General features: G+C 49.4%; 3 protein-coding genes across 6 annotated transcripts in view; 2 read left to right on the top strand and 1 right to left on the bottom strand.

Annotated features, from left to right (window-relative positions):
- Positions 1-7,898, top strand: part of LOC120858139 (collagen alpha-1(II) chain) — a 30,042-nt gene extending 22,144 nt beyond the window's left edge. For all 3 annotated transcript variants that reach the window (XM_040233995.1, XM_040233994.1, XM_040233993.1), the window contains 18 exons: positions 29-82; positions 406-459; positions 721-828; positions 1,323-1,376; positions 1,793-1,846; positions 2,479-2,640; positions 2,878-2,985; positions 3,177-3,284; positions 3,514-3,567; positions 3,694-3,801; positions 4,034-4,087; positions 4,246-4,353; positions 4,640-4,693; positions 5,141-5,248; positions 5,606-5,894; positions 6,328-6,515; positions 6,831-7,073; positions 7,546-7,898. In XM_040233995.1, the coding sequence (XP_040089929.1) occupies positions 29-82; positions 406-459; positions 721-828; positions 1,323-1,376; positions 1,793-1,846; positions 2,479-2,640; positions 2,878-2,985; positions 3,177-3,284; positions 3,514-3,567; positions 3,694-3,801; positions 4,034-4,087; positions 4,246-4,353; positions 4,640-4,693; positions 5,141-5,248; positions 5,606-5,894; positions 6,328-6,515; positions 6,831-7,073; positions 7,546-7,692 (2,055 nt within the window). In that variant the 3' untranslated portion in view covers positions 7,693-7,898. The remainder of the gene's footprint in view (positions 1-28; positions 83-405; positions 460-720; positions 829-1,322; positions 1,377-1,792; positions 1,847-2,478; positions 2,641-2,877; positions 2,986-3,176; positions 3,285-3,513; positions 3,568-3,693; positions 3,802-4,033; positions 4,088-4,245; positions 4,354-4,639; positions 4,694-5,140; positions 5,249-5,605; positions 5,895-6,327; positions 6,516-6,830; positions 7,074-7,545) is intronic.
- Positions 7,899-13,110: 5,212 nt separating this feature from the next.
- Positions 13,111-18,614, bottom strand: LOC120858138 (transmembrane protein 106C). 2 transcript variants are annotated; one of them, XM_040233989.1, is made up of 8 exons: positions 18,462-18,614; positions 17,771-17,982; positions 16,595-16,658; positions 15,931-16,090; positions 15,701-15,841; positions 15,217-15,266; positions 14,707-14,760; positions 13,111-13,852 (listed from the first exon to the last, which is right to left on the bottom strand). In XM_040233989.1, exons 2-8 carry the CDS (start codon positions 17,952-17,954, stop codon positions 13,756-13,758), a joined length of 750 nt encoding a protein of 249 aa, XP_040089923.1. In that variant the 5' UTR covers positions 17,955-17,982; positions 18,462-18,614; the 3' UTR covers positions 13,111-13,755. The 2 variants fall into 2 exon arrangements, with proteins under 2 accessions (XP_040089923.1, XP_040089924.1); XM_040233990.1 differs by having other exon boundaries at positions 18,537-18,613.
- Positions 18,615-29,004: 10,390 nt separating this feature from the next.
- Positions 29,005-135,676, top strand: LOC120858137 (vitamin D3 receptor). The gene is made up of 10 exons (XM_040233988.1): positions 29,005-29,245; positions 100,484-100,565; positions 103,969-104,116; positions 113,323-113,453; positions 120,477-120,661; positions 120,833-120,944; positions 123,848-124,019; positions 130,762-130,913; positions 131,101-131,217; positions 132,436-135,676. The coding sequence occupies exons 3-10, from the start codon at positions 103,971-103,973 to the stop codon at positions 132,693-132,695; spliced, it is 1,275 nt and encodes a 424-aa protein (XP_040089922.1). The 5' UTR covers positions 29,005-29,245; positions 100,484-100,565; positions 103,969-103,970; the 3' UTR covers positions 132,696-135,676.
- The last annotated feature ends 5,384 nt before the right edge of the window (positions 135,677-141,060 follow it).

Below are 141,060 nucleotides of genomic sequence, written 5' to 3'. Positions count from 1 at the left end.
TTTTGTCCTCCCCTGTCCCTGATCTTAGGGAGAAGTTGGACCCCCTGGTCCTGCCGGAACTGCTGGTGCTCGAGGCGCCCCGGTGAGTATTTGCCTGGAGCCTGGCCCTGCAGGGGCGTGGCTCCCTCCCTGCAGTTCAGGTCTGGGGATGGGAGGAGAGATGAGAAAGGAAAGGGAGAAGGCACACACCCCTCTCCCGTGATGTGATCATGGTGGAGGACCTTCAGGTCCCCAGACCCTCTGGCCACAGGAGGCCTTCTGGCCTGGCTTGGTTTGTTTAGGATGGAGCTCCCTGACCCCTTTTCTCCGGGGTTACTGCGCAGTAGGCTGGGCCAGGGTGGGCTCTGGGCTCCAGGAGGAACTGAGCAGGCAGGCAGCTGAGCCTCCGCACCCCTTTCCTCACAGGGTGAACGCGGAGAGACAGGCCCCCCTGGACCCGCTGGATTCGCCGGCCCCCCTGTGAGTATCTCTGTCCACCTCCCCTGCCACACCTTCTATTCTGCTCAGCTCTGCGTCATACCCAGCCCGCGGGGGAGGCAGGGAGGGAGGGACAGGGCTTTAAGAGGAGGGGAATGGCTCCTTTCCCTCCACACCAATGTGACAGTCCCGACCTCAGAGCAGGCGCTCAGACCCAGGGTGGACACACACTCACACAGAGTCTCCGGCCTTGTGGGAGGAGTTCTTGCCCCCCACTCACTGGCGCCCTCCTCCCCGAGCCAGGGTGCTGATGGCCAGCCTGGTGCCAAAGGTGAACAAGGAGAAGCTGGCCAGAAAGGTGACGCTGGTGCCCCCGGTCCTCAGGGCCCCTCTGGAGCTCCTGGGCCTCAGGTGGGTAAACCTGAGCTCCCCTGAGAGCTGACCCCACAGGACAGGGAGGCTGGGCGCAGGGGGAGGGGCCTGGGCGGGCCAAGGGCAGCAGGGCGGCCTGGCTGCTGCAGCCAGGCAGAGGGCGGAGGCTGCAGGAAGGAGGAGTTTGTACTCAGGGATGAAGGTTCAAGGAGCTACGCTACCCTTGCTTTCGTTGTCACGGGTGTGGGTGTGTGGTGGGGGCTGGGGGAGGGAACGCAGGTTCTGCGTGTGGCTCAGGACGGAGCAGCCAGCCTCCTGGGAGACCCTGGCTGGGCTCTGAGGACACCTAATGGGCTTCTCCTCCCAAGGTCTCCTGGAACATGAGTCTTCTTGGTCGGGGTAGCAGACCCGCCTGTGATAGCTTCCCAGGCTGGGATGTTCATGCTGACAAAGCTCCATCTCTGTGGTCCTGGCTCTCAGGAGTCTGTGGTCAGGACGACTGGGCCTCACTATCCACCCCCCTTCCTCCTCAGGGTCCTACTGGTGTGACTGGTCCTAAAGGAGCCCGAGGTGCTCAAGGCCCCCCGGTGAGTGAGGCCCCCCCCACTGTCTCTGGGCCGGGTAGAGGGCACTGGGGGGTGGGGTGTTGGCAGCTTCTCTCACACCCATCCTGGCCTCACAGGGAAGGCCCAGCCCCAGAGGCTGTACCCCACCTCCTTCCTTCTCACCCACTTTTGCCCCCACCCATCCCATAGCCGGGTGGGAGAGAGGACGCCCCTAAAGTCTGAATGCCCCAGTCCAATCCTCCCCTGCAGAGGCAAGAAGCTGCCTCAGCAAGAGGCAGTGGCCACACCCCGGGGGCCCTTTCTCCCTCTCTAACTCCCCTGGCTGCTCTGCAACCCCTTGTCCCTTTCCACTCCAGCCTGTGAGACCACTCCCCCAACCTTTGATTCTGGGGCCTCCTGAGGGTCCAAGGTGCTGAGTCTCCCCTCTCCTCACATAGGGAGCTACCGGATTCCCCGGAGCAGCTGGCCGCGTCGGACCCCCAGGCTCCAATGTGAGTGCCACCCCGACTGGTTTCTACCTTACCCCTAGCAGGAGGCACAGGCAGGGGTCACAGAGTCTGGCCCAACCCCATGCACATCTTGTGCCCAGGCCCACACCTGGGAGGAGCAGTTAACTGACCGTGGGGTCCTGTTCTCCGCATGCACAGCTGGGAGCAGGGGCTGTGCCCTTTTGCTGGCCATGGGCTTCTGGCTCCACTTCACCGTAGACACGCATTTCCTGAAAACACTGTGCTTTATGAGAAAGTCTGCATCTTGCCCTTGGGGAGCTCACAGCAGAGGGAGGAGAAATGCTAAGTCAGCGGGCTCACCAACACTGTCAAGGGCAGGGGGTGGGCACAGAGGCTTAGGGCTGAGGGGATCGCGACTGGAGCAGTTCCTTGAGGATGGGTGGTGGGAGAGAGGCCACAGGGAAGGAAGCAGGAGAGTCGGAACAGGGAGAGTGTGCAGCGGCTGGGGAAGCCAGGCTGGCTGTCCAGAGCTCACGCGGAGCAAAGCTGAAAGGGGTGGACCAAGGGGGCCAAGCTGCCCCTACTGTGGAGGAAGCCCCCAGAGGGTCATGGCAGCCTGGAGGGACGGGAAAGGGTGAGAGGAATTCTCACTTCCTGTGTTTTGCTTCTCCTAGGGCAACCCTGGACCCCCTGGTCCTCCTGGTCCTTCTGGAAAAGATGGTCCTAAAGGTGCTCGAGGAGACAGTGGCCCCCCTGGCCGAGCTGGTGACCCTGGCCTCCAAGGTCCTGCTGGACCCCCTGGCGAGAAGGGAGAGCCTGGAGATGATGGTCCTTCTGTAAGTCCCACCCCAGGGCCAAGGTCCCTGGGGAAAGGGTGCAAAGGGCATGGGCTCCCAGAGCCTGGAGTTGGGAGCAGGGCTGTGGGTTTGCCAGGAGGAGGTGCTGCAGAAAGTGCCCTGCAGGGCAGGAGGAGTACTGACCTGACCCCCGCAGTGGGCAGCTGGCCGCAGCACAGATAGGCAGCGGCTGCGTGTCACTTCTCAAGTTCTCACCTCCTTCCTCTCCCCGCTCAGGGTCCCGACGGTCCTCCAGGTCCTCAGGGTCTGGCTGGTCAGAGGGGCATCGTTGGTCTGCCTGGACAGCGTGGTGAGCGAGGATTCCCCGGCCTCCCCGGCCCCTCGGTAAGTGGGGACGCCCCTTCCTCCAGGCGAGCCGGCCCAGCCTGGCTCAGGTGGAGGGTCTTCACTGGGTGTCCCTGGTGGCCCGGCCACCTGCTCCACACCCTCGGAGCTGACCCACGGTCAGCCATCTTCCCAGAAGGGCTGAGAGGGGCCTCAGAGCGCATACTCACCCTCCTTGTCGCTGCCCCCAGGGTGAGCCTGGTAAGCAGGGAGCCCCTGGAGCATCTGGAGACCGAGGTCCCCCTGGCCCTGTGGGTCCTCCTGGCCTGACTGGTCCTGCTGGCGAGCCTGGACGTGAGGTGAGCAGTGGGTCCCACTGCGGGGACAGGGGAGCCCTGGAGGAGGCGGGCGACAAGGCAGGCCAAGCCCAAGTGCCCAGATGCAATGGGAAGGTCATGACGGGAGAGAGAAGGCCAGGGAGACTAAGAGCTGGATGCACGGGAGGGCGGCAGGGGGAGGCTAGCTGGGAAAGCCTTGGCTGGACGGGGGTGGGGGCAGCTCTGATGGTGTCTGCTCCCCTTTGCACAGGGAAGCCCCGGTGCTGACGGCCCCCCTGGCAGAGATGGCGCGGCTGGAGTCAAGGTGAGTGTCTCGTGCGGGGGGGTGGGAAGGTTACTTCATCAGCCTGGCAGGGTCAGGGTCAGAGCCACACCCCTCCTTGCCTCCTCTGGAAGTCCCTCTCTGAGCCTGGGGCCTCTCTCCTGACAGGGTGACCGTGGAGAGACTGGCGCTGCAGGTGCCCCCGGAGCCCCTGGGCCCCCTGGCTCTCCTGGTCCCGCCGGCCCAGTTGGCAAGCAGGGAGACCGAGGAGAAGCTGTGAGTGTCTTGAGTCAGTAAAAGCCATGGTGCAGGAGGGTGGCCGGGTGGGCAGGGAGCGCCTCTCCACCTCCCACCCTCCCCTGCCCCAGGCCCTGGGAACAACCCTGAGTCTGGGTTGTGAAGCAGCTGCCTTGGTGCCCAGCCCATGGGCCGTTGGGCCATGGGCACACGGCAGTGGGCCATTCCTGCCTCAACTGCTCTCTGACATCGCCCCCCACTCCCCCCACAGGGCGCACAAGGTCCCATGGGACCCGCAGGACCTGCTGGAGCCCGGGGAATGCCAGTGAGTATCTGAGTGACCTGTGCTGGGTCCTGAAGGGCAGGCTCCATGGGGAGGGGTGCCCACAGGGACCTGGGGCTCCTTGGCGCAGGTGAAGCCGGCAGAGGGCTCTTGCTCTGGGCTGAGCTGACCCAACCTGTGTCTGTGTGTCTCGTTCCCAGGGCCCTCAAGGCCCCCGAGGTGACAAAGGAGAAACTGGAGAGGCTGGCGAGAGGGGACTGAAGGGACACCGTGGCTTCACCGGTCTGCAGGGTCTGCCCGGCCCCCCTGTGAGTGCTGCTGTCTGTGCTTGGCTCCCCAGGGCCTCCCGCTCTGCAGGGACCACTTGAGCTTCCCAGGCTGCTGAAGTGACTTGGGATGATCCTAAGAAATGTCCAGGCCTGGACCTTCTCCGGGTCAGAGGGTGGAGCACGTAGAAGGGCCATGGGGCTGGGGGTCGGGGAGCAGATACATGTCCCAGCCAGCTCCCAGTGTATATAAACCTATTCAAGAAGGCCTCCCAGCCTGGGGCCTGTCTGTGCTCACCTCTGACCTTGGCCTCTTCCTTCTGCACAGGGTCCTTCTGGAGACCAGGGTGCCTCCGGTCCTGCAGGTCCTTCTGGCCCCAGAGTGAGTGAGAGGGAGTGAGCCCTCCCTCGGGGTGGGGCCGGGGCTCTGGGCAGGTGTCTGAGGAGGAGGGGAGTATGGCTGCTCCCGGGGAAGCCTTGGCCTCAGGGGGCCTCATGGGGCAGCAGAAGTGGGACCAGCTTGGTGAGAATGTGGCCAGAGAAGAACCTGAGACCCTGGGATGAGTATATGAGTGGCTCTCGGCTGTCAAATAGCCCCCCTGGGAACAAGGGTTTATAGAGAGGCTTGTAGGAGGGTAGGAAAGCTGTGAGGCCACCCTGCTGGTTCTCGGCCACACACAGGCCAGCATGGGGTTCCGTGACAGAGAAGCAAGAAAATCGGGAACAGTGTGGCTAGTGCTAGGGGGGCCCCTCCCCAACCCCAGCTCCTCCCCAACCTTCCCTTTGTTGATGCTCTCTCCTCACCGCCTGCCTCTCTCCTGGCCTGCAGGGTCCTCCTGGCCCCGTCGGTCCCTCTGGCAAAGATGGTGCTAACGGAATCCCTGGCCCCATTGGACCTCCTGGGCCCCGTGGACGTTCCGGCGAGACTGGCCCTGCTGTGAGTGTGCAGAGCCCGGCCTACTGCATGGGGCCTTCCCAGCACTGGGAGGCTGGAGCTCTCTGACACTAAGGGCTTCTTTCGGGGTGTCCACCTGCAGCTAATATGACAGCACCCTTTATCCTGGGAGCCCCCAGAGGTTCAGAGGGTCCACGGGAAAGAGAAGAGGGACTAATGAAAGAATAAGGCAGATTCTGTGGTTTTCTTGGTCCTGTCCCATTGCACGTACACCCACATCCCCAACCTCCTGGGATGGTAAAAAGACATTCTATTGATGGTACATTCTAGAAGGTGGGGATGGACACAGGAAGGGCAGCATCCCTGTCATTCCTGGCTGACTTCTGTTTCCTGCTGCAGGGTCCTCCTGGAAACCCTGGCCCCCCTGGCCCTCCTGGGCCCCCCGGCCCTGGCATCGACATGTCCGCCTTTGCTGGCCTTGGCCAGAGAGAGAAGGGCCCCGACCCCCTGCAGTACATGCGGGCTGACGAGGCAGGCAGCAACCTGAGACAGCATGATGCCGAGGTGGACGCCACACTCAAGTCCCTCAACAACCAGATCGAGAGCCTCCGCAGCCCCGAGGGCTCCCGCAAGAACCCAGCTCGCACCTGCCGAGACCTGAAACTCTGCCACCCTGAGTGGAAGAGCGGTGAGGACCCCCACCACAGAGAGCAGGCAGTCAGCCCCTGGGCCCAGCCCTGCTCAGAGCACAGGAGCAGAGTCAGACCTGGAAGGGTCTAGTGTGGGTGTCCCCCTGCACCCCACATCGCACAGCAGAGAAACTGCAGCCTTGGCCCTGTCCTGCTGTGGCCACACGGCGGAAATGACATCAGGGTCAAGTTCCATCCACAGGCTGGCCCTAAGCCTGCCCTTCTGCTCGCACCCCTGTTTAGCCCTGGACGTTCCCCTGGCCTGCTCCCTCCTTCTCCCCTCCCTTTGGCTGCATGTGGCCCTCACACCCTGCTCCTCTCCCGCTAGGTGTCCCTGTAGGCCTGTTGGTCACTCCAGGCAGGCCTGGCCCTCTTGGGAGCGTGGGTCTGTGCCTATCTGAGCCCCGATGGGGTGTTGCCTCCCCGCTGCAGGAGATTACTGGATCGACCCCAACCAGGGCTGCACCCTGGATGCCATGAAGGTTTTCTGCAACATGGAGACTGGCGAGACCTGCGTCTACCCCAACCCGGCCAGCATCCCCAAGAAGAACTGGTGGAGCAGCAAGAGCAAGGACAAGAAACACATCTGGTTTGGAGAAACCATCAACGGTGGCTTCCATGTGAGTCCCCCGCTTGCTCTAGGCCATGGGCAGCGCCTCAGAACCTCCCTCTGCTTTCTTCTGGGGAGTTTTCAGCATTCCCACCAGTTCTGGGTGAGAGAGGGGGCTTAAGAGGAAGGAAGGAGGAGAGATAGGATTTTTTTTTAACCACCATTTAGAGGTGGAGGAAGAGGTCCTCAGAGGCCTGCTCCACTTCCTGGAAGCAAAAATGTCTTCCCAGTGACCCATCCCCCCGCCGCCTTCAGCTCCTCCTCCCCCCAGTCCACTGGCAGCCCCCATCCCCGGGCCTCATGCCACTGCTCTCCATCCTCACAGTTCAGCTATGGAGATGACAACCTGGCTCCCAACACCGCCAACGTCCAGATGACCTTCCTGCGCCTGCTGTCCACCGAGGGCTCTCAGAACATCACCTACCACTGCAAGAACAGCATTGCCTACCTGGACGAAGCTGCTGGCAACCTCAAGAAGGCTCTGCTCATCCAGGGCTCAAATGACGTGGAGATCCGGGCTGAGGGCAACAGCAGGTTCACATACACCGTTCTGAAGGATGGCTGCACGGTGAGTAAGGCAGGCTGGGCCACCAAAGAGAGAGAGAAAGCAAGCTTCCTGGGGCCCAGGGCTCAGGCTGGAGCAGGCTGAGGGCTGGTCCACAGCTGGCGTCATGGTCCTAAAGGGTTACACGTGTAAGGAGCTGTGTAGGGACAACACACCAGCAACAGCTGGGGGTGAGGAGCTTGTCGGTTCTGTCTCCTCCCCTCCCTCGACTCAGTGTGTCCAGTGACTTGTAGGAACAGTCATGCAATGTGTGGGGGCCTCTGCCCTTGCAGGTGGGGTGCACTGTAGGGGATGGGGAGGAGAAGGGCGGGGGGCGCGGGAGGCCCTACTGCTGAGAACTAGAGTCTGGAGTTGAGGTGGAGGTCAATCTGAAAGAGAAAGAGAGCCCCCCAGGGTGTTCTGCGCTTGGTGTTCTGTGATGCTTGGTTTTCCCGATCACAAGGCATCCACTGACTCTCCTCTTGTTCTCCCCTAGAAACACACCGGTAAGTGGGGCAAGACTGTGATTGAGTACCGGTCACAGAAGACCTCACGTCTCCCCATCATTGACATTGCACCCATGGACATAGGAGGGCCCGAGCAGGAATTCGGTGCGGACATAGGGCCTGTCTGCTTCTTGTAAAAACCCGAACCCAGAACCAACACAATCCATGGCAAACCCAAAGGACCCAAGTACTTTCCAATCCAAGTCACTCTAGGACTCTGCACTGAATGGCTGACCTGACCTGATGCCCATTCATCCTACCCTCTCACAGTTTGGACTTTGCTCCCCTCTCTAAGAGACCTGAACTGGGCAGACTGCAAAATAAAATCTCGGTGTTCTATTTATTTATTGTCTTCCTGTAAGACCTTTGGGTCAAGGCAGAGACAGGAAACTAACTGGTGTGAGTCAAACGCCCCCTGAGTGACTGCCCCCCAGCCCAGGCAAGAGGCCCCCTGCAGGTGCCGGCCGCAGGAACTGTGTGTGTCCTACACAATGGTGCTATTCTGTGTCAAACACCTCTGTATTTTTTAAAACGTCAATTGATATTAAAAACAAAAAAATTATTGGAAAGTACATACTGGCTTGTGCTTTGTGCTTTATTCTTTAGTTTCCACGAGTCCTGGATTCTGTGGGCAGGACAAAACAGCTGTCCTCAGGCCTTCTCTTGACTGAAGCCACACTGCCTGGTTCAACCACCTCACACAAACTTGCCTTTTTTTGTAACCCCTGGCGCCTAGTGGAGCCCAGGGGAGAACAAGAAACAGAGACCCAAGGTTTGGGAAGGGAGGCCCGAAGCGGAGGTGAGGGGGCTTGTTCTTGAGCATAAACCCGGGCACACCTCCAGGGCCGATTAGTGCAAGAGGAGAGATGCGCTCTGAGCTCGGGTAGGGATTGGGGGCGCGGGCTGCATCCTGCTACTGGGGAGAGATCAGAGATGCTCCATGGGAACAGGGCGGTGCACGATGTGGAGAGAGGAGTAAATCCACAGAGGCCCATGATAAGTGCACATAATCAGACAATCTTGCTGACCTACTTACCTATGTCTTTCCCTAAGACTTTAGTTCAAGGAGAAGTGTTAGGGCTGGCTAAACACTCTCCCCTTCTTCCTTTTTCCTGGCCCCTATTCCTCACTTCCTGGGCTGGCACTTCAAGCTTCCACGGATGTCTTAACTGTGGGCTTATGAATGGACAGCCTTCCACTTCCTGCTTTTCAAAGACTTGTGTATGTGGGGCAAAAAATGAGGAAGTGGACACCTTTTCCACTAGAGGGGGCTGGTGGATGACAAACTAAAAGAGTACAATACAAACATAATTAGAAGAGCTCTCTCATAATTTAAACAACACTTCTACATACCAAAAGAGCTAATGGGGGCAGTGTGGAGAGGTACATAGGTGCTTATGAAACTTCCTCAGACCACAGGTGGAGCTGATAGTTGAGTTTGGTTCCAACCTGTCAGCCACACTCAAAGCCCATCCTGCCCCTTGGCTCACTTTAGTGGCCATGGTGGAGTCAGAGCTACTTACTTTACGATGGCTCAGTAGATCCCGATCATCAGCTCACACCCTGGTAAGAGGAGTCCCACGTGCACCAGGATAGCAAGCTAATCTCTCGCAGCCCACCCATTTCCCAGGGACCCAGTTAAAACCTAGAAATAACAGCAACTGCTGCATAGGTAACTGATGAATGGCCCAGAAGGTGAAGCTCAAGGGAAGAGAAGCAGCAGGACAGAAAGCCCGGCATCTGCGGTCAGATCAAAACCACCCTGGGTGGCAGTGCTGCAATGCACTATTACTGCCCCCTTGTCCTAAACGGGGCCAGAGGCTTGCCACTGATTCCCATGACCCCTGATGCCCCCAAGAGAGGCAGGTCTCTCCTGGCACAATAACCTCTCAGATAACCTTTTGACCCCAGCAGGACTGGGTGGACAGACCTGGCTGACTAGCTGAAGGCCTCAGTCAGGTTACTGTCCCTTTCTGGAGCTTCCTCATCTCTATCAAAGTGTCCAGCCTCAAAGGGCTTTAGTTTTTGGCACTGCGTGGAACCCAGGAGTCTGACTCCAGTGAAGACTTACTCAAGATCCTGGGTATATCACAGACAAACTTCTAAAATAGTTTCCTCTTCTAAAGAAGAGAAAAAACAGAATGATACTTGAGGTGGTGAAGAGTCTTACTTTAAAAGGCAAAGAATAAGGATTATTTTTGCTCAGAGAAATATTTCAGTTCAGTTCAGTTCAGTTCAGTCACTCAGTCGTGTCCCACTCTGCGACTCCAGGAATCGCAGCACGCCAGGCCTCCCTGTCCATCACCAACTCCCGGAGTTCACTCAGACTCACATCCATCGAGTCAGTGATGCCATCCAGCCATCTCATCCTCTGTCATCCCCTTCTCCTCCTGCCCCCAATCCCTCTCAGCATCAGGGTCTTTTCCAATGAGTCAACTCTTCACATGGGGTGGCCAAAGTATTGGAGTTTCAGCTTTAGCATCAGTCCTTCCAAAGAACACCCAGGACTGATTTCCTTCAGAATGGACTGGTTAGATCTCCTTGCAGTCCAAGGGACTCTCAAGAGTCTTCTCCAACACCACAGTTCAAAAGCATCAATTCTCCAGCGCTCAGCTTTCTTCACAGTCCAACTCTCACATCCATACACGACCACAGGAAACACCATAGCCTTGACTAGACGGATCTTTGTTGGCAAAGTAATGTCTCTGCTTTTGAATATGCTCTCTAGGTTGGTCATAACTTTCCTCCCAAGGAGTAAGAGTCTTTTAATTTCATGGTTTCAGTCACCATCTGCAGTGATTTTGGAGCCCCCAAAATAAAGTCTGCCACTATTTAGGACCCCTAGATTCATGTAGAACTTTTACAAACAGACTGATTCTTTCAATAATTTGTTTTACATCTAGGGCTAGAAACCCTAGCAGGACAGTTGACCTAGAGGTCTCAGGGATCCTACTTTGGGGTAACTAGTGTTGCAGAACAGATGGTGGAGGTATACTGTAGCCTATAAGGGACCTGGTATTGTTGGCATATAATTGTGAATAGTGTTCTTGTGGTTTGGGACCGAATCAAACCTATAAGCTTTTGCATAGCAAAGGAAACCACAAACAAAACAAAAAGACAACTTATGGACTGAGAGAAAATACTTGCAAATGATGAAACTGACAAGGGCTTAAGTTCCAAAATACACAAACAGCTCATACAATTAATTAACAACAACAACAAAACAACCCAACTGGAAAAATAGGCAGAAGACCTAAATAGATATTTCTCCAAAGAAGACACACATGTGGCCAATAGACACATGAAAAGATACTCAACATCATTATTAGAGAAATATAAATCAAAACTACAAAGAGGTACCACCTCACGCTGGTCAGAATGGCCGCCATTAACAAGTCTACAAAGAATAAATGTGGAAGAGGGTGTGCAGAAAAGGGAACCCTCCTACACTGTTGGTGGGAATGTAAATTGGTACAGCCACTATGGAAGACATTATGCAAGTTCTTCAAAAAAACTGGAAATAGAGTAGCCGTGTGATCCAGCAATCCCACTCCTGGGCAAATGGCCAGACAAAACTGTAACTCCAAAAGATGCATGCACCCCTACGCTCACAGCAGCCAAGACACGGAAGCGACCTACATGCCCATCAACAGATCAACGGATGAAGGTGTATGTGTGTGTATATATATATGTGTGTGTATATCTCACGTAGAATACATGGCAATATTAGCCATACAAAAGAACAAAATCATGCCATTTGCAGCAACACAGAGGGACCCAGAAATTAAATGAAGTAAGTCAGAAAGACAAATACCATATATCACTTATATGTGGAGTCTAACGTACAACACAAATGAACATACTTACAAAACAGAAGACAACACTCACAGATGTAGAAAAGACTTGCGGGTGACAAGGGGGAGGGAAGGAGGGGGAAGGAACCACTGGATTAAGGTGCAAACAGTTACATATAGGATGGATAAACAAGAAGGCTCTATGGCATAGCACAGGGAACTAAAGTCAACATCCTGTGATAAACCATAATGGGAAAGAATATGAAAAAAAAAATATATATGTATATGTATAACTGAATCACATTGCTGCACAGCAGAAATTAACACAAATAGTAAATCAACTATATTTGAACAAAATTTTAAAAAGCAGTGCATTCCTTCCAAATCTCAATCCAGTACAAATACAAAGGTGATGACAATGACGGCTGAGCCAACCACTTCCTCTGTTTTGGCGTTGCTGAGAGCAAATTCTATATGCATGTGTTCAAGTACTAACAGAGAGCATGACGCAACTACTCAGAGTATCCCACAGTGCAGGATGGGATACTGAGGCTATAAACAGACATGACTCAGGTTTATTCCTTTATGTTTAAAAATGTAACTGCTCTCATTTGAATATTAGAGCTGCATTTAAAGACAACGTTGAGGTGCAAGAAATGCTACTGAGGCACATGGTCACAAAAAGTTACTCAGTACTGAAGTACCAATAGGAGTAGCCTTGAGAATCACATGAAAAATATGCTGGAGGCTGTTTGGAAAATGGAAAAAGAAGAAATGAAGCAATATGAACATCTTCAAGGATTTAGGGCCTGTTCTCAAAATTGGCGCACTTGTGCCTCCATACAAGTCATGTTTCATCATTTACACAGAGAACAGTCATCACCATCATGTACATACAGACCGTTAAAGGATTCGGGTTAACAGGGAAACTCAGCTTTTGAGTTACACAATCGTGGTCAGAATCAGCCAAACAGCCAGGAAATTTAGCCTCAGTCTGAAGACTCAGAGTGCAAAAATCATTAATACTGAAAATCGAGCTATGGGGATGGCGGCAAAAAAACCAGACCCCCAGCCACCACGTACTGCTGTTAGGTATTTCCTGAAGCACCAGAGGACGTGAAAGAGCTGGAGCCTATCTTAGTGGAGCTCTGAAACCGACTACTCAAGCTTCCCCCAGATGCCCTGCCATCCTGGGGCTGGAGCCTGCTCTGCAGTGGCCCAGAGGATGAAGTTCAAGAAACTTGCAACTTCACACCACGTCCTCTTAATCAGCAAGTTACTCCTCAGACGGTAAAGAATCTGCCTGCAGTGCGGGAGACCCAGTTTCGATCCCTGGGTTGGGAAGATCCTCTGGAGAAGGAAATGGCAACCACTCCAGTATCCTTGCCTGGAGAATCCCATGGACGGAGGATCCTGGTGGGCGATGGTCTATGGAGTCGCAAAGTCAGACAGAACTGAGCGACTAACACTACTACTACTATTCCTCCTCAGAGAAGCAGCTTCTCACTTCTCAGGCACCACTGCGCTACCTCTTCCAACCTCCAGGGGGCGCTAAAACAGCGCTAGGACAGCCTGTCACCACCAGAGGCGGACGGACAGGAGCGAGGCTTCCCGGGCAGGAGGCTGTTTTCCGTGACAGGAGCTCACAGCAACAGGGCTTCTCTTCCCTCCCCATCCTGTGCTGATCCACTGAGCAGGCAACTGTTCCACGGTCCCCCAGAGGTGCCCACTTGAGACATCCGGGAAATCAGAGGAGACAGATCAATCAAAAGCAGGGTTTATTTATTTATTTTTTTTACCAAACTCCCCAATCCATGTTCCAGCCATTGGATGGTGGGTAAATTACACCCCACATAGACTCTTAGTAAAAACAATTTTAACTTTCTACAGAAAAAAAAAAAGTTGTTTTTTTTTTTTTAAAGTATCTAGGCATTTGGAAACATGAAAAACTTTCACATGTTGAATGTTCTGTGCTTTCTTCGTCAATATATTCAAATGCTCCCTCCCTGCTGCCTCTTCTGTGAAGAGGCCCCTTCTGCAGCTATGCTGACAGTCCTAATTCTGTATCATTGTATCGTCTGATAACCTAGAACTGTGGCAGGATTTCAATTTATAACAACACCCCACCTCCCAAACAGCTGAAAAGATCTCAGTTAAACTCTTCAAACCTTCTTTGAGTGCCTGCTATTTGCTTGGCATCAGCTAGGCGCTAGGCAGTGATCCTGCTGGTTCTGAGAAAGGTCAGTGGTGCTACAGGGAGGACTTTTCCTCCCAAGTGGCTGGGGATTGAGAGAACCAATTTCTCCTCTGGTTCTACCACTTGGGGCAGGTACAGGGCTCAGGTCCTGGCAAGAGAAGCTGTGTCTCTTCTGACAGGTGCTGCCGTGGAAGAACGGAGAGCAGTTTCTAAACTGCTGTGGAATTTACTCCACAATCCACATAGTGATGTGTCTCCAAGGAGCTCTGGGTCACGTGGCCGATGTAGGAAATCTTCACTGAAGTTCTAGGGAAAAGGAAACTGAGAAGAATTAATTCTGTTCCTGAGACAAGTAAGAGAGATTGCCCAAATAAATTCTTGCAAGCTCAGGCGGTAACACAGAGGTCTCAGAGGCATGTCTTCATGGTTACACAACCAGGAAGTCAGAGGATCTTTTCATATCCCCAGAGACACTGTGCCCTGAGATGACCTTCTAAATAAATAGTTCTCAGCTGGGGACATTTTTACCCCACAGGGAACTTCTGGCAGTGTCTAGACATTTGGGGTTGTTACAGCTGAGCGGGGGAGGAGTAAGCCTCTAGCAGGTAAGGGCCAGGGATGCTGTCAAACACCCTACGATGCATGGAACAGCCCCTCACAACAAAGAACCGTCTGGCCCAAAATGTCATCAGTGCCAAGGCTACAAAACCCTGCTCTAAACCCTCATATTTCAAATGTCTGCAGCAGACCCTTGTCTTTTGCAAATTTAATTGTCATGGTTCTAAAAATAACTCTACAGGTCCATGACATGTCGTAATTTGTGTGGTCAGAGAGTAAGTCTGGCTGGATGCCCTGAGCTTACGCCTTGAGAAAGCTTTTCTCTTTACTAGTCCCATGAGGATTCTAAAGCAATCACACAACTGGACCCCATCTCATGGAGAAAATTCTTTATCTAAACTGCTTCCTGTGAGTCTGGTGACTGGTGACAGGGACCTGGACACTGCATCTCAAGGACAGCAAGGCTCTGCCGTGACTGTGCCCACAGTGCATCCGGCATAACCTCTTTGCCTTGTGGGTCCCACAGGCTCTCTCGAGCAAAGCTGGCCAGCTCACGTGGCCTGCCAGTCTGGGCCCTGGGCACAAGGACACGAGCAACATACCGAATGAAGACCACTATGTTGTGCGCTCCAATATAGGGCAGCGTGCAGAAGAAGCTGCCAAACGACAGACAGAGGAACGGTCAGGTGAGTCAGCAGGAAGGCTGAGTTACCCTGTCAAACTGAGGAGCAGTGAGCCCCATCTGGGTGCTTCCCCTACCCCACACCCGCCCTCCTGGCCTAAGCACTGCCCCGGCTCACTGGTTCCAGGTCCCCCCAGTGTCCTTCCATCCTCCCACATCACTATCTTCTTGGTTTTTGTTTTTGTTTTTAATGCCCATCACAAAATGCTGGAGCTTGGAAATGTTTCTAGTGCCCTAATGTTCTCTTTTCAGAAATCTGAGCACTTGAGTCATATATCAAATACCACATCCTCCAAAAACAATCTCAAGATAGCGAACCCACAGGCTAAAAGGCTGGAACTTTAGGCAGGACCAGCTCCCCTCAACTGAGCTCAACTCTGAACCCCTTTCATCCCATAAAACGCACACATATAGAGAACACTGTCCTTACTACACATAGGAATACGGTCCTCCCATCTCAGCCTTCGCGGTAAAATTCACCTGAAAACAAGACACCAGAGTCAGTCTGTGGCCAGGCGAGCTTGACACAGAACGGTTCTGTTACTAGCAACCCAAGATCCTGAGTGCATTCTTCTATCACACATGAAATATGTCCCCCAGATGGTCACTAATCCTAAGACCATGAGCCTCTAACAAAACTTCCCACCTCTTCCCTTTTGAGAGGCCAATGGGCCCCAGATCATCCTAAGGCCTCTTCTTGACTGTTGGTGAATTGTTTTCTCCTACAAATTCTTGCTTCCGTAATGTTTAATTCTTAGGTGATTTTTTTCCCCTAATATTTCATAACTACAGAGCCTGTCAGCTCTTCCTCATTAGCTAGTTCCTACCAGTAGAAATGAGGACAGGGAGAGGACAGGAGCGAGGCCACAGCGTTTCACAGCCCAGCGGGGCCAGGCTCCCAAAAGTAGGCATACCAGGTGCTGGCTCCGAGGTGGAATGAGGGAGATGTTAGTCGTCATGTACGACCCAACCACGGTGTTCATGTACTGAACCTCGCTGGACAGGCTGGTCACCGCCACGGAGTAGAAGTTGGAGTTTCTAATTTTCAGGGTGGCCTGCGTCAGTGCAAGTGAAGGAACACACTAAGTGTCCTGGGTACAAGACGTGCGGGTGCACAACCCAGGAAGGGTGGCCCTAATCTTACCGTGATGGCGAGGCTGACAAGGGACCTCTGCTCATTAAATGTGACTTTCACCACTGTGACGCCATTGTCATCCACGAGGACTGAATGTGGAAACAGGAAGAAAACCACCAAACCAGATGCCAGGAGGCAGAGCAGGACAGAGAGGAGGACATACTGCTTCCTGCAAATGACAAAGCACACAACCAAGCCAGGGAGTCAGATATCAAGGTCCAACGAGTCACGATAAAATGCAAATTTGGGAATGAGGACGGGAGGGACGAGAAAGTGCACAGGGCCAGGAATCGCAAACCAGGCAAGAAGGCGTAGAGCGGGAGAAGCCTTTCAAAGCCCTCTGAATGCTGTCTGCAATCTGGGAAAAGAAGCTGATGAGAGGCGCTGTGTGGACACAAACATCTCTTCCCCTGCCAGGACACCCTCTTCTCCAATTCCTCCCAATTCAGCTCCTTCACTTGAGCCTCGGCCCTCAGAGTGTTTCTAGCTTCACATTTCCTTCCCCAGACTGCAATGAGGGCAGAGATATCTTGATTGAGCAAAAAGTATTAAAGGAAGTGGGGTATTTTACAAGAACAGATGACATTTTCAAAAACTGAACTGGCATTCATACACAGAAAAAAAGGACTAGGGACTGCTGTAGGCATTAACAGGCAATACTCAGATGACTCACGTTCTCTGAGGACGCAACCGCTGATCGCTGTGAGGGATCAAAGCCACCAACTCATTAACTTGCTCTAGAAAAGAAACAATTGACAATTTTCGTAAAATAAATCCCCCATGTGACAGTACTTTCCTTCACATACATAGTAGCCTGCCACAACATAAACTTGTCCGGGATTATTTGTTTCTAAGATACCAGTTTCACATTTTGGGTCTCATGAACAAGAAATAAATCTGTAGAGAGTGCTACAAATTACAAAACATCTATTGGTGCTGCCAGAGCGCTGACATGGAAGCTGAGAAATCTAGGATCTCGGGACTTCCCTGATGGTTCAGTGACTTAGACTGGGTGCTCCCAACACAGGGGGCCCGGGTTCTGTCCCTGGTCAGGGAACGAGATTCCACATGCCCCAATTAAAGATGCTACATGCTGCAACTGAGACCTGGAGCAACCAAATAAATAAATATTAAGAAGAAGAAATCTCAGATCTTGTTCTGGCTTTACCGCCTGGCCTTGAGCTGAGGCATGGTTATGAACTGCTGTCTAGCCTTAGGTAAGTTATTACCTCTCTAGGCCATTGTGTCCTCATCTATAATATGAAGGCTTTGGATTGAATGATTTCTAAGGTTTTTATCAGCTTTAAACCTCTGTGACCCTTCATCTAAACTGCTAAGACTTTTTGAGAGCCAACTTAGTGATAGATAATTCTGTACCCAATCCAGGCTCCAGTCCGGGGCATGTTTTTCTCCCCCGACTTGACATTTTATTTTTTCAGACCTTAGGTTGTTAATGATTCACTATCTGCTTCCTTGAATAGAAGCTTCCAAGATGGTGTCTGTTCCTCCTCCCCCACAAAGCCATGCCAGGCCCTGAGTATCAGCAATGAAGAAATAGTAGGTCAAACTGCAGAATGTAGAGCAAACCACGTGTTCCAACCCAAGGAAACAACAAATAGAGGAGTGAAAGTGAAGAGAAGTAAGGCTTTCAAATATCAGGAAACCCAGAGAAGCTGTGGAACCTGCCCAAGTTTATCAATCCAGCTGAGCCGGCTCCTGCTCAGGGCATGGTCTATGACCGTGGCACTGCTGCAAGGAAAGAAGTTCAGTCTGGGAGAGGAGGAGTCTTGTGGGCATCCTGGCATTCTCCTTGAGGAATCATCTTTTACCGTGATCACCAAAGACCCACCTGGAATGTAGCCTGTCCCCTGACACGTGAGACAGGTAATGCTATCTCGCCCGGTGAACTCCACATAGGGGAACTGAGCAATAGCCTCCCGCTGCTCCCGTTCGGCCAGAGAATCCTCAGTGTCATCTGCTTTCCTTCGCTTGCTGAAAGGCCGGTGAGCATAGATGGAATGAGGGGACCCCATGGCCAGGATGTGCGCCTTGTGTCATGTCCTAGGATGCAAAGAGGCAAGTGAGTGCGCTGTGCACCTCTATGAGAAAAGTGTAACACAAAAATGACCAAATTCCCTTCCCGAGTGTGGTCCCGAACACCGGCACAATTTCTACCAGGCCCCTCATTTTCTACCAGGGCTCCCTAACCCACCACCGACTCTCGACACACAGCCTGGGGGAACAGGGGCCGCATTCGCCAATCTGCCCAGCTCCTCATCGCCCCGGGAATCGGGGCACCCCAGCTCCCACGAAGTCCAGGCTCACCCCTCCTGTCTGCTACTTGCAAACTCTGCGTCTTCCTGGGAAAAAACCTTTCCGGACAAACAACAAGCCCCAAATTAATAACAGGCCTCCGAGAGTCCCCACTCTCTTCCGCCCCCAGCTCCAGGAGGCGGGCTCAGTTCACGCCCCTTGTCAAAAAGAGCGCTCCGAGCCCACCAGAGTCGCCCAGGCGGGAGCAAACGCCGAAGACCCCAGACCTGCAGGACACGAACTCCCGGCAGCTCCTCTCCGGGCCGGACGTCCCTGCCACCCGCCGGATCCTGCAGGTTTACCTGCCTCTCGGGTGTTTAGAGCTGCACGCACTCGGTGCGCATGCACTCGGTGCGCAAGCCGGCTCGGGACGCCGGCGTGAGCGCGCGTGCGCCCTTCGAAGCCCAGCTGGCGGCGCCGATAGAGGGCAGCAGAGAGAGGAGAGCGGGGCGGGGTGGGGAGCAGCGCCTCTCGGAGGTTGAAGCTGGTGGACCGGTGGAGATGCTCCGCGGTCGCCCAGAAACACCCGGAAAGGTTCCAGTGAAGGTTCGAGTGAAGGTTCCAGATGAAGAGAGAGGAGGAAAGCGCTGGCAGCCAAAACCATTCTCAGCTAGTCTTTGAGCACAGGAGTTGTGAAGATGTTGAGAGTAGAAAGATGCATCACAGAAACTGCCCTCAACCTGCTTCAGGGCGTCCCCAGCCCTAGAGACAGAGAACAGACGCACACACACACGCACACACACACACACACACACACACAGACACAGACACAGACACACAGACAGACACACAGACACAGACACACACACACACACAGACACACACACACACAGACACAGACACACAGACACAGACACACACACACACACAGACACACACAGACACACACACACACACACACACACACCCATGTGCCTGATTGAGCTTCACCTGCCGCAGAAGCAGACATTGCTGCTGCTGCTGCTGCTAAGTCACTTCAGTCGTGTCCGACTCTGTGCGACCCCATGGACAGCAGCCCACCAGGCTCCTCTGTCCCTGGGATTCTCCAGGCAAGAATACTGGAGTGGGTTGCCATTTTCTTCTCCAGTTGCTGCTGCTGCTGCTAAGTCGCTTCAGTCGTGTCCGACCCTGGGCGACCCCATAGACGGCAGTCCACCAGGATCCCCCGCCCCTGGGATTCTCCAGGCAAGAACACTGGATTGGGTTGTGCATGCATGCTAACTCACTTCAGTCGTGTCCGACTCTGTGCGACCCCATAGACAGCAGCCCACCAGGCTCCTCTGTCCCTGGGATTCTCCAGGCAAGAAAACTGGAGTGGGTTGCCATTTCCTTCTCCGAAGCAGACGTTAACCATATGAAATAAAGATGATGCTGGGGAGAGGAGAGATTCTGAACTGGGGGCATGCCCTGCAATGGGGAGTGAAAATACCGACCTGTGAGCTCCGCGCCACCTCCATCCCTCTCGCCTCCTTCTCTTGTGAGGAAGGCTGATGTCCCTGCTGCTCTCTAGCCACCTGCCAACTACTGGTCACAGTCAGCCCACAGAACATTTAGAGTGAGAAATGTTAAAGAAAAAACCCGAGGGACGCACTGAAGACAGTAAGGTAGACTTTATTCAAGGGGGATAAATGATAGGTGTAGGACTGCTGCTACCAATGGGGTCTTGCCATGGACAGAGAGGTTGGGCTCAAGTCTGAACACAGCAGGGCAAGTGGGAGCTTAGAGCCAAGGAGCAGGTGAGGGTCAGTGGATGGAAAATTACTAAGAGACAGCATCATGGGTTAGGGGAATCCTGGCCAAACAGGCCCAACAGGATTCTTGCTAAAGACAGGCCATGGTGATTAGATATCACCTGAGGGTTGGAGGAGGACAAGGAATCCAATCAGATATGGAAGGTGATCCAATTTTGAGGGCCTGGGATTCCTGCTAAGGTGATTTATCAGGTGGTGTTGGTTTAGTCGCTAAGTCATGTCTGACTCTTGCAACCCCACGGACTGTAGCCTGCTAGGCTCCTCTGTCCATGGGATTCTCCAGGCAAGAATACTGGAGTGGGTTGCCATTTCCTTCTCCAGGGGATCTTCCTGACCTGGGAATTGAACCCGTGTCTTCTGCATTTCAGGCAGATTCTTTTCCGACTGAGCTATAAAGGAAGCCCTGATTTATCAGGATTCATGCTAACACTGGATTTTATAATAAGTGCACAGATGGACCTGGGAAGAGATTCAGGAACCTGACCAAAGTTTGGTCAAGCAAAGATTATTTGTCAGAAGCAACAAGGAGCCATTGCTCCTCTTTTTCCATTTCTGGCCCACGCCTGCTCCTTCATGAAATTGCTCTTCACTTCTCTCTTTCCAAGCTCTATACCAGTTTACATTCCTTGTTTACACAGTTCTGATTTCGTTAGAGGTAGCAGTATGTTCAGTGAAAAATACATTTCACCATCTTACTTGCCATGTGACACAGTTTGAGTCAATGAGATGTGTGGGACTTCCAGGAAAGCTCCTTATAAGGGATGAAGATTCAACTGGTACTTTGACTTTATTCTTCCTGTTTGGAGTTTGGACTTGATGTTGGAGATGGGGCAGCCATCTTCTGCCCATGAGGGAAGAAGTGTGTGCTAAGAAAGGCTGCATAGAGGGATTAAAAGAGCTCAGGTGGCTGATGACATTTGGACTACCTTCCTTCTGACTTTTCATTACATGAGAAAAATAACCACCCCCACCTCTACAGATTGTGGTGTCTGTGTGTGTGTCTTTCTCATAGTGGGGTGCAGTCTTAAAAGATACAGACCTGGAGCTAGTTGAGGGGAAAGCCTCGATTTTCACAAGGCAGTCTGACTGCATTACCCAAACACCATGTAGGCCACCCTTGGGCGTCTATCGTCTTCTAACATCTGCCCTCAGGTCACAGGCCTTTAGAGAGAGGGAGGCCCCTTGCCTGTCTGAGGCCCATCTTCCAAGTTCAGTTTTCCTGTCTGAAGACCCCCTTTCACAGGGAATTCACCTGGGGCATCTGGGGAACGCGCCCACCCTTCAGTCACATGGGGCCTCACTTCGTGGCTTCGCTGGAAGCCTGCCAAGGGCAAGGGGCAGTGAGCCTAATGTCCGCACTATGGACAGACACTGCAGAGGGAATCCAGGCTGTCCTAGGAGCAGGGAGGGTGAGGAAGGTGGCAGAAGAGAAGGTCAGGGGAAGATTGAGGGCTGTGGATGCTTCATAAAGGAAGGGAGACAGGCTAAGGGCTTGGGCCCATGTGAGGAAACCTATGCTCAGGTTGCTGGGGAATAGAAAGGAGGTCTGGGGGGCTAACCAGCAGAACCCCTGAGGCTTTCCGACAGTCTGTTGTCTGGGACAGACTGTACCCTTCTATTCCTCCTTGTCTCCCCAGCACCCAGCTCGAAGCCCGGTGTGTGGTCGGCCCTCAATAAATGCCTGCGGAATGACCTCACCTGGAGCCTGGCCTGCACTGCCTGGGGGAGCAGTCTCAGCATCCGCCTCGGCCATCCGGGTGGCTGTTTTAATTGGGCAGCACATTCCTGAAGAGCCACCCATCACTTCTCACCTGTGCCTGGCTTCCAAGGTTATCTGAGCATCCGGTTATGAGCAGTGAGGTTACTGCAGACGTGAGCTCACCGGGGCTCTTGGTGGTGGTGGTGGGGGCGGCGGGGAGTGGAGTGGGTCCAACCAGAGATCCCTGCCCTGCCAGTCCCTTGGTTTCTCCATGTGCATCGCATACTCCTGCCCCACAGGCTGAGGGGAGTCACGGATCGAGGGTCTGCAGTCCTGAAAGGCCTTGCGCACAAGGAAAGTGAGCACTTAAAGTTGGCAGAGTTCTTCATGGTCTTTCTTCATCCTGTGCCCTTTGTTAATTCACACAGTGGAGACAACTTACTGTTGTTGTTTAGTCACTAAGTCCTGTTTGACTCTGTGACCCCATAGACTGTAGCCCACCAGGCTTCTCTGTCCATGGGATTACCCAGGCAAGAACACTGGAGCGGGTTGCCATTTCCTTCTCCAGGGGATCTTCCTGACCCAGGGATGGAGCACGCATCTCCTGCATTGCAGGTGGGTTCTTTACCGCTGACCCACCAGGAAAGTCCAGAGAAAATTTGCTTGCTGTTAAATACAGACCGGAACCAGACATGCCATTGCCTTGTTCCGTATACTTTCCAAAGAGATTTGGGGACTCACTAGAGTGCAGATAGAGAGCGGCTGCTGCAGACACTGTGGCCACGCGGATTTAAGGGGCACACAACCCGTTTAGCTTAAGGATTCTGCGTTTATTCTAGCTCAGGGATTTCAGTGTGCAGAGCTCTGGCGCATGTGTTGTTCAGATAAAGAGGAATGATAGGCCCTGCCCTCCAAGATTCCAGGTCCAGTTCTGGTGAAACAGAGCAGGACTGTATGATCTTTGTCCTGCCCCCATATCCTCTGCCTGCCTTTGGCCTGTGGAAAACTTTAGTCAAAAACTAAGTTAAATCAGAGAAGTGAGAAATGCTGGAACAAAGGAAAACAATCAAAGGAACCTAAATTATAATAATGTAGTCTTTAAGCATAGTCAAGGACCTTTAGTTCTTTCTCAAGGGCTATAGATAATACTCTGAGCCATATCCTGTGAGCTGTCTTATAGATACCAAAACCCCAGGTGGAGAAGATAGCTCCACGATGACCAGACTGTACCCAGGACATGAGCTGCCACGATTCTAAGAACTGACCACAAAGAAACGGGAACAAACTGACCCTGGAACTGAAGATTAACTGTACCTAAAACAATCAAGATGATGCTGGTCAGACCACTGACGACCAATTTAAAGATGACTCTTAGAGACAACTGTGCTATTTCTGCACATAGCCCCCCACCCCACCCTGTCTACAAAAGCTCTCACCCCCTGCTTGTTGGGGGCAGTGGCGGGGGGGGGCAGTCGGCCTTTGGACAGATGTCTACAACCTTCCCCTTGCCCAACCCCTAGTTGCCAGCATCTGAAATAAAGCAAACTGTCCTTTCCACCAACCTGGCCTGTTTATTGGCTTTTGAGCGATAAGCAGCTGGATCCACCACACAAATTCCTTTCGGTAACGCTAGGAAGGTCTAGAGGGAGAAGGGGGAGAATATGGTCCCTTGCCTTTAAGAACCTCTTCTAGCAGTGGAGCATTTTGCCACTTACCTGGCACTTGTTTAGATGGGAAGCAGCTGTTATTTCCATTTTAGTCTGAGTCCGGGAGGCTGCCTGCCCTAGCCATAGTGGTAAGGTCAGAACTGGATCAAGAGTGTTCTGCTATACTTTACTGTGCTATATCCTATGAAGAATGGTCACAGGAAGTAGGTTTACAGGCCTGTTCTAGGAAGAGAAGTGACCCAGAGGGTGCTTGTATGCAAAAGGGATCTGAGTGGGAGGTGGGTGGTGGGTGGTCGGGTTCCCTGTGTGCTGAGCCCACAGCAGCTGGAGGCAGGGAGCTCTGCCTAGAGAGCTCTTCCCACCTTGATGGGAAGACAGTGGGGATGCAGGGGCTTGTGCATTCAAGGAACTGATAATCTACCACACACCACTGAAGGTCAGCGAGGCCAGGGTCTTCTCAGCTCCATCCCCAAGAGCACAGAGGAGGTTGACTGTGGGACCTACGCTTACCTGGCTCAGGGGCGCACCCTGGGACAGCCAATAGTGTTCTGAGTGCTGTCTGCATGGGAGGTATGAGCGTTCCTCCAGAAACCCAGGTGGACGAAAGATATCCTATTGAGGCAGGAGATAAATGGGCCCAGGGTAGGTATTTACAGCTAGTTTCCTGTATACATTTCCTGAGGAAGGAGCAGGTGGGCTCAGGGCTAGATATTTACAATCAGCCTCCTGTTTGCACTTAGAAATAAGCAACAAAAACAGGTCAAATAGCCAGGCTTTGTCTCTTGAGGACACTTGAAGATAACAGCTATGGCAGGGATGGAGAGAGGCTAAGCCCTACCTGAGTAGAAGATCAAGAGGTCACATATTTCTCATTCTTGGGGCAGCGGAGACACTGCACGTGTGGAGAGGCTCCTTGGCGGTCGAGAAGGAAGGATATCATCTCAGAACAAGTGATGCCAAGGTCCCTCTATAGGACTCTGGGCTGAACTCCATCTTGGAAAAAAGTTGTGCATGCATGTTGGGGAGCGTCCTAGGGCAGGTCAGGAAAAAGAAATCAGGTAATTGGCCAAAGATAAGCAAAGACTCCCCATATAATTGACTTAACCACCTCTTTACCGCTCTCCTTCTCAAAGAGGGGACGCCCAACCTCTCTCTCTGGGTGTGTATCTCTGTGTTGCTTCTGTCTTAACTAAACAAGCTGTTTCTATGTGTGCTCTCCCATTTGTTGTGCTGTGTCTCTAATAATACACTTTTTATCTATTTTTACAGTTTTTGCCTCCTTGAGGAATGCACTTTTCAATGGAGGCAAGGGCCAGGGGAATTTTGCTTCTAGTCTCTAGCCCCTGCTGTACTTGTGGCTAGGATTCCTGGTTTTCATCCAGGCTGCCCAGGTTCAATTCCTGGGCAGGGAACTAAGATCTCACTTCAAGCTACTACTCACTGCTGCTGCTTCTGCAAGATCACTATTAAAAATAGGGGGGTTGGGGAACCAACCTAAATCTAACTCAGAGTCCCAGACTGGTGTGGAATTTAATCTCCTTGGTCATCAAGGCTTCTTCTCTTCCCCAAGATGTTTCAAGAGCCCCACAGATTTGCTTCTTAGAGTCAGGAAGCAGGGGCAGGAAGGGCCTCTCACACTCGGCCCACCATGTCATGCTCTCTCCTCCTCATCCAGCACTCCACAGGCCTCTGATTTGGGGGCTGTTAGTGCTTTCTCGGGGTCTGGGAATCATTGCTCTGCCTGGCACAACTGATGCCCAGGGTTGAGCATGCCCAGTGCACAGAGCAGACCCAGGGCAGGGGTCTCAGAGCCTCACAGCCTTGTCAGTGGGCTTGCTTGCAGGCGGTCCTTTCAAAACCTACTGATGTCGCTTCGGGGGCTCTGAAGAGTTCTGGTACCATAGTCCTTTATGCCTTGGTGCAGAAAAGAATACAGCGAGAGCAATGTGGTAGGTAAGAAGTGATTTATTAGAATAGGATGTTTGTCAGGCTTACAAGCAGGCAGGTGAGAAGTGCTGTGTCCCAAGAACTCACTGGGCTACAGTTTTATAATCAAAGGAAAAGTGAGGGGTGGGGGGCAGGGTGGAGAAGGGCCTTCTTTGTCTTTCTTAAGTAGACGGCACGTTTCCATCATCAGTTCCTCCCCCGGGTCAGGCAGGGAAGTTTACTTGTCCCTGTATGGTCAGGCCAGGACTGTCATATAGCACTTGGGAAAAATATTTTCAGGTTTCAGTACAATGAGGGTTTTTTATTTTGAAAAGTCACCTTTCCATAAATGATTGCTTTTTGTGTGCACAGAACCTATCCTAGAGATCATTAACTTATTGAGCTCACTGGGCAGGATGTGGGTCTCTCGCCACCTTTGTTTATTTTTGGGGGGCATGTCCCATGCTTCTGTTGTATGGTTTTGTTGCTATGCAAGCCTGCTTGGTTTTGTGGTTAAGCAAACCTGCTTCTTTGAGTAATCATGAACTTATCAGGGTCTCCCATATTTTTCTGCTTACAATCCCCTAGTGGGATTCATGGACTTCCCAGGTGGCACAGTGGTTAAAAATCCTCCTGCCAGGGCAGGAGATGTAGGAGGTGACGGGTTTGATCCCTGACAGGGGACAATCCTCTGGAGAAGGCAACAGCAACCCACTCCAGTATTCACGCCTGGGAAATTGCACGGATAAAGGAGCCTGGTGAGCTACAGCCCATGGGGTGGCGAAGAGTCAGAGGCGGCTGAGCACACACGCAGCCAGGCCGTGGGGTTAACCGATCACTTATCTTGTCCCTTCATTCTGCCCCTATCACTTTCCCCACTTGATGCAGGCTCCAGCTCTCCCTGCCCTCTCCTTGTTTTTCCTTTCTCTCTTCAACAGCACCTCAGGGACACCTAGTATTATCTCTCTCAGCTCAATCACTGAGCCACTGATGAAAGACAGATTAAGGAATAGTCTTAAAGCAGTCTTTTAAGAAAGCTTCTACCCCACAAAAATCAAAGAGCCCCAAAGGGCTGATATCTAAATGGAACAGGGGACAGAAATACAGGGAAAACCAAAACGCAAACGGACATCTTAAAAGGCACACCAAACTAGATTCTCTTGCAGGGGGACTTGCAGATGAAGGAGACAAATGCCCGCCCCTGAAGCCTATTGACAACCGTCCCCAGGGCCTATGCAATGGCTGGGGGGGCCTTGATCCTTATAACTGCCAAAGTCCCTCCACTGACGATGACCTGAGATGAACACTCTCTAAGTCACATTGATGTGTGTGCTATCCACACATAATGTAAACTCCATGGCCCTCCCTCCCCTCTGGGAATTGACACCCCTAAGCAACGCCGCCCCCTAAGAAGGTGATAGGAATAAGGAAGCCCCAGAGAGAGCCTGAGGGCAGGAGGCAGAGATGGACTCCAAGAGGTCCTTAGAGAAACAAAATCCACATCCAACCCCATCCTGAAAGCCAACTGTCTGAAGAAGCTCTGGGTGTCTTCCCTCCTGTCGACTTAAAAAATAGTCACAACCTAAAAGTTATGACTTTATTATATGCTTTATTCGGTGGGGATTTTTAGGACTCCAAACCCAGGAGATAGCATCTCAAGTAACCCTGAGAGAACTGCTCCAAGGAGGCAAGGGGAGGAGACAGATCATATAGAAATTTTGCTAAGGATTGGTAGTTTGGATTTCAGAAGATTATTGTTAATTGAAGAAAATCAGATATCCCAAGTTAAGGAAATTAGTGCTTTTCTAAGTATGGGTGGATGCAAGAGTCTGGGCTCACTGAAATTCATTTCATATGCATCCCAGCTATCCTGGGCCAGTATCCTCTGTTTTTTTCACATCCTGAGCTCCCTTGGGGCTCACCGTAGGGAGTGTCTGCAGTCCTGATGGCTGCTGGATCGCAGGGATTCTCCTCCTTCCTGAGTGCCCTTAGGGCTTGCCAGTCACATTGGAGGGCTGCGATTGCTGATGACTATGACATCCTTGTTTACTGATACGGCAGGAAGTGCTCCATTTCTCACTCCTCATCCCTCTACGGTCAGTGGTTGGACTCAGTCCTCCACATCTGTTGCCTAAGCAATTGTAATAGCCTGCCTACTAGGCTTTCTGTTTCAAGATCATGATCGTTTCCTGAGTGTCTATTACGTGTCAGGCATTGGGGTAGGTGCTACACACACAGTCTCATCTGGTCCCCTCAACAGCTCTGCTGATGGGGCATCATTATCGCCTTTGATGGATGAGGAGTCTGCAGCTTGGAGAAGTGAATCCATGTCACCCAGCTGGAGTACAAGGGCTCCACGAGCCCCTGTTGCTTGCTCTGATAGCCCACATTCCATTGGTCTAGTGGTCCTTTTCTAAATAAAATGCAGGGACTTCTCTGGTGGTCCAGTGACTAAGACTCTAAACTCCCAGTGCAAGGGGCATGGGTTCAATCCCTAGCCAGGGAACTAGATTCCACATGCAGCAACTAAGAATTTGCATGCTGCAACTAAAAATCCCACATGGTGCAACTAAGATCAAAGATCCCACACTGCTGCAACTGAGACCTGGCACATCCTAATTAATTAATTACCATAAATAAAATGCAAACGTGGTGGTATCTTCTTGTCTCTTAAAACCTTCGGTGGCTCCTCACAGGCTGCAGGAAGAGACCCAAACCCCTTCCACAGCTTGCAAGGCCCTTCCACTCTCCTGCTGCCCTCTTCCCTCTAACCACACGCTCTGACCACAGCAGGCTATTTGTAGCTCCCTAAACATGCTGGGACTCTATGTGCTCGCTAGTTCTGCCCTCTTTGTGTGGGATATTCTTTTCTCCCTGCCCCACCCAATCCACACCCTTTGTCCTACTCCCGGAGAGATCCCACACAGCCACACAAGCCCAGCCCAGATGTCACTCTGAGGTCTTCTCCTGCTGCCCCTGTGCACACGCTGCTCGGCGTCAGCCCTGCTGTCTTCACACCTGTCTCTTCTCTAGCGCCTGCGCTTTCTTCATTATAACCCTCTGTCAACCAGGCTGAATGTCTTGTTAGACTGTCAGTTCCGTGTGGGCAGAAGTGGTGTCTCTGGAGCCTAGAGGAGAACCTGGCGGAGAGTAGAAGCTCCACAGCTGTGTGTAGGATGAGGGAATGACTTAAGTGAGTACAAGGTGAGCACCTCAGGACAAGCACAGTGTCACAGTCACAGGACACGGTCTGCATCCCCATCTCATGGCAGGTGCCCAGCCCCCAGTGGACGTGCAGTCAAGGGTGAGTGAATGAAGGTGAGGAGAGGAGAGAGGATGGAGGGAGGAGAGAAAAGGGAAGGTTGGATTCACAAAGCAGTTGCAGGCATGGGCACTACTTTGTTTCTTCCACCAGGGGGCGCAAGAGGCCCAGGAGCCTGGCCCTCAGTTCTTGAGGCTCAGCCTTAACACCGGCAGAGGTTTGGGGTTGTTTGCTTCCACAGAAGAAGAAGGAGAAGGCAATGGCATCCCACTCCGGTACTCTTGCCTGGCAACTCCCATGGACGGAGGAGCCTGGTAGGCTGCAGTCCATGGGGTCGCTAGGAGTCGGACACGACTGAGCTACTTCACTTTCACTTTTCACTTTCCTGCATTGGAGAAGGAAATGGCAACCCACTCCGGTGTTCTTGCCTGGAGAATCCCAGGGACGGGGGAGCCTGGTGGGCTGCCGTCTATGGGGTCGCTCAGAGTCGGACATGACTGAAGCGATTTGGCAGCAGCAGCAGCAGCAGCTTCCACAGAAGGATTCAGGAGGAGCCAGGATCCGAGGAGGGGAGCCCACCCAAAGCTGAGGTGCCACCTCAGCAGGCCTGGCAGTGACCTGGCCTGGCCCGCCTGGGGGGACCAGAAGGAGCCAGCTGCCCGTCCTGGGACCTCCGTGCACCCAGGCGAGGCCCACCTTGGGACAGGTAGGTCCTTGCAACTGGAGTCGAGCTGGCCCAGAGCTGAGAAAGGACTCAGAGCCCTCCACGTCATGGGCCTGGGGCAGGTGGTTTTCACAGATTCCTGGACAGGAGGCAATTCTTCAGAATTCACAGCTTTGTCTTCCCACTTCTCCTGTGCTAGTAAAGGCCAGCCTTGCAGGGACTTGGGGCAGAGACAATGACGAACAAAACACAGTCATTGCCCTCCGGGTGCTCCCTCCCTCCCTGTGGAAGCCCTGCACCTGATTGTGACCTTGGGCACGGCCTTTAACCCTTTCTGGGCCTCAGCTTCCTCATATATTGTTCAGTCACTAAGTCGTGTCTAACTGCAGCATGCCAGGCTTCCCTGTCCTTCACCACCTCTGGAGTTTGCTCAGACTCACGTCCACTGAGTCAGTGATGCCATCCAACCATATGCAGCATTGTTTAAATTATGCAATGAGCTAATCCATGAGAAATTTCTAGAATACTGTGCATCAGGCAATAAGCATTCAGTAAACGGCAGCTATTAATCAGATATTACGGTGATGGTGATTCAGTATCAACAAGCTCTTAGAAGCTTGCATGGAGGGCGTGCAGAAGACTGGCCGATGCCGCCAGCTTTGAATTAGCCTTGAGCATCCACCCAGCTGGTCTTTCCGTGGCAAGCCTTAGGGATGGAGAAGAGAGATGAGTACTCTGTGCTCACGAGGCCTTTAGACCTGAAACGCAACACACCAAACAGATCCAGAGAGAATACCAAGGCTCAGACCCCGTGACTGGAAGAGGCCTCAGAGACAAGTGGAGGCAAGGCAGAGAGAACGGGTGTCCAGCCCAGGGACCTGCCACCCTATCTCTTGGGGTCTTGAGGCCACATGGCTGCATGGCCACAAGATCGCTTGGTGACTTTGGTCTAAATTAAATGCCACCAAACATTTGTGTTATAGAGAATTTTTAGTAGTTTTGGGCTCTCACCCACCCTTGTGAACAGGTGTGCAAGGGGACCAGTACAAACAGGAAGGGTGAGAGGATTGGATGGGAGGTGTCAGAGGGAGGAGAGAAAGCAGCCTGGGATGCTGGAGAGAGGGAGGGTGAATCTGGACAGTGGTTGCTGTGGCCGGGCCTGGGTTCAGCTATGCATTCTTTCTCTCTGGGCACTGGGCAGGGGTGGGGGTGGCTTCTCGAGTGGTGGGGGTCATATGCTGGGAGTTGGGTCCCCTGGGTCCTGTGTTCTGTCTGCTCTTGCCTCAGCTTTCTCTGCTCTATACCTTCTGCCCCTGCCACTGAGATAGGCCCAAAGTCCCCACTCTCCTTCCAGAAGTGGTGCTTGTGCTGCTTCCTGCACGAAGCCCTCCTTGATTCTGACCCTCTGCCAGGGACCATCTCTGAATTTTCATGTTGTTTATACTGTCTCATGGGGTCCTTGCTTTGCCTTTGCATGTACAGAGGTGGCAGAGTACAGCACTGAGAGCATGGATTCTGGGCTCCCTGGGCCAAGATTCTGGCTCTAGCCTCTATAGTTCTATGGTGGGGGGGTGAAAGTTTCCTAACTTCTGTGTGCCTTGGTTTTCTCCTCTACAAGATGAGGAGAACAATAGTACTTTCTGTACAGGGCTGATAGGATTTTAAAACTTTATGTAAATATTTGGCTGTGTTGGGTCTTGGTATCTACACCTGGGTTTTCTCTAGCTGCAGTGAGCAGGCTTCTCCTTGTGGTGGCTTCTCTTGTGGAGCAGGCCTTCAGTGGTTGCAGCACTCGGGCTCAGCCGTTGTGGCTCATGGGCCCTAGGGTGTGCAGGGTTCACCAGTTGCTGCTTGCAGGCTCAGTAGCTGGGGTGCACGGGCTTTGTTGCCTTGTGGCATGTGGACCCTTCCAAGACCAGGAATCGAACCCATGTCCCCAGCGTTGGCAGGTGGATTCTCAGTCACTGGACCACCAGGGAAGCCCTGATAGGGCTTTGAGCCACATTTGTAAAAGTACTTAGGCCTGGACCTCAAACGTAGGAAACACTCTCTAAGTGTATGCTCTTGTTGTCACTGGAGGGCCTGTGCCTTACCCCCTCCTGAAGCCTGTTACTCCTTAAGGAAAGGTCTCTTTACTTAAGCTGATTTGTGTCCCTTCAGGGCCCCAGCTCAGGGCCTGGCCACCACGAGTCTTCACTGACCTTGTGTGGAATGGTGATGGGACCCGAGGGCCCTCTTGCCTGGTCTCCTGTCCCTCTGGGGCCCCCAGAGAGCCGGGTTGCCTCCGTGGCTGAAGCCCTGCCTCCCACAGCCCCGCCTGAGCTCCGGCAATTTTCCCTGGCAGCTCCCACGTTCTGGACTAACTTTAGGGTTGGTTTCCAGCTGTGGTTGGATTTTTCTGTTTGAAAAATATTTTAAGCAGCTGGTGGGGAAGGGGTGGAGAGGTGGGAAAAGAATAATAAATAAGGTCATGAAAGGAAGATTGTCTACATGGCTTGGAGTGGCCTCTGCCTCCAGCATGGTCTCTGGGCTATGCCAAGGACTGGGGAGCTTCAGGTGACTGGGGGTGGGGAAGGGACATCCTGGTGGCTTTACAGGCTGATGAGAAAGACTCTCTCTACCCTTCGCAAGCACCTCTTGTTCCTGCTTTCACTTTGCTCCCTGCACAGGTTCTGACGGTGCAAAAAAGGAACAGATGGGGAAGAGCTAGTTCTGCAGCAGGCAGGCTTGAGGTTAGACCCCGAGAAGAACGTAGTATCAGAATTCATCCCAGAAACCCACTCTTACGTCACTCAAGGCTCTGTTTTCCTCCAGAACTCAACTTCCTTCTTAGCTCTAATTACACAAGACCTCAGACAGCCCCCCACCCCGTCGCTCTGCATTCCCCTAACAACAGAAGTTCCATCTGCCTGCACCCCAGTTTCATCAGCTTCCTCTTCCCTTTCAGCTCAGCTCTACCACTGAGGCTCTCGGGCTCTTTTCACCTGGGCGGGGGGCGCTGTGAGGTGGGGAGACCTCCCAGCGGAGCCAGCAAAGGCTCAGGCAGGGGGCAGGGGTCGGAAGCCCAGGGGCTGCCCCCCCACCCCCCTGCAACGCAGTTAGAAGGTTCCTGCTGCCCCTGTGCTGAGTGGGCAGGATGGAGGAGACAGAGGCCCACAGAAAATCAGGGAGGGGAGACAAACTAAATCACAGAGTCGAACAGAAGCCGAGTCAGGAAGAGACAGGGAGCAAGTTAGATGGGGGGTAGGGAGCTGACAGTCACCGGGCAGAAGCCCTGGCCAGGCCTCACAGAAATTCCTGTGGCCTCTGATGGCAGGGTGGGCTCAGGCCTGAGGGCCATTGGGGTGCTGTGGCCCAGCATAGTGTCTCTGGCCTGGGAGGGCAGCGGGAGCCCTGCCTCCATGCCCAGTTCTCCCAAGGGAGCCCTCTACTGGAGTCAGAGCCAGCACAGGAGGGGCGCCGTTGTGCAGACTGGCCTTGGAGCCCTGGGGTGCTGTGGGGTGGCAGAGAATGCCTCACTGTCTAGGAGAGCTAGGGGCAGGGCCAGGAAAGGCTGGGAAGTGGGGGGCAGACCTTCCAGGCATGAGGAAGGACCCCAGTGAAGCAGGAAGTGGTGGGCCTGGGGACCAAGGAAGGGGCCAAGCTGCTGAGGAATGCGGACTGGCAGCTGGGTGAAGAAAGGAGGCTGTCTGGGGTTCAGGGAACTTTGCAGGGGCGAGGATAATGCCAGCCCGGAAGCTGGGTGGGCAGCTGTGCGCATAGCTCTCAGCCCTCTGTGGTGGAGAGGAGCCGTGGGGAAGAACGGGCTAGTTTTGAGTGGACCTACAGCAACCCACACCTCTTAGGCACCTCTGCCCTCCCAGGCCTCCCCTAGCAAAGAAAACAACACTGGTCTAGGTTTATAAGTGAAATCTCTACTTGTTAGGTCACCCTTGCCACACAGCTAACCCTGACCTCAGAGATTATGAATGAGAACGGGACCTTATACTTGCTCATATTGTTTTACATTTATGCTGTATATGAAACTTTTCAAAACATTTTTTCTTTTTATGAAACATCACACACATCTGTTAAATATATACGTATATGAACAGTTTAATAAATAATTTTAAACTAAACATCCTTGTTCCCATAGCCCAGAATTAGAACACTTCCAGCACCTCAGAGGTCCTTGTGTTCTTCCCTGATCACAGCCCTATTCTCTGCCCTGGAGGGAGCCAGATCCTGACACCTGATCGTCATTTCCTTGTGTGTCTTCCAAAGCATTTCGTCTCATAGATATTAACCTTATTATTCCCATTTTACAAATGAGGAAACTGAGGCTCAGACGGTTTTAATAACCTTAGTCCAAGATCACCCAACATGTAAGCGGCAGAATCAGGATCACATTTGGAGTGGCTGAGGCCCAGGTGGTTTCTTAATCAAATCGGGATCCAAAGGAAACCCTGGGACAACCCCGGTTTTAGAGATGGGTGCCCCAGTGCCCCAGAGGAGGGGGAGGCCATCTTCATAGCCAGGCCATGCGCCCCTCTCCTGGATTTGTTGACTCCCTTGACTGGGCAGGGTCCTGCTGTGTGCATGCCTGGCAGGAAATGCTGGAGGCCTGGGGGGCTTGGGAGGGGAAGGGAGGTGGAGTAAATGGAGGCTGGGGAAGCAAGAGGATGGGAACCGTGCCTAGAGAGAGCGTCAGGCTCTGCCAGACACAAGCCAGGGGAGCCTGGGTCTGTGGGGATGTGCCCGAGCCAACTGGGCACCCAGGTTTTTGCCAGATTTACCAGGTGTGCCCTCCTTGGTGGGCCAGATGTGCTTGGTGTGAGCATGCGCACAGGAGTGTGTGTGTGTGTGAGTGTGCACACACCTGGCATGTCTATGCGTGTGCCCAACTCTATCTACATACTTAGACTGCTCTAAATCACCTCCCCCACCCTCATCTTTTTTTTTTTAATTATAAAATTATACTTGCTCGGGGGCTTCCCTGGTGGCTCGGGTAGGTTAAGTATCTGCCTGCAATACAGGAGACCCGGGTTTGATCCCTGGGTTAGGAAGATCCCCTGGAGGAAGGCATGGCAACCCACTCCAGTATTCTTGCCTGGAGAATCCCAAGGACAGAGGAGGCTGTCAGGCTACAGTCCATGTGGCCAGAAAGTGTCAGACACGTCTGAGCAACTAAGCACGCACGCACATGCTTAGTATAAAAATTCAAATACGAAATTCTTTCCTTTAATTCTAATCCAAATGACCCCAGGCATAAGTTTGGACATTTACTTCTCTATGCTTCCTTCTAAGTACATTCAAAGTGAAGTCGCTCAGTTGTGTCCAACTCTGCAACCCCATGGATTATAGCCCACCAGGCTCCTCAGTCCATGGGATATTGCAGGCAAGAGTGCTGGAGTGGGTTGCCATTTCCTTCTCCAGAGGATCTTCCCGACCCAGGGATTGAACCTGGGTCTCCCGCATTGCAGGCAGATGCTTTACCATCTGAGTCACTATAGTTATTTAAATACAGATATCCAAGTGCAGTGGTTTGAAGTCTAATTATTTTTAGTAAAATGGTTTCAAAATCTACTTATTGTTTTTCCACTTACTGTACTGCCGGAAGCCAGCGTGAGGAGTCCCACCCGTGACAAGGTCATGCGGCAGAGATTTGATGGGCAAGTCGAGTCAGATCTCTGGGTGTCCCCCTGGTATTTCCCAGGCATGTACCCCCAAAACCAAAAATCTGCCGGCCTTTGTACTCTGCTTTTTCACTTTTCTGAGACTCTCTGCAAAAAGTTAACTCAGGGCTTTAGTCTTGTGCATTTGAAAGGGATGTTTCAGTTAAACCCCTCTGATAGCTCTCTAGCTTGCCTAACAAGTTCCCCTGACCTCTTACAGCTTGTGAATTGCTTACAGCCCCCAACCTCGAGAGGCACAAAGCTTAAAGCATCTTAAAGATACAGAGCCTTTTCTAGAGAGTTAAAAATCATATTGGTGACAAGATTTCACTTGTTGACTCAATGATTGCTGCCAGGCCTCCATATTCTTTATCTTTTAGGCACCTGGGAGGATGTTAATCAATGTAAATGAGATATGGAAAAAGATATATAGTAGTTTTGATGTTAACAACACTAGACTTTTGAGTTAATTACTTTTCTTTTGTTATAAATCACTGTACTCCTTTTACTTGTTATAAATTGCTGTATCTTTGCTATATAAGAATGTAACTTTATTTAGTGTTTTCTGAGAGTGGCACCAGACTTTGAGAAGAAGAACACAAATAAGTCTTCTGGTTGACAAACCCATATGAGAAAAAAGGCTGTAAAATGTTAATTGGCCCTTTTGGCTGGAAGATGATGTAAATCACCTAAGACTTGTGTATACAATTAGGTATGCAGAGAGAAAAGCCTGGTTTTGATAAGAGTCTGGGCTGCTAATGCTGCATAACTTTGTATTACCCATTGATCTCTATGTACAATCAAAAAGGTATAAAAGGCCTTTCTAGACAATAGAGGGGCCAGTCATTGGAAGGACTGGTTTCCCCCGTGTCTCCTCTTTACTCTAATTTCAGGCTGAATTCCCATCTGGGGCGTGGAGGCTCGCCATGTCTAGTTACTTGTCCCGGCTTCTAAGATCCGTAAGAGAGAGAGCCCAAGACAGGGCACTTTCCGATATTCAAACGGACGCCGGTGGCCTAACGCAGATGGTGCAAGCTCCTTGTCTGGAACTTTATTGGCTTTCCATGTAAACCAAGTTATTCAGCATCTTTTCTCCACTTAATTTTCCTACTACACTATTTCTTCCTAATCTAATCTTATATTAATAAATTTTTTCCTTGCCTACTCCGTCTCCCCTTCGAATCACCCTGGATCCACTGGGGCTGGACCCCGGCACTGTACTTTGGTACAGTACTATACTTTGGTACTGTACTTTGGCACAGGGAGGATGCTCCATGTCTGGATACATGGGTTTATTTGACATTTTTAAAAAGTTGACGAGGGCTCCGTGCCATACCATCATGTGTTTAACCGGGTGGACCTCTCCCAGTCCCAGACTGCTCGGAGGCTGAGAGAGTCAGGTATACGTGGAGGCAGGGGCCACGGAGACTGGCCTCAGCATGGGAGGCACCCCAGTCCCAGCTGCAGTCTGTGTGCTTAGTCGCTCAGCCATGTCTGACGCTCTGCAACCCCATGGACTGTAGCCTGCCAGGCCCCTCTGTCCATGGGAGTCTCTAGACAAGAATACTGGAGTAGGTTGCCACGCCCTCCTCCAGGGGATCTTCCCCACCCAGGGATTGAACCCGGGTCTCCCGCACTGTGGCCGAATCCTTTACCAGCTGAGCCACCAGGGAAGCCCAGCTGCCCTTTGACCTCCTACAAATGAATTCCGTTCAACCCCACCCACCCAAAGTCCACACCGCCTATGCTCTGTCACTTGGCCTCTGCACAAGGGTGCAGGTTTAGGGGGCCACTAGGTGCAGTGAGCTCCTGAGCTCTGAGGCTGTCTGATCTTAGAGAGCTGGGAGGACTTGGGATTGAGGACCCAGAGTTCAGGAGGCTCTGCAGAGCAGTGAGTGTGCCACCTACCCAGATGGCCCCAGCAGAGGGCGCCATGCTGGTGGTGAGCCTGGCACTGCCCTAGGCCCAGGTGGCAGCTTCCTGCTTCCCAGAGGGCACGGTGATGGGAACTGAGCCAGACAGTTCAGCAAGGCTCGGTGCCCCCGCCCTTGCACAAGTGTCATGGAAAATCCGAAGCCTTGATCTTTGTTCTTGATCGCTCCTCCCTGACTTTTACAACTGGAAACTTGCAGCCTCTTTGTTCCCATCAGCTTGGGAGGGAGGTGTGTGAAGGGGGTGGGGGCCGTGGCTGAATCAGCAGCGGGGGGTACAGAGCCTGCTGTTTCTGAGGATCAACCACGACCCCTTCTCTCTCTCACCCACAGTCACAGTTTGTTTGTAAACAGAGGGCACTCCTGTGCTGGGAGGCAGAAGGAGCGGGCATGGGCCTGGCCTTGGGTTGCTTCTTGGGTAAAACGCCTCCCCTTGCTGAGACCAGTACCCCAGGGGACCAGGGCCTGAGTCCCTTGCTACCAGTGCCCCTAATTCCTCTAAAGTCCTGGTGGCACGTGGCTCCCAGGCCTGCTCATTCCTCAGGCAGGTCCTATGTGTCTGTTTGTACCACTGGGTCCAGATCCAATTAGAAATTTATGGTAAGGAAACCACTAGGAGAGGTTACTGCTTTCCCCTGTGCCTTGCCCGCTTATGTGGGCCTCTCCCCCTTTCCAGCATGGCCAGAGTTCATGGAAACTTCTCAGGTCAGTGATTCTCACCTTCCTTTCCTTCCCTGGGAGAGAGGGGCCCAACCCCTGTGCTCTGGAGCCTAGCACCTTCCGCTCCTCAAAGCCCTGCTTTCCTGGGGATGGTGTGCTATGAGGGAAGAGGGGCAGGCCTGGGGGCCTCACTCCATCTTCCTGCACCATCTGCTTGATGAGAAGTTGTGTCTCTTGCTTCCTGTGATCTTAGAAGTGAGCCTGGGAACAGGAAGTGAAGCAGAGAGATGGAGGTGTCCTTGTCCCTAAGGTGAGCTAGGACAGGGGTGCTGAAAGAGGGAGAAGGGCCAGACCCTTATTCAGCAGGTTCTGCACCCAAAACTCACCCATCACCCAGGAAGTCATGGATGCTGTTAGATCAGCCTTCCCTCTGAGGACCCTGTCATCTGCTGTGTGTGCGAGGGTATGTTGGGGGCAGTGTGTGCATAACCTTTTGGACCTTGGGCAAGGAGATCTGAGGGAGGCTGGGGTGGTCGAGGCCTGCCTCCTGGAGTAGGGTGGGAGGCCACCCCTCCCTGACCTCAGGCAACTGGGGCTGCCCAGGCCGCGGCTGCCTGGCTGGGGCTCAGCGGGGCTCTGCCTGCTTGTCTGTCTGGGTGATGTTCTCATCTGGGGTCTGGAACAGGCAGTGCTGTGAGGCAGAGGGGACCGAGCTCACTGGCCTGGGCGCTGGTGCATGGCCATTAATTGAGGAGGCTCTGCCTGCCAGGACCCATTGCTTCTGGCCAGGCCAGAGCAAGACTGAAAAGCAGAGCCCGCCCCTGTAGGCCAGGGAGGGCTGCTGGGGGCTGAGGGACCGCAGGCCAGGCCTCCCCGGCCCCCACTTCCTATCTGCCTCACCGCCCAAGCGGCACAGATTATTTTTGCTCCTTCAGGCTCTGCCAGGGCCTTTGCCCCATCTCCAGGAGTTACTCAGTTACCAGCACTGGTTTTCTATTTCCAGAGCGAGGCAGGCCCTCCCTTCCCAGCTTCCTTCACCCTGGTCCTGGCACTTCTTTCCGTGCAGCCCAAGGAGGGGCCCGAGGGGCCCGAGAGGCAGAGGTCTGGGTTTGAGGGTAGGTGGTGACAGTCGCTAAATCGTGTCTGACTCTTGTGACTCCATTGACTGGGGCCTGCCGGGCTCCTCTGTCCATGAGATTCTCTAGGCAAGAATACTGGAGTGAGTTGCCATTTCCTTCCCAGGGGATCTTCCTGACCCAGGCCTCAAACCGGGGTCTCCTGCATTGCAGGCAGATTCTTTATCAATTGAGCTACGAGAGAAGCTCCGTTCGGGGGTAGAGGTTTCCTCAACTCTATTGGAAGAGGTAGGGGTGCCTGAGGGAGGCCTAACCCCCATCTCATTCACACTTTCATTCTCTGGCTTCCACCCAGAATGCAGAACAGGTCTTTCAAAAATCCCTCTACCAGATCCACACCGCCTCCCCTAGAGCCTAAGTTGTGGGGACATGACGCTTGCCTCTACTTCCTCCTCAGCCATCCCCTCTTCCCACGCTCTCCAGCCTGACTTCTGCCATGCCACCATTCACAATAAATTCACCAGACTCTGACCTCACAGGCTTCCTCTCTCTCGGCTGCTTTAACTCAGCCTACGCCACCCTGAAACCCTTCCCTCTCCGGGCTTCCCCACAAGGCGCTCTCCTGATTTTCTTCCTGCCCCGGTGCTGGCTTCAAAGTGCCTCTAAAGCCAGCGCCCTTGGACTTGGCCTGGGGCTCCTCTCTGTGCATTTCCATGGCTGTACATACCACCCACAAGATGGCAAGTCCTCATTTCTGACTGGCCCTTTCCTCCCCTCTGAGGCCCAATTTCCAGAGGCAGGTCCCATGTGACATTTCTACCTGAGGTCCCTGGTCATTTTGAGCCTGCTACCTACTCCCCCAGGCTTGCCTATGTCACCTCTGCTTCCTCATTGCTAAGGACTGTGCTCCTTGATTCCTCCTCACCTTCCACATCCATATTATCATCAGGTCCAGCAAACCCTGCCTCCAAAGTGTACTGCTAATCCCACCATTTCTCTCAATTGCCATCACCATCCCAGCGTCTTCAAATTACCCTCCTCTCCTCACCTGGACTCTACCCTCATGACCAGTCCCCTGCTCCCAGCTTGGGACTTCTCCATTTCAGTCCCCATGAGCATTAAGAATCATCATTCAGACCATAGTAGCCTTTCCCCGCAAACCATTCAGAGAGTGTGTGTGTGTGTGCGCGCGTGCGCGCAAGCTCAGAATGCTACTGTAGACTGTAAGGCAGGTCCTGAGTAATTCTGGACTTCCCCCATGTCCCCAGCTTCATCTTCTGCCCTCCTTACTGACCAGGCACTTGGCTATTTCAGTTCCTTAAGGTTGAAGTTCTTTTTCTGCCTCAGGGCCTTCCACTCCCCCTGCCTGGCCCTCCCCCTCCAACAGCCAGCCCCATTCTCAGCCTGTCTGTTGGCCTGGGTGTCATCTCCTCAGAGAGGCTTTCCACACTGTCCTGTTCACACTAGCCCTCTAGGTCTCAGCTAGCAAAGCCAGGTTAGTCTGTGGGGCTGGAGGAGAGGAGAGGAGGGCCCACTCCCTGGGACAATGCTGCCTGGGGCAAGCAGTGGAGCACAAACTTCCAGCAGTTTCTTTACACCCAAGCCTGGACACAGGATGGAACCAGCCACCAGCATATGTCCAAGGGTGTCCTGGCCTCACCAGCCTCTCCCAGTGACATTAAACATATTGTCCTCAGTCCCTCAGAGGATTCCAAGGTCTGGGGAATATAAGCAGTATGGGGGAAGGGGCTGGTGAAATGCTAGCCCTACCCTGATCCCCTCCTATCCCAAGGGTCTCAGATCCTTCCAACTCTGAGGCTATAGGCGGGCTCACATTGCTTTGCTTGGAAACCCCAGGTCTCAGCCCCAGTCAGGTTGGGCTCTGAGAAGGTATCCTTGCCCTCCTCCACATCCTCCTCCAGAAGGGCCAGGCTCCTCCCCCACTTAGGCTCCTGTGCCATCAGAGATCTGTGCAGCTCACCCTCCCCAGGGTCTTCTATGCCTAAGAACTAGAAGCGTCTTCCCGGCTTTGTCTCTTCCAGTGGCATTTGTGGTATATGGAGCCCAGGTCTCTGAGAACCAAGATGATCTTGCTTTAGCTAGCTCTTTCTCTGTCTTTCCAGTTCCCCATGGCTCTGTTTCCTTTGTGTCCCTCTGTGTGTGCTGTTCTTAGCTGCTCAGTCATGTCTGACTCTTTGTGACCCCCTGGACTGTAGCCCACCAGGCATCCCTGTCCATGGGGATTCTCCATACAAGAACACTGGAGTGGGTTGCCATTTCCTCCTCCAGTGCATGAAAGTGAAAAGTGAAAGTGAAGTCGCTCAGTCGTGTCCGACCCTCAGCGACCCCATGGATTGCAGCCTTCCAGGCTCCTCCATCCATGGGATTTTCAAGGCAAGAGTACTGGAGTGAGGTGCCATTGCCTTCTCCAAGAATGAGTCTAGACACATGCTTTACACATTTCCCTCGTCACATTTGATCTAATTCCTAGGGCTGCTCTCTACCTGTGCAAATACACACACAGTCACATGTACACACACTTGCATATATGTATTCTCTCAGCCATGCTTGCACATGCTTTGACACACATGCACTCGCTCCTGGATGCCATCCATCCATCTATCCTGTAACAGAAGGCATTGGTGTGTGTGTCAGGAAGGGGCCTGCTGCTGCTGATATCCACGGGAGAATTCATCCTCTGGCCCTTTGTTGAACAAACCTCACGATGTGCTGTTTGAGTCTTAGCAGGCACTCCTTGCATGAGGCGGCTTATTGTTGTTGTTCAGTCACGTAGCCGTGTCTGACTCTTTGCAGCCCACCAGGCTTCCCTGTCCTTCACTGTCTCCCCCCAGTTTCCTCAAACTCATGTCCACTGAGTCAGTGATGCCATCCAACCATCTCATCCTCTGTCACCCCCGTCTCCTCTTGCCTTCAATCGTTCCCAGCATCAGGGTCTTTTCCAATGAGTTGGCTCTTCACATCAAGTGGCCAAAGTACTGGCACTTCAACTTCAGCATCAATCCTTCCAAAGAATATTGAGGGTTGATTTCCTTTAGGATCGACTGGTTTGATTTCCTTGTAGTCCAAGGGACTCTCAAGAGTCTTCTACAACATCACAGTTCAAAAGCATCACTTCTTCAATGCTCAGCCTTCTTTATGGTCCAACTCTCACATCCATACATGACTACTAGAAAAACCATAGCTTTGACCATACGGACCTTTGTGGCATATTGGACACTGGGGAGAGATAGGCTTGTTTGTGGGTGAGGGCTGTTTCGCTTAGAGGGCAGTTGGATAAAGAAGGAGCCACAACATGGTAGGAGGCTTGAGCCCAAGTAGAAGACAATTCCCCATGGCAGGAATGTAGGGAAAGAGAATACTGGAAGACTTTTAAGGATGCAGATTCTAGTAATCAGCATTAGGAGCTATTCTGTTGTGGCAAAGAACAGCCTTTATGTTCCTTTTCCATTCACAGGGCAAGTTAGCTACATCCACTGACCTTGGTGAGCAATGTTTTGGAGAAATCAAGCAAAATGGAGTAAATCTGATACTCCAATCCATGCAAGTACAGAGTGGAAATGTCCGCAGAAGGCAAGACATGGTAGAAAAAATCCCACAGAAGCACAAACTTAGAACCAGAAGTGAGCGAAGTGGGTGGGGTCAGGGTAGGGGGACCTAAGGCCAATATCCACTCCTAGACATATTGGGAGGGACCCTGGATTTCCCACCTCCTATGGGACGAATGTTTGAGTTGATATCTCAAAGAACAAATGACCCAAGCCAAGCTCCATGTAAATCGCATGTTAAAACATGTGTGCTCACACTCACATAAGAATTTCTTTCCCCTTAATAGAGTATGAATGAAGCAGTGATTTGGCAAGTAACAGGTTAACTTTATAATGAAGACAGCCAAACCAGAATATTTAGGTTCAAAAATCTACCACTGGCCTGAAGGATCTGGTTTGGCCTTCCTGACTTAGCAAATTAACCAGAAAATTGCTAAAGCCCTGAACTGGTGCAAAACAGACATTCTTTTAGCACGGCCTGCATCCTTGTAGACATATAGATATCTCTCCACACATTATTATTAAGTGTATCTCTCCACATGTTATTACATCTAATTTATATTTGTAACCAACTCAGTGATTGTCCCAGATTATCCAAAACCAAACTTAAGTAGCAGGCCGGTTTTCTACAGCTGCCTAGCATGTGACTGAACCATAGGTAGAAAACACTGAAAAAATAGGACATACCAAACAAAGAAAAGGCCATGATTGCTTCTGTTCTTGTCGCTGGGATGACATTTACTATTAGCCTAAATTGCACATAAGTTGGCAAAGAAAACCTGCTTTTCTTTTAACAGAACCCCGAGTAATAAGCACTAAATAGGAAACAAATTTAAAGTAAAGAAATAGGGGGCTTCCCTTAGTCCAGTGGCTAAGATTCCGCAATCCCAATGCAGGGGGCCTGGAATCAATCCCTGGTCAGGGTACTGACATACTGCACACTGCAACTGAGACCTGGGGCGGCCAAATTAATATTTAAAAAAAGAAAGAAAGAAAGAAATAGGAAGATGGCAGGTTTAATGGAAGCCTTTTGAGCCAAAAGAGAGATTTTTTTTGCATTTTCATCTTAGTTTTGTTAGAGACTTGCTTTCAGAATGTGTCAGCGTCATCTGTACCACAATGAAGTAGGTATACGTGCTTTAGAGAAGTCCTTCCAGCTATAAAATACTGAAACTCCCCCAGAGTGGGGGCCTTAGTACTCAAGTGGGCCATCAGGTGTTTATGAGAATGGGCTGATATGGTGGACTTGTGTGCTAAGTCACTTTAGTCATGTCCAACCCCATGGACTGCAGCCCACAAGGCTCCTCTGTCCACAGGATTCTCCAGGCAAGAATTCTGGAATGGGTTGCCATTTCTCTACTCTATGGGCTCTTCCCCACCCAGAGATCGAACCCACGCCTCTTACCTCTCCTGCACTGGCAGGGGTGTTCTTTACTGCTAATGCCACCTAGGAAGCCCATTGGTAAACATAGTATGCCTCAAATTTTAATGTGAATATTAAAATATGAATCACTTAAGGATCTTGTTCAAATGCTGATTCTGATTCACCAAATCTGGGTTTGAAATTTCTTATTTCGAACAAGCCTCCAGAGTGGACAGATGCTGCTGGTCCATGGACCACACTTTGAGAAGAAAAGGCATTAAACCTCCAGGGTCTGGAGTGAGAAGTCCCAGCTCTGTCCCTAGTTTCTTATCTTTGCTGAGCCTCAGTTTCCTCTTTTGCAAAGTAAAAGCAGTATTAAACACACCCTCCCAGAGGATGTTGTAAGACTCATAGGAGACAACATATCTGAACGATCGCCCTACGTGGTAAAGTGTCTTACAAATGGTTATTATTGTTTCGGGGTTGCCTGGCTTTACCTTCAAAGACTTTGGAGTGGAGCTGACATGGTGGGCGGACTGATGGGGTGATAGTAGGGAGCATTCCTACATCCTCGCATCGGTTCCACAGTGTGCTCACGTGAAGCCGTTCCCCTGGAAGCTGTTATTTGCAAAGCCAGATGCTCTGTGTTTGTCCCTCCACCCCATGATTGCTAGTCCGCTTGTTCTGGCCCAGGATCCAGAGAGGCCACATGGCTTCCGGCTGTGCTGGGGCTTCCGGAGCACATTCCTCCTCCTCCACCCCCATTCTCCTGGTGAACTCTCCCTGAGCTCCTACGTGCTCAGGGCTGGCCCCAGCAGAACTCGGCACTAGGCAGTTTTAACTCCCTGCTTTTCCCTCAGGCAGCCAGTGCCCTCGTGTCCTCCTGTCTTCAGCTCACTCCACCCAACCCGCCCCTAGTAATCTTCATGTCAGGAAAGCATCTGCTTCTTGAATTCAGGGTTAGCAATGGCTGATAACCTTAGGGTGACCTCTCCTTAGGGGGGCTTCCTGGTGGCTCCATGATAAAGAACCCACCTGCCAGTGCCGGAGACACGGAGTTTGATCCATGGCTCAAGAAGATCCCTTGGAGAAGGGAATGGCAACGCACTCCAGTAGTCTTGCCTGGAAAATCCCATGGACAGAGGAGCCTGGTGGGCTACAAGTCATGGGGTCGCAAAAAATTCGGACACAACTTGGTGACTTGGAGCACACACACATACACTCCTTAGGGGACAAAGCCAAGATGGGCTTAGAACCACAAAGGAACAGTTCAGGCCTCAGTGCCTGGAAAGGGCATTTTTGGAAGGGCTTAGGAGGCTTCTCTACAACTTCTGAGATCCTAAACTTTGGTGTCCTGCATATGTCAGCCTTGCAGTGCTCCGTTTTCAGCCACAAACATTCCAGCCTGGCAGTGTTCTCGCTCCTGGCCCGCATGGTGTTTGTGAAAGCTGAGACCAATTCCTTTGATTTCAGAGACTGATATGAACACCTGGCCAGTCCAGCCTTCTTGGCCACATAGAAGCTTGGACACAGATGTCATGATGAGCTATGGGTTTCCAATCTGCTTCCCCCCTTAACAGCCTTGCTGTTACGTATGGGGCAGCCTTGTGGTCACGTATGGGTCATGCTCTCCTCCAGGTGTCCTGGGTGATGAATACCACCCCTAGCATCCTTGCCCCTTCTCACTGTTATTCGGACCAATCTCCTCCAAGTAAGGAAGATGAATATTATAAGGATAACTTTAATTTACTCTGATTATTGTTATTTTTAAGTATGGAGTTTTTAAACTGTGGTGCTTTATTTGACAGTAAGAACAAACAGTGACATTGCACAGTTGTTGGGAACTCTGTCCATGGACTGTTTGCTCCAATATTGGGGCCACGGACTGCCTACTCACTTGATTATATATAACAAACCCACTGAATATCTATTTTGTACCAGGCTGCCAGCCTTTGAAGATACAAAGATAAATAAGACATGAGCCTTGTAGCCGGCTGGAAAGGGGAGGGAGAGCTGTCTCCCCTGAAGACGTGCTCTTCTCTCAGTGTATCAGACAGTGTATCTACACTGTCTCTGGAGAAGGCAATGGCACCCCACTCCCGTTCTTGCCTGGAGAACCCCAGGGACAGAGGAGCCTGGTGGGCTGCCGTCTATGGGGTCACATACAGTCAGACACGACTGAAGCGGCTTAGCAGCAGCAGCACACTGTCTCTAGTTGCCATTAAGGCTGTTTCTGCCAACTTCTCCCCACTTTTTCTTCCTGAATGAATCTTGCTATTTTCCTTTCCTTACAGTTTGTCAGGTTCAGTTATCTTCTTAGAAACCAGCTTTAGAATTTTTCCATTATTGTTAGCCTCTAGACTATTAATTTTAGCTTTTATTTTTATGTTTCTGCTTTCTCTGTTCTCTTGATTTTTAAAATTGAATATGTATCTCACTAACATTCAGTCTTACATTATTACCTGCTGCTGCTAAGTCGCTTCAGTCGTGTCTGATTCTGTGCAACCCCATAGACGGCAGCCCACCAGGCTCCCCCGCCCCTGGGATTCTCCAGGCAAGAACTGGAGTGGGTTGCCATTTCCTTCTCCAATGCATGAAAGTGAAAAGTGAAAGTGAAGTCGCTCAGTTGTGTCCGACCCTCAGCGACCCCATGGACTGCAGCCTACCAGGCTCCTCGGTCCATGGAATTTTTCCAGGCAAGAATACTGGAGTGGGGTGCCATTGCCTTCTCCACATTATTATCAGTATATTTTAAATGATATATTTTCCAACAGATAGGTTTCACTGCACCCACAAGTTTTCATGTGTGTTGTTTTAATTATTAGTTATTATTTTCATAACCATAATTATTTTTCTTCAGCTGCAAATTATTTCAGAGAGCATTTGAAGGTTGCCAAATAAAGATTTTGTTTATCTTTTTGAAATTGAAGTTTTATTTCTTTTTTTATTGAGATATAGTTGATTTGTGATATTGTGCCCATCTCTGCTGTACAGCAAAGTGATTCAGTTATATGCCTCTATTCTTTTTCAATATTCTTTTCCATTATAGTTTATCACAGGATATTGAATATAGTTCCCTGTGCGATACATTAGGACCTTTTGGTTAGAAGTTTTGTTTTACTTCATTGTGGTCAGAGAACATGAAAACAAATAGTTGGTATTTTTGGAGATTTGGTTTATGGTCTACTTCGGTGACTATTTTGTTACGTGTTCTTGAAAAGATGTGTATTCTCCAGTTTGGGGTTCAAGGTTTTATACATGACCTTCTGATCAAGACTTAATAATAAGTTCTATTGTAACAATTTATGATTTATGTTCTTACTCAATTTTTGACTTTTTAAGCTTTGAGTTTCTGAAACAGGTAAATGGAAATCTCCCATTCTAATTGTAGTTTTATTAATTTTTCCTTGTAACTCTGTCAATGTTGCATCATGGATTTCAAGACTATGTTGCTAAAGGGATGCAGATTCAGTTATTTTGTATTTTGTTTGTTTGTTTGTTTCTTGAAAGTCAGAGGATGAGATGGTTGGATGGCATCACCAATTCAACAGACACGAACTTTAGCAAACTCCAGGAGATGGTGAGGGATAGGGAAGCCTGATGTACTGCAGTCCCTGGGGTCGGAAAGAGTCGGACATGACTTGGCGACTGAACAACAACAAAAGGTCTATTTGATAATAACTGTTAATTAATAACAATATTGCTGACATTAATATTGCTATGCCAACTTAATTTTTTGTGTTACTATTAATTATGAACAAAAGATAGACTGACTTTTAAAAATCCAATCTGAGAGATTCTCTATCCTTTAGAGACATGTATGCATGTATATCAATTAGCATTATACACATTTACTTTGTTGTATCCCTGGACTTTAAACAGGAGGTGTCCAGAGGAGCTGAGGATGACATGGTTATCCCCAGAAAAATGAACGTGAATTATTCTCGCAATTCTCCTGAGCATGGCCCGGGCGTTACCTTATCCTTATAATAAAATATACTTATTTTACCTTTACCATCCATTTAAAGTGCAGTCATCTTCATGGCCACCTGCATCTACGAGCCCTGGATCTGGCCTTTGTGCCTCTGTCTCCTACTGCTTGGCTCTCGCAGTCCACAGGAGGGCGCTCTCCTTGGATGATCCCTTTCCTTTGGCATGTATGAGGGCTGTGTGAATGGGCTGACTCAGTTCCGTGCACAGTAAGCCACAGCATCTACACGTCTGAGCCAGGCGCTCTGCTCTCCCAGGCTCTGTCCACCTGGAGCTTCCTCTGTCCTCCCCTCCACGCATCACTGTGGTTTCTCCTATCTCATAGGTCCCTTCACAAACCTCCTTCCTTGCACGCATAGGGGTGCACACATGTGCACACGTACATCTGCCCACAGATTCCTCTGCTGGTTCCAGTATAGACTGGTGAGGCAGATTTTGCTCTAATGAGCATCATTGTCAGGAATGTCTCTGCTTTTCTTTGAAGTTAGCAAAGCAGATATTTTTGTCTGGGGGGGAAGCAAAGGTAGGGACCCTGATCCAGTGACCAAATGCTGTTGGTGGAGGGGGAGACATAAGGAGCACTCATATTTACTCAGTTGTGGCTCCCACAACAGGGTTGGGCTTGGAGTGTCCAGGGTCTCTCCCCACCCAACCTGAGGTCAGACCTCAAGCTGAGCTTGAGTTGTGGGGAGGGGGGGCTGTGGAGATGTTGTCTCTGAAAGTCCCATCCCAGTGGTTTAGAGGCTGGAAACTGTGGAGGCTGTGTGAGTGTCTGTGGTCTGGGGAAAGCCCTGCAAGGTACGAGGCAAGGGGCCCTGAGGTGCACGCAGCACAGCAGGAGTCTGTGGGACACATGTGGGCACGTCAAAGGAGGCCCCAAGAGAACTGTGAGCAAAAGAGCACCTAGTCTTTCACAGCCTACGCTCCCTTCTGCCCAGAAGCGGGGCTCTCTTGGGGCTGACCAGAGGCCAGGTGACTTGTAGGGACCCAGGGAGACAGAGGTGGCAGACCCTGCGGGCGTGAGTATCGAAGGGGACTTTATAAGTATCATCAGGGTCATGGCTACCATCCAGCCTTCACTGAAGTGGCAGGATCTGAAGACCAGCTCATCAGAGATCCTACCAGCGGGTACGGGCAGGGGTTGACTTCCATCGCTTGAAAGCCTTCCTGCTGGGAGGAAACAATGGAAGGAGCCAGGTTTCCTTGGTAACAAGAGGGTTCTCAGAAACTATAACCCAGATTAGGGACCAAGCAACCCAGTTAAAAATATGTGTTCAAATACACAAATCAATTACCCAAGATGATATATCGTAACAAATCCTAAACAATGTCCTATGGCCAAATATCTGAGTTTTCAGGGCTCAAGGATGGGACAAAAGGGAGCAGCCACGTGAGTGGACACATTGTACAACATATTCTGCTGATTAAGCTGAGATCAAAGCTTCACTGTGTGCTGATCCCCAAGTTCACTGGCCCTCTCATCACCCCAGCAATGGGGACATCGTCGCACTTGGGTTGTCCCCAAACACACCCAGGTATCAACAAGCCATCTGGTACCAGGTGGTTGAGACTGACTTGGATGGACAGATCTAGATGAAGATGCCGTCCTGGGCCCCACAGCAGGGCAGCAAGAACACAGGGTTGAGGACAGTGGCCCATAGCACAGGGTATGGACTCTAATGGACTCTGTGCAGATATCACCCCTTGCTCAGCTGAGACAGGCTCAAGGCCCCTCTGTAGCGTCTTGAAAGTGCTCTCTGCCTGCCCCCGCCTCAACTTGCCGTGAGTCCTCTTTCCTGTGGAGGGGATGGGGGGCGGGGAGTCATCAGGAGCAGAGGGGACACTGAGTTCCCGGAGAGCACCCAGGTGTCAGCCCCACTCAGAGGAAAACAGCTCTGGAAGAAAGTTTCTCAGCGGCGGGTGTGTGGGTGGGTCCCTTCCTCCCCGGTGAACGGCAGTTAGAGTAATTGGCCAGATTACTGATTACCAACATGGTGGGTGGGGTGTGTAATTGGGCTGGGGTGTGTGTGTGTGTGTGTGGTGGGGACCGGAACCTAGCAAAGCAAGTTTAGGATACTGAAAGCTGGCTTGTTAACCGGGAGAGCACCCCCGCGCCTGGTGCTCTGCCCCGGGGGGCCTTGAGGCCTGGAGTCAGCAGTCAGGATGAGGATGGAGGTGCTGATGGTACCCAGAGATCCCCAGCTCTGGGCTGTTTGCTTACAGTGGGTTGCTCCTGCTTCATTTGTGAGGGTCAGTCACATCTGATCCTTAGCTCGTCTTTGGACATCAACCCAGGGAAGGCCTGGTGGTGGCTGCCAACTCAGCCCAGCTCCGGTCCCCTCATCCATCTTTCCAGCCTGCACTTAATGGGTCCAAAGTCTGGCTGAGGGCTTCATGCCAAGCTCATGGGCTCCAGGAGTCCCTGGGGAGCCATAGAGGGCCTGGACGGCAGGGGCCGTGACGCCTCCAAACGCGTCTCGCCTGTGGTCTCAAGCAGGCGGCAGATAGCGCAGGGCTGCGTGGTCTTGGGCTCAGCTTCCACCCTCGCCGCTGGCCACGCTGACCCAGGCCTCCCACCCCAACGTTGGCCTGGGGACCCAGGGAAGAGGGCCTGATTGTGCAAGTTTGGGTCCAGACCTCCGCTGTGGGGGCTTTCTCTGGGCTCAAGAGGAAACTTGGGCCAAGGGGTAGAATAAACAGGCCGTGTTACTGGGAAGAACTGTCCTTACCAGCTGCTTGAGGTTGAAGGAGAGGGCCTAGTGTCCAGACCCAGAGCTAGGGGCCCAGGCCACACAGTATCATCTGGACGGTGGGGAGACGACTCAGTCAGGCGAGAGCATCCTCTCTTGAACCTCTCAACTTCCCCGGACCTTCACGTGGTGCCGCAGCCTGCCTTATCTTTGTTTGCAATTGCTGACCTGGTCCTTAAAGTTCCTCAGGGCTGGAGAAGTTTGCCCTGAAGCTTGTCTGGGGCTGGCTCAGCCATGGGATCAGGCTAGATGTGAGAGATAATACTTAGCCTTTCTGAGCCAAATGCTGAGAGGGAGCAGGGTGTTGTCCAAACTGGACCAGGCAGCCTGGAGTGAGTGTAGTGGGATTTGGGTCACTTAAGGGCTTCATCTGAACTAATGGTACTGACTGTGGCTCTTCACCAGAATTAATTTTATTTTTTTATTTTTTTTATTTTTTTATAAATTTATTTATTTATTTTAAAGTCTTTGGATGGTCAGAAACTTTCCTAGGATCATTCTCAGCCCAAGGAAGATATTTTGGGAAAAGAATATCCTTATTTAAAGCTGAAAAAAAAAAAAAACAACCCAGTGTGATTCTTGCTGTTCTAGTAAATTTATCAATCCCCTATAATTTTCTTGACCCAAAAGATAACAAGCTGTGCTCTTAAAGAAGGACTCAACCACATCCTTCCCCTGGGCCATCTCTGTGCTGCCCCTCTCCCTCCAAAACACAAGCTTACAGCCCTGGCACAAGTGGTCAGACCAGCCCACAACTCTAAGCACGGTTTCCCACCACTCTGAATATGTAGACCCCAAATAGTTCAAGCTGCAATCTCTGGGAAGCCCCTAATGTCCCTGGGCTAGAAGCTCCCACAATGAACATATGATACCCCTGTGTTCATTCTCCCAAACCCTCTCCTCTTATGGGAGGTGACTGCACTCACAAAGCATCCCTGAACTGGGGCTTGAACTGTCCCTGAACTGTTGGGTCCCCAACACGTGGGTTGGCTCTCATGGGATGTTTTCTCCTTTCAGATCACTCCTCCTCTGGATCCCACCAGCAAGAGTAGAGCCATAATGAGGGTCCCAGGGTTAAGAGCCATCATGGTTGAGCCCATAGATGATCTTGGCCATGGCAAAGTCAACATCATGGCAAGGCCCATGAGCCACTTGCTTCCCTAACGTGTTGTTTTCTGTTCTTCTTTCCCACCTTTCCCCCACATCCACCATCCACCTTTCTCTGCCCTGTTCTGGGCTGCAGGAGGATGACACGTCTGGACCACATCTTCCTGGGTTCCCTTGCTGACTGGCATCTGATGAGTCAGCTAGGGGAGGCACTTTAGGGGATGAGGGAGGAAAGAGAGATCAGGTATTTCTCTCTGCTCCTCCTTGCTTCAAAACTCACTCTTTGGCAATAGTCGCTTGCGTCCATGACTACCACTCTCATCCAGGGGCCTGTTCTGCTTGGCTCCAGCTCTCACCAGGCCCTGGTTACTATCACATTCCTTATTCCTTAGATCACTGAGGTTGAGGTGGTAATGGCTCCTTTCTTGAGGTGGTAATGTAGAGTCATTCCTACACTCTGATTTTATTCCCTTAACCTTGCCCACACATATGCCAAAGACATTTCTTCAAAGTGTCTTCATTTGAACCCTCTGGGGAAAACTGCTTTTCCTGTGGGGCCCTGACGCATCTCACCTTGGCCATTTCCTAAACTGACAGCACTTCTCTGACAGGATCCTTGGATCATTTTCAGAGCCCTGTTGCCAACACGTCTTCCCTTACTTCTTATATGAGATGCACGGGCTCTGATCCACTCTGTTCCTTCCATGTGGAAAAGTTGATTCCACTCCCAGTCACTGTCAGTCGGTCCCGTCACAAGGGCCTGGTGGTGGATGTTGGTGGACATTGTCAAGGCTATGTCCTCTACTGGCCGTCCCCAGGCAGGACTCCTGGGAGAGCACCCTACTTGAAGAGAAAGAGTGCCGGAGTGAAGAGCAGGAACGATGCGGGAGGATGTTAAACAGGAAAGAAAAGAAAGACAGATGCATAAAAAACTGTCTGGACCTCTCAGACATTAGTCAAGTAAGAGCAGTATTTCCATGTTGGACAGGAGATGACAGAGCTTCCAGGAGGGGATGAATCTGCCTACAATGCAGGAGACCTGGGTTCAGTCCCTGGGTTGGAAGACCCCCTGGAGAAGGGAATGGTAACCCACTCCAGTATTCTTGCCTGGAGAATCCCACGGACAGAGGAGCCTGGTGGGCCACAATCCATGGGGTTGCAAAGAGTTGGACATGACTGAGTGCCTAACACTTCACTTCACTTCTAGGAGGGAGAAGGGAGGTAGAACGTGGTGCTCAAGATAAGGCCCAAACTCCTCAACATGCATGACATTCAATGCGTTTCCTGATCTGGCTCAAACTCAGCTTGGTAGACATCCAGGATAGTGCCTATGTACATGTGGCCCTCATGGTTCCCAGCTAATTATTCTCCCCTGAAGTCCCTGAGCACTCAAGTTCTCCCCTCTGAGTAGAAAATGTTTCCTGTTGAGCTTTTGATTGCTTGGTTATGAGTATCACATAGGTGATGGCTTAAAACACCTGTTTATGATCTCACTGTTTTATAGATCAAAAGTCCGGGCGGGCTCCACTGAGGTCTCTACTGAGGTTCTCACAAGGCCAAAGTCAAGGTGCTCTTCTGGGGAAGAATCAACCTTCAGGCTCATTCAGGCTTTTGGTGGAATATATTACCTTGGGGCTGCAGGACTGAGGTCCTGGTGTCCTGGCTGGCTGTCAGACAGGGGTCTCTTTCAGCTCCTTTAATCCACCCTCATCTCTTCTCCTGTCCTTCCTTCTGCAAAGCAGCAATGGCATGTTGGGCCCTCCTTGTGCTTCAGATCTCTCGCAGTACCTTTGTGACACCAGCTAGATAAGATCCTTTACTTTTAAAAGGCTCATGTGGTTCGATTAGGCCTGTATGGACAATTTCCCTTTCGCCATATTATTATAGGAGTAACATCATCCATCTGAAAGTTCTTCTCACACCTTCTATCCTTAGTTCAAATGCTACCACCACTGTAGAGCCTTCCTGGTCAGTTTACTCAGAATTAACTGCTCTCCTAGCACGTCACTGGCTCTTCATTCAACCTCTTACCTCATTGTATTCATGAGCAAATTGAGAATAGGAGCCATGTCTTACTCATCTTTGCATCTTCTGTTGCACCAATGCCTCCCACGTAGGGGTTGCTCGATAAACATTTACTGAAAGACAGGAGGAAAGGAGGGAAGGGAGGGGGGAAGTAGAAAGGAAAAGAAAGGAGGGAAGAGGTAGAGACTACAAGGACAAAATGGCAAGCATCTGAAAGGTCACCTTATCTGAAGGGCTGTGCTGTGCTGTGCTAAGTGACTTTAGTCGTGTCTGACTCTTTGCGACCCTGTGGACTATAGCCTGCCAGGCTCCTCTGTCCATGGGATTCTCCAAGCAAGAATACTGGAGTGGGTTGCCATGGCCTCCTCCAGGGGAATCTTTCCAACCTAGGGATCGAACCCCTGTCTCTTACATCTTCTGCACTGGCAGGGAGGTTCTTTACCACTCTCGCCACTTGGGAAGACCTGAGTCTGAAGGGTTATATCTCTAGAAAGATATGGAGGATAACAGGACCACTTCACTTTTTTTTAAAGTTTCCCCTCCTCCTCCCCCTATTCCTGTTTCTCCTTCTGTTTCTCTTTTTACTCCTTCTTCCTCAACTTGATTTGGAAAAGTTTCAGACTCAGCACTTGTTTGCTACACCAAGGGGGCAAGAACGAACGTTTCATACCTTTGTTTCTTAGCAAAGTGCATAGTATGTTCATCAAAAAAACCAATTCAAGAAGTTTTTCCTGGGATTTCCCTGGTGGTCCAGTGGCTAAGACTCTGTACTCCCATTGCAAGGAGGCTGGTTTTAATCCCTGGTCAGGAAACTACATCCTAAGCTAAGCTAAGCTAAGTCACTTCAGTCGTGTCCTACCCTGTGTGACCCCATAGACGGCAGCCCACCAGGCTCCCCCGCCCCTGGGATTCTCCAGGCAAGAACACTGGAGTGGGTTGCCATTTCCTTCTCCAATGCATGAAAGTGGAAAGTGAAAAGTGAAAGTGAAGTCGCTCAGTCCTTTCCGACTCTTAGCGACCCCATGGACTGCAGCCCACCAGGCTCCTCCGTCCATGAGATTTTCCATGCAAGAGCACTGGAGTGGGGTGCCATTGCCTTCTCCAAAACTACATCCTACATGCCTCAATTAAAGATCCTTCATGCCACAACTAAAACTTGGTGCAGCCAAATAAATAAATACTTTTTTTTTTAAAGAAGAAAGAAAGCAATCTATCCTAAACTGTGTAAGCCCAGTGGTTATACCCTCTCTCAAAAAGCCAGGATCAAGGAGACAGATCACAGAGGACAGAGTGGTGAAGGGGCCCCCACTCTTCCTGTGTGAGTCCTCAGCTGGCCTTTTCTGATTCTTCTCACGTTTTCTGGGTCCTCTTCTTCCTACCCTGGCCTCAGGTACCAAAATGGAGAGAGGCTGCTCAATTAACAAAATGCATTCTTTTGATACATTGACCTTAAGAGAAAACTAATAAATGTATATAAGTGTATATATATACATATACATATATACATACACACACATATATATGTATACATATAGTAAATACCCAAGCTGAACAGAAAGATTAGACAAAAAAGTCAAAATCTCCTGTACACTTCTCTTACCCACCCTAAGTTCCAGGCCCTAAGTTCAAAGAGCAATCTCTCTCCAAAGTTGTTACTGTTAACGGTTTCTTAAAACTCCTTCCAGAGAAAACATTTCATGGTACTTGCATTTTAAGCTCAGTAATGATACTCTGCTGCTAGCACACAGTTTAATTGGGACCTGATTTCCACAAAGACCATTTTCTCTTCTCTGAACTATTAAGCCAATTTAGAAGCAGTTAACAACACCACTTTTCAAGCAAATTATTGAACCTGTTTACAGTTCATCCCAAGACGAAGATGAGGTGTTATTTTAATCTCCAGGATAAGAGCTTCCTCTCCTTCCCCCCACTGTGCCCTCCCCATCTCCCAGTTCATGTGTCTGTTACCCAGATGAAAGCAGTTACGAAGTTCAGAAAGACATTTTCAAGGATATTTCAATATTTTTTTCTCCAGAAGATAGAAAGTGAACAAAACCATCTCCCTGGTACTTTCCCATCTGCCTTGACTTCAGCCCTTTATGGATGCATCAGCAGGCAATGACTGAGACAGTTAGACAAGGAATGTCCTAATGGTAGAGGGACGAGGATGCTTGCTAGTTTCAAAATAACAGCCTTGCTAGTTACATTCTAATTTACCTGTTAGGATGTAATTTGGAGCATTTATTGAAGATGTGTGTTTGTGTGTATGTGTTTAACTTTCTTTTTACTCAGGATGGTAACCTTTCTGTTTATAAGTAAAGCTTCAGCAGAAGCAAGTGATGGCCAACCCTGGGTACAACTGGGCTGAGCAAGTTCTTAATTTAAAGACATATCTATCCTAAGAGAGATCTAATGATCTAAACACTGGGATTCAACTTTGGGAAAAGGTTTGCCTCTACCACTTCTGAGATCTTCTCCATCCCCACTCCCATTTTCTAGACGTCTTTTTCCTACCTATAGCTTCATGGGTCATCTTGACTCTCTTAACCCTCTAAACCAGCCTTCAGACAACCAAAAATTCATTAAGTATAAACTCATTTATACAACCGGAAGCAGTATCTACAAAAGTATAAGCAACAAAAAAGTTTCCACTCAGTGCTCCAGGGAGCATTTAGGTTTGGAAAAGCCTGAATACTACATTTCCTTCTTTGAGAGTTCCAGTACAGATCCATGCAGGAAAGGCCCTGAGAAGTCTTACGTGGAAGAAAACTGTTTAATGCTGATTCATTCACTCACTCAGTATTTACTGAGTTTCTACACTGTCCCACATGTTTTTCTAGCCACCAGAGCCATGGCCACGTATAGGATAGATGGTTTTCCATTTTAATCGGTGGAACAGATACACAAGTTAAAAAAAGTGTTCAAGATTATTACAAAGTGTTAAACGGTATGGTCATTTGTGACATCTGAACCAAGACTTGAATGAATAATCAGAAGAAGCCAGCTATGTGAGGATCTGGGAAGAGCATCTCTGGCAGAGGGACTAGCAAATGCAAAGGTGCTGAGGCGAGGGTGAGCTTTTGCATGTTTGGGTCTGAAAGATGAAAGCAAGTGCCCTAGACCAGAGAGAAGACAAGTGGTACCCAGTGAGAGCTGAGAGGCAAGAAAGGTCCAGAACATTCACTCTCTTGCCGTCTACAGTGAGCTATTCCCCCAGCATTTCCTAACCGTACTGGCTCACAGAACATTTTTGTAATGGGTATAAAAATATCTGTTGGAACTTCCCTGGTGGTCCAGTGGCTAAGACTCCATGTTCCTAATGCAGGGGGCGGGGGGCTTGGATTTGATCCCTGGTCAGGGAACTAGGTCCCATATACCACAACTAAGGGTTTGCATGTCACAACTAAAGATCCCACATGCTGCAGCTAAGGTCCAGTGCAGCCAAATAAATAAATGCATTTAAAAAATCTGTTAGCATCCCATATAATTAGTCTGCTGTGGATCATAGTTTGTAAATTCCTGGTCTAACTATCCCTCTCAGAATGCATCTTCCTAGAGGAATCGCATTTTAATGGGGGTTTGTTCTGACAGAATAAAGCTCTAAAGTAGAGTTGCAGACTTCAACTAGCAGAGTAATTTCTTTTTTCTTTTCTTTTGATTTTTGTTTTGAACAATAAAACATGCCCTGGTTAACAGAAGTTATTTTAAAAGTTTATAAAATGTTATTTTTGTAATATATTGCTTTTTGTAAGTTTTATCTATGCTAAAACCAATACAGAATTGTAAAGTAAAAATTTTTAAAAATAAAGAAATAAATAAATTTTAAAAAATAAAAATAATAAAAAATAAATAAATAAATAAAGCCCTTCTTCATACAACAACAACAAAAAATAAATATTTTAATATCGATACTTCTTGAACTTTGGATTTTTTTTATTACAGCCTAAAAAGTTTTGAAATGAGTATGAATGACAGAGAGAAGGGAGGGACAAACCAATTAAGATTATTCTGTGTGAATAAGAAGAGGGATGGAAAGTTTTCAGCTATTATCATGGAGTTAAAAGCCTCATTGAAGAATGAATGAGTAAATGGTCATGTGCCCAGTAAAAGGAACTGAAATCAGGAAAAGACTCAAGACGAGCAGAAGAATGTGGCAGTATAAGGAATTACTGAGAAATTGTATAGAATGTTTTGGCTGCGCAAGAGCCTAGAAGGACGTGGACAGGCTTCCCATCTGCCTGGTGAGATTTTAGGTTAATTTCCTGGTGAGATTTTTAGGTTAATTTCCTGGAATCCCATTTCGATGCCAAGGCAGGGAAAGTGACAGCAGGGGGCTAAGTAAGTTCAAGAAAGGACGGTTTCAGAGTTAGGACTTCCCTGGTGGTTCAGGGGTAAAGAACCCACATGCCAAAGCAGGAGACACGGGTTCAGTGCCTGGGTCAGGAAGATCCCCTGGAGAAGGAAATGGCAACCTGCTCCAGTATTCTTGCCTGGGAAATCCCTCGGCCAAAGGAGCCTGGTAGGTTATAGTCATGGGGTCACAAAGAGTCAGACACAACTGAGCGACTAAATGCCACCACACCAAGAAAGTTAACAAGAAATAATTTCACCCAAGGAAGAACTCAGCTTCCAAAACAAATAATATTAAGACAAAAAACAAGGGAATAATGTCTGACATTCATTGAGTTCTCACTACACTTCAGACTGAGTGCTTTATTTAATTCAATGCTTGTGACACCTCGGTGAAATAGGAAGAAATATCATGTCCGGTGTTTTGCTAGTAAGTATGTTTGCCACAAGGGTTTTCACCACAAACATTTTCACTGCGTAACTAATTGACCGTAAGGCAGTTTTGCCATAAAAAAAATAAAATAAGAGAAAAATAAAAGAGAGACTTTAAGAAGGACATAATAAAATATGAGTCTGAGTCGATGGGCATGAGTCTGAGGAAGCTCTGGGAGTTGGTGATGGACAGGGAAGCCTGGCATGCTTCAGTCCATGGGGTTGCAAAGAGCTGGACACGACTGAGCAGCTGAACTGAACTGAACTGAATAAAACATGAAAAATGAAATAAGAAAATTACAAAAACTGTCGTGAAATACAAAATATTTGCATACATTTGAAATGTGTGCATAGTCGTGGTGTGCATAGCACGTGACTTCCAGGTCACTTGTTTATAGCATTTTATTTTATGCATGTTGGGGGCTTGTTGATTTGCTTCCTCATTCAGCATTGCACTTTTTCTTTTTCCATAAAATTTCTTCCTTCATCGAGAGAGATACCCATTTCCAAATCATAGAATGTGTATTTGTAACTGAGCTTTATATTGCCTTGTGAGAGCCTCTCTACTGTTGGTTGTTCTTGGCATGTTACAGTGTCTGTTGATAGACGTTCCAAAGTTCTATGGGAAATGTGGGTTCAACTCTGCAACTTCAAATCACTGAAGGATTTGCACAGTGATATGTTATCATTTTCTAGTATAATGTGCAACTTCTCTTAATTCACACATTCAGTGAGTCTTATGACTATATTTTCCACCAAATCCATATCCATCCACAGTTGTTATCATCCACTTTTTTAAGCCTGCCAGATCTCCTCACTGTACAGACCATTGTGAATGCTAAAATTTATATAATATAAAAACGAAGGTACTGTGCCAATGCCACGGATTTAAAACCAAACTGCCAACAGGTTATTTTATCTTTTAATTGGGTTACGGCCTATTAGTTATGCTGTGAAAATGTTTGTATCCAAAATGCTAATGGCAAAGATGTCTATGGCAAAGACGCTTGCAACAAAAGTACCTGGAATAAAAATAATTCCTATTATATACATGAAGAAGATGGGTATCTGAGTGGTTAAATAACTAGCTTAAGGTCAGGAAGTTGTTAAATAGCAGGAATGAGATTTAAACTTAGATCAGCCTGAGTCCAGAACCACTATACTTAATCACTGCTCTATACTGACAGAAAGTGAAGTGAAGTCGCTCAGTCGTGTCCGACTCTTAGCGACCCCGTGGACTGCAGCCTACCATGCTCCTCCGTCCATGGGATTTTCCAGGCAAGAGTACTGGAGTGGGTTGCCATTGCCGTGGAGGCAAAACATTGATCATGATCCTGTTGAATTTGAAGGTTAGGTGGGAAAAGGAATCTTTTTATCCTAGGTCTGGATGCAGATTTCTAAGCAGAATATTTTTCTTGCCTTGAAATGGGCAGAACATAAACAGCAGAACAATAAGGGGAAGTCTGGGATGCTGTGAGTGGGCAAGATTCCCCCAAAGATGGCAACAAGACATTCTCATGAAAGGTGGTGATCTTCAGCCTCGGTTAAAAGGATGGATAGGGCCGGGGAACTTGGAGTGAGATCCAGGCATTAACAGATCCAGTCCCAGTGGGAATGAAGTCCAGCAGATCTGACTGTGCCACGTCAGGAGGAAGCATGTGCTGAGGAATGACAGTGCCCTCAGTCAGGGGGCACTCTGGAAGAAGACCATGATGACGATTACCTGCAATGACTGGAAAGAAAAGGAAGACTTCTAAACACAAATTTAAAATGAGAAATTGGAGGGACTGGATAATGGAGTCAACCTCAGAGAGGAGGCACGGATTCTACCTACTAAATGCTTCCAGTTCACTCATATCATCAAAAATATGTACCCACATGCTACGTAAAAAGAAATAATAAATAAAATAAATATGTCATCATGGTTTTGTCATCAGCACATCTTTCCTTGAGGTAGTTATTACTGACTAATGGACACACATATAATACACAAAAGAACATACTTTTACACACATAGTTAAGTATTAAGGCTAATATTACAGTGAATATTCATATATCTAGATTTGGAAAGAGAAGAATATCTGTACATCAGAAGCTCCTGTATGTCTCTCCTCGTGTATTTTACTATTATCCTAAACTCTGTGTTAACCATTTCCTTCTCTTTATAGTTTTCTCACCTGTGTAAGTACCCCTAGCTATTGTTGCTGTTGTTCCGTCGCTCAGTCGTGTCCAACTCTCTGTGACCCCGTGGATTGTAGCCCGCCAGGCTCCTCTGTCCATGGGATTTCCCAAGCAAGAATAGTGGAGTGAGTTGCCATTTGCTCCTCCAGGGGGTCTTCCTGGCTCAGCGATAGAACCTCGGTCTCCCACACTGCAAGCAGATTCTTTACTGCTGTTCCACCAGGGAAGCCCACTGTACAGTAGGTCCTTATTAGTTATCTATTTTATATACAATAGTGGTGTATGTATATCAATCCCCATCTCCCAGTTTATCCCCATGCCCTTTCCCTCTTGGTAGCCATAAATTTGTTTTCTACATCTGTGACTCTATATCTATTTTGTAAATAAGTTCATTTGTACCATATTTTTTAGGTTCCACATATAACCAGTATCATATATTTGTCTTTCCCTGATTAATGATGAAATTAGACACCCTGCTTGCACCCCTTCACCATGTTTATCTGTGTTTCTTCTACAGTGAAATGCCTATTCATGTCTTCTCCTCATCATTTTATGCAAAAATTTGTATTTTTCTTATGGACTCAAGGTTGTTCTTTGCATATCCTTTATACTGACCCCTTGTTGGTTATTAATGTGGCAAATATCTTGTTCCACCCTTGGCTTGTCTCTCTGTTCTTTGGTGGGGTCTTTTCGTAAGTTGAAGTTCTCCATTCTAATACAGTCAGATTTGTTAGTCTTTTTCTTTTATTTATTAAAAAAATTTTATTAGAGTATAGTTAATTTACAATCTTGTGTTAGTTTCTGCTGTATGACAAAATGAATCAGTTATACATATACACATATACACTCTTTTTTAAGATTCTTTTCCCATATAGGTCATTGCAGAATATTGAGTAGAGAGTCTTTTTCTTTTCATTTGCTCCTTTCCTTTTTTTGGTTAAGGAATCCTTTTAAACACCCAATGAACTTTTAATTTTAGAACAGTCTTAGACTTATAGAAAAGTTGCAAGAGTCTTAGAGACAGTTCTCATATCCCTCACACCCAGTTTCCTCTATTGTTAACACCTTTATTACTACAGTGCCTTTCTCACAACTAACAAACCAATATTGATACATCATCGTTATCCAGAGTCTTTATATGAACTTCCCTGATGGTCTAGTGGTTAACAATCTGCCTGCCAGTGCAGGGGGTACGGGTTCCATTCCTGCTCTTGGAAGATTCCACATGTCACAGGGCAACTAAGCCCATGAGCTGAAACTACTGAAGCCTTCAGGCCCTGGAGCCCATGCTCTGCAACAGGAGAAGCCATAGCAATGAGAAGGCCACGCACTGCAGCTAGAGAGTAGCCCCTGCTCGCACCACAAGCGAAAGCCCACATGCGGCAGTGAAGACCCAGCACGGCCAAAATAATAAATAAAATTGAAAAAAATAAAGTCCATATCTTACTCAGATATTCTTAATTTTTCTAGTCTAGGATTCCATTTAGGATGATACGACATCACATTTAGTCATCATGTCTCCTTAGACTCCTCTAGACTATGACAGTTCCTCAAACTTTCCTTGTTTTTGAGGATCTTCACCGTTTTGAGGACTGATCAACTATTTGCAGAATGCCCTTCAATTGGGGTTTGATTTCTTTTCACACAGAAAAGAGTGGTTGGACAGAATTATGGATTTTCAGGAAGGAGACCACAGGGATAAAGTGCTGTTTTCATCATATCATATGAAAAGTATATACTATTAATATTATCTACCACTGATGACAGTAACTTTGACCCCCTCACTGAGGTAGTATTTGTTAGGTTCTCCACTGTAAAGTTACATTTGCCATCCCTTTCCATTCTGTGTTCTTTAGAAGAAAGTCATAATGTACATACCACATTTAATAAGTAGTAAGTTAGGTTTCATTTTCTTTAGGGGGCAATATCTAAAGTATTTAGAATTCTTCTGTGTGGAAGTTGTTTATATTCTTCTATTTACTTATTCCATCACTAATTGATAGTTGTTTATTCACCATGGATATTGATTTATGGAACTTGAATAGTAGAAGCCTAGTTTCCCACTATTGGAGAGAAGGTCTCATATAAGCAAGGGGACAAGGCTGGAATAAACTATGGAATTCTGGATGAGAGTTGGAGCTATTAATATGAACTCATGTTTTACTAATAGAGATAATAGAAATAATTATAGATGTATCAATATGTATACACATGTAGAGTACACATACACATATTTCCTAATTCTATGTGCAGAGAGGGTCTACAGTACCCCAGTAACTATGAACAGACCTGGTGCCAAGCTTTTAATTTCTAACGCCATTCTCTAAGAAAAAGAATCAGGTGTTTATGCCTTGTCTCTCTGCTACCTATGACTTTGTCAGTGGTACTAGCTACATTATTTATATCTTGTCTATTTTATAAGATTGTTGTTTCTTACAGTGTGTAACCAGGCCCCCAGTGAATGTAATGATGACTAGGTGACTTAAAACAATTGATCAGATATATAGTTTTGTATGTGAAAATGATTATAATAGTGTGGTTCTATGTATGGGAAGAAACAACAAGGAAAATATCTTCATGATCATAATAGTTTAGAAGATAGAGGATCCAGAGAATCTTTAATCATCTACTAATGAGCCTAATCTGAAAATTAACACCTTGAGTGGCATATTAACAAGAACTTTTGCCCAGTCTGGGAGGAGCCTCCCAGCACCATGGGACAAAAATTGGTCTTAAAACATCTCCCAAACAGTGGTTGAATTTCATACCATGGGGAGGAACTGAGAAATGGAATATTTCCTGCCGTATCAGTTAACAAAAATGTCACAGTCATCAACCATTGCAGCCCAATGTGAGCTCCTGAGCCCTAGGGGCACTTAGGAAGGAGAAGAATATCTGTCATCTGGCAGCCATCAGACGCAGCCGCTCCCTAAGGTGAGCCTCAAGGAAGCTCAGGACGTGAACGACACTGGCAGGTACTGGCCCCGCATAGCTGAGATGTGTGATGAAAGGAATGATTTCAGTGAGCCCAGATTCTTCGCATTTTCCCCTATAAGAAAAACACTAAATTCCTTGATTTGAGATATCTGGCTTCCTTCAATTAGCAATAGTCTTCTGAGGTTCAGACTACGTGCCCTTTGTTGCAAAACTTCTATATTACCTGGTTCCTCCCCTCACTTCCTTGGTGAGGTTCTCTCAGGGTTACTTGAGATGCTATCTCCTGGGCTTGAAGCCTTAAAAATTTCCACAGTATAAAACATAACTCTCAAAATAGATTAATTAAAAGAACCAGGAATTTTTAAAATTAATTAATTTATTTTAATTGGAGGCTAATTACTTTACAATATCGTGGTGGTTTTTGCCATACATCGACATGAATCAGCCATGGGTGCACATGTCTCCCCCCATCCTGAATCCCCCTCCCACCTCCCTCTCCACCCCATCCCTCTGGGTTGTCCCAGAGCATGGGCTTTGAGTGCCCTGCTTCATGCATCAAACCTGCACTGGTCATCTATTTTACATAAGGTAATATACATGTTTCAGTGCCTTTCTCTCAAATCATCCCTCCCTCGCTTTCTCCCACAGAGTTCAAAAGTCTGAAGAACCATGAATTTTTAGAGAAATAGCTGATTCTAGGACTAGGCAGGAAATATACTAGATGAGCCTGGAACATTTTATAGTGCCAGAAAGAAAGGAAGTACTCAAAACCCCCCACAATCATGGTAGTTTTCCCGAGGGGGACAGCAGCCTTCAGAGCTCCCCATGCTAAAACTGGAATGCTTTTAACAACAAATAAATGATGTGGTATTGGATTATTACCGAAAGTATAAAATAAATCCATTTTTAATGTCAAAGTCCTATTAGGAGGCGTCTATACTATCTACTAAGAGTTTTCTAGGTTTGCTTCTCCATTTAAGGTTTAAATCAACTTGTAATGGGTGTGAGTGTACTGTTTGAGGTAGCGATCCAATTTAATCTTTTTCTAAATGGATAATCATTTGTTCCAGCTTATTCAATAGTCTGTCTTTTCCTCACTAATATGCAATACTCAATCTGTTACAAATAAGCCTCCATATATGTATGTTTCATTTCTGAGTCACTGATCTATCTTTCTCTGCTCTGATATCTCATAATATTAATTATTAGAGTTTTATATTATGATAATGTTGTGTAGAGTGAGTATCCCACCTTGTTCTTTTTTTAATCAGGACTATTTTGTCTGCATTTGGCACTTGATTTTCCAAATAAATTTTAGAACTAGCTTACCCAGTTCCAAGAAAAACTCTGTTGGGGTTTTATTGGAATTGCTTTGAATTCATAATTCAATTTGTAAATAATTGACATCTTTATTGTATTGAGTCACCCTAGCCAAGAACATGGTGTCTTTATCCATTTATTTGATCTTCTCTAATATATTTCCATAGAATTTTATATTTTTCTCCTTGAAGAACTTGAACACCTTTTGTTAGATTTAGTCCTAGGAACTTTATATTTTTGCTATTATTGTAAGTTGCTTCTTTTCATTCTTTTAATTTTCCCATCAGATCAAACAGTTAATTTCTGCCTTTCTAATCTTCATAGCTTTCATTTCTATTCCTTGACTTATATCAACTGTCTAGGACTTCCATTATAATGTTGAATAGGGAATTTTACAGCTATGTTTTGTTGTTTTCCAGTTTAATTCCATTGAGGTCTGAAGGCATTCCTTGCATTATTTAAATTCTTTTTAATGTCTTAAGGTATGTTTTAAGGCCTGGCTATGGTATAGGTTGGTGAATGTTTCATGTGATCTCGAGAAGAATGTATGTTTCATTGTCGTCCAGTCTAACAATAATGGGCATTCTCATCTTGTTTTAGGTCTTAATAGAAATAGTTCAAACTGTCATTGTTAAGTATACTGTTTTATGTATGTTTTATCAGGTTTAGGAAGTTCCAAACTATACCAAGTTTGCAAGTTTTTTAAAAAAAAATCAAGAATGAATATTACATCTTATTGAACACTTCGTGGGGTGGGTATCTATTTAGATAGTTGTGCAGCTCTTTTGGGCTTTCCAGGTGGTACTAGTGGTAAAGAACCTGCCTGCCAATGAAAAAGTCATAAAGAGACATAGATTCAGTCCCTGGGTTGGGAAGATCACCTGGAGGAGGGCACAGCAGCCCATTCCAGTGTTCCTGCCTGGAGGCTCCATAGGACAGAAGAATCTGGAGGGCCACAGTTCCTAGGGTCACAAAGAATCGGATACCACTGAAGCAGCTCAGCACACACACGTGGATGTGGCTAGTTCCCCTTTTTAATAGGTTAGTATTTCACACATTGCTGGATTTTGGTTTGCTAATATTTTGTCTAAGATTTTTATGTCTGTGTTTATGGGTAAGATTAGCTTGTAATTTTCCTTATACTGTTCTTATTCTCGAGTCAAAGTTATTCTAGTCTCTTAAAATGAGTTAAGAAGCGTCTTTTCTTTGTTTGACCACACCTTGCAACATGAGGGATCTTAGTTCTTCGACCAGGGATTGAACCTGTGCCCCCTGCACTGGAAGCACAGTCTTAACCACTGGACCACCAGGGAAGTCTGAGGATTGTCCTTTTATGAATACTTGCCAGAACTTCCTATATGTATCACCTCTTGTGCCCACAACACACCCCTTGGCATTCCAGCTATGGCAGTGACAACCAGCTTCACACAGGTGTAACCTGACATCTCACATCAGCAGCCCCACCAACCTCGCACTTTTCGTCCTGGGGCTTCTCCACTATGGATGGGAGGGGAGCCTGGAAAAACCCTTAGTGCTTGAGGGTTAACAAATCTGGAAGTTCAAGAAAGTTAGTATCCACATGGGGCAACTCTTGACCAATGGAGGATGGAAACGCGTTGGCTTTCCTCTTCCATCCCTCGAGCAAACACTTCTAAAGTGCATTCCATCCAGCAAGACTGAGACTTAGCCCGTAGCAGTGACTCCCTTGTCCTGGCTGTTCCTTCTTCCATTTCATTTTTCCTGGTTCTCCATTTCCAAAATAAAACACTTCACTTTCCAAAATAAGCCATCTGTGCCCAAACCCTTGACTCTGACTTTGCTTTCTTGAGGACCCCAGGCTACAACAGCCACCTATAATTAAGTTGTGTGGTCTGGTGTTTTTCTCTGAGGAAACAATTTTAACTGACAGTTCCATTCTTTTTCTCTAAGGCTTATAAGGTATTCAGGTTTCTATTTCTTCTTTAGTCAGTTTTAGCAAACTGTAGTTTTCTAGGAATTTATCCACTTCCTTGAAATTTCAACTGTATTGGCATAAAGTTGTTTATAATATTTTCTCAACTATTTAATTTCAACAACATCTCTAGTTAAAGCCCCCTTTCAATTGCTAATATTATTTCTTTTCATCTTCTTTTCGTCTTAATTAATCTTGTGATAGGTTTGTCTATATTATGAGTCGTTTTGAAGAAGCAATGTTTAACTTTGTTGATTTTCCCTAAATCTTTTTCAACTTACCTTAAGCTCTAACAGTCTTTTCCTGTTCTTAGGCTTTTCCGGGGCCATTTTGCATTTGGTCCTCTCTAACTTCCTAAACAAAGTTCTTAACATACTAATTCTCAGCTTCGAAATTTTTCTAATGTAAACATTTGCAAATATAACATTTGGACTTGGAAGCCATGCTGGCTAAGTCCAAATCCTGGCTCTGCCGTTTGCTAGCTGTGTAGCTTCAGTTCACTTTTCTGTGCTTTGGTTTCCTCATTTACACTTGCCTCAAGGGTTGTTATGAAAATTAAATGAGTAAAATAGGCAGAGCTCATAAATCAATGCCTGCTATATAATAAATCCTAAGTAAATATTAGTATTGTATATTTTCCTTGAAGTACTATTTTAGCTGGGGCTTCCCATGTGGCTCAGAGGTAAAGAATCCACCTGCCAATGCAGGAGACACAAGAGATGGATGTTCAATCCCTGGGTCAGGAAGATCCCCTGGAGGAGGAAATGGCAACACTCCAGTGTTCTTACCTGGAAAATTCCATGGACAGAGGAGCCTGGTGGGCTACAATGCATGGGATCACAGAGTTGAGCATGACTGACTGTGCACACACGTATCCATACACAAACATACTATTTTAGCTATTTCCATAAGTTTGAATATATAGTATTGTTAATATTAAATTCTTAGTATTTTCTCTTTTACATTATAATTTATTTTTCAGAATAAACTTTTAAACTTCTAGTTTTTAAAATTCTAGTCAGTATTCCCAATTTTTCCCTCCCTTCCTGAACTTATGAGAAGAGCCATTATAATTTATTCTTCAGAAGCGTGTTTTTAAAATTCTAATCATTGTATTTCCAGTTTTTGTCCCTTCCTGGACCTGTGAGAAGACTATCCTTCATAGACTCCATGGAGTTTGTCACAGCCAAGGGACTTGCTTTAGTCAATGAAATGTGAGTAGAAGAGTTTAAGAAAGTAGTATACGATTTCCCATGCTCCTTTTTTCTGCAAGGATTGGGGAAATACATGTTGAGATGTAGGTGTCACGAGGTGAGAGCAGTCTGGAACACAGAGCCTTATGTAGTGGGCAGCTGCCCTGGGGGGCTCTCAACACCTTGAACATAAATATATGCACCATGGTGTCAAGCTACACAAGTTTTGATATTGTTGAAAAGTGAAATTGGTAGTGTTAGTCACTCAGTCGTGTCTGACTCTTTGTGACCCCATGGACTGTAGCCCACCAGGCTCCTCTGTCCATGGAATTCTCCAAGCAAGCATACTGGAGTGGGTTGCCATTCCCTTTCCCAAGGGACCTTCCCAGCCCAGGGATGGAACCCAGGTCTCTTGTATTGCAGGCAGGTTCTTTACCGTCTGAGCCCCCAGGGAAGCCCACACTATAACCTAGACTATCCTATTTGATATTATTTGTGTTTTAATTGAATTATGGTCCAAGAATACATCTGTTTGAAATTTTAAAACATCCTTTAAAGTTGTTGAGGCTAGCTTTATGACATACCATATGTCCCGTTTCCATAAACTTTCCATGTAGCGTTTGAAAAGAATATTTATTCTCTAATTGTGTGTGCATTAAAGTTGTTGAGGCTAGCTTTATGGCATACCATATGTCCAGTTTCCATAAACATTCCATGTAGTGTTTGAAAAGAATATTTATTCTCTAACTGTATGTGCAATGTTCCTTCAAGGAATATTAGAGCAAGCTTGTTAACCATCTTCTCCATCCTCACTGGTTTTTTGTTTCCATAATCTATCAATTCTTGACAAAGATATGTTAAAATATCTCATTATGATAGTATATTTATCATTTTCTCATCATCCCTTTTTCCTATATTTTTGAGGCTATGTTATTAACATACACAAATTTAGTATTATTTTATCTTCTTGATTAATTAACTCTTAACAGCTTACATCTGGAATTTTAAAAATCTGATTTAACTTTGTTTTTCACTGGAACATTTATTTAATTACAATTTGGGGGTTATTGATGTTTTGATTTATTGCTACTGTCTTATTAAATGCTTTGTCTTGATTTTCGTATTCATTTCTTTCTACTTTTTCTTGACTTCCTCTGTTCATCTGCTCATTGAAACTATCTCCTCAATATCTGTTTTTTAATTATTAGCCTAGCTATTTTTATATCCATTCTTACCTTAATAAAGTGTGCAATGAATCAATTTCTGTGTCTCCCTCTTGAACAACACAAAAATCTTGTATTGTTTTGTATTGAACAATACAAAAACACTTTAGGTGTTTCTTTAGGACTTTTCTAGGTCGACAGTAATTATCTTTCAGCACCTTAAAAAATGAGAGTTGCTCTGTCGTGTCTGACTCTTTGTGACTCCATGGGCTGTACAGTCCATGGAATTCTCTAGACCAGAATACTCAAGTGGGTAGCCTTTCCCTCCTCCAGGGGATCTTCCTAACCCAGGGATTGAACCCAGGTCTCCCATATTGCAGGTAGATTCTTTACCAGCTGAGTCACAAGGGAAGCCCAAGAATGCTGGAGTGGGTAGCCTGTCCCTTCTCTGGACCCAGGAGTTGAACCGGAGTCTCTTGCACTGCAGGCAAATTCTTTACCAATTGAGCTGTCAGGGAAGCCCCTCAGCACCTTGAAGATACTGCTATATCCCTATCTTCTGGCCTCAATTTTTTGCTGTTGAAAAGTCAGCCTTAAGTCTAGTCACCATTCCTTTGTAGGTAATCATTCTCTTGGCCAATGTTCACAATCTTTTCTTTCATTTTTGGGTTTAGTTTCCTCTCCAATACTTTGACCACCTGATGTGAAGAGCCGACTCATTAGTAAAGACCCTGATGCTGGGAAAGATTGAGGGCAGGAGGAGAAGGGGACAACAGAGGATGAGATGGTTGGATGGCATCATCAATGGACACGAGTTTGAGCAAACTCTGGGAAATAGTGAAGGACGGGGAAGCCTGGCCTGCTGCAGTCCTTGGGCTCGCAAACAGTTAGACACAACTGAGTAACTGAACAACAACACAATGTTCCTAGATGTGAGTTTCTTCTTATTTATCTTCTTGGTATTCACTGGGTTTCCAGAAGTTCTCTACAGTTCTAGAAACATCTCAGCTATTGTCTCTTTGAATATTACCTCTTTCCTATCTATCTGTATCATTCCAGAGCTTGAATTTGGTACAATTCGATTTCTCCTTTATATCTTTTAATCTCATACTGTCCTTGTCTTGTCTTTCTGGATTACATTCTAGATCATTTTTTCAGCTCTACCTTCCAGCTTACTAATTTTTTCCTCAGCCATATCTAATCAGCTACTGAATCTATCCACTGAGTTTTAAGATTCAACACCTTTACTTTTTACTTCCAGAAATTCTTTTTGATTATTTTCCAAGTTGAACTAGTTAATTACAATTAATAAATAACTTATTTCCTGTACTTTTTTGAGTTTCTCTTTTTTCTTTTTAGAACAAACAAACAAAAACCTTATATTCTGTGTCTAAAACTTTAAATATATAATGCCTTTGTGGGTCTATTTCAGCTGATTCCTCACTCAGTGTGCTTTATTTGCATATGTGTTTTGTGACTTGGACTATAAGCTGTAATTTTACCTGAGATTTCACCTGTGGTGAGTCTTTGCTTACTAGGATGTGGTTAAGTTCCTAAAGAGAGGATTACAATTGATTCAACCAGTTACCTGAGTAGTACCAACTTGAAATCACTTTAAATTTTCTGTTTGAGTATTTGTGGGGTGGGTGGAATGCAGACCCAGCTGAGCACTGGCTGTGGTTATGAAATCTGAGGAGTTATTTATTATTTTTCCTACCATCCAGAATGACACAGGTCAGATTCCCTGCTATATTGAGGTTTATTTCTCATTCTCCTTACACAGAGAGTTCTGGGGTATACCTTTGAGAAGCCAATTTTATCAGGATAACCCCTTGGCCATACCTCTTGTCCCATGCAAGAGTGAAAGCCATCCAAGTGAAAGGTCGTTTCCCAAGGTTCTAAAGACACTTTCTCAGCATGAAGACCAGTTTTGGTCCTTGCTTTCCATCCTGTGTTCCTATTTTCAACTCATCTTGAAATCTGTAGATTTCTTTCTTTTGTGCCAGCTTGGTGATATATTTAAGATTAAATGTTGCTTAATTAAAATTGTTATTTCATCTGAAAGGGTGATTCAAGGCATCTAATCCATTGTACTGTTAGAAATGAACATCTTTTTTAGACTGAGGTTGAGACAAAAGTAATGCAACCTTGACACACACAATTCTTTGTCAATTGTTCTGGTTCCAACATCAGTTGTCCTCAAATGCCCTCTCCTTAAAGGGTGGCAGAGAGAAATATGGCAATAAATCTTTAATTGCTTCAGATCAAATGTAAACGTATAGTCTAATGCAGCAAGATAACAAGTGATTAGAGGGGAGACTATTATTAATCACAAAGCAGGAATTGTATCTCCTCACATTCAGGGCTTTGTCAAGGAAATAAACCAGCTGTAGGCACCAAATCAGCCTATCAGGCTAGATTGCGTTGTTACAACTGACAGGGTATATGTTATCAGTCCAAAGTTTAAGCCTCATGAAATAGGGGAGAAGATGAGGGGGGTGAAAATGATGTAAAAATATGTATTTCTCTAGAGTTCCAGCTTCCAACATGGAGGAAATGGTTGAATTACTTCAGTCATCTCTAGGAAGTAATGGTGGAGATTTTGACATTTTGCTTTTGGAATTCATTTCTAATTCTTGTCAAGATCAAGCATAAGGTTCTTGGGAAGAGAAGAGAACAGAGAACTGGGGTACTAAGATTACTTCAAGGGCACCGAACAAAGACTCAGTTGCTGTAATTTATTTTTCTGTGTCCAGCGTCCTGCTCAGCATCTCCATCCCAACCTTGTGAGGAGACAACAGCTGGTGTTTTCATGCCTGGGCAGCTGAACTACTTGCCTAAGTGTTCTCTCTTGACCTATGCTCACCCATGTTTTAGCTTTCACTGGAAGGAAAGGCAGGGGGAATGTGGGGGAGTGTTGGCAGCTGGGATGTTATTCTCCTTTCTAGGCAGGTCTAAGTCATAGATTCATTGACCATCAGCCCTTGATGGCCCTCAGATTCTCCATCACTTGATAGATGAGGAGCCTGGTGATGAATATGGTGCAGAGGTATGTGAAGTTTGTGAAGTAAACTGGGGAGCAGAGGGAGGGCAGAAAAGAAAGACCTAGACTGGAGTAACTGACTTGTCTGGACAGAGAAGATGAGTGGGGAGGAGGAGGGTTAAAGGGTAAAGAGGTAGAAACCCCTGATGGTTTGATTCTCTTCACCACATTCTTTCTGGGCTTGGCAGCTGGCACTCAGAGGTCAGGCAACTCCTGCCTCCCAGAAACCCCAGCTGAGGGACACTTCTAGAGAATGTGGGTTGAAGGAAGGCAGTTGGTGGTGGCCAAGCTAGGAATTTAAGGGCTACCCTCCTACTCCTTGTTACCACAAGTGGCCACCACACCCTTTCCTGCTGGTAGCCACTGCCGGGAGAACCTGTCCTGTTTGCCTCTCTGGTTTAATCTGGTTGAAGACCTGTGGCATCAGACTACTAACAGCTGTGGTCCCAAACACACCACAGTGAATTCCACCTGGATCCTGCCTCAGGCTCTGCTTAAATAAGCCAATCAGATCACAGTATTTAGTTTCTAACCCTCAAGAGATTCTCACACACACAATGTGCTTCCATTTCTGCACAAAGCAGAGGGAAGAGGAGCCAAATGGTGGTGGAAAGAGCAAGACCTGGATTTCGAGGAAGTAGCCTTGGCCTCTAGTCCCTGCTTTGCAATTCACCAGTTGTAAATTTGGCTGGGTCACCTAACTTGCTGAACTCTCTGGATCTCAATCCTGCTTCTGTGTCCTCTAGAGCACAAGTCTCCAAGGGAAGTTATGGCACATGGTCCACTGGCTACAGGAGGATGATAGCAAAGCCTTCCTTTTTCATTTTCTTCTTTTTAACTTTATTTACTTATTTATTTTTGGCTGTGCTGGGTCTTCATTCCTGCAAGGGTTTTCTTGTGTTACGGCGAGGGGGGGCTACTGTCTCATCATGGCGTGGGGGCTTCTCTTGTCGTGGAACACAGGCTCCAGGACACTCAGACTTCGGTAGCTGTGGCTCTCGGGCTCTAGAGCACAGGCTCAAGAGTTGGGGTACACAGGCTTATTTGTTCTGTGGCATGTGGGATCTTTCCAGATCAAGGATCAAACTCATGTCTCCTACATTGGCAGGCAGATTCTTTACCACTGAGCCACCAGGGAAGCCTCTCATTTGCTTTTTTATTTTTTAAAAACTAAGTATTAGTGGGACTACCCTGGTAGTCCAATGGTTAAGACTCCAAGGTTCTTCTGCAGAGGGTGTGGATTCAATCCCTGATCTGGGAACTAAGATCCCACAGGCTGTGTGGCCAAAAAAAAAAAAGAAGAAAAAAAAATAACTGTTGGTATGTTTAATATACAGATTGACACTGCACCCTCAGTTGGTCCTCTTATCAGATGGTCCTATGTCAGGCATGTTGGATGAGGCATCTAAGTGCAAAGGAGTGTTAGGAAAGTCAATAAAAAGTATCAAGACCATCATTTGCAATATGAATTTACATTCATTAATGTTGATGATGAATCTCACCCCAACTGTATAGTTTGACTTGAAATATGAGCTAATGATTGAACTTTTAAAGTCATATTGGGAAGCCTCATATTCATATATTCATATTTTTTGCCAACTGTTGTTCAGTTGACCTCATGAGCTGCAGCACCCCAGGCTTCCCTGTCCTTCACTATCTCCCAAGGTTTGCTCAAACTCATGTCCACTGAGTCAGTGATTTTACCCAACCATCTCATCCTCTGCTGTCCCTTTCTCCTCTTGCCCTCAGTCTTTCCCAGCAGCAGGGTCTTTTCTAGTGAGTCAGCTCTTTGAATCAGGTGGCCGAAGTAATGGAGCTTCAGCTTCAGCATCAGTCCTTCCAATGAATACTCAGGTTTGATTTCCTTTAGGATTGACTGGTTTGATCACCTTGCTGTCCAAGGGACTCAAGAAGGTTTCACAATCAGAAATGTTTAGAGATCACTTCCTGGCTATAGGATATATAAATGATAAAAAGCAGCACAACATCAACTACCATTTAGTCCAGAGTGATCCCTGGTGGAAGTCCAGATCCCTGGAGATGAACATTAGAAACACCAGTCTTAACAATGTCAACGTCTTTAATGACATAGGGCAATGAGGCAAATACAAAGAGAGGGGTGTCCATTTTCTGTAGTGTTTGTCCCAGGCCAGAGGCCAAAGGAAAAGAGCTGTCAACAGCCACATCTTTCTGGAGTTGAGGCCCCAGGGAAGAGTTATTTAATGCATTCCTGGGTGACTTACGGAATGTCCTTCCTGTTCTTCTGGAGAAGGAAGCAGGCATGCCCAGGATGGGGCTTGTGAGGCTTCTGCTCACTGGCATGAAGAAAAGGAGATCATTGCATAATCACTTTCTGTGGAGACTTTCCTCTGGGTAGAGGGGGCTTCTTTTGAAAACAGTCAGCCTTTCCCTACTGACCTCTTCAGCAGCGATGTGATGCTAAGGGCATTCTTATCTGCTCCCAAGACATCTACTCCCATGCTGTAGAGCCTTTGCACCCACCGGCCTCACCAGGCTCTCCAAAATACACGTCCCTAGAGGAGCGAAATAAGAATTTCCCCAAGGGCTAAGGGATAGGGTCACTTCCTGCTAGAGTGATCATAGTTGCTGCAAAACTGACAGCCACAGGCCCTTGTAGATGGGAAAGGACTTGAACCTCTTGTTTATTCCACCGGTCTCCACAGTTGGGATGGGGGCTTGAAGAGTCATCATTGTCTGCTGGGGTTTGGATGGGAGCCCAGCAAATACCTGGGAGCCTAGGAGAGCTCTGGAGCTGCCTTTGCTGGGAGATGCAGGTGGGAGTCTCCACCTTCCTCTGTCTGGCCCCCAAGCTCCACTTCACTGTGCCAGCAAACGCCATGTGTGGGCCAGCAGGCTGGCAGCCTAGGGCTCAAGGGTATGGGGGCAGGTGGGAAAGACAAGAGCCAAAAGCCCCAAGGATGGAGACATGAGCTGGGCTACTGGGAATGGAGCCCTGGGGCCAGACGGATTTGGATTGAATCAACGGTGATGAGCTACTCTGTCTAGGGCAAGCCAAGTCTGTGGACATTCACTTTGTGTGGCCTTGCATGTAACACCTCCACCACTATCCTGTTCTGGGGAAGTCAGGATTCCTGACATGCCATAAAATTTCATGAGGCTGAAAGAACCCCCCCAAAGCTGGAAAATGCAGGATCTTGGTAGGATAACAGTTGAGTTAAGGCCACAAAGGCAAACATTGGGTGGATACACGCTTCCTCAATGACTTAACCCTGGCAATGTGGACTTGGATGTAGAATTCTCCAAAGCCTTAGACCCTTCGTGGGATTCTGAGAGTGCCCTGTGCAAGCCAGGCTGGGCTCTCAAAGGCCTTTCTGGTAATCTCATGTTGAGGGTTATAAATAAAGGGATCTCGCAATAAAATGGATTTTTCAAACTTTAGGTCACAACCCACTGTGGATTGTGAAATCAATTTGGTGGATCCCAAAAATAAAGACAAAGGGAAGAAAGAGGAGGGGAGGAAGGAAGGAAGAGAAAAATAATATAAACATTGCAGGGCATTTCTTGTTTTATAAAATGTGTATCTTCATGGGTATACTGAGCCATGACAAAAATCATTTCTTACTATGAGTTGCAGTTAAAAATTTGATAAAACTATCCCAGGAAGACCCTTTTGTTTGGATTGCTTTTACTGCTTACAGTTTCTTCCATTTATTCATTCCATTTTCACCATCTGGAACATAAACAAAGAGAACAACCCTAACATAGCTTAGAAAAAATAAATAAGTTCACCTTTCTGGGCTTTTTTCTTTTTTAATCTATAAAACAAGAGAACTAACTGGGATGACCCGGTAGCTTTTGTTTTTATGAATCCATAACTCTGTGTCTCTCTGATGTTACAGAGTTTGCTGAAAGTGAAAAGTGTTAGTCGCTCAGTTGTGTCCGACCCTTTGCAACCCCATGGACTGTAGACTGCCAGGCTCCTCTGTCCATGGAATTCTCCAGGCAAGAATAAATACTGCAGTAGGCAGCCATTCCCTTCTCCAGGGGATCTTCCCAAGCCAGGGATAGAACCCGGGTGTCCTGCATTGCAGGCAGATTCTTTACCATCTGAGCCACCAGGGAAGCCCCAGAGTTTTCTGAGTGTCTTTCCTTCCTCCCTACCATACCCATAACCATAAAAAAATTTTAGAAGAGAAAAGGGCCCTAAAAAAAGGGAAAAGCAAACAGCTAGATTGGAGTGCTACAGAGAGGGCTCAAAGGGCACATTTTTACCTGGAGAGCAGCCTGGAAGAAGGTAGGGCCTGGAGGGATAGATGAGAGAGAGCAGTTCCAGTATTGGGGGATGATAAAAAGAAATCGGTTAGGGATGGGGCTAATGAGTGCCACTTCCCCAGGTAGTGCAGTGGTAAAGAATCTGCTTGCCAATGAAGAAGACGCAAGAGATATGGGTTCAACCCCTGAGTTGGGAAGATCCTCTGGGGTAGGAAATGGTAACCCATTCCAGTATTCTTGCCTGGAAAATTCCATGGACAGAGAAGCCTGGTGGGCTACAGTTGATAGGGTCACAAAGAGTCTAACACAAGTGTGCATACACACAGACTAATGAGTACCTGTGCTGGGGAGTGTGATCACATGGCTAATTCTGCCAAACACAGAACCTCTGAGTTCTCCAAGGCTGGGTTATCTAGTTTGTGATCCAATAGATAAAAAGCCTATAGACATTTTTTTTTTTTGAGAGGCAGCATGGAACCATGAAAAGTACAGAGAGATTTGATTTCAAGTGGTTCTGTCACTCCTTAGCTGTAAGAGCTCGGGTGACTGCACATCAGTTATACCATAGGGAGGGTATTTTCCAGCCTGCCTGACTCAGAATGTCATGATGAAGATCAAATGAAGAGCTGTGAAAAGACACTATCAATTACTATGGAACACTTAGTACTCATCTTCAACCACTTTTTGATAAGGTTTATTTTCAAGATGCCAGGTTCACCTGGCCAAATAAGCACTACAAAGTGACTTCTGAGTGATCAACTTCTTCCAGAGGTTCATGGAACTTCCTGAGGGTGTTTCAAGGTGTTGGTTGTTAGAGGTTTCCTCTTAAACTCTCTTGCCCATGAAAATAGCTGCTAGCTTTCCCATGGTGCTCTGGGCAAGGGGATCCTTTCTTTTGCTTTCATTACAAGCAGGGAATCCATCCATCAGGCTGGCAGAATCTTCCAAGGGGCACTTCCTTTCATCTCTTTTCTCAATGGATAGCCCATTCCCAAGGTCAATCAATCTGTGTTTCTTCTATATTTTAAAACCTTTCCAGAGAGAAAGTGTCAATGATATTCTCTTAATGAATTGTTTCAGTGTTTAACAAACTTGACTATTTAAAGGTTGTTTTTTCTTTTTAGCCTTGGTCCCTTTCTCTTGATCCAGTTATTGAGAGTTTGAGAGGGCTGGGTTATCCTATAGCCTAGCATAACTGTTTCAGAAATGGATGAGGCCACTGCAGCGACAGACTTATTGAGCTTTAGAACTGCCCCTCATTGCATAGCTGTGTAATGTTGGGCAAATCACTTAACCTCTCTGTAGCTCAATGTCCCACCTGTTCAGCTTGTCCCTCTGAGCCACGGTTTCCTCCTCTATAAAAGGTGAATGGCAACATCTTCCCTGCCTGAACAGGGGTATCATCTGGTGGATGACTTCCTGGGCATCTCTATCATAGAACATTAGGTTGTAATTACTATTTATACATTCTCCCACTGGACAGTGAGCTCTAAGGAGGGAACCACATCCTTTGGGGCTCTCCTCTAGCATCTACAGCGGTGCCTAGCACATAGCCATTAGCATTTTCTACGGCGAATTTTCCGCATCCACCTACAATTCTAGGTCTCAGATGTACTTCTCACCTCCTTCCATCTCTTCACACCAAGGTCGCATGGCATGGTTGGGTGGGTGGTGTTGGGGCCCAGGGCCCAGGGAAGCTGAGACGCAGCTTGCCTGGATGACTTTCGCGACGGGCCAAGTACGTAGTCAGCCGGGGTCGCACCCGTGGGGACATCGAGTAGGGATATAGTGCAGCTCCAGACTCTACTTCAGCCCCATTGAGTTCCCTGGAGCTCGGCTGGGGTAGCGCGAAGGCGGCTGGCCCCCAAGATCCCCCTAGAGCGTTGGGAGAACCGCTCCTGCCGGCTGCAGGCGCCCCCGCCCCTCTTCCCGAGATCAGCAGACGACGAAGACGTCCTGGCCGGGTCATCCCAGGTGGGCGTGACGCACCTGGAGGAGGCGTCCGCGGAGAGTTGGGTAGAACCACGACAAAGGGAGGAAAGGGAAAGCATCCCGGATTATCGCAAGCAGACTAGTGGATCTGCACACGTATAGCCATCGAAAGCTCTCGCTCACGGAGGGCAGAGCTTGCCTGGGCCCATGGACAGCAGTCCTGGACAGTCTATACTGGGCAGTCTCCCAGGAGAGAGTGCGGTGGTTGATTCCAAGTCAGGATGATTGCAGCGCGGTTAGAGCGCTTGGCAAGTGAAGACTGGACCTGTGGGTGGGGCCGGGGCGGGGCTGGATCGGGGGCGGGGCAAGCGAGGGGCGGGGTCAGGTGCTGGGTTGTCTCCGCTTGTCAAAAGGCAGCCGCGGAGCCCCGGGCGCCGGGAGCGCGGAGCAGCTTGCCCACCCGCAGGACCAGGTGCGCACCCGGGAGTGGCGGGGCGGGCGGGGGGGGCGGGGGGGGCCCCAGGATCGAGATTAGGCGGCGCAGGGTTGGGGGCTTCGGGAATTCCGGACCTCAGTGCCCCGGAACAAACACTAGAGTCTGGGCAAACTTGGCGACTGAGAACTGGGCTTTCGTGCCCTAAGGCTGGGGCACTAAGGGGATCCTGAGGTCTGAGAAAGACCTGAAGTTTGTGCCAGGCTGGCACGGGGAGCGGCGAGCTCCTCGGGGCTCAAACAGCCGAACGCAGAAATGCTGCTCCGGCAGGGTGCTCGGCATTTGAGCAATCAGAAGCGTTTGCGTCCTTCCCCAGTCTGGGCGCCTTGGCGTGAGCGGGAGGAATAAGACAGCGAAGGATTGGCTCTCGGAGGTGCTGAGGTCTTCTGGGGGTGGGGTGTGTATAGCCTTGTTATCTTGTAGGGCCCGTGTATGATCACCTGCGATGAAGGAGTTGGATCTTTTGAGTGGAGTTTTTTCTTTTTTCCTCGACTTAAAAAAAAAACAACCCTACCGATTATTTTAGACCTGGTTGACCCTAGCGCACTGGACTTACTTTTTCAAGAAAGCGCTTTCATAGATGTCCAGATGAACCTGGGAGACAAGCATCTAACTGAGGAGGGGACTCAAGGAGTAGTTTCTACTGGAGGAATGAGGAGCCCCACATCTGTGGGTGGTGGGTGGAGAGGGTTTCAGGGGAAGTACGTAGGAGGAAACATCATATGGTCTCCAGGGAGCAGGTGGACACTGTCCCCTCCCCACCATGGACCACTGAGACGGAGACCCAGGCTGCCTGGGCTGGGAAAGCCCTGTGAGCCCAGGCCCTTCCCGCATCTTGTCCTCCTCCTCTTCCTCCTCCGTGTGGTGAGTGAGTCAGCCAGCCTCCTGTCTGGGCTCAGTTGCAGCCAGAGGGGCCAGAGCCCAGGCAAGCAGTTGGGCAGGCATTTTCTGAGCATTGCAAAAGCTCTCCTGGGCAGAGTTCAGCTCTGCGCCAGCTCCCTGCTGGAAGCCGGTGGTGGCCACTCCTGAAGGGGACACAGCACAGCAGGGATTATGGGATGGCTATGGTATGACTCCAGAATGGGTTGACAGTGAAGGGGCTGTGGCTTTGTGGTAAATCTACATCTCTTATTCTCCTCAGATCAGGAGGTGCATCCCAGCACTGCAGACTTTTCCAGTCCCTCATTCCATGTTTGCCTAGTGATCTCGTTAGCTGCCAGTGTCTTAGTGGGATGGCTATGCACAAGAAATCAGGGAAGATTCTGGGAAGAGAGAAGCCATGGTGTTGGCAAAGGTTTTAAGTTGGGCTGGGAAATAGAGGTGGTTTGCTGAGGTGGAAATGGATTATCTGGACACTGGAGCCTCAACTCTATAAACCAAGAGTGTCATGTTTGGGGGAGACCTTCCCCATCGCATCCTTGTCAAAGTGCTGGAAGAGATTGTAGGTCCTTCTGAAATGGTGTCAGACCAGGAGGTTGTTACTAAGACTTCACATTTCTCTCTGACTTTTGTTTTGGGTGCTTCAGATCCTTGGGCAGAAGTAGGAGCCCCAGAACTCTTTCCCCCCGCAACCACCTCAGTAGCCTCTCTGGACCCATTTGAGGAGAATCCACAGCCAGGCCATAGGGCTGACTCAAACTGCAGAAAGCTGGGGAATTCACAGTGTGTGCTCTGGCTGGGTCCCATGGCTTCAGTTTGGCTGTCCCTCATCAACCGTGACTTGGACCCTTTCCAGGATAATGGATAAGAAAGGAGGAAAGAGAAAAGGCATAAGAAAAGAAGAGAGCAGGAGAAGGAAGAAGGGGAAGAAGAAGGCTAGGAAGTTTTTTTAATTCCTCACAGCTCTTCAGCCAAGGCTGTCACTTTATTCGAATAAATATTGTAGAAAGTCTGATGCTGTATGAGGTGCCCTGATTACTTGTGTTTGTGATTTCTCGGTCTTCTTTCCCTATTTGACCTCAGAACTAATCTCCTTTGGAGACTGAGTCCCAGAGGAAACACCAAGAGGTCTTCTTGGACTCCCACCCTCTGTTCCCAGAGCAAATAGCCAGGGCCAATACCAGTGCCTTCCACATCTGGAGGAAAGCCTGGGGCCTCATGGGCCAGACCAAGACAGGAGAAGGACTTGCAGTTGTTCATTTCTTTACTCCACATCCTGAGAAGGCAGTGGCCGTCCTGCCTGAGAACAGAGTTTCTCTGCTAGAAACGGCCAGTGCCTATGTCCAGCATGTGGGTTCCAGTGGCCAGAGAGCCAGAGTCCTGAGCACCTGGAGGGCTGAGCTGGGGAGGCTCTCTGGTGTGTTGCTAACAGGGTGAGCTATGGGAGCTCCAGCTTTCCGTTTGCCACTGCTCATGTGGGTTTCCCTGGTGGCTTAGATGGTAAAGAAACCACCTGCAATGCAGGAGACCCAGCCTCAGTCCCTGGGTTGGGAAGGTCCCCTAGAGGAGAAAATGACTACCCACTCCAATATTGTTGTCTGGGGAATCCCATGGACAGAGGAACCTGGCAAGCTACAGTCCATGAGATTGCAAAGAGTCAGACACGACTGAGTGACTAACACTTTCACTTTTCTTTCATGTGTGTTTTGGATGCAGGAAAAGATAAGTAAGCAAATGATAAGATTTGCTTCAGAGCTTCTTGTGTGCCCAGCATGGTACTAGGTCCTTTGAGGGATGACAGGGAGCAGAACCCCCCAGACTGGGCCTCCTCCCCCTAGACGGTCTGAGCCCAGGCTGGGCAGTGGGTCCTGGGCTCTCCCTCCACTACTGTCCTGTTCTCAGGGGATCCAGCTGGGCAGAAGCCAGCCAGGCTGCCGCTTGGGAGCGGTGTGGTCTTGATATTTCTAGTTACACTTTGCTCTGATTCGCCATTGACCTTCTGTGTCAGTCCCCTCTTGGATGGGCTAGAGAGAGTGACTGTAAAATTTATTGCCCAAACTGGGAGCGAAAGAGGTGAGATGAATAGTTCTGTCAGGACAGTAGACATAAACCCAAGTTGTTCAGGACAAATTGGAACATTAAGGCATTCTAACAAACCCCACCACAGACCCAGTTGAGGTCACGGTGTGGAAGGAAAGACAGGTGAGTGTGAGTTTAATGAGGAGAAGATGGGGGTGGGGCTTAATGATGAAGGGAAGTTGGGGGTAACCTGTAATGTGGCGTTACCTCCAAGCGCATCTCTCCCTGAGGGCGGCACTGTTCCTCGCTCCCCTCTCTCAGGACCAGCCTACCATTCACCCCCTTTCCCTTCCCCATGACTTTCCTACACCCTTGACTTGTGACCGGCCTCACCTTTGGTTTTCCTGCCCCACTCCTACCTCAGACAGGGACAGGAAGGCCTGCCAACTCCCCTTCAGGTGCCCCTGGGGGAACCGGGATTTATCCTGGAGACAAGACCCAACCTCACGCTTCCTCTTCCCTTTTCCCCCAAGTCTGCAGCCTCTTCATTCTGCCTGTGCATCTTCCCAGACCTCCAGGGGCCACGCTGCCCGGCAAGAAAGCTCAGCATTAACGGGGTAGACAACTGGAAATGGAAGGGTAGTCAAACCTTACCATGTGGATACAGGGCACGGGTCACTTGTAAATTCGGTTCCCAGGATATAGTAAGTGAAGTGGAGGTAGGAGCCGAGAGAAGCTGCAGAGCAGGAGATGGAGTCGGGTCCCCTGGACGCTGGAGTTTGACTCTCAGCAGGTCTGACTATTAGGGAAATGGTCCAGGGTGGGGACAGACTGTTCTTGCTCAACCCAGACTAAAAGGCATTGGTGGCAGCCGCTGCATCCTGACATGGTGACGTGTGGAAGAGAAACCGCCTTCCCTTCTGAGTCCTGTGTCCTGGTGGTCCAGATGTTCAGGGTGGGTTCCCTGGAGAATCCCCGGAGGTTCAGCCTGAGAGTGACGGGGACGTGGGGGTGGAGCCTCCTTGATGACTGTGCAAACACTGTCTACTGTGGCAGGAAGGAAGTCATTCTCATCATTGGCAAATGAGAAGGGCAGGTGAAGACCTCTTGGGGAAGTCTTACCCTTTGAAACAATTTGTGGGGAGGGGAGAGGAGAGACCTTCTGGGGTGGCAGGGGTGGCAGGCTGGTGGGTACATGGCAGGAGCCAGAGGCAGAAATAGCAGACTCTCGAGGAGTCTGAGCATGTGTCATGCCTTTGCAAACCTGCTGGGCAGGTCCCGTGCCGAGGAATAGACCGAGCAGTGTTCCCAGAACCAGATGCCACACAAAGTCCCCATTCTACACAGGGGAGAGCCCTGGTCCTGAGCAGGGCGTTGGCAGCCACACTGGCGGGGAAGTGTAGCGTGGGCAGCAGCTTGGGAAGCCGCTCCTCTCACTGGCCTTCTGAGGACACGCGTGACTTTCCGGGGCCTGTGGGGCACCCACGAGGCCCAGAGCTCTGCTAGTGAGACGCTCAGTGTGTGCCACCTTCTGGCACTGAGGCTGTAGCTCCAGGAACAGCGACTTGCCGCATGCTTGGCTCCATGGTACCAGGTGGGGCACGGCCTCCCAGACCTGCCAAAGCCTGTGACGTGGGAACCACAACCAGGTTCCATTTTCAGATGGGAGACCAAGGCTCAGGGAGGTTGAGCCAAGGTGACACAGCTGGTGAGTGGGAGAGTCAGGACCCACACTGGGTCTGTCTTAGCCTCCGGGCAACCTGACACCTCTGTTCTCAGCAGGCAGCCACAGGCATTCAGGGCCTGCCTTGCACATCGTACACAGGCCTGCAGAAATGTTCCTGAGTGGCAGGTTTGGACTTACACACCAATCTGAAGGAGGTGACCTGGGAGTGAGTTCAGTCTGCCCAAAGGTTACTCGGGACAGTGCTCTCTCAGAAGAAGTCCCCCTCTGCTAGAGCCTCAGACCTTGGTGCTTGTCCCACTTTCTTGGGTTCCTTACTTGGGTAAAAGCAGCAGACAAGAACCTGTGTGGAGAGACTGCATGGATAAAACAAGACTTGGATGGTCTGGAAGGCAAATAAACTCAATTTCAAACAAGTCACGTTATTGATGAGCATCTAAGTGCTAAGTCTACCAAGGAAGAAGAGGCCATTGTCCCATAGGTCAACTGGGAGCTAGTCGCACTTTGTTTACCTCTTCCTCTCCTGGCTGTCCCTTAAGGAACACTCCTGGACCTACACACGTGGAAAGAGAATTGGATTCCAGCCTCACCTGACAGCCTCTGCCACATACTGTGCTGATCACTCTCCTTGTCTCCTTTCATCTTCCCAGCTTTGCTAGCTTTTCTTTGAATTAAGTTATGAGTACAGTAAGCCCCCTACATGCTAGTGAATTCTGTTCTGAGAGCACATTAACTCCAATTTGTTTGTAAGCCCAACAAAGTTTGCCTAGGTACCCAACTAACAACAATCAGCTATATTGCACTGTACTGTAATAGGTTTATAATACTTTTCACACAAATAATATATAAAAAACAAATACAAAATATAAAGAAAAACTTTTTAATCTTACAGTGCAATACCTTGAAAAGTATAGTGGCTTGCTGGCATACAGGGACTGGCATTGAGTGAACAGGCAAGAAGAGTTACCAACTAGAGAAGGGAGAGGAGGTGGGAGACGGTAGAGCTGAGGGATCATCAACAATAGGAGATGGAGGCCAAGCTACAACTCCAGTCAAGCCTGATATGACTGGATATGCGAATACACATTCTAATGTTCGAAAGTTCACAACTTGAAGGTTCGAATATAGGGGACTTACTGTATCCTCTCCAGTATGTATATGGAAAACCAAGCTTTAAAGTAAAGATTCAGTGACCTGCCCCATACTGTAAAGTTTACCCATGATTACCGTTCTATGGGCTTCTCAGGTGGCACTAGTGGTAAAGAACCCTGCTATTAATGCAGGAGATGTTAGAACCTCAGGTTCAATCCCTGGGCAGGGAACATCCCCTGGAGGAGGGCATGGCAACCCGCTCCAGTATTCTTGTTTGGAGAATCCCATGGACAGAGGAACCTGGAGGGCTACAGTCCATAGGGTTGCAAAGACTCAGACACGACTGAAATGACTTAGCATGCACGCAGGCACTGCTCTACCCGGTGCTGGGCCTGGCTGTGCAAACCACTCTAGGCACCAGAGCCTGGAGACAGTAGGAAGCACTCAACCTGTCCTTTGGTGGGATTCTCAGAGGTTCTTGGTAAATGAATGAAATCTCAGGTAGTGTTATTAGCAACCTCATAGGACAGGAGAAACACTGGATTTGAGTTAGACACACTTGGGTTTAAATTCTGGCTTTGTCACTTTGTAGCTCGTGACCTTGGGCATGTTTCTTGGTCTCTCTGAATCTCAGTTTCCTTTTCTGTAAACTGGAAGGAGAGTAACTCCCTTGCAGAGTTGTGTGAGGATTACAGATGATACAAGCCAAGCACTTGGCATGAAGTAAGCCCTGGAAGAGAGAGTGTGTGCAGACACTCAGTAGATATGTGCTGAGGTTTACCTACCATGTGTCAGGCACTATGCAAGACACTGGCGATTTAACAGTGCAAAAAGACTCTTGGAATTGTTTTAAATTTACTAGACCAGAAACTCATCATTGTGAGAGGACGTTTTAGAATCCAGGAATGGCTAAACTCAGACTGAGTAACTTGATTTCTCTTTCTGTCAATTCTTAGCTGATGAGCTTTAAAAAGTTGTTTAGTTTCTCTGGGGCTCAGAGTCTTATTTTTTTAAACTAAATGTATCATATACACAAGAGTACAAGTAGTCCTATGTACAGATTCAAAATATATGTGGTACCTACCACCCAGGTTTGAAATGGAACAATTTCAGAACCTTTTAAAACCCACTTTCCTCTTGCCTTTTACATCCCCTTCCTCACTCTACCCCATAGTGAAACTAATATGACTTTTAATTAATGAGTCCTTGCTTTCCTTCGCAAGTTATCATCTCTGTTTGTTTTACAAACAATGTATTGTTCAGCTTTATGTGTTTGAGTTTACATACATGTGTGTTATCTGTGATGCACTTTTTTCACTCAGTCTCATGTTTCTGAGATTCACCCATGTCGAAGCACACAGTCGTGTTGATCAGTTTTCACCACAGCATCGCATTCCGTGAAGAATATGCTGCGATTTGTATCTTTCCTCTTGTTGATGAGCATCTGGGCTCTTTCCAGTTTGGGGCTATTATGATCAGCTAATACTGCTGGGAATATGCTATGGTTGTCTTCTGGTGCATGTGTAGGCATTTCTCTAGGGCACACGGCATTCCATGTTTGGCGTTACTCTATAGCACCAGCTGTCTTCCACAATGGTTGTACCAGAAACACTCCTTTAAGTAGCAGATGAAAGTTCCTATTGTTCTCCATCCTTTTTAACACTTGATATAATCTTCATTTCTAAAAGGAAGAAGTTACACTAGGTGAGCTTCCAAAGTCCCTTTCAGCTATGCTGCTGCTACTGCTAAGTCGCTTCAGTCGTGTCCGACTCTGTGCAACCCCATAGACGGCAGCCCACCAGGCTCCCCCGTCCCTGGGATTCTCCAGGCAAGAACACTGGAGTGGGTTGCCATTCGGCTATAGTAATTGTATAATTCTCAACCTAAGAACTGGGTTTCTGGCTTTATGCATGTGCTTGTCTGATGTGTTGTGCACAGGTGGTCCTGTAAATGCCACAGCCTGACTCTGAGAGCCCCATTCAGGGTCCCCGTGTGCAGCTGAAGCCCTTCCTCACTGGGCTTCCACCAACAGTGGGAGATGGATCCGGCGGCTCCACATCCTCCCCAGCACTTGGGGTTTTGTTCACTTCAACCAAAGGGTGATATCGGGGCTGAGAACATACCAGATGCTCAGTTAATACTTTCTGAATTGCCTTCCTGCCAAGTGGATTGGGAGGGATGGATATTTTTCCTGAACGCTGATTTTAAGAACAAGACGTGGAAGTATTAGAATCGTGTGTGTGCTAGCTAAGCAGAGCACATGGGGCTGGGAACAGTGGTCGGATTTACGAGTGTCTCAGGCTTCTTGATCATTTAAAGACTCCAAGTGAAATGAATTGAATAGTCTCCACTGACCAACTGTTCAGAGTCTGGCCTTGTTCTTTGACTCTCTAACTTGTCCGATTAGAGAGCAGGGAGTATCTGGAAGAAGAATTGAAGAGAACAGAGGTAGTGCCGTGTGGACAGGAGCAGAATGCCCACAGAGAACCCCTTCCCCTTCCAAGGGTTGAGTATTTTGCCTGGGGGAGGATGGGTGCTGGTTTAAATGATATTAGATGTACTCAGTGTCCTGGCAGCTATATAAACAGCCAGCTGCCCACCCACCCAGCCACCCACAGAATAAAAGAATGTGGCTGGTTAGGCAGTTGCATGGGCCACCCCAGCCCACAGTCCTGTAATTACCCATCTAGTCTGTGCCTGTCAGCTCCAGGGGCAGGCGGGCGCCTGTGCCTTGGGCCTCATCTTGGTCACCAGGCCCAGGCTGGGCTCCGTGGCAGGGCCCTGCCCATCCTCAGCCACCCCCACCCCCAGCTCTCCCTGAATGTCTCTCTCTACACCAACCTTTGACCCTTTTGAGTCTAACATATTATATAATAGCTGATAATCATAATAAACCAAAAGGCTACTATAACTTTATGCGTTCCAGGCACTGGGTTAAATGTCTTGCATGCATCTTCTCGTGTGTGCGTCTCAATAATCCTATGAGGTAGGTAATATTGTTATCCCCACTATACAGATGAGGAAACTGAGTTCCAGGAAGTTAAGGGGCCAAATTTCTTGCCCCAAACCATCACAACTTCCAAGTCAGAGCTAGAACTTAAATTCAGGTCTTTCTAAGACCCGACGTGTGGTCATTCTTCCCCTGCCCACCGCCTTTCCTGCACAGGGTCCTGTCTCCCCAAGCGGAGGGAGCTCGGACTCCTCTGTCTCCTCCCCTTCCCTCCCCGTCCTGTCTGAAGAGGCCTAGAAAGAGGCAGCAGGCGGTGCCAGTGGAGGGTGAGTGGGGCAGTTCCAGGCTGGCCAGGGTGATGCTGGAAAACACCTTCGGGGCAGAGTTCTTCATTCCGAAAGACTCTGAATTTCCAGACTTCTGCCAGAGGCGGGAAGTTACTTCTGCCCAGCCTCTCTGGCAAGCGCGCCAACTTCTTGGGTGCCCTGTTAAGAAGTGGGGGAAGGGCTGCCTCAGGTAAAATTCCATTATAATGATCGCCACCTGAGATCTGAATGGCTTTGTTGAAATGGAATTGTGTTAACCTGGGTGTAGGGAAGAACTCCTAAATGAGAAACTGGAGGTGAAATGGAGTTAATTTCCCCCTCAGTGTCTCTCAGTGAGGCTCTGGGAGGGCGTAGAGCCTAGACAGGGAAGAGTCAGATGCATTCCTGCTCTCCTTTGAAAGCCACGCTCCCCAGTAGTAAGGCAGGGCTGGGAGGGGACGAGGCCATGACTGTTCAGTTGTCCATTCCCGGCACTGTGCTGTGAGCCCTCAAGAACAGAACTGAACCCCACGTCCGAGGTGTCATCACGACACCTAAGATACCTAACTCATCACAGATACGCTCAATAGTTTATCGGGTGGAAATGTGTTTGTAGGTAGACTGGGTCCCTTAAGCTAAAAAGGACAGTTGAAGGACAATTGCTTCATGTGACTAAAACATGAGATGAATCCTTCCAGTTATTGAACAGTTTGCATAATAACAAACACTACCACTTACTGAGAAGGAGCCATGTACCAGGTGCTATGCTGAGCACTTTACACACATTGTCTCATTTAATCCTCACAGACAAATGAAGTAGGCATTGTTATTTTTCTCATTGGATAGGTGAGGGAACAGAAGCTTAGAGAGCCCAGGTCATTGGCTCTGGTCACACCGCTGGCAAGGAGGGAAGGCAGGGTTTGTACCCAGGCAGGCTGCCTGGGCTTCCCTGGTGGCCCAGATGGTAAAGAATCTGCCTGCAATGCAGGAGACCGGGGTTTGACCCCTGGATCTGGAAGATACCCTGGAGAAGGGATTGGCTACCCTCTCCAGTATTCTTGTCTAGAGAACTCCACGGACAGAGGAACTTGTTGGGCTACAGTCCATAGTGTTGCAAACAGTTGGACACAACTGAGAGACTAACCAGAGAAGGCAATGGCAGCCCACTCCAGTACTCTTGCCTGGAAAATCCCATGGACGGAGGAGCCTGGTAGGCTGCAGTCCAAGGGGTTGCTAAGAGTCAGACATGACTGAGCGACTTCACTTTCACTTTTCACTTTCATGCATTGGAGAAGGAAATGGCAACCCACTCCAGTGTTCTTGCCTGGAGAATCCCAGGGGCGGGAGAGCCTGGTGGGCTGCCGTCTATGGGGTCACACAGAGTCGGACACAACTGAAGCAACTTAGCAGCAGCAGCAGCAGAGAGACTAACACACAGGCTGCCTCCCAGAACCTCTTTGCTCAACTGTCTCCCTGACCATATTGCTCAGCTGTCACTGGAGGCTGGTTCCAGGGATCAGGGCCAGGTGGGTAACGGCGAGTGCAAACCCTGGCGGGATGGAGTGGAGGGCACAAGCCTGTTCTAGAGAGCCAACCCCACTCAGGCCAGCAGGTCGCCTGGAATTGCAGAACAGTGTGGCCAAAATGTCCCTTTTTTTTTTTTAAATAGGAAGCTGGACACCCAGATTTTTTTCAAAAGTGAAATCTATTTTTTTAAACATTGACAAGTGACTTAAAAATGTATACTCACTGGTGGTGATAGGGAGGAGGGTGACAAACCGAACTCATTCATGGTTGGGTTTAGCTTCCTGCGTATCCTCTGGTAGTTTCTTTTAACAGATGACTGTTACCTGGAGGGGGACTAGGAAAGCCCTAATGTGCACAGAATTCATTACTAGCGCCATGAGTGATCCCTCTCCATGGGTTCAGTCCCATTGCATGATACTTCACAAGGCAGAGTGCTTCCTCCTGGAGAGTAATAATGAAATCTTCCCATCGGATAGGCCTTGAATGAATCCTCCCCTTTCCTCCTTATCTTTCTCCCTCTCTCCTTCCTTTCCCCCTCCTTCCTCCCTTATTCTGTCTTCCCAGTCAGATATTTTTCCTATAGATATTAGAAAGAAAGTTCAATGTAGAGAAAACAAAAGTTTCCTTTTCTTAATGGTCAAAGAAAAGATCTTGAGGCCAAAAAAAAAAGTGGCATTTGGGGGTTGGGCTTGGCAGTCAATGAATGATGCTTCTCGAGCCTGGTCTGAAGCCCTACCAGCACCGCAGGCTCTCCCGGGCTGTGAGGGTGCCATGCTGCTTGCTCTCTTGTGACCTCACGGAGAAGGGCTCATTCTCCACTTGTTACGCTTCAGAGTGCGTTCCCAGCCTTCCACTGTGCCCCTGAATGTAGGCTTCCTCCCCCTCTTAAACACCTGGGAGAAGAACTGTAAACTAATAGCCAATGTTAGTATGGAATATAATGGTTTTTGTAACATATGTTTGAGTCTCAGCTGATACAGCACTCCTGTAAGACAGGTGAACGGAACCTATAGAACCCCCTTTTTGAGGCTTTGTAAAGTAGCAGTGTTTGATATTTTTTCCTTCCATTCCATAAGAGAGCAGTAGCCACGAAGGCCTGCAACTCGGAGTGCAGGAGCCCCTGGCTCCCCTAGGCCTTCCCTTACTTGCCACTCTCACTTCTCACCTGATATCCACAGGTGAGGGTGTGCAGTAGGTGGGACAGCCAGTAAGTCCAGAGCCCCTGACTAAGGTCTCCACCTCCCTGAAACTCCCGCCCCATGGCATGGGCATGGGGAAGGCCCTAAACCAATGGATGGCCGGAGGCCGGCCTCTTTTCCCCGCCTCCCCCCACTGCCTGTTACCTTGAGCCATTGTTCCCCAAGCTGGGCAGAAAATAGCTCACTCAAGAGAATTATTTTTGTCTCTGTTAAACTTCAATCCTGGGCTCCTGATGAGCCTGGCTGCAGAATTGTTTTTCAGGCCAGGGGGAGTTCTGGGAAAAGTGAGGGGTCAGGGAATAAAGGGGAAGCAGTGGTTGGAGGGGTGCACCTCTCCCCCAGAGGACCATGATGACCACAAGCACTGGCCCTCTTCCCGAGGATGCTGCCCATTGGGCGGCCTGACTAGTGGCCGACAGTGTGCAGCCTGCCCAGCCAGCTGGATGCTGTGTCACTCATGGCTCCTTTCACCGAGTGCAGGCCCTGAGCGGGTCCAGAGCGGTGTGCCTCTGCCCAGAGTGTTGAGTGAAGGTAGTGGAAATTCTGTTACATGGTATGGAGGTCCAGGTGGGGGGCTGCAGATGGCTGACTGCCAAGGAGGGAAAGAGGTTTTTGCATTGGAGACCTGGGCTCAGCTCCTCCCTGCCCTGAGGCAGCACCAAATGGCATAGTTCAGTTCCGTTTAGTCGCTCAGTTGTGTCCAACTCTTTGCAACCCCATGGACTGCAGCTCGCCAGGCCTCCCTGTCCATCACCAACTCCTGGAGTTTACTCAAACTCATGTCCATTGAGTCAGTGATGCCATCTAACCATCTCATCCTCTGTCGTCCCCTTTTCCTCCTGCCTTCAAGCTTTCCCAGCATCAGGGTCTTTTCAAATGAATCAGATCTTCACATCAGGTGACCAAAATATTGGAGTTTCAGCTTCAGCATCAGTCTTTCCAATGAATATTCAGGACTGATTTCCTTTAGGATGGGCAGGTTGGGTCTCCTTGCAGTCCAAAGGACTCTCAAGAGTCTCCTCCAACACCACAGTTCAAAAACATCAATTCTTCAGTGCTCAGCTTTCTTGCTAGTCTAACTGTCACATCCATACATGACTACTGGAAAAACCATAACTTTGACTAGATGGACCTTTGTTGGCAAAGTAATGTCTTTGCTTTTTAATATGCTGTCTAGGTTGGTCATAACTTTTCTTCCAAGGAGCAAGAGTCTTTTAATTTCATGGCTGCAGTCACCATCTGCACTGATTTTGGAGCCCCAAAATAAAGTCTGTCACTGTTTCCACTGTTTCCCCATCTACTTCCCATGAAGTGATGGGACCAGATGCCATGATCTTAGTTGTCTGAATGTTGAGCTTTAAGCCAACTTTTTCACTTTCCTCTTTCACTTTCATCAAAGAGTCTCTTTAGTTTTTCTTCACTTTCTGCCATAAATGTGGTGTCATCTGCATATTTGAGGTTATTAATATTTCTTCCAGCAGTCTTGATTCCAGCTTGTGCCTTCATCCAGTCCAGCGTTTCTCATGATGTACTCTGCATAGAAGTTAAATAAGCAGGGTGACAATATACAGCCTTGACGTACTCCTTTTCCTATATGGAACCAGTCTGTTGGTTCATGTCCAGTTCTAACTGTTGCTTCTTGACCTGCATACAGATTTCTCAGGAGGTAGGTCAGGTGGTCTTGTATTCCCATCTCTTTCAGAATTTTCCAGTTTGTTGTGATCCACACAGTCAAAGGCTTTAGCATAGTCAATAAAGCAGAAGATGTTTTTCTGGAACTCTCTTGCTTTTTCAATGATCCAACGGATGTTGGCAATTTGATCTCTGGTTCCTATGCTTTTTCTAAATCCTGCTTGAACATCTGGAATTTCACGGTTCACGTACTGTTGAAGCCTGGCTTGGAGAATTTTGAGTAATACTTTGCTAGCTAGTAGTAATACTTTGCTAGTGTGAGATGAGTACAATTGTGCGGTAGTGTGAGCATTCTTTGGCATTGCCTTTCTTTGGGATTGGAATGAAAACTGACCTTTTCCAGTCCTGTGGCCACTGCTGAATTTTCCAAATTTGCTGGCATATTGAGCGCAGCACTTTCACAGCATCATCTTTTAGGATTTGAAATCGCTCAACTGGAATTCCATCACCTCCGCTAGCTTTATTCATAGTGATGCTTCCTAAGGCCCACTTGACTTCACATTTCAGCATGTCTGGCTCTAGGTGAGTGATCACACCATCGTGATTATCTGGGCAGCACTGAATGGCACTCTGTGCAGCAAATCAGTTCCATCTTTGCCCCAGGTACCAAAGAAAAACAAGGAAGAGGAAGATGGCCAAGGGGTAGGGTTGGGGGAGAGAGTTTTAGTTTGGAGACAGTTCAAGGGTTAGGACAAAGGCTGCTATTTCCTACCACTTTGTGGCCCCAGGGAAGAATCCTCCAGTGGTTTGGCCTGAAACGCAAAGCAAGAGGGTTATCTTCAGTGATAGCTCTAAGGGCTATCAGCAGTGAGCGTGGACTTCTGGACTTGGGGTACGGCCTGGCAGGTGCAGGGGACTTCCTGCACGTGTCCATGGTCCAAGTTGTTTACGACCGTCGTGTGTGTGTGTGTGTGTGTGTGTGTGGCTGATGCCCTTAGAGGGATTCCTGGGAACAAGGAAGTGACCTTGTGGACTGGGAGACAGGAGTGAGCCGAGCCGGCTGGTGGACACAGGTCTGGGGACCGGTCGGCTGTGCGGTAAGTCAGCTCTCCCTGTGCCTGGCAACCATACCTGGCTGCCCTAGACAGATTGACGCATTAAATAAGGATTGGCTGGTGATATGCTGCTGAGTTGTTCACAGCTTCTGTCTGCCCTTGTTGAACCTTTTCTTCTCTCTTTCGGCTTTCTCTCACATTTTCTTATTTAACTGGGCTGGACTTTCCAGAATTCTCCCCTCCACCTTTCCTTTCCCACACAATTACTGATGGCCTTCTTCCCAGGGCAAAGAGTCAGTGCAGAGAGGCCCGCTGCCCAGCTGACCCAGGGGTCCATTCTCCATGAACCATAGAGTAGGAGGCCCATTTTTACTTCCTTCACAAAACTCAAGGTTGATTCAGGTTGGAACGGGAATCTGAATGGAGTCTGAAAGTCTTTGGTTGCAAAATACCACTGCAACAATTTAAAATTCCTGGTATTTGAGAGTCAGCGGGTTTACTAGAAGAAGTACTCAGTAGTGGAAAGAATGGAATTTACTTCCGACTGAAATGAGTGTGGTTGGTTGGTTTCTTTCTTGCTGGTGCCCCCCACCCACCCCCCCAGCCAGCCATATAGAGCTAGTTTCTCTGCCTCCAGCATGCTCTTTCCCTTTTGCTCATTCAGTATTACCTGCCTGACCTCTCTCTACCCTCTCACCACTCTCTTGTTAGAACTATGGTCCTTCCTGTCTCAGCTGGGAGACGGAGAAGTGACATCCTCTGAAGAGCTTCTCTGCCTCTCCAAGACTCAGGCCAGGTGCTCCCCCACCTGCTCCCATCACACCTGTGCTTACCTGCATTGCAGCCCAGATCCGAGTTGAAGATTCCTGTCCTTTTCTCCCTGTAGACAGTAAGCTTCGTGAGGTTGGGCCTCTGTGTGGCTTACCATGGTGTCTCCAACTCCTTGTGTAGGGCTTGCCATATAGTCAGGGCTTAAAACCAGGCAAGGGTCACCATCAGAGATAAGGCATCAGAGACCAGAACCAATGGCCACCACAGCAAAAAGCCAAGGAGAAATGCTGTGGCCTCCCTGGTCCTCCAGTAGAGTCCCCAGGAAGAAGTCTACGCAGCAGGATGGCTGGAATTCTGACCAGACTGAAGCTCTGGAAAAGCTCTCCGGAGGATATCTATCATTCTACATGGGAACTGAGGAGCAAGTTGGGGGTGACTAGGCCTGCCCTTGAAAGTAAACGGGAACCTCCCAGGTTGGCCTCTTCCTGAGAAGCCTCAGGAATACAGGAGGAGTGTTCACCTCCTCACGAATAATGCTGAAGACAGACAAGATGTCTGGGTAAATGAGGCTTCCCTGGTGGCTCAGACGGTAAAGAATCCACCTGCCAATGCAGGAGACCCAGGTTTGACTCCTGAGTGGGAAAGATCCCCTGAAGAAGGGAATGGCTACCCACTCCAGTATTCTTGCCTGGAGAATTCCATGGACAGAGGAACCTGGCAGGCTACAGTCCATGGGGTTGCAAAGAAGCAGACACAACTGAGCGATTAACACACACAAACATGGGACTCGACATGGGACTCGCAGAGAGTTACCCAGCCCTGCCTATCTCAGAGAACCTGGGACCCTCGTAGATTTCTGACACAGGCCTCAGAATCTATCCTGGGATCCATGAATGGCTTTCCAGGGCTGCCAAGAGTGGGGAACAGTCAGCAGTCCAGGCCCACTAAATCAGAACCAGCCCAGTGCCTAGGTTTGGGGCCATGACAGAGCCACTGGCCTCTGCAGCCTTCTGCTGCCTGCAGAGGGGCAGGAGTGGGGCAAGGAAATGCCACCGCCCTCAGAACACACAGGGGATGCCATGGTATGCTGAGCCAGTGTCCCACCGTGGAGAGAACAGATGCTTGATAAGCCCTGGACAATGAAGGAGGTAGGAGAGAGACTTGGGGCGAGAGAGGAAAAGGACCTGCGATGAGCAGAAGTGATTAGTAATTGGTGGCACCTTGGTAGCCACGGTGTCATCTTCCCTGTGGAGGAAAAGTCCAAATGTGTAGCTCAGCTTCTCTGCTTGCTGGGGAGAGAAGAGAGCAACCCATTCTCCCCGTCCCTAGCAGCCAGATTTTTGGGAGCCACAGCCAGTGGGTGGGGTGGTCAGTTTTTTCCCAGTTAAGAAATGTGGCTTTCTGGGCAATGTTTGTTTGGGGTGGGGCTTTTGGGATCAAGAGCAGACTTCTGTCCTCTCTGGGTCCTGAACTCTTCGTGACTGTACTAACAGTAACTGCTGTAATAATGAGAGCAAACATATAAAACTCTGGTGTCCTGGGCACCGTGCTGAGTGCTGCGTGGAGAACTTGGTCTCTGTGATCACCTGAGACCTGGGAGCGCTCATGTCTCTATTTGTAGATTAGGACATGGGGAGGGGCTCTGGGGGAAGTGGGATGGTAGTCAGGTAGCCAAGGTGTCAGGCTGGCCAAGTGATTGTGGAGCTGAGCAAGGGCTGTGAAACCAAGGATCCGGAATATCTTGCTTGGAGCTGGCAGGACCTGGGGCTTGGGTACTACCTTTCCTGCAGTGCAGGAAGAGGCTGAGTGATATAGAGATTGCATTGATCCCAGAAGAAAAGCGAGGAAGACCACTCGCTTCCCCTGTGGCGGTCTCAGTTTTCTTCTGCTAGGAAACCAGAGACTCTGGGCTGCAGCTACGCACAGGCTGGTTCCCTATGCTTCACTAGTCACCGTCACTGCCCACAGTTTCCGGTAGTTACCTGGAGAGGAATAATCAACCCAGAGATCTTGTTGACAAAGCTGAGGGCTGAGTTTCCACTGGAAAAAAAGCAGCTTGCAGGAATAATTGTTGATAAGAAGTGGAAACATATCTAAGTAAACTATGAATCTCCTGTTCCACTGCCTAGAACCTCGTGGATTCCTGCCTCTGGGTTCTGCTCAGCTCCAGGAAGCTGCCAGTTTTCCCAAGAATGACAGGACAGTCTGCTGAGAAACAGTCTTGGTGAATGTCCAATAGAGTGGGAGCCTGTGGCACGGTTTCTGTGCAGTGACCCACTACCTCTTGACACTGTAGGGGTCAGTCAGCCCATGACCTTTATCGGGTTCTCGAGAGTGAGGTATAGTCCCCAAAAAGTTAATTAAGAAGCACTTTCAGAAGAAAAGTTATTCCTGAAACCGCTGGGTCATCAGCCACTTCATTTACCGTGCTTCAGTCAGCCATTAAACAGTTTGATCCACCTCAGCCTTGTTCCTAGAGCCACAGTGCTGGGGGTCAGCCTCCCCTGGAAATAGCTAAGCCTGAGATGGAGGTGGCAGAAATGCTTGGAAGAGGTTATATAGCTACTCACACTCTTCTGTAGGCCCTTTTCTTAGGCTGGAAGCTCCTTTCCAGGTGAAGGCCAAGGAGACAGACACTGTCTGCACTGACCACCTTACTCACTGCCCTGGTGGGAATCATGACCATACCTGGGATGTGTATGAAGCCTAAATCAAATGAAATGTAGCCAGGCTAGCTTCCTCTGCTTCTCCGCTGAAACCTCACTTGCATCATAAACGTTGCAGAGTTTTTCTATTTTTCATGACAATTTTCCAGCAGGTGAGGAATGGGTTACTTTTTCTACTGTGTGTGGTGGCATCATGCGGTGGCCTTGTCGACCCCTCCTCAAGAGACCGTGTGGGAATGGCCTGATAGATTCATCTTAGATGGCTGTGAAGAGCTGGTCTAGGACCAGTAGTTGAAAACTACTGGGGCTCTTTCATCTGTGCATAATGACAAACTTTCTAAGCGTGGAGCCATCCAAAGAGAATGGGTTGGCCTCGGAGATAGTTCTCCAACAGAAAAGATATTCAAATACAGGCTAGAATATTGTAGAAGGGATTTAAAATGGTTGGACTAGGTGATGTTAAGTTTCCTTTCAATCTTGAGATATTCTGAGATGACTGGTATCCATTGGGTTTTACTTTGGACAATGTAGTCTGCAGAAAATAATTTCCAAACGCTCTCACCATGTGTGTGTAGGATCTGAGGAGATGGTGGGGGAAGAAAGCATTAGGCCGAGTTCTAACTCTGCAGTGCACTTTCCTCTCTCCTTGCTCTCATGTCCATTCTGTTCCTCTCAGCTTCTTCTGGAAGGCAATGCTGAGATTGTTCTGGAAAAACAATATGGGTATATGCTGGGGATGGGAGAGAAGAAAGAAAGGGCATGACCCCAACTGGCTATGAGACTAAGCTGAGCCTAAATTATACTAGAATAAAGAGATGACAAGTGAAAAATTGGGTCGGTCATACAGTGTTCAGCACTCTATGGGCAGAGTTGCAAGGATGATGAAATGAAAGTAACAAGAAAAGGGCATGCACGCATAAGCCCATGTGCAATTGCAGCTGGCGTGTGCACAGACTCACCCCCTCCAGAGACAGCCCGATGTGTGGTTGACTCCATGTGTGCCAATTTTAGGAAGAGGAGGAATTTTCTCCCCCTCTGCTGGGAAATCACATAGCTTTCCAGTTCTTTCTGGAAGGAGAGGGAGCTTTGAGCTAATGTTCACAGTTAGAAAGCCCATTCTGATCAGTCCATTCCTGGCGCAGCTAAGCTGGGAGCCCGCTCTTGGGCTCCCAGCCCCCACAGGACCCTTGCAAGGGGCCACAACCCTCCTGTTCTTCCTGGGCCTTAGCATCTGAGGTGAAGGGGCCTCACCTGTTCCTGGAAGGGTCGGGGAGAGAACTCAGTGAAGGAATTTCATTCCTGACTGATCTTAACGCCTCATCATGGTGGGAATTTGGCCTGGGAGTTGCACACTTTCAGACCTGGAAAAGACCTTAGAGGTCAGACCTCTGTCCACTGCTTGATCCTCCCAGAGTCACAGCTTTGCCGCCCTCAGGAGTCCGGGGAGGTCCAGTGACGGCAGCAGAGTTAAACCTGGCCCAGCGGCAATTTGATCCTTGTCTTATGAGGGCTCTGCTCCAGATACCCTGCAGCGCCAACCCCAGGAGACTGTCCTAAGCGAAACTCTGCCTGGGGGCGTCCATTCAGCAGAAGCCGCTGGAAGATGGGGTGCCTGCTGTGTGAGCTGCCAGGCAGACGTGTGGGAGAGGCAGTGGTTGTGGCTTCGATGACTGGAAGGAAACATGTTATCTCCTCATTTCTTGCTAAGGCAGGGTCAGACCTGGGGTCAGACTCAGGCAGGGGTTTTGATGTGGGATGCAGAGCCTGGAGGAGTGGAAGCCAGGGGCTTTCTGCAGAGCTGAACCACTCCCCCTCTGCTTCTCTAAGGCTCAGTGCTAGGGGCATGGGTATTTCTAAGGCAGGAGCAGGAGGGGGTGGCTTTGGGGACAGTCCCAGCAAAGGCAGTGGGATGTTCTCATACTCAGAACATGAATTGGGGTGGGGGTTGTATGATGTGGCAAAGGGGGTAGTATTAAGTTGTTTTTTTCCACTTGTCCTTTTTTCACCCTGTGTCTTTGCCCCACTTTCCATCAACTTGGACCTACAGGACCATCTTTCCTATAAGGACCACCCAGTAGTGCAAAGTTGCCTGGGGAGGAGAGCTCCACCTTTTCATGGGGGTTTTCCTGGATGAAGGGGTTTGCCAGGATGAAGAGAGATCCTGGCTGATTTGGGAGCCTTGGGAAGAAAAGAGCCACAACATTCTTCCGTGGTGACCTGGGGATGGTTCTGTCTGTTCCTCCCTGACTTTGTGGAGGTGAGGGGAGCCCAGGGCTTAGGGGAAGGAAACCACTGAGCTATGTCCCTTAGGAAAGGTGGCAGAGTAGAGATGCGGGGCTCAGCTGCCTCGGTTCAAATCTGGGCTCCAAAGATAATCATCTTCTCTGTGCCTCAGTTTCTCCATGCCTAGAGGTTGTTGTGAGGATTAAGTGAGTGAGTGCACAGGAGGAATCTGGAGCAGGGCGGGAGTGAGTACTAGCGCCCCTGCCAGTGGTTATCACTGGGCTGGAAGAGTGGCGAGGAGAAGAGAGCTGCCCTTTATTGGCCACTGCAAGCAGCCCCTCCTTGCCTGGTCCCTGGCTGCACTGCTGGCCTGGCCGTGGGACCCTGGGCAAGTCTCAAAGTGCCTTACCTGGAGTTTGGTTTTGCCATCTGTAAAATGGGACTGCTCTGCATCTTGCAGGATGGTTAGGAGGTTACATGAGATCCCAGGTGGGAAGCTTAGCAGTCTGGCACATGGTAGATACGCACACACTTTCTCTGTAAGTTCAGGGATGGCGAGCCACTTAGATCTCAGATCTGACTTCTGAGTGTCTTAAGGGCTGAGAGCAGTGGTCCTTTCTATACCCAATTGGTTCACCTTAGACTTCCTGTGGAGCAAGCCAGGAGTCTGGGAGATTGCCAAGGCTGTGGAGTAGGATCCTGAAGAGCCTTGTTGGCTGGGGGCCTTGGGCAACACAAGCAGAGGGAGCAGAGGAGAGCCTGGGGCAGTGGCAACATCTCTGTGCCCTGCAGGTATCCCTCCTCCACCCACGGTCCTTGGGAGGGGGTCGCTATGTCCACGTTATCTCAGTAGGGTCCACTGACACTCTCCTCGCATGTTGCTTGGGGGCACATGGGTTAGGGGGCTGGCAGTCCTAGGACTGAGCCCAGGTCTGGATGCTCCTTGCGCTTTCCCTGCCCCTGCCTAGTCGGACCACTAGGAGGCAGAGAAACAAAAGCTGAGGGTCTGAACCTTCCCCATCGGGGGGTTTGCCTTAAAGGCCTTTCCAGGGCTCAGGGTCAGACACTTATGTATCTATTATCTCCCAAGCTACTTCCTATTGGTGTCAGCGAAGGGGGGAAGAGAGAGAGAGAGAGAGTGTGTGTGTGTGTTTGTGTGTGTGTGTGTCTGGGTAGACAAGTAGCGCTGGGTGTGGGTGAAGGTAGGAAGGGTGAAATTCGACCAGCCCCAGCTTGGTGAACCATCACACCACTAAGACCCAGAGTCTGGACACCAGAGTCAGCCCACCTTCAGCCTTCGCCAAGGCCGGGGGTGTTGAGCATGTCTGGGAGAGAGCTAAAAGTGGCAGAAAACATCCTGTTTGAAAGCCGTCCGTTGCTGTATTTAACCCCTGCAGCACCTGCTCCACCTACACCCGGGCTCCTCAGACCGTACACCCCAGACACCTGTCTCTGAAGCCATCCCAAGAGGCCAGGTCTGACTGCACTGCCTCCAGCGCCCAGGCGCTGGTCTCCTTCCGGCCCTCCAGAGCCTGCCAGGCCACCCTCCGGCCCTGCTCCTCCAAGCATCCCTAAAACCTGGGGTGGGGCCGTGGGAGGAGTCGAGCTCCCGGCACCCTCTGAAGCAAGGAGGCTGCTTCCCTCTGCCCTCCCGCTGGACGCTGCTCACCCCCCCCCCAAGAGAGGGTGGTTCCCGGCTGCCGGCTGGGCTCCTGCCCCTTCAGCCCTGCCAGTGATGACACGTCTGCCTCCAACAGATCACTTCTGTCCAGTTTTCAGTCCCCGTTCTGAGGCCCAAAGTCCCTGGAAAGAGGCTCACATCCTCCCTGATGGGCCCTCTAGAGCTCCAGTGGTGAGATCAACACAGGGCTGTATATAAAGCATTTATTTTCCTTTTTTCATTTCAGAATCCTTTTGGTTGGAAGTATCTGCGAGCCCTCACAGAAGGGCACCCCTTGGCCTGACTTCCCTGTCCCCCTGCTCCTACAGGTGGGTGTTTCCTCCTCAGCCACAACCTCTGGGCTTTTTGTTTTTGAGGGATGAGGCGGGCAGGGATGTTGGATGGGGGCAGATAGGAAGGCAGTGGTCAGAGGGAGGGAGAGATACTCCCTGCCTTTGGTAGATGTGGGTCGGTGCGTCCTGTGTCAGCAGAGTCCACAGCAGCCCGAAGCTGAGACCAGAGCTGGGCCCAGGTCGGGGTAGGGGCTCAGAGGGAGGGGCTTGCAGACACCCCGGCCAGGACCCCAGGGGGTCATCAGCAAGGTGGTATTTCCAGCCCAACTCCCATCTCCTTTGTCTCTCCTGCCCTCTGCAGTCTCTGCCCTTCACTCCTAGCACTACCAGCTCTCAGGCCATAGATGCCTGGACATCCTCTCCACCTCTGGACTCTGGTCCTAGGTCCTGGCTTCTTGGTAGCAGCATGTAACCCTAGGTAGGGCTGAGTTGTCTCTTAGTTCACCTGAAATTGTCCTGCTCACTGTGGGCCTCTGGCTGCTGGGTCCAGCCTTCGGTTGGGCCTAACCCAATGCCTGGGGCCCCACTCCGGGGGCCAGCAGCCTTCCTGGCATCCCCCTGTTACAGGAAGGCACAGTTGCGGTGCTGTGTTGACACATTCTGCCAACTCTCTTGCGTTATCACATCTTCCATGAGCCCAGATGATGCTGAATACTTGTTAGACTGATTTGACCGATTTCCCTCCACCCCCACATTTAATTTGTCTTTTTTCCACCAAATCCACCAGATGTTGGCCTCTGAATGACACAGAGTCTGTAGCAACATGACTGGGAGTTGCAACATCTCAGCTGACCTAGGGTTAAGCCACAGGCATCCTAGACAGTTTCTCCTCCTGGGGCCTCTGGATTCCCTGCCCACTCTGATGTGTATGTCATACTCCAGAAGCCTGGAGTCAGCATAGACTTCCTAAGGGTTGTGGGGACAAGGCTGACAAACTAAAGGCACCCTCTCTTTTATTTTTGTTTTAACAATTAGGCAATGTTTTATATATACAGATGAGCATATAAAACAGATAATAGTATTTTAGTAGTAGTAGTAGTAATGGGGCTTCCCAGGTGGCTCAGTGGTAAAGAATCTACCTGCCAATGCAGGAAGCACGGGTTCAATTCTTGGATCTGGAAAATCCCCTGGAGAAGGAAATGGCAACCCACTCCAGTTTTCTTAACTGGGAAATCCCATGAACAGGGAGCCTGCTGGGCTACAGTCTTTGGAGTTGCAAAGAGTCAGGCAAGACTTAGTGACTAAACACACACACACACACACACACACACCATAATACCTACCACTCACACACACCATAATACCTACCACTCAAAGAAATTGAATATGGCTAGTATGTAATGCCTCTGCAAGTCCTCCCCAATCTCACTCCATCAGAAGTTTCTGTTAATCATTCCTTTGTTCTTTTTTTTTTTAAGTGCTTGTCTCTGGGCATGTATGTATATAAAAACATGATAGCTTAACAAGTATCAGCCTTGCTATGATTGGGCTGGGCAACAAGATGACTGTTATTAAAGTTCCCAGGAAAAGAAAAGCTGAAAGAGAAAGTAGGAGGATCTACTAGGTCTGTCTGTGATCAGGGACCCTCTACCCCTTCAGGACTGATAGTCCTTATCTGTCCCACTTCCTTCCTTTAGCTTAAAATTCTTGATGGATTATTTTGTCCAATATTAAGTCTTTGTTTTGTACATTTGGTAACTGTAGTTGCTGCTGCTGCTGCTGCTAAGTCGCTTCAGTCGTGTCTGACTCTGTGCGACCCCATAGACGGCAGCCCACCAGGCTCCCCCGCCCCTGGGATTCTCCAGGCAAGAACACTGGAGTGGGTTGCCATTGCCTTCTCCAATGCATGAAAGTGAAAAGAGAAAGTGAAGTCGCTCAGTCGTGTCTGACTCTTAGTTGCTAGAGAACCTCAATGTTTGGACTTCTCTGGGCCTCGTCTGTAACGAGTAATAATAGTAGTACTTGCAAGGGACTTGCCTGGAGGTCCAGTGGTTGGAACTCCATACTTCTACTGCAGGGGGCACAGGTTCGATCCTTGGTCAGGGAACTGGGATGCTGCAAGCCTAATAACAACAATGATAATAACAACAATAATAATAGTACTTGCCTCATTGGAGTGAGTTGAAGATGGACTGAAAAAAGACCCTACTGGTCTTTGATGTACCTTGGCTCAGGTAAAGGGCCTAGTCATTGGAAAGAAGCTCGGAGCCCCCAGGGGCCCCTGGAAGCTACCTCTCTCAGTGGGATGACGTGGTACTGTGGTATGGGAGGGGGTAGGGCACTTACCCCCTTGCCACTGACTTTCTCACTTGATTTCCTTCTGCCCTGAGGCCAAGGCACTTAAACCTGTGGTGACCCTTGTGAGGACTCAGATAAAACTGGGAGGCAGCCCCATCTGAAACCTTTCTCCAGGCAGGAGGGACCCCAGACTTAGCCCTGAGCTAGCAGCCGGCAGGATTGCAGGCAACAGGTGAAGCTGAGGTCCCAGCTTGCCCAAGGGAAGGCTTGTCAGCTGCTTCCTGAGAAGATTCTCCCAGAGCTATTGTATTTTGTCCCCTCGGTCTCTTTCCCCTTCTTCTTCAAGTGTGAAATCTATCTCTAGATGATAATGCCTATTTATAAAAGCAGCCTCTGAAAACAAAATTAGTTCCTGGTATACGACTCACATTACTCAGGACGTTCAGAACAATGTGTTGAATTTACATTGAAGGGAGAAGGGGGCAAGGCTTTGATGACCTTGATATCAGGACAGCAAGGACACCAGGCTGTCCGTCTTGAGCGTGGGGCTGCTTGGAGCTGGCATGATAGAGTCTGCTGTGGGCAGGTAATCTGTCCTCTTCCCCTCACCCTCAAGGATAGAGGGGCTGAGAGTGTCCCTCTGTGTACAAGGCTGTTGGAGGCCCCCTTCCCTTTTGGAGGCGACCCTGGGCAAAGAGGCCTCTGACCTGCCGCAGGTCCACTGCTGAGGTGCAGCTGAGGCCAGTGGTGTGCGTATCATTCACAAGAACCTTCCTCACACCCAGTGAAGTAAACGCATTCTTCAGATGAGGACAGTGGGACGCAGAGAGGCGGGACCCCTCACCCAAAGGAGCCCGGCCCATAGGCACCAGACACGGCCTCTGGTCCTCCGCGCTTTTACGCCAGGCCACACCGTGAGCATCACCACAGCGCCCCCTGCAGACGTGCTCCAGCCTGTCTGGGGAGACCCGCTTCTGCTTGTGGCCGGCAGCCTCAGGAGGGTGAGCTGGTGGCACCCAGAACCACGAAGCGAGGGCGCCGAGGATCCCACTGAGGCCTGGGCCCTGGGGACAGCTCGACGTTGTTGAGCTCACCGCATAAGGGCTGCCAGCGGCCTCATCCCCGCCTGCTGTTCTTGCAGCCATGGAGGCAACTGCGGCCAGCACTTCCTTACCTGACCCCAGCGACTTTGACCGGAACGTGCCCCGGATCTGCGGGGTGTGCGGGGACCGAGCCACCGGCTTCCATTTCAACGCTATGACCTGCGAAGGCTGCAAAGGCTTCTTCAGGTGAGTCCCCTGCAAGAGCGAGGAGTAGGGGGTGAGGAACAGGGTTTCCCACAAAGAGACCCTGCATGTTCTGTGTCTCCTTCCTCGCCAGGCCCAGAAACACTCCCGTTCTCACAGCCCCCCGGGCCAACAGGGTCTGTTTCTTCCTCTTCTGCCCTCAGCTCCAGCTTGTCCTCTGGCTCAACTGCTTCCTGGGTGGAAGCAGTTCATGTGAACCCCCATCCTTCCATCACCCCTTGACATACAGCCCTCTGCACCCACCCATGTCCTTCCAGAGTGAACCTCCTACCATTGATGATCAGAGCTTCCTAGTCCAAGAGACCGGCATGGCCTCCAGGAGGCCCAAGAACTTGGCCTCAGAGCACGCACCCCCACCCTCTCCTCTCCTGCCACCATCCAAATCAAACCATCCCCTGGAACAAGGGAAATGACATCCCTAGTTGGACCTCCATACTTGATCTGTGCACCACGACTTGCTTATCAAAGTTGGAAAGCTAACCTCAGAGTGTGCAGGAAAGCACACGCATTCTGGTTTGGCCAGGGCTAGTTTTTCTGCGAGCAGCCTCTTCTCTTTTCATGCAGACCCAGCATTACCAGTGCAAATTGTATGGGAAAGTCCTGGAAAAGCTGGACAAAGGCTATTCCCATCTGGAGCCAGGAAGGGAGGAGAGAGAAGTGAGGAATGGCAGGGTGGGATTCAAAACCAGGAGAAGTTAGCATTTTGCATATTTTGGAGAGAGAAACAGAATGGAGCCTGGAAGAAGGCGGCCAAAAATGAGCTTCTATATAATAGTCTTGCTGAGGGTGAGTAAAGCTAATGGCAAGGCTTTCCATCAAAGATAGGAAAGAGCGAATCAAGTCCAGAACAAGGAATCCGTTTCCCTGAACTGGCACTGAGGGCAGCGTGAATCAGAGGCCTCAGGACTTGTGTGGTGGTCCCCCAACAACTCAGGGACCCCTGGGCTCTATAAAGACAGGCTCCTAACTCACCTGCCCTCTGCGGCAGAAACTGGCAGGCCTGGAGTTTGATTGCCTTGAGCCACAGTGCTGAGGCCCCTTCGAGTCTGAGCTGACTGACGGCCACTACTCCCTCCTGCAAGGTCTGGCATTACGGTCAGCAAGGTCCTTTTATCTTGCTTCCCTGTCCTCCATCTACCTTATAACTTTACTGCCTCTGCCTTGATGACAGCCCAGGCTGCACTTTTTGAAGAGCCAACATCTCTGTCATTATTTGGCTTGAATTCTGTTTTATAAATATGCACAGTTAATCCTCATTGTTTGTGGAGCCCACATCTGCAAATCTGACGACCTAGTAAACTTTACTTGTCATCCCCAGATCAATACTTGCAGCACTGGTGTTTCTGGACACATGCAGAGTGGAGAAAAATTCCGTCTCTCATTGCACACGTTCCCAGCCAAGGCTGAGCCAGACATTCTGCCTTCTGTTTCAATTCTCACACTATGAACAAGTGTCCTGTTCTTGGTATATTCAGTGCCATCCTTTTTGCATCTTTGTACCATTTGATAGTGATTTCACTGTGTAAGGTGGCACCCAAGCATGGTGCTGAAATTCTTTCAGGTTCTCCTAAGCATGTGAAAGCTGGAAGGTGCCTTACAGAGAAAAGACATGTTAGACAAGCTTTGTTTAGACGCGGGCTGTAGAGCTGTTGGCTGTGAGTTCAATGTTAATGAGTCAACAACATGTATTAGATAAGGTACGTTTAAATAGATGCCACACATGAAACAAAGTTATTTACTGATGGATTGATGAAAGCATTGTGACCAGAGGCTCACAGGAACCTAACCCAAATTATCCTAGGAGCGATGATTCAATATTTGCTGATTCAGCATTCATGATGGCTTTATGAATGTAACTACCACAAAGAACAAGAATAGACTGTCTGTATGTAATTTCTCCTCCTCTCTCCCCTCCACATACTTCTCCTCCTTTGCTTCATCCATATACTATTTGATAATCTTCCGCTTTAGTCTATTTCAAATAGCTGTTTGAGAAATCCATTGTCAGTTGTATCTGTCTGCAGAATCCTCATCCTGGGTAGGAAGGCCTCTGTCAGAAGGAGGTCCTTCTCTGTGTTGAGTACCACATCCCTGAGAACACAAAGATAGCACAAGTCCTTGCTCTCCAGAAGCTCTCTCAGCCCTGCAAGAGCAGTTCTCAAGGAAAAAGCATTACCTTAGGGTTGAGCCACTGACTATATTCTAACCCCTGGGATATAAGCCCCTTTGACCATTTAGTGTTTGATTAACTTCTAAATCAAACTAAATGGCTCTAGAAGTGAGTTGTGATCATTTCAGCAAGTCTAAGACTCATAATCAAATCAAAGTGTGATTATGGGGGTTGGTTGGTTCTATTGACCTATGGTCAAGAATTAGAGACTATTGCCAGCCAGTTACTCCTGCAAGCCATTTCATACTGTTTCTACTCCCTGCTCCTCTGGAATACATGCAATCCATAGAGAAAGATGCTATTTCCAGTGAGAATGAAAGGTTGGCATGGACAGGCTTCTAGATGGTTATATGTCTTGGTAGTATGTTAACCTAATATGTTAAAAGGCAAAGACATCACTTTGCCAACAAAAATCCGTATAGTCAAGGTTATGGTCTTTCCAGTGGTCATGTATGGTTTTGAGAGCTGGACCATAAAGAAGGCAGAGCTCTGAAGAATTGATGCTTTCAAACTGTGTTGCTGGAGAAGACTCTGAATACTCATTGGAAGGAGTGATGCTGAAGCTCCAATATTTTGGCAACCTGATGCAAAAAGCCAACTCATTGGAAAAGACCCTTATGCTGGGAAAGATTGGAGGCAGAAGGAGAAGAGGGTGACAGAGGATGAGATGGCTGGATGGCATCACCTATCGCAATGGGCATGAACTTGGGCAAACTCTGGGAGATGGTGAGGGACAGAGAGGCCTGGTGTGCTGCAGCCCATGGAGTTGCAAAGAGTAGGACACACCTAGGTGACTGAACAATGTTAACAAACAAATCATAAGCAAGAGCCACAGGGGGGAAATATGCAGATCTACTATAAAGCATAAGTATATAGATAGATAAAGATATATATAGAGAGAGTGAGTGATGATCTGTGGGTGAATCTCTGGTCATGAATGGCTTTGTCCAGATTCTAATATAAGGGAAGGTGTAAAGGATGAGAAGAAAATCAGAAAGACCCCTTTGATGAAGAGAATGAAGAACACGGTAAAGTTTAAAATCCTTGCCTGGAAGGCAAGCCTGAGAAACAGATTGCATTTGCCTCTCTTATGATGTTGCCTTCCTCCTCATCAGGACACCATGAAGCTGATATGTGCAGTAAGCGCCAAGCTGACAAAGACGATGTGGAGCAATGCCTCCTTATTTGTGAACCCCAAGGTGCTCAGGGACCTCATTAATGGTGGGTTTGGGGAAGAGTAGGCTGGTGAGGATCCAGGAACATGAAGAATGTTCTGGCTCTCAGGAAGTTCACCCAAATGGTATTTGCAGGAGCTGTGATATGAAGGGAGGCAGAGAAATGGGGCAGGTGTCCAGCGACTCAAGGTGCTTAAAGGCAGTAGAGTAAATCAAGCGGCGAGGAGTGGCCGCTCAGGGTGTTCCTTGGGCACGAGTGAATCAGTCACCAAGAGGTCAGTGTTGCTAGAGAGAACTTTGTCCAGGTCAGCTTGGCAGCTGCTCAAGGATGTGAATGGAAGAGAATGAGGTGGGTCATGTTCAGAGCAGCCAAGACTGATGTTTGGAAGTTTGGGTGGAGAAGCCAGATATTTGGAGAGGGGACTCCACTGGAGGTGTCAAGAAAGGCAGCTCCCTGGACATGAGGAAGGTCGTACATTTCTTTCTGGTCAGTTTTATTTCTTTAGGAACCCAGCTCTCCTCAAGGCTCACTGGTGTGAATTCCCTCTCGGTGCACCTTGGGAATCCTCTCCATGTCCCGGCAACAGAGGCGCCCGTGGAGAGGATGGGCAGAGGTCACCCCCACTTCCAAACTGCCCATCTCGGGTCCTGCCTCTGTCCTTCCCTGTCCTACATGAGTCTTTCAAACAGCACCTACTTCCTGCCTGTGGACTCTGGGGGGGACAGACTTTTGACACCTGCTTCAGCTGGAGTTGATATATGGTAGACTCATGTTAAAGACCATATTACATAAGAATCCCAGAGGCTTTGGAATCCAGCCAATCTTGATTCTAATGCCAGTTTTCACACTTTTTAGCTGTATGACATTAAACAAATTATTTTACTTTCCATTGCCTGTAAAATTGGGAGGATACCTCTCCCACTAGGCTGTTGAGAGCCTCAGAGAGAATATGTAAAGGGCTGGAAGAGAAGGCTCTTGATAAACGGTGCTTTTTGTCACTGTTCCTTTGCAGTTTCTGAGAACAGATAGTCCTCTCCTATCCTCTTTTATGGGACCTGGAACATAGGCAACTGTGATGTGTCAGCAAGGGTCTCTGGCAAAAGGTCCCCAAACAGGAATTAAATATCAGATATGAGAAAGCAAGGGCTTGTCCAGGGAGCTCTAGAGACCCTCATGTCAGTCAAGAACTCTGTGGGACCTGATTGGCACTCAGAGAAACTGGACATTGGTCGCTGTAAGTCACAGAGTGTTGTGGGTCTAGACATCAGAAGCAACAACACATGAAACGATGATATGTTTCGAGCCTCTCTAGCTATGGAGACCCACACCAGCCATGCTGAGAGTCAGTGGAGACGTGCTGGCTGCTTCCAGGGTCTTGGAGTCTTATGGGAAGGTTACACACTGCTGTCTTCAGCCACCTGTCAGCGCTCCCTCCCACTGCCCCTGCCTGCCAATTCCTCTCCCTTCCCTTTATTTAGTGCTTAAGCACTAAAGGTGCAGTAAAGGTCCTGCTTCCTTTGCTTAATCCCTACAACACCCTTTCTGTAGGGTTGTTTCCATTTTACAGATGTGTAAACTAAGACATGGGGAGATTAAATGACTTCCCCAAGGTTGTACATTAGAATTTAAGCCCAAATAGATCCATGTAACCAAAGCCTGTGTTTCATTTAAATTTTTTAAATAGTTATAAAGGGTGGTGTTTATTTGTTGCTGTATTTGGTCCTATGAATAACCCCTGTGAATGCTTTTTTTTTTCTTTTTAGATGTAGACAGTTCAAAAGGGGACATAAGTGAAAAATAAATCTTCCCAATCCAGTTTTCAGGTCCCTACATGAGACTGGTCTACCCATTTCCAGGATGAACTCCTGGAAATGGCTTTACTGTATGAATAAAGGCTCCATGCATTTTACATACTGGTAGACACAGGCAGATCTTGTTTTCTTGTGTTTTGCTTTATTGCACTTTACAAAGGTTGTGTTTTTTACAAACTGAAGGCTTGTGGCAATTCTGCATTGTCAGATGATAATTAATAGTTTTTAGTGAGAAAGTATTTTTTAATTAAGGTGTATACATTGCTTTTATAGATGGAATGCAATTGCACACTTAACAGAGCACAATACAGCGTGAACACAACTTTTACGTGCACTGGGAAACCAGACATTTGTGTGACTCACTTTATTGCTATATTGCCTTTATCACGGTGGTCTGGAACAAAACTGCCATGTTGCAATATATACCTGTCTTGCTGAACAGCTCTCCAAAAAAGAGGCCTGTGCTCCTTACCATCAACCTTCCTTTCCTTAAAGTTGGCTTTTCTTTTTTAACTCACCTGCTGAGAAGCCCTGGTGGTCACCACACACAGTGAGCCCCGTAGGTCTCACTATCAGACCACACAGACCTTTGATATCAGGAGCTCTAGCAGGCGCCTGCATCTAGACCAGGCTCTGGAATTTCTCTGACACTGGAGCTGCAGTAGAGACAAAGCTGAGAACTAGCACTTGGCTCCAGTCTTGGGCATTACAAGGTGTGTCTCTGCTGGCAGGGATTACCTACTCAAGAAGGACCCTCTGGAAAAATAAAAATAAAAAAGAAGGACCCTCCCGCCCCAGGCCTGAGACCCTGGCTCAGGCGCCTGATGCTTTTGTGAGCTGCCTGTCTCATGTTTTGATGAATTGGTCTCTGGCAGAAGAATCGGTCAATGTCCTCTCTCACCCCGGCTTTCTAGAAACTGCATCTATATTTAGCCTGGTTGCACCACCACTACCCCCCTTTCCTGAGCTGGGGTGTAATTGCCAACCACCCAGAGGATGAGGCTGAGAGCGCTGCTGAGGAAATGGGCTCCCATGGAAACCTGAGGCTCTTGTTTCTCAAAACCAAACCAACTCACAGGCAATTAGCTTTGGGAGGAAGGCAGGGCGGGGTCTGGATCTTGAGGACAAAGCGCAGAGCCAGAGCCAGCCAGTCTGGCTGCCCTGAGTCCTCATGGCAGAGGCCAGATGACAGCCACGCGTGTGCAAGAGCCCTTAGAAGGCGGCAGAACGGAACGAGCTAGGCCTCGGAGCCCAGGGAAACGGTCCTGGCAAACAGTCCACATGCCTGAAGGGCTGGCTGCAGGACCCGGCTCCGGGAAGGGCCTGGGTCTGCCGTTGGAGTTGGTGAGGGAGGTTTCTGCCCCCACCCCCTGCCCCGGACACTGAACCCCACAGCCCAGCGTGATGATGTTCTTCACAAGGCACAGCCTCTGTCTCCCCAGCCACTGTCCAGCTCCTTGCCTCTGATTCTATCTGTAGCGGAGCTGAGGGAGGGCTGGTTACTGCATGTTTTCATAATAATAATTTTAGAGCTCCATGCATTCATAGGCTCCTTTCTGCTTTGCTCAATGTGGAGACATAGTTCAAGGCTGGTGGATTCCAGGACACAGGGTGGCAAAGGGTGAGAAGCCCAGGCTGCATTAGTACCCTGGCCTGAGCCCTGCTGTGAGGTCGTGTGCTTGGCCACATCTTTCTCCCTCCCTTCCTCTCCCCCTCCTTTCCTCCTCCCCCTCCACCTCCTCCTGTCTATCCACTTCTCTCTCCTCGTCATGGTCTTGGTCCTCTTCCTCCTTCTCTTTCTGTCTCAGTTTTCTTGGGCTTCGAACTCCGAGTACACGGTTGAAAGCAAGGAGACGGGCCCCCGCCCCCAGCATCTTTTAACCCAGCTCTGCACCCCTTGGAGTCCTATCCCAGCCTCTTCGGAGTCCACTCCTGTTGTCAGGCAAAGTCAGGCTGAGCGGCCGCCTCCAGCTTTCCTGGGTGAGGCTTCAGCTTTGCAGCCTGAGAAAGATGAAAGAAAAAGGATGACGTTTCAAACTCTCTTTCCAAGCAAATTTGCAGTTGAGGGAAGTGCCCACCAAGGAGGGTCAGAGGTGGGGCCCGCAGAGCTTGAGGAAGGAGAGGCCTCAACAGGACACTGGGGCCCCCTCCCTCTGGGGCCTTGAGAAGCTCTTGGCTCCCAGTGCAGGGCTGTGAAGGCTTCGGCTCACATGTCTAGAGGTACCATGATGCATGTTCTTTTTGGTGCCCATGGCTCTCGAAAAAGAACAGGGTGACTGTAAGCCAGACAAAACAGTGGGTGGCAGGACAGGGAAGCCTCTCAGCTAGCCACCCCAGGCAAAATGCACAGCTGTTAAAATAAAAAGGAAATGAGAGTTTGCTCTAATTAGAAACTTCTGGTCCTTAAGTAGGTTTAGAGAATCATGGGCATTCTGGGGCCTGAGCATTTATGCTAACAGGTGGCACCTCAGGAACCACCAGGTGAGAAAGAGAGAAAGGAGTGAAGGGGGATCAGGTCCTGGAACACACAGATGTGTCTCATTTCAGGCTAACTGAGGTGCTTCCGTGTTCTTTTGCTCCTCTGGGAAGCTGCGGTAAATGTACGCAGGCACAAGGAGAAAGGCTTTCTCTTTCCGTAGGCAAGATCTTGAGGGTGCAGTCTTTCCCTGGGGGGTCACTGCAGGGGCTGGCTGGGGGTAAACCACCAAATAGCCAACACCCCCACCTCCCTGTGTTGCCCAGTCTGCTGGTGACCCCTTGGGTATGAGGGCTGTGATGGGAGGGTACCAGGGGCTGAGGTCCAAAGCCAACAGCAGCTATTTCCCAGGTGACTGCGTGTCCTTTGCCTTGAGCTGTTCTCAAGGGCCAGATGCCTGGAAGCTTCTGCTTGTGGGCTCAACTTCATCAAGCTCCTTGAATTTCTGGGGATGAAACAGTATCCAAGAAGCTAAGAATTCACATTCCTAAGGCCTTCCCTGGTGGCTCAGATGGTGAAGAATGTGCCTGTAATGTGGGAGACCCAGGTTCCATCTCGGGGCTGGGAAGATCCCCTGGAGAAGGGAATGGCTACCCACTCCAGTATTCTTATCTGAAGAATCCCATGGACAGAGGAGCCTGGTGGGCTACAGTTCCATGGGGTCACAAAGTGTTAGACACGACTGAGCAACTAACCGGAGAAGGCAATGGCACCCCACTCCAGTACTCTTGCCTGGAAAATCCCATGAACGGAGGAGCCTGGTAGGCTGCAGTCCATGGGGTTGCTAGGAGTCGGACACGACTGAGCGACTTCACTTTGACTTTTCACTTTCATGCATTGGAGAAGGAAATGGCAACCCACTCCAGTGTTCTTGCCTGGAGAGTCCCAGGGATGGGGAAGCCTGGTAGGCTGCCGTCTATGGGGTCGCACAGAGTCGGACACGACTGAGGCAACTTAGAGGCGGAGCGACTAAACACTTTCACACTCCTAAGACCCCAACTTGGGAGTCTTTATTCTTTGCTAAATTGCTTAGCTATAAGACGAACCTCTAGGAAGATGGCCTCTATGCAGCCTCATAAAAGTCCCATGAGCTGTAGATGGCAGGAGGGGAGAAAGGCAGAATTAGGAAAATGAATCTTTGGGCTTGCATACACACACACACACACACACACACATAGCTAAAGGCAGTGAAAGCTGCTCTGCAGATTTCAATATTTATAAAAAAATTTTGGTTAGGTTAATTCACTCATATTTCCTGTGTAATAAAAAAGAGGAATAGAGGACTTTAAAGGTAAATAAAAGCAAGGATGGGGGAAGAATCAGCAGTGAACAGAAGGGCATGTTGGCACACATGGACACATGGCAAGTCAGAGGGTTGGGCAGGGGTGGCCACTGAGAGGGGCCAGGGGCTCGGCTGGGCGCCCATTCTCCCTGGGAGTCTTGGAGCCAGGGGCCTGGCCAGCAGGTCTCAGAGTCACGGCCTCTCTCACGCAGGCAGGGCTGAGGGGCTGGGAGGTGGGTGACCCAGCGGAGGGTCCCTGCTCTCTCTCGGCAGGCGGAGCATGAAGCGGAAGGCGCTCTTCACCTGTCCCTTCAACGGAGACTGCCGCATCACCAAGGACAACCGCCGCCACTGCCAGGCCTGCCGGCTCAAGCGCTGTATTGACATCGGCATGATGAAGGAATGTGAGTTTCTGCGGCGAGGCCGAGGAGGGGCGGGGCGGGGGCGGGGTCAGGGGAAGGCGGCGCCTTTTGGGCGTTTGGCCGGAGAGATCCGCTTGCTCTTCCTCTGTAGCTGCCGAGATTTGGGGCCCCGAGTTGCGGCGTGAGCGAGACCCGCAGCCTGAGGCAGGGTGGCTGGAACTCCAAGGTCCAAGGGGCCCTGTGAGCCTCTCTGGGATCTGTGTGTGTGTCCCAGAGGCCTGGGAAGGGCCTCTCCGGTGCGAGGCCTGTGAGGAGGGACACGCAGGGCACTACCTTCCTGAGTCCCCACCCTCAGGTTAATCTTCCTCTGAGACTTCATCGCTGTTCTCACAGCAACCTTTTCTTAAGACCTTCGGGGAAAGGATGAGGCTCAAGGACCCCAGGGTTCTTTGGGCTTTGGGGAAGAGGGCTGCTGTGGGTGGGAAGAGGCAGGAGTGATGGGGAGAAGAAATATTCGGAGCCTGGTTGTCGTGGGGGTTCTGCCCCATGCTAGCCTTCCAGTCAGTCTGGCCCAGTGAGCAAATCTGAGGGCTGGTACCCAGAGCTAGGGCTTCCCAGGTGGCGCTAGTGGTAAAGAACCCACCTGCCAATGCTGGTAGATGTAAGAGATGTGGGTTCAGTCCCTGGGGTTGGGATGATCCCCTGAAGGAGGGCACGGCAACCTACTCCAGTGTTCTTGCCTGGAGAATCCCAGGGATGGGGGAGCCTGGTGGGCTGTCGTCTATGGGGTCGCACAGAGTCGGACACGACTGAAGTGATGCAGCAGCAGCAGCAGCAGCAGCAGGGCTAGGTGGATAGATCCTGCAAGGGGAAGCACCAAACTCTAGCAGGACCCTCTAGATCCAGATGAAGAAGGAGGAGCAATCTTCTAGGACTTCTGTCTAGCTCTGGGGTTGCAGGAGAGGACCAATGGGGCAGGTTGACATATTCTGATTCTCTGTTAAAAACAACTCCTGGAGTTTGTATCTGAGCTCTAATATGAGTTATTTGGTAACCAGAGATGCCATTGAATCCAGCGGACCTGGGGAAGCTCTGGCCAGGCCCACCCTGGACTGGAAGCAAGGGCACTGGACTGCCCTGGGCATGGGTACCCTCTGCACACTCTGCCCTGCCCTGTCCCTTGGCTCATTCCTGTCTGTGGTCTGTACCCTGATCTGCTCCAGGATCTGTGATTGTGTGGGTGTCCTGCTGAGCTGTGGGCTGAGGAGGCTCAAGAGAGACACTCAGATGCATCCAGATCTGGAGGTCATGTTGGCTATGGGGCCCATTCTGGGTGTGTGTAGGTGCGGGGGAGTGGGGAGGCCAGGTACAGGGGAGATGTGTCTCAAACAAGGGAAAAGTCGCAGGACAGGGCTGAGGGGATGGGAAATTTCTTCCTTGGTGAGAAAAAAATTCTTTGTTTTGGGGAAAACAGAAGCCTCCTGCGGCTTTGACAGGCTCCCTTCTGGTGGGCCACAACCCCTCTCCTGATCCCAGCTCCCCAGTCAACACTGGCAGTGCTGGAAGAAGTTTCCAAGCCGTCGTTCCTCCTCACCCCAACAGCAGCAGGCAGGCCTGGGCAGGCGGATCACTCCTTGCCCGGTCCCCTGCCTCACCCCTCTCCTGTTTATCCTGGAGCCATGGAGGCTCAAGGCCTGGGTGCCTCATGGGGCTTCTCACATGCCGGTTCCGTGCAGCCTGCTCTGTTCAAGTTGCTGGGCTGGACACAGGATGCAGAACGTGAAGCCCCTGCCTGCTCCAAGCACACAGCCCCCACAGGGCCGACAGCCATGATTCTAAGGTCCCAACCAGCCAAGACTGGCCCAGACTTATACCTGGGATCCAGTAAGGCTCTGCCACAGGAGTTCTGGTCAGAGCCAGCCTCAGTGATGTCCCAGATGTGCCTCTCCTGGTATCTTGGGAGAAAAGAGATGTTCATCAGCTTAGAATAGAAAGCACACTTAGAAATCATCTGAAACCCAGAAAAGCAAAAGCACCAGGGTTGGGGTCAGAAAGCAAGCTGGGACTAGAACCCAACTCCTTGTCCCCTCTTAGATCCCTCCTGGTCCCCATGGAGAGCCCTGTGTCCACCACAATGAGCAGGCCTTGAGTGTTCCAGGGTGCCCTGGCCCCAGGAATGCCACATGGTAGTGGGTCCAGCAACCCAAAAATGGATGGTCACCCCCAGCCTCCAATCAGCTTTGTGCCTCAGCCACCCCCACCTCAGCTTTAGTCCCTGTGACAGAGCCCCGTGCTCCCTCGCTTCTCTATGCTCAGGGCAGCCCGGTGCCCACCCCTCTTGCCATTCTAATGCAAGGAGCTGTGCTGAGCTCAGGATGGGCTAGTAGCGCTGAGCTCTTGGGGCCTGTGCCCCAGAGTTCCAGGTAAGATGGAAATACTGGGGCAACACTGAACTTATTCTTTCCACTGCCCCAAAAGGAAGGTCCTCCAGGACGAGCTCTATTTCCTGCCTCTGTTTAGCCAAACTTTGGGAGACCTGTCAATATGTCGGGCCTGGAACTCTCCAGCTCCAGTTGATCCCTAGGGTATCTGCTTACTGACCATCCAGGCTGGCTGTCATCGCCAAAGCCTAGCCTCCTGGAGACAACTGAGTGTCAACATGAGTAAAGCCACAGCACACCCCAGGGCTCCCTTTGAAGGAAGCTGGAAACCCAACCTCCTTTCTGGTGGGGATGAGCAGGTGGCTTGTCCCTACAGGAGGCATGGGAAGGGGGCGGAGATGCATGTGGGAACAAACATTTGTTGGCCACTTACTATATGAGTGTCAGGCACTAGCACCTTCTTCTTAAAATTTGACAACAACCCCTGACTATGTAAATACTTCTGTTTTTATTTTTATTTTTTGTAATAGATGAGCAATCTCAGAGACATTAAAATATCATGCCTCCGAAGCTAATAATCTAGGTCTGTGTGCTTCCAAAGGCCAGGCCTGTGGGCTCCACCCCAGCATAATCCATTCCATTCTCCCCTACCCTCCTCAGTGGGCCAGAGTTCCTCCAGTCTGCATTTCCAGGCACTGCCTAGGGCCCTAAGGGATGGACTGAAGAGAATTTGTTCTCACTAAAGACTCTCTCTGTCTCTTCAAGTCCAGGTTGACTTGATGATGTCCTTGGAGCCTGAGACATTTCATCGCTGAGTTCTGGCCTCTTGTAGACCTGGCCTGCACATGTGAACTTTTAATATTTTTATACATGGACATCTTTTCTGCCCATCATGAGCACAGCCTCTGATAGTAGGTGCTCCATAAATATGTGTTGAATGATTGAATATTAGCTCCACATTGTGCTTCTTTGTATCTCTGCATCTCCTACTGATTTACAGATCAAGAAGATCACCCACATCTGATATTGTCAATGTCATTCATTTGGAAAAATTTTGTCAGTTTACCTAATGTTGCCCTTAGGCCACCTTTGGCAAATTGAAACGCGCTTTTAAGATGCTTGTGCTTTCAGATCTTGACTCCCTAACTCGATCATAGACTTCATGGAATGGGGAACATCTTGCACAGGGTTAACTTCAGCAAAGCCCTTTACCCAGTCAGCAAGGAATTGAGAAGCTACTAAGCAGCCATATGGATTTCACAAAGTCCATGTACACAGCTCATGCCCTTTATTCACTAACAAACCCATCAGTCGGCTTTTAACTTCAAAATGTGCCTCCTAGTGAAAAATACATTTGTACTGTTTGAGCTGAAAAAACTTACAAAACAAACAACAAGAAAGTGTTCTCCTACACAACAGTAATGGTATTTTTAGTAGCAATTTATTGAGAAAATTATTTTCTAAGCATCCTATGAAATTAACAACCCCTTTAAGGAAATGAACTATTTTATAAGTCACAACAATATCTGCATATGTGAGAGGCTTATAGCTTATCTAGTCCCCTGCCAACGTTGCCTGCAGGGAGGTCCATGGATTGGCAGCCTTCATCTGAAACCAGCAGATCTCAGTGGCTCTTCCTCTGGTACTGCAAACAGGGTGATGGTTGCTATTTGCTAGAAATGACGGAGAGGAGAAATGCCGTAAGGTTAACCTCAAATCTCTTAACGTTATCCTTTTAACGTAAATCACTTACAAGCCTTGCTACTTTATTTAATCATTATTTTCGCACACACTTCGGGTGGATCAGAACACCTCGTGTGTCATGATGCCACAGTTGAAGACCAGGGTCTGGCTGAGCATTCATAGCCAATTATGGTCATAGGCAGTGTGGAGTCGTGGTTAGGACATTGGACTCCAGAACCAGACTGCTCAGACCCGCCTCCAGCCCTACCACTTGTCTGCCTGCTCTGTGACTCTGAGCAAGCTTGACAGCCTCTCTGGTTCTCAGGTTCCCTCACCTGTAAAATGAGGATAACAGCATCTGCCTTAAGGGTTATTATAAGGACCAAATAATGTGAGTTAATATATAAGAAGTACTTGGAATAGTGCTTGGTACATTTTAAAAAAACTTTATTTTTATTAACAATGTATTTATTAACAGCATTTTAAATGACATACCGCTTGATCACCAGAGTTTCTGGCTCCCAGAAGATTAGAAGTAACTGTTAAGGAGGATAAAAGTACACTCCAGTAAGAAGAGACATCACATAGCTTAAGACAGCAGAATAGACTGGTTGGAAGAGTAACACAGGAACTCAAAATCATGGCAGACTGAGTCACACAGTGCAGAAAAACAGACCCATATGGCTCTGATGTCATAACCTTGTTCCTGCAAAGTCCAGTAATTATTCAGCACAATGCCTCTGAACCATCAAGCAAAGGTTACATGATGTTGCAGGTGCTCCGTTACAAGGGGTTCTGTCTTGAAAATACTTGTCACAAGTATTTGAAAATGTAAACTCTGCTCAGCAATCTGATGGACTGGTAGGTGGAGCGTGCCATCCTGAAATTGTAGGGGACAGGCATCATTGGTGCACGTCCAGAGACAGGAGGATGACCAGCACACAGTAGGTACAGTCAGTGCTGATATGTTGGGTTTCCAGTGCATCTGACCACTGAGGATGCCCCACTGGGCTAGCTAGCCTTGGCACGGGAGATATAGGCATTGTAAGATGCAGCCCCCATGCTTAGATACCCTGCAGTTCCAGTGAAGAAGACCTTGAACTTAGGCTCTCTCTATTGCAAGTATTTATTGGAACCTATAACCATGAATGGGACAGAGTGAAAAAAGATCGGGTGCCAGTGTGTGTGGAAAGAACTGCTCCTTGCCGATCAGGGCAATACAGAAGCCTTTGTGGTACAAGACGGTGTGAGCTGGGTGCTGGGGAACTGATAAATCTGCATGGCTACTGGGGAGAGAAGGCCCAGCTGGACAGGCATGCGGCACACAGGAAACGCCATGGCAGTAGAAGCAGGTCCTGTTCACAGGCCCGCAATCCCAGTGCAACCAGACCAGCTGCTGCATCAAGACCCCGGCAGTGAGGTTGGAAAGTTAGGAAGGAGGGAAATCACCAAGAATCTTGGCTTCACCTGGGGCATGGTAAGCAGGAAGGATTCAGAAGTTTCTGAGCAGGACAGTGGCGTCATAGAATCACAGGGGGTTATGAGAGCCCCGTGGGACTGAAAAGCACCCCTGTGGGCAGCCAGAGCCGTCCCCCCAAGCCCAGCCTCATCGCGTCCTGCGCCTGCCATCCAGGTGAACAGGAAGGACTCTGGCCCTAATCTTGGCCTCCCCAGGCTAGCGTCCCACATTCTGCCTTGAATGGGGTGCTCCCTGCTCCTCCCCGCTCCCATCTGCTGTATCTCTTGGGGTCTGAACTGACACCTTCTGTGGGAGGAGGGCAGGCAGCTCTTTGAGTAGGTGAGTCAGTAACCTGGGCATGGCCTCCACCCAGTCTTCCTCTAAGTACAGTTTACCTCAGCTCTGGAGGGAACGCGCCATCTTCCGCCACTGGCTTCCCTTTCCTGCCCTGCCCACTCACACCCACCACAGGCTCTCCTTCCCCCACCCCTACTTCTCTCATCGTACCCTGACCCGAGAGGCCAAGGCCCATGGGCCTTTCCTGAAGCCCAGAAGCCACCCACTCTGGCATTCTGGTTCTTTTTCCTGCTCTTGTGAAACACTCGGTTCTGTGGGCAGATGCCCTGGCAAGACTAGCACAGAGCAAGCAGCTACAGGCAGAGGGCCCCAGTGCCCACTCCTGCCGTCAGCGCTCTGCAAGCCCCAGCCGGGAGGTCTGTGTGCTGGGCCTGCTCCCGGCCCCACCCTCCCGGCAGTCACCCAGCACAGGGAGGCTTGGAGCTCCTGCAGTCAGACACCCTGGTTAGCCACTGGAGAGAGCTCCCCAGATAGAGAGCTGCTATCTATCCTCAGGGACTTCTGAAGGACTGGACAACTTGCTTGGGCAGAAATTTCAAGACTGGAAGGACTGAAGGAGGGCTTGTTTTGCAGGGAATCTAAGAGGCAAAGTCTTTCTACACTGGTCAGAGTAGATCACGTGCCTGGAAAGTTACGTGGGGATGACCACGTAGAGGGGTCTTCTCAGCATCTCCTAGCTTCCGACGCTGGGACCCCGCACCCTCTCTCCCCCTGAGTGAGCATCTGCTCTGTGCTGGGCTGCATTCAGGTCTCAAAGCAGTTGGTCCTTTGAGGTAGGATCCCCACACCACATGCTTCCTGGAAGAAGGAACAAAAAAGGATCTTAGGAGAGATCCTATGATCCAAACTCCTCATTTTAGAAATGAGCAAACAGAAGCCTGGAGAGTTCAATCTGTTCAGAGTCAGACATCTTGTTCTTGGGATCCCAGTCTCCTTAATGATGCCCAAGCATCGTGCCTCCCAAATCCTCTGTTTCCTCCTCTCTCACGCTCCTGCCTTTTCAGCATACAGCACCCACTCTTCCATCCGTATCATGGGCTTTGGGTCCCCGTGGCAGGATGGCCTGGTGAGCTCCGAGTGTCAGGGCACAGCCCCTCCCATCTGGGGCCTTTACACCTGGAGGAACATTCCCTGGAGGCACTGCAGGCCCCACCCTCCTGACGCCCCGCTCTGGCACCCCCGCAGTCATCCTGACTGATGAAGAGGTGCAGCGGAAACGGGAGATGATCCTCAGGCGGAAGGAGGAGGAGGCCTTGAGGGACAGCCTGCGGCCGAGGCTGTCGGAGGAGCAGCAGCGCATCATCGCCACCCTGCTGGACGCCCACCACAAGACCTACGACAACACCTACTCCGACTTCAGCCAGTTCCGGGTATGTGGGCTGGAGGGCAAGGGGATCTGGGCACAGCACCTGGGGAGGGCTGGACGCTGCTCTGCCCTCTGACCCTGGGGAGGACTGCCCCTCCTGTAAACAAAAGACCAGGGCTGGGGGAGGAAGGTGACCTTTAATGTGGGCTTCTGACACTCCTCCTTTCCCTTCCAGCCTCCAGTTCGCAACAGTGAGGACGAGGGGAACAGTCCTTCGAGGTTGATACTCACGCCCAGCTTCTCTGGAAACTCGTCCTCCTGTTCGGATCACTATACCTCCTCTCCAGGTGAGGGGGACAGCGCACTCCCTCCCCAAGGACCTAGAGCTTTCCCAGCCCACCTGCCCTTGGCTGCAGCCAGAAGGACAGCACTTACTACTGTGCGCTGCCCAGAACAACCCCTTTTTAGAGAAGAGGTGTGACTTGCCCAAGGGCCCGTGCTGAGGACTCTGAGGAAGAGGCTAAGCTGTTGCCTGCAAAGCCTCTGTTCTTTCCTCTAAGCCAGGCTTCTACCCCGGGCTCCCTACCTGATTCCTTTCAGTGGTCCTTTGAGCCTGGGCCCTTGCTGCCGGGTGGGTTGTTTGTTGGTTTTTGTTTTTTCCAACTTTATAAAAATATAAGATGGCACTAGTGGTAAAGAATCCACCTGCAAATGCAGGAGATACAAGAGATGTGGGGTCGATCCCTGAGTCAAGAAGATCCCCTGGAGGAGGGCATGGCACCCCAATCCAGTATTTTTGCCTGGAGGATCTCCTTGGACAGAGGAGGAGCCTGGCGGGCTGCAGTCCATGGAGTCGCAAAGAGTCGGACACAACTGAAGCGACTTAGCATGCACACATGCAATCAACATACAGCATTGTATAAATTTAAGGTGTATAACATAATGATTTGATATATGTATATATTGGGAAATGATTGCTACAATCAGTTAGTTAACCTCATAGAGTTACAAAGAGTTTCCCCCCGCCTCCCTGTGATAACATTTAAGATGTACTCTCTTAGCAACTTTTAAATATAGCTAACAGTGTTGTTAACGAGTCACCAGAGCCTGAGCCTTTGGAAGGTGAAATTCAACATGGAAGCCCACCTTTCCACTCAAGCCACCTTCCGCTAATGTCCTGAAGGACCTGTCCCTGCCAACTCATCCTTGCTTTCATATTGTCCTTCTCTACCATCCTCTGCATCTTCCTGCCTCATCCTCCCCCATCCTTGTCTTCATCCTTCTACCTCTCACCCAATCCAGCTGCCCTCTGCTGGATAGGAGGGCAGGGATGGAAAAGCTCCCTCCCCTCTGGGGAGCTGGAACCCTCAGACATGGTGCTTCCAGACTCACTGATGGATCTGTGCCCAGATTCAGGGGTCTCTGTGCCAACTAGACAGAGATAACAGGGGAACATGTCATGTGTCTACCCATCTGCTGTGACCACTGCACAGATAACTGATCCCTGAGCCCCTCACCTTGTAGTTAACCCCTCTCCTGTGTTAATTTTCTCTATCCACCTTCCTACTCTTTTTACTTTATGGTATAATCATTTTTATCAGTGAAGTTCAGTCTGTATGTTATACATTGGTTTGTACTTCAACTTTTTTCAGAGTATAATTGCTTTGCAATGTTGTAAAGCAACTGCACAATGCTATACAGTTTCTGCTGTAGAGCAAAATGGATCAGCTATACATGTACATACATCCCCTCCCTCCAGGACCCCTCTCCCACAGAAGCCTGTTCTACCCCTTTAGGCCATCACAGAGCACTGAGAAGAGCTCACTGTGCCACACAGCAGGTTCCCATTAGCTATCTGTTTATACATGGTAGTGTATATGTGTTCATCCGAATCTCCCAGTTCCTCCCACCCTCTCCATACCTGCTCTCTGTCCCCATTACCATTCTTTATGTCTGCATCTCTGTTCTTGCCTTGCAAATAGGTTCATCTTGTACTTCAACTTTTAATAACAGCCCTGGTGGCTCAGATGGTAAAGCTTCTGCCTACAATGCGGGAGACCCAGGTTCAATCCCTGGGTTGGGAAGATCCTCTGGAGAAGGAAATGGCACCCCACTCCAGTACTCTTGCCTGGAAAATCCCATGGACAGAGGAGCCTGGTAGTCTACAGTCCGTGGGGTTGCAAAGAGTTGGACACGACTGAGCGACTTCACCTTCACTTCACTTATATTATTTAGAAGTTTTGATTTCCCCTTACAGGTTGATTAGTCTGAGGTGCTCACCTACCCCCATGGTATGTTTGGTACGTGTGTGTGTGCATGCTCAGTCGTGTCCGACTCTTCGTGACCTCGTGGACTGTAGCCCACCAGGCTCCTCTGTCCATGGGATTCTCCAGGCAAGAATACTGGAGTGGATTGCCATGCCCTCCTCCAGGGATCTTCCTGATCCAGGGATCGAACCCACATCTCTCTATGTCTCCTGCATTGGCAGGCAGGGTACCCTTACCACTAGCACCTGTATTATATCATATTTTCATGCCATTCAGTACATACCTAGAATATCATTTTTGAAGCTGCATAGTATTCTGGGGTATAATGTACAATAACACATCTAAACCCCCTATCATTGGATATCTAGATTTTCCCCCCAGCTCTTGATGAAGATAACCGCGTGCTTGTGGCTAAATATTTGCACTCATTCTGAATTTTTCCTTATGCTGAATTCATGGACATAGGATTACTGGTCACAGAGTGTACGTGACTGTAGGCTTTTGACCCTCGTGGTCAAATTGCGTTCTAGATTAGCTGCACAAATGTGTGCCTCCTTTAGCACCCCAGCACTGCATCTTTACAAATACTGGTGTCAACCTTTAAACATAATTGCTTCTAGTTTAGAGGTGAAAAGTGGATGTTCTTCTTGGCTGTTCTTTGATCACTAGTGAGACTGAACTCTGTTTTCCACAAGTTTATTGGTTCCAAATTCATCTTTGACTCGAGATCATTAGGAATGACATGCAAAATCACTCTTAAAGAAGTCTCATATCTCAGAATGTCTCTGCTCTTTGATTTTCCTGCTTCTTTACTCTGTTGAAGAAAGACGCGGGGAACCCCAGGGGGACGCCTGGGTGGAAGTGACTTTGGAGAGAGGCAGTCATGCTGAATTCCCAACTGGCACTGCTGCCAGAGAACAGGAGGGCCTCACAGGAGGAAGGCTGGCTCAAGTAATTCCTTTTCTTCCCTCTTCCTTCCCCAGACACAACGGAGCCAAGCAGCTTCTCCAACCAGGATCAGAATGAAGAAGACTCCGATGACCCTTCTGTGACCTTGGACCTGTCCCAGCTCTCCATGCTGCCCCACCTGGCTGACCTGGTCAGTTACAGCATCCAAAAGGTCATCGGCTTTGCCAAGATGATCCCAGGGTTCAGGTAAGGAGCTTCTGGGGCATCCAGGAGACAAAGTCAGAATCCTATCCTGAGCCCAAAGAAGTCTTGGAAATTCTCAACCTACTGCTTCCCAAAATACACCTTCAGGTCCTATCCCAGACCTCCTAAATCAGAATCTCTAGGCAAGGTCCAGAAATCTGTATTTAAGAAGTGCAGCCTCTCCAGCATTATGGCGCAGGCCAGCAGTGGAAAGCCACACATCCTTCACAGTGTCTGTGTGATAGAACAGACACTGCCTGGTGAAGCTCAGCACCGGGAATTCCAGTGTTGCAGCCAGTGTGTCAGAACTGGGTTGACAACTCTGAGTTTGCTGCTGTGTCCACTCCAGCTGCCTTGAATCTAATTCTCATATTATCTTTTTATTTTAAAAATATTTAATTTATTTATTTGGCTGAGCTGGGTCTTAGTTGTGGCACGTAGGATCTTTGAGCTTCATCGAGGCATTCGGACTCTTAGTTGCAACGTATCAATCAAGCCCGGGCCCCCTGCATAGGGAGTGTGCGTGGAGTCTTAGCCGCTGGACCACCAGGGAAGTCCCTCATGTTAACCTTTTAAATTAAACCTACATTAATCCTTCATTCCCAATTCTGAAATCAAGATGAAGAGATAGAGTGGAGAAAGTGCTGAGTTTGTGAAGTAATTTAGAAATCCTAGAGGGGAGGGACTTGCATTTATAACCTGGGCACCTTTCACTCAATTTATATATCATCCAAGGCTGTTTCCTAATAGTACTGAGATATTTTTTGCCAAAGTAGGTAAGTATAAGGAGTTCTACTAAAGTAGTGCCTGCTTCTCTCGCCTGGAAAATCGCATGGGCGGAGGAGCCTGGTGGGCTGCAGTCCATGGGGTCGCGAAGAGTCGGACACGACTGAGTGACTTCACTTTCACTTTTCACTTTCATGCATTGGAGAAGGAAATGGCAACCCACTCCAGTGTTCTTGCCTGGAGAATCCCAGGGGCAGGGGAGCCTGGTGGGCTGCCATCTCTGGGGTCGCACAGAGTCGGACACGACTGAAGCGACTTAGCAGCAGCCAACCCAGCACTTCCCAGTTTGTTTCTATCCTGAGACAACTTGCTGTCTGTTACTTTATGCCTCACACCAATTCAAATACCAGGTATTTGCCAATGCTCTTTCCTGGAATTGATATGAAAATTTTAAAGGAGCGAAAACATCAAATGATGTTGAGACATTCTTACCATTCATTCATATTGCGCACCTTGATCGCATTAAAAGGAATAAAGGCCTCTCCGGCAGGCGAACAGGTGTAGTCTGTGAGGCCGGAGATTCACCCTCCAGAGCCCTTCCTCGGAGCCGATGACACATTCTGCTCAGTACAAGCTCCAACTCCCTCCTCCTCCCTTCATGTTACTGTTGGCAAACTGTACTTGTTCCAAAGTCTTGTTTTGTGTAAATAGCTAGAGAAAACAAACACTTCAGGTTGTTGATGGATACACTGTAGCAGGCAGCTCCCGGCTGAATTCCAGGAGCAGCAGACCTCCTCTGCACAGGGTTCCTCCTTCCTGCCCAGTGGACCAGAGAGCACCCGGAGCCCTGTCCAGAGGCTGAGGTTTGGTGATTTTCAGTGGTGGCTGCGTGATTTTCCACCTGCGAAAATCATCCTAAAAAGAAAGTGACTCGTTTCACCAGACTACCCCAATGCACCCCCTCCACTAAGTAACCTAAGCCCCCGTTTTTCTCTTGGCCCCCATCCCTTACCCTTACTCCACACACCCTCATACAAAATAGTATCACTAATCCCTCAATTCCTCTCCCCAAGTGGAAGTCATATCCAACTCTTTGCGACCCCACAGACTGTAGCCCACCAGGCTCCTCTGTCCATGGGATTCTCCAGGCAAGAATGCAGGAGTTGCCATACCCTCCTCCAGGAGATCTTCCCAACCCATTGCAGGCAGATTCTTTACCACTAGCGCCACCTGGGAAGCCCTCCTCTCCCCAAGGATGAGCTAAAATCTCCCCCTTCCCTTCCCTTTCAAGTCTCATTCTCCAGAGTTCCCTGGTCTGGCCCTGCAGTCCTGGCCGAAGTGAGGTGTATACGAACAGGTACTGCAACCACCCAACTATTGAGGCCAGATGGATTAAATCAGTCCTAAACATGCTTGAGTTGACTTTTCTGCCTTCGGCGTGGCTTGAAAAGTTGCAAAGTGGAATGTTTTCCAACAAAACTGGAGTAGGCCTTAGCAAGGGCTCTGGGAGGTTCACTGATGTGGATGTTCCCTGGGACTGGATGAAGCAGATGCTGCACCAGGCCTGGACCAGAGCCCAGGCTCCCGGGACCCAGACGGGGCCAGCCCATCTGCTCTCTGGTTCTGCCGGTTTCTGCAGTTAGAGGTTCTGTTCTTCCAAGAAGTGAAAGAACAGTGGCTGCATCCCTGGTAGCTTTGATCTTGCTGCCTGGAGGCAGGGGTGGAAAGTGTGGGGAGGGCAGGATGAGACTTCTGTGTGGATGAGTGGAGGCGAGAATACAGGATGAAACTCCAGGGTGGGTGTGGGGCCAAAGTGGGGCAGGACTGGATGTGAACTGCCCTGTGGTGTGACCCTGGTGCTGCTCCTGCCTCCCACCTCTTCTTCCTCAGCCTCTTAGTCTGCACCCCACAAATCTCCCTCCCTCAGCCCTGCAAGAGAAATGCAGGGGAATGTGGCATCAGGAGCAGCAACTTAATGACCACGGGTGGTCTTAGATCTGAGAACCAAGAACCCCAGGTTTCACTGCCCAGAGGTGTGCATGAGGGACCAGACCCAGTCAGCCCCAGAAGGTTACATGCCTTCAACCTCACCACTATTTTTATCCCTAGGGACTCCTTCCTGGGTCAAAGGCCTGGGGTCACAGTGCTTCCCTCCTCCTGTGCCTTTCCTCTATATTCACTTAGGCATCTGTCCAGAACTCAGCTTTCTTACATATGCCATGAGAGATCAAAGATGACTGGCCTCCAGAGGGCTGGTGTCTGATGGAAGAGATAAACATGTGACCAGCTGCAGTAAACGCAGCTGAGGGAATACAAGCAGGGAGGGTCTGGACACCGCCTGGTGGGGATGGGAAAGACCAGCAGCACACACCCAGAGCATCTCACAGGGACCCAGGAGCGGCCGCAGGGGTGAAAACTGATCTGGTGTAAATACCAGTCAGGTCCAGAGAGAAGCCCAGAGCCAGAGCTGATGCAGGAACCAGGAGGACCTAGGTCTCTTCCTGACTTCCCCTTTACTTCCACCGCTAACCCCACCCACCACCATTACCAGTTCTGGCTGCAAGCTGCACTTAGAAAGTCCCTGTATTTCCAGGCTGTGGGTGGTAATTCGAGGTCGTTCTAGATTTGCTTTCATAGAAGTAGTATGTCTGGATCACAGTAGGCAGTGGTCCTGCTGAAATCTCTGTAGCCAGGCACCCATGGGATGTTTGTTCACTTCCAGCCATCCATTCTGAGTGGGCCATTGAACAAAACGTTACGTACAAAGACGTCCCTCATGGAATTACTTATAACAGCAAAACTCATTGTTGCTGTTGCTCAGCCGCTAAGTCATGTCCGACTCTTTGCAACCCCGTGGGCTATAGCCCACCAGGCTTCTCTGTCCATGGGATTTCCCAGGCGAGAATACGGGAATAGGTTGCCATTTCCTTCTCCGGGGGATCTTCCCAACCCAGGGATCAAACCCGCATCTCGGGGCATTGGCAGGTGGATTCTTTACCACTAGCCACCAGGGAAGCCCCAAACAGCAAAACTTAGAAGTGACCAAAGTGCCCAAACATAGGTGGGTGGGAGACTGATTAAATAACCTGTAATACACTGATGTAACAGGATGCCACGTACTGTGAACCGACATAGAAAGTGGGGCACGGGATTACTATGACCTGGTGAACAGTTGAAGAAGAGACATTTGCATGGAAAACAGATAGGAAGAAAATAAATCAAAACGTTCATTGTGCTTATGAGCCATTTTTATTTGCCTTTATATTTTATCTGTATTTTCCCAAGATTTAATAATGAACATATTTTACTTGCATCATGAATTAAAACCCAAATGAGGGTGGTGTTAGTTTTCACTTTTTCAGTGTGGATTGAGGGGTGCCAAGGATAGTGAGACATTCAGACACTGTGGCATCAGGGTTGTTTATTCCAGAGAGGAGGCAAGGGGAGGGGGACATGGTGGCTTTCCTTAAATGGTTAAAGGGATGTTCCATGGACTGGGGTCCACTGGTGGCTCAGTTAGGAAAGAAACTGCCTGCAACCCAGGAGACCCAAGTTTGATCTCTGGGTGGGGAAGATCCCCTGGAGAAGTAAATGGCAACCCACTCTAGTATTCTTGCCTGGAGAATCCCATGGACAGAGGAGCGTGGCAGGCTACAGTCCATGGCGTCACAAAGAATCGGACACAGCTTATCAACTAAACCACCACCACGCCCATGGCTAATGCAGAACTCAGGTTCTGTCTTCCTTGAGAGGACAGAACTACAAGCCATGGATGAGTGTGTCATCTTGTGGGTTATTGCTCAACAGGAGAAGACGTTATTAGCCCAAGAGCCAAGCACCTCATGACTGTGGCCAGAGGTTGGGAGCTCCCTGGCCCGGGGGGAATCCTGCAGTGGTTGTGTGAGAGCCATCTGTGAGAGATGCTGAGGAAGGAACTGGACCACAGTCTCTAGAAGGGGCCTTCCAACCCTAACACTTTGTGATCTGCCTTCAGCCCAGGCCCTATGGTGCCCATTTAATCATGCAAGCCTTTCCACACCTCCTCACCCATCACCTGTTGACATAGGACTCTTCTCCATTAACATCTGTTTCCCACCTTTCTACATTCCAAAGTGCAGCCACAGGGGGTGACAGCCCCTCAACAGGATGTCCAAGAGGAAGTATGCAATCAGAAAGAGAAAGGGAAGAAGAAGTGGAAGCAGTTTGATCTGTGGGCCCTGATTCTTTCCTTGTCTTTGTTCAGATAAGCTCAGCTCGTGACTCAGAATAGTGGAACTAGTCATGAGCCTCTTGACTCATCAACACAGAGTTATTGACCCTCTCGTCAGGCTCAGGGCTCAGTGGTCAGTGTGAGTGTGGGGCTGGCCTTCAAGCAGCTTATGATGAAGAGCCAGAGGCAAGCATCTAAAGGACAGGAGTAACTGGAGCCTATTATACAGAGTGAAGTAAGCCAGAAAGAAAAACACCAATACAGTATACTAGCGCATATATATGGAATTTAGAAGGATGGTAACGACGACCCTGTATGCGAGACAGCAAAAGAGACACAGATGTATAGCACAGTCTTTTGGACTCTGTGGGAGAAGGCGAGGGTCGGATGATTTGAGAGAATAGCATTGAAACATGTATATTATCATATATGAAACAGACCACCAGTCCAGCTTCGATGCATGAGACAGGGTGCTCAGGGCTGGTGCACTGGGATGACCCTGAGGGATGGGATGGGGAGGGAGGTGGGAGGGAGGGTCAGGATGGGGAGCACATGTACACCGTGGCTGATTCATGTCACTGAAGCCCGTATGGCGAAAACCACTACAATATTATAAAGTAATTAGCCTCCAATTAAAATAATTAATTAAAAAAATAAAAATAAAGGACAGGAGTGAAGGGGGAAAGGCAAAATAGGAGTACAAGCAATGTGCAGCAGGTCTTAAAGGAATGGCTCTAATTCAATGAAGCAAATCAGAGGGTGGAGGGATCCAAGGGAGGCCTAACTGGACTCAGGACGAGAAGAAGATGCATTCTCTAAGCTGGAGCTGTCCTGTGTTCAAAGGCATGGCAGTGTGAGAATGCCTAGCATCCAAACATGGAGTAGTTTTATGTTGTTAGAATGGAGGGTTAGTGGAGTCTGTGATGGGAAGCAGGGCTGGAAAGACATGTTGGAGCCAAGTTATGGAGTATGGGCTTGACCCTAGGGTGTTGGGTGATCACTGGGGATTTCTGAGCACAAGAATGACACTTTCCTCTAACGACAGTAAGAAAGGTAAATGAGAGACTTGACTCCAGGATTCTAATAAGAGGCTACTGGAAAAGATGATGGAACTCTGAATCAAAACAGTCTGGAGGGAATGAGGTCCAGAGATGTCCTGGAGACAGAGTTGACTTCACTACTGGAAGGACCAAAGACTAGGAACCACTGAGGATGGTCCTGGCGATGCTCTTGCAGACCTCCATATTCATGCCATGGCTTCCCAGGTGGTGCTAGTGGTAAAGAACCCACCTGCCAGTGCAGGAGACAAAGGAGTCGTGGGTTTGATCCCTGGGCCGGGAAGATCCCCTGGAGAAGGGAGTGGCAACCCGTTCCAGTATTCTTGCCTGGAGAATCCCATGGACAGAGGAACCTGGCAGGCTACAATCCATGAGGTCCCAAAGAGTCGGACATGACTGAAGCATCTTGGCACACACATACTCATGCCATAGCCCTGGGGGCCTCCTCAGGCTCCATCTTCCTGACCCTAGAAGAGCCGTGACTGCTTAGACTTGGGAGACCCTGGAAAGTCACTGGATTTTCCTTGTCTTAGTGGCTGAGCTACACCAGCTGGCATTTGGTCACACCTTTGAGTTGCTCTTCTTCAAGAAACAGTCTTGATCTTTCCACCCAGGCTGCAAGTTCCTCGGTGGAGGACCCAGAGCACATGCTGGTCACCTGGCAGGGTGTGCCTATCAAAGCATCACACTGATCAGCATGACCTGAAGGTCTTGACGAGTAACTGACCTCCCCCTCTACCCTCCCTGGCAGAGACCTCACCGCTGAGGACCAGATCGTGCTGCTGAAGTCGAGTGCCATTGAGGTCATCATGCTGCGCTCCAACCAGTCCTTCACCCTGGACGACATGTCCTGGACCTGTGGCAGCTCGGACTACAAGTACCAAGTCAGCGACGTGACCAGAGGTGTGGCTGGGTTCTGCCTCCATCTGCCTAAGCTCCACCCCTCCTGGGGTCATGTGCCCTACCAGGCACTTCAGAGAGAGGGAGGTAGCAACTGGGAGAGAAGGGCGAGGGTCAGGCCAGAGGGTGGGTGGAGTGGGGTGGATGGCGCCCGCAGATGCCCACAGCAGCGGGCTGTTCTCTCTTGTAGCCGGACACAGCCTGGAGCTCATCGAGCCCCTCATCAAGTTCCAGGTGGGGCTGAAGAAGCTGAATTTGCACGAAGAGGAACACGTCCTGCTCATGGCCATCTGCATTGTCTCCCCAGGTACCTAGCGGCATGGCTGGGGGGGGGCAGGCATGAAGGGTGAGCCCCGCTGAGGGGCAGCAGAGAAGCTCAGGGGGAGAAGTGAGCAAAAGGAGAGTCCGACCAGGAAAGACCCACTTTGCTGGGTTTGCCCAGGCTGCGTGGTATGGGTTTGTTGAAGGTTTCCTCACTGCCCTTGAGCTAGTGAGACCATTGCTGGTTCATGGGTGGGATTCTGAAGAACCAGACTCAGGCTCTGCTCTTGTGTGAACTGGATTGACCTCTGCTGACACTTGAGGTCCCCTGGGGGCAGGGCACAAGACCTTGGGGCCTGATAGATGGCTCTGCTGGCCTGATAGTTTAGCTGACAGATGCTGGAGGCAGAGTGCTGTGACCCTCAAGCTCTCCTGCCTGTTTGGGGTGGGAAGAGGGAGAGAGGTCGAGGAGGAGGAGATCTTGCAGTCCTGAGGATGCTGGGTGGCTGGTGAGGCTCCACCTAGACGGTGTTCAGGGAACAAGCCAGTGGCCTCTATAAAGGGATGCTTTCCTGGGCAGGCGCCCAAGGAGAGGACGTGGGCACCCCTCCCGCTGCCCAGCATTCACTCATTCTTTCACTGACTCAACACTGATTTATCAGGCTTCTGTCAAGCACCAGGCACTGTGCCTGGCACAGGGACTCAGCAGCAAACAGGACACAGATGCCCCCATCAAGTGTAGGAGGAGACATTAAACACGTGCAATTTAACAACCAACTCCTTGTGTGATGAGAGTTTTAAAAATAAAGTAAATGATGATACAGAGGGTAGAGCTGAAGATGGGAGCCTGATGTCACCTGGAGGTAAGGGCTCATCAGGAATGACCTCGAGGAAAGTCCTTTATGCTGTTACCTGAAGGATCAGTAAGAGGCAGGCAAAAGTAAAGGAGATGAGCTCCGGGTAAAGGGAACACAGATGTGAGAGCCTGCGATCCAGATCCTGATGAAAGATGGACAATAGAGACAGGAGAGAGACAAGGTGGAGACAGGACCAGAGGACTCAGGTGGACCTGAGACTTGATCCTCACGGCAGTGGGAAGTGCCCAAGGGGGTGGGGAGGCCTGATGTCACAGATTAGCAGCCGTCCAGGAGTGACAGAGGAAGATGCTGAGGCTGGGGGTCTGTCTTCGGGCTGAGGGGTTGGGGCTGGGCAGTAAGGGACCCGACTCAGAGCTCCCCGCCACCCCCTGCCTCTCTGCCCACAGACCGCCCCGGAGTGCAGGACGCCGCGCTGGTCGAGGCCATCCAGGACCGCCTGTCCAACACGCTGCAGACCTACATCCGCTGCCGCCACCCGCCCCCAGGCAGCCACCTGCTCTATGCCAAGATGATCCAGAAGCTGGCGGACCTGCGCAGCCTGAACGAGGAGCACTCCAAGCAGTACCGCTGCCTCTCCTTCCAGCCTGAGTCCAGCATGAAGCTCACACCCCTTCTGCTCGAGGTTTTTGGCAATGAGATCTCCTGACTCCGGCGGCCTGTACTGGAGCCTGGGAGGGGCAGCCTCTCCAGGGCTGGGCACCCAGGCCTGGGGCTGGCGGTTGCCCAGCAGCCCTTTCCACACCTGCTGGGGTTCATCCCCTCCTCTCCCGCCTCCCCTCCCCGGCTGGCCCATCCTCTCTCCTACCCCATCTAACGCCAGGTCCCCCTCACCTGCAGGCCACAGGCTGCCCCCCCAACCCACCCCCCACTTTCCTCAAGACCTCAGTCATGAGGATTTTTCGTTTATTTGACAAAGGAACTCAAGTGGGGGCAGAGGGCAGAGGCTGAAGGTGGGCCCTTGCCCGAGGACGTCCCCGCCATCCGGAAGTGGCTGCTGGCTGGTGCCGAGGGAGCAGGCAGGCGGGAGAGACAGACCCATTCCTCAGGGACAGAGACACCTGTACCTCCACTGCACTCCAAGCCCACCCATCCAGAGCTGCTGGGACCACCCTTCCTCCGCCCACCCACGATAAATACTGACTCACAACCCCCTCCTCATTCTGCTGCTGGTCTGTGCTGTCTGCCCCTGGGCAGTGTGCTGTGATGGGCCCTCCTCCTCTGCCTTCTTACCCTGACCTCCTAGGACACTCGCTGCTAAGGAAGCCCCAAAACTAAGGTGACCAAGATCACAACCCCCACCCTCATTCACACGCTGCCGGCCTAACGCTGTAGGGCCCACCCTCATCCTATCACCATGGGAACATTCTCCCCGGTAGCAGCTCTGGTAAGCTGGGCTTTCTCCCCATGGTAGGGGCCACTGGCCCAGAACGCAAGTGCTGGAGGCCAAGCAGGGAAGTGAGCAGGGCCCAGGTGATGAGGGGACAGACAAACCCAGCCTGGTAGAAGAGTAGTAGACAGAGGCCCCACCCATCCTGCCACTGAGCCCACAGCTCCTCTAAGCTGGGGTCTAAGGGGCTGGGGAGGCGGGAGCTCTTCTCCCTCCCACAGTCCACGTGGCAGGACTGAACGGCCCCCAGGCTTCAGAGGATTGCAGCCACTGTCCTCATTCACACCCTGCAGGTCCCTACAACCCACCCCAGACAGGACTGGCCACAGGCTCCAGAGCCCTTGCACAGCGGCCGTGGGGCTGGACGGGCCTCTCCCTGGGGTGGATGGCCAAGGGTGATGACCCAGAGATCAGTCCACTGTCCCTGCCCCCAGCAATCTGGAGAAGCCACTTACCAGTAGGGCCTCATCTTTCCTTCCTGGCAGGGTGGGATGAAGTGTGAAAGTGTCAGTCGCTCAGTAGTGTCCGACTCTTTGTAGCCCGTCAGGCTCCTTTGTCCATGGGAGGGTGGGATGAGGGAGAGGAATTTCCAGGTCCCAACAGCCCCAGCCCACCCTGGCCGCCTGGGTCCGCTTCCAGCACTGCTCCAGCATCTCAAGTGTGGGTGGGGGGCAGCGGGTCTGGGATAGCGCTTCCGGTGGAGTTGGGTGAGGCTGGTTCCTCCTTGTTCCCACCCCACCCACTAATGTCAGAAAGGGCCGGTGAGGCAGGTGGGGTGGGGGCACCAAACTTCAAAGTCGGTGTTCTTCCCGTATCCAGAGCTGACGTCTGATGGATGGAAGTTGTCTTTAGAATCAGATGCCTTTGGGACCACATCCTGATAAAGTGGATAGTAGGCACCGCTAATGAAGAGATACTTATGGGAGGTGTGGACTTATGCTGGCTAAGTTCTGCACACTATTGTTGCTGTTATTTTACAAATTAAGGAGAGGCCCTTGGGATCTGATTGTAGAAAAGGCTTGAAAATCGCTAACCCAGTTCAACCCCCTTGTTAGAGAAAACTGATGCTGAGGAGAAGGTGTGACTCACCCAAGCTCGTGTAACTAGTTTGGAGCAGTCCCAGGTCTGGACCCGGACGTTGGCCATGGGGTCCCGTGCTGTTTTTCCTATACTGCGCTACAGCTCAGACGTCATATCCCATTCCCCTGGTGGCCGACCTGTCCCTTGGGGGAAGCCCTGGATTTTAGACGGAGCAAGTCCAGAGCCCTGCCTCTCTTTCCTGGGCTGTCACCTCACTGAGCCCTCAGGACCAGGAAAAGGGACGCCTCAGCCTGCATCTCAGTGTGACTCGAACCCCACCCCAGTGTGGCCCTGGTCGGGTGGGGTCTCTGCCTCAGCTTGGTTTAATGCTGTTGCCTTATCAATAAAGCAAATTTGCCTTTGTACTGCCTTCATCCGCCCAGTGCTCCCCAGCCCTGCCTCCCCCAGGGAGCACGGCAGGACGCACGGAGGACGCTGTTCCTCAGCCTCGGCGCCCCTGACAGCCCCATGCAGTCCCAAAGTCCAGTCTAGCAGCTGGAAGGGAGAGAAAAGTCAGGCTCCCTCATTTGAAAGAAAATGTGGTCATCTCTCTGTTTCAGAATGAGAGAATGTGAAGGCAGACAGTCATAAATCTCAACCTTTTAAAGCATATTATTGGAAAGCCAGGAAGTGTTAGTCGCTCAGTCATGTCCGATTCTTTGCCACCCCATGGACTATAGCCCACCAGCCTCCTCTGTCCGTGGGATTTTCCAGACAATACTGGAATGGGTTGCCATTTCCTTCTCCAGGGGATCTTCCCGACCCAGGGACTGAACCCACGTCTCCTACATTGCAGACAAATTATTTACCCTTTGAGTTATCAGGGAAGCCGGGAAAGTATACACCAAAAATGCCAAATAAACAAGATTCTGGGAGATAGGAAAAGCCTTCTCTGGCTGCCTGGGAGAAGTAGGAGAATCTGAATGCGGTCAACAGGGAGGCTTGGAACGTACAGCAGATCTGGTTAAATCTGGAAATAAAACAGCAAAGAGGGCTTTGAAGAAGGGTTCCTGGTGATTTCCAAAGAGAAAAAACATTTGCCAAGAATTTGTCAAATAAAACCGATGAATACTTCCCATATGGTAATAACGATGGCGGATATTTACATAGCACTTACTTTATGTCAAGTACTGCTGTAAATAAATGCTTTATGCAAACCAGCTTGCTTTATCCTTTTAAGGACCCTTTGGGGAAATGGACAACTACTACACTCATTTCACAGAGCGGATAACTTGCCCAAAGCGGCACTGGTGGTAAGTGAGAGATGGGGTTTGAACCTTGGCAGCTAGCTCCAGAAGCCGTTAATTACCTGCTACACTACACTGATTCCTGCTGAGCCGAAGGGGCTGACAAATGACAGCTAGTCATGCCAGCTCTCTATGAAAAGGGGTGTAAGGGAGGTTCCCATTCCTCAAGCAGACTTTGGGAAAGAGAAATTGGAGGTGCTGGACCCAACAGGGCTCTGCTCTCAGGAAGCATTCAGCAGCATGTCTTGTGTCCATTTCTGTGGGGCCCCTAAAACCTCCAGAATAGAAACCAGGCACCTCTTGACTAAACTGTGCCTGTATTTGACATGACTTCAGTTCAGTTCAGTTCAGTCGCTCAGTCGTGTCCGACTCTTTGACATGACTTGGCAAACTGCAAATGACTCTTGTGAATATACAGGACTTCAAAAGACCCCAAGGAGCCAATGCACCCTCTCCATTTCCAAAAAAAGTGGGGTTTATGATAAAGGATGGGACTTCACAAGCGATGCTAGTGGTAAAGAGCCCCGCCCCACCCCCCACCCCCCCAGCCAAAGCAGGAGACCTAAGAGTCACTGGTTTGATCCCTGGGCCAGGAAGATTCTCCTGGAGGAGGCAATGGTAACCTACTCCAATATTCTTGCCTGGAGAATCCCAGGGACAGAGAAGCCTAATGGGCTATGGTCCATGGGATCACAAGAGTCAGACGTGACTGAAGCGACTTAGCACAGCACACATAATAAAGGGCAGCTTTGCTAAACACACAAGCACAAATAACTAGCAAAGACACAGAATGGTCATCTCAGGGGAAACATGTAGGAAAAACATAACCAATGTATTTATTTAGGATAAACTGGTCGGAGAACCTCTGGATGTAATTTAATTTTTCAGGAGCATCTGAAAAATTTGATTTCAAATCAAATGTGTCAGTGGGGGATGGGATGGGAGTAGAAGAATTGGGGATAGGGCTTGAGGGCTGTTTTGTTAAGAAAAGTGAATGAGTTTAGAGAAATACCATCCCAGGGTACATCTCTGGCAGGAAAAATGTGAAGACGAGTCCCCAGAAACTGTTAGAAGGCTCTTATTTAGCATTTTTATAGACGATCCGGAGGAACACAAAATCTCCAAGGCTTTGTGTTACAATCAACTTTTCCAGGTAAACAGAGAGGAATGCATCCGGTTAGGAGAAATTGACTTTTAGTTTTCATATTCCAGGCCTTGGGTCCACATCTGTGTTGTTCAATAAGGTAACTACATACGACTATTTAAATTAAAATTCATTAAAATTAAATAAAAGTAAACATTTAGCTCTTCAGCTGCACTCACCATTTTCTTAGTGCCCAGTAGCCTCAGGCCTATGGGAATGGACAGACCATTTCCCTCTTTGCAGGAAGTTCTGTTGGACAGGGTTGGTCTACACAATGTATCCTGTTCACAGATGGTACGTTTCTGTCCATCTGTCGGTCAGATGTCCACTAAGTATTTGATACCATATGTCAGATGCTTCCCTGGTAGCTAAGTGGTAAAGAATCTGCCTGCAATGGAGGAGACATGGGTTCAATCCCCAGGTCGGGAAGATACTCCCTGGAGAAGGAAATGGCAGCCCACTCCAGTATTCTTGCCTAGAAAATCCCATGGACAAAGGAGCCTGGCGGGCTACAGTCAATGGGATCACAAGAGTTGGACACAACTTAGCGACTAAACCACCACCACCAGAGGCTATTTAGGAAACACCCTCCCTTTATATCAAGCAACGTTTGCAATGGGACTGCTGTGAATACATCCGCTCCTCAGAAGAAATGTAAGAAACATCTCACAGATCACAAAGCTGATAGGCTCAGAGCTTCCTGTGGCATAAATGGGTCATCACTGTACCAGGACATACTATTTACCTCAGTTCTGGGGACCAGCAGGCAGGAAGGCCTTGCCTGGAGTGACCAGAGCCCTCAGATCAGGGTCTCTGGCTGCTAGTGAGATTCCTTGGAGGTTGTCTATGCACCTCAGGTCTGTCTGCCTGCCCCGTGGCCCTGCAGGGGACAAGGGTGATGCGTGACATTCCCAGTGTGACCAAGGGAATACCTCTTCATGCCAACTGGCACTCACTATAGGCATGATGTCTGCGAGGCTCCTGGAGGGGGGTGTGTGCTCCAGCTGACCAGGAAGCATAGCAGGATGTGGAGCAGAGACTGGGGGTAGGGAGGGGGGTGGTCACTGGTCCAGACAGCTGCTTGGAATTCATACACTGAGACACACCATATGCGACTCAGGAGACAGTGCTGCTGCACGTTGGATTCTGGGGAAGCCAACTCTGAAATGCAGATGGAAGTGCAGGGAGCTCACCAGGGAGTAGTCACAAGATCATATTTGTGGGTGGCAGGGAAGAAGGTGGAGTCAGGTGGAGTGGTGCAGTCTCACCAGAGGTCTCAACCAGCCCTTACAGGGGCTCTGAAAGATTGAGATGGCCCTTCAGATTGCCCCAAGCTGAGGTGAGGGAGCTGGCTTTTACATTTCTGGTCATTGGATGCAGGCTTCCCCCCAGAAAAGAGTGTGAACTTCATGTGTCCTCTTTTCAGCCAAGACTAGGTAAGGATTAGGGGTTGTTTCTTCACATTTTGTACAACCTGACGCCTTGTGGAAGGCCCAGCACGCTTCCAGGCCCTTCTTTTTGGCTCTAGGGAGTGGGCAGCAATAGTTCCTGGGGCTCCCTCCAGAGGGAGCTGTTCCCAGCTTCTTCTGAGCTTTGGACTGTCTAGTGTTTTTCCCCCCGAAGTCACGTTGAGTTCCACCACTAGGTGGTGCTACTGCCCTACAGGGACAGGTTTGGGCTATTCGCCTGGCCACTCTCCCCCACTCCTCTCCCCCTATCCTGCTCTCGCCTTTTATCTCTGTGAAGGTGCCTGACCCCTTTTGTCTGGAGCCTCTAAGCACCTTCCCTGCTGGCCCCCGGTTCCTCCTGAGGTCCACCTTGGTTGTGCAGTCCTTGCAGTATCTCTTAGCACAAGCCCAGCACAGGCCTCAGTGCTGGGGATACAGCGATGAACAGGACAGCTGCCGCACCCCAAGAAAGGCACAGTCCACTGGAAGAAGACAGACCTGCAAACAGGCCATCACCAGGAGCACAACCAGAAGCCAAACACTTAATGGCATAAACTGATGGGTCCTTGTCTTGGCTCTGCTGATGGCTATCTGTGTGACTTTGAGCAAGTGAATTAACGCATTTGAGTCTCAGAATCTTCATTTATACAATGCAACAATAATAGTACCCACTTCTAGTTCGTTGTTGTGATACAATCTGTGAAAAGCTCTTATCATAAATGCCGCCAGCATCATCATTAACTTGCAGAGTGAAGGGATGGTCAAACAAGTTTTCACTGGACGTTGACACCGCTCCAGCCCTCTTACGACTGATCCCTGCTACTCTCTGGAGTAGCTCCGGAGGGATCTGGCTGACCCCGCCACGCTGATGTCAGCCTCTGGAAGCCATAAGCTCCTGCTCCATGAAAATCTATCGGCGAGGGGAGAAGGCGTCATTGCTCCATTCGGCCACCAGGGGGCAGGTGTGCAATTTAATAAGCCTAATAGGCCTGAATTGAAACCGCTCCGCTGGAGAAAAAACTGTGGGAAAGAGATGGGAAGGTAGGCACAGAAATTCAACAAACGGGGAACTGTAGTTAATGCTGTTCCAAGCTTCTTTCAGTTATGGTCTTTCTTTACCAGCTTCGCTTCCCCAGTGACCTGACTGTACACATATTACCCACCTCATAACTAAAGTCAGTATTCTCTGGACCTAAGTGGCTCGCAGAGGGGAATCGTGATGAGCCGCAAGCATCAGGCTTGCTCCGCGTATCTGTTGTGTTAATTTCTCCTCTCTCACCTTAGTGTTCACTGGACCCACGCTCCCTTGGTGGGGTGCACAGCCCACAGTGATCCAGGAGCACACGTCACTATCCAGACTGTGAGACTAGCTATGGTCACAGTCACCCACTTGCAGCTGTGACCGTGGCTCCGCAGGCTGCTTCCACATCAGCTCTTTTCAAATGTTTTGGTCTTTGGGCCATTAACAGCAAAGAACGCCTGCGTGCGTGCTCAGTCTTTTTAGTCGTGTCTCACTCTGCGACTCTATGGACTGTAGCCCGCCAGGCTCCTCTGTCCATGGAATTCTCTAGGCAAGAATACTGGAGTGGGGTGCCATGCCCTCCTCCAGGGGATCTTCCCAAGCCAGGGTCTGAACCCCCATCTCCAGTATTGCAGGCGGATTCTTCACCCACTGAGCCATCTGGGAAGCCCAAAAAATGCCTACCCCCCACCCACAAAGAGCTTTCGTCTATGTGAGTTATAGCCATCAATATTTGCCAAGTTAGAAACTTATTTCTCAACATTTTAAATTAATTTCTATTGGAGAATAGTTGCTTTACAGTTGTGTTAGTTTTTACTGTATGGCAAAGTGAATCAGCTATGGCATATGGTTCAGTCGTGTCTGACTCTGTGCGACCCCATAGACGGCAGCACACCAGGCTCCTCTGTCCATGGGATTCTCCAGGCAAGAACACTGGAGTGGGTTACATATACCCATATCTCTGTTTTGTTTTGTTTTTTATGACGATCACCACGGAGCACTGAGTAGAGTTCTCTGAGCTACACAGTATGTTCTCATTACTCATCTGTTTTATACATAGTATCACTAGTGTATATATATCAATCCCAGTCTCCCAATTCATCCCAATTGTCTCCGTCCCTATTTCCCCCTTGGTGTTCATACGTTTGTTTTCCACATCTGTGTCTGTATTTCTGCTTTGCAAATAAGATCATCTATACCATTTTTATTAGAAGTTTAAATTGAGAAAAATATTAAATATTCATTAAATTTAAAAATAGTAATGAATCTATTATAAGATAACATAAATAACACAATTTTTACTAAAAGTAACAAACAAGTTTAGTGACAAGAAGGGATTGTTTGACAGTGTTGCAAATCTCTTTGATGTCTGGCTTCATAGAGGCAGCTAGATTCTCATAACTGGTTCTGCAGCCCATCAGCTAGAGTAACGCACATCATGAAAACTTTGGGAGACTTCTGTGTACACAAGTGAGAGAATGAGAGTTTAAAGGACACTTAACGTATTGGTATTATGAAAGTAGTTTCAACCTTGCAGAGCTCCTAAAAGGGGCTCAGGAATCCACAGGAGTCCCAGCCTACACTCTGAGCTCTACACTGCACATCCTTCTAACCTGGTTTCTTTGGCCTGATTTTGCCCCACCCTATACTCCATCCTTTAGTTTCTCAACCTGTCAGACTCTTC

Source organism: Oryx dammah, unplaced genomic scaffold, assembly GCF_014754425.2.
Source record: "Oryx dammah isolate SB20612 unplaced genomic scaffold, SCBI_Odam_1.1 HiC_scaffold_29, whole genome shotgun sequence".
Lineage (NCBI taxonomy): Eukaryota > Metazoa > Chordata > Mammalia > Artiodactyla > Bovidae > Oryx > Oryx dammah.
This window is presented reverse-complemented; position numbering and strand designations above follow the sequence as displayed.

Coding starts and splice junctions, on each gene's coding strand:
- LOC120858138 (XM_040233989.1), bottom strand. CDS start 17,954: ATGGGGTCCCCTCATTCCATCTATGCTCACCGGCCTTTCAGCAAGCGA. Junction 15,842..15,930: donor TTGTCAGCCTCGCCATCACG/GTAAGATTAGGG, acceptor GCACTGACGCAG/GCCACCCTGAAAATTAGAAA. Junction 14,761..15,216: donor GGACCGTATTCCTATGTGTA/GTAAGGACAGTG, acceptor GTCGTTTGGCAG/CTTCTTCTGCACGCTGCCCT.
- LOC120858137 (XM_040233988.1), top strand. CDS start 103,971: ATGGAGGCAACTGCGGCCAGCACTTCCTTACCTGACCCCAGCGACTTT. Junction 104,117..113,322: donor GGCTGCAAAGGCTTCTTCAG/GTGAGTCCCCTG, acceptor CTCTCTCGGCAG/GCGGAGCATGAAGCGGAAGG. Junction 130,914..131,100: donor AGTCAGCGACGTGACCAGAG/GTGTGGCTGGGT, acceptor TCTCTCTTGTAG/CCGGACACAGCCTGGAGCTC.